The sequence below is a fragment of the Parambassis ranga genome, chromosome 20 (assembly GCF_900634625.1).
Source record: "Parambassis ranga chromosome 20, fParRan2.1, whole genome shotgun sequence".
NCBI classification, from domain to species: Eukaryota; Metazoa; Chordata; class Actinopteri; family Ambassidae; genus Parambassis; species Parambassis ranga.
In genome coordinates, this window is record NC_041040.1 from 15,806,531 (window position 1) to 15,950,709 (window position 144,179).

Consider the following 144,179-nt stretch of genomic DNA (forward strand, 5'->3'; position numbering starts at 1 on the left):
GCAGCAATTGACCAATCAGAATCCAGCTTTCAACACAACCATGTATTAATGACTTTTACAGACAGTTGTTTTATTGTACCAGCGCAATCTGTAACTGTTTTCAGCTAAGTTCATTTTTCCTTTGTAGTAACACGGAGGCCTCAGAGGTGGCAAAGACTTATGCAGGGGTCTCTAATACATCAAAATCAAAGACATGGCTGGTGGGATGTCTCCCTGTTTTTTTTCTGTGCAGGCAGACAGTGAAATAGGAAACACACAGGGCCAGAATACAAAATCATTCTTTGTACATATCACAAATGGCCTTGAAAGTCCTAAGGATAAATTGACAATTTCAGGTGATTTTTTTCTCCTCTCACTGCTGACAAATAATGACACAGGTCATTACATAATCTCACTTTGTGCAGAGTCCTCATTCATACCAAGAAGCTCCTTAAAAGGCACTCAGAAAAAAGAATAATTGTGGGAGAGCAGCAATCATGTCCGTCAATGCATACAGTACACTGTTTATTATATTCTCTCATTTAAAGAATGAATGTGTATATATATATATTTTTTTTTTAAATGGTGGAAAAAATGTTTTAGAATCTTACCTGCAGGTATATGTGATATAACAATCTGTTGTAATCACTGTCACTGCCAGAAGGGGGAGACAAACATTCTGCACAGTAGCTTTAAGTTTAACTTTAAGTTATTATAAAAGGGACAATCCTTCGATCTCAGTTAGTTTTATTTGGTACATTCACTTGTTACTGGATCTCACAAAGACAAATGTTCATTCTGAATGTGTAAAATAAATGCAGGGTATGAGCTGGTACAGAACTCCACAGTGCACTGTACCTTTAAGACAATTTCAGTAAGTCTGCTTTATTTTGGGAAAATTTATGCAGACATATTCAGCAAATGAAGAGACTCCAAAACACATTATATTCTGGATAAATCTTCATTTTAGTTAAGCAGAAACTTGGTCCTCACCACAGTCAAAAGTTTCCCATGCATAAAGGAAGCAGTGTGATTAGAAAGCAGCACTGTCCTGACCTGTATGACATCTGCACCCCATGCCCCGCTGATCATCATGGAGAAATAACAGTGCACACAGAAGACCTGTAACACTGCATGAAAATAAATTAACTGTCATGTACTTATGTTCATTAATTATCAGGAGTGGAACGTCCAGCACAACGAACCTGTCTCAGTCCATGTAGTGGCCGGGAGAGTCCTGCTTCTGTGTGCTGAAAAGGTCATCCTGTCCCTGTCTCCGCAGGCGCCCATGGCCGCTGCAGTGGAATGAAAATGTCCCCTTGTGATGTGACAATTAATCCGACAGCTGTTAACAAGGTAACTACATTACACTGCATGTGTGTGCATCCCTTCAGAGGCACCTCTCCTCTTCATCATCCTCATCCTTTTTTTGTGTGTGTGTGTCTGCCTCAGCCGGGATGGAGCTGCGATGCTGTTTACCTTCCTTTTTTTAAAGCCAATTATTTTGTTCATCAGAATGTAGCGACGTGAGCAATTTCTTTTCCAGCTTCTTGTCACTGACTGAGCGCAATTAATTCAATGCAGAGGCCAACATTTTCCTCAAGACTTCTCTTTTACTGAACTTAATTGGAAGCATAAATGCTTTGGAGGAAATTGGCAGAGTCCAGTTTAGTGCCTGTGTGTCAGTGCATCAGTCCGCCTGCTATTTGACTGTCTGTGCGTGTCTGAACCTTTGACCTGTCAATTCATACTTCTGTTTACCTCTCTTGACAACACATCAAATTAAGTATTACTTGGAGGTGAAGGTAAACAGAGCGAGCGAATGCAGAACACCTGTAATTGGGTCTTATTTCACAGGCAGACAACACAGAGGAGAGAGCTCTGGTTTGCATTAGAATTAAACCAACTGTTGACTGTTTTGATGAGAATGACTTTGACTATTCAACTCTAGCACACATGTGGGAAGAAAACAAATGAGCAAAGAGACAAACAGACAAATATAGTACACAAAGGCATCAGTCAGAGCGTCTTACTTTCTCAAAAAGAATATTCTTCAGGGTTTGGGAACAGCGAGAATACTGTGATCAAATATCCTTATTATTCTCAAAATATATGAAAGACTTCTCACTCATACTGTGGCCCCAATGATGGATGGAGCCTATCAGTGCTAGCAGGGAACCAAAAGGTCACCTTACAAGCTTTAGGAGATCCATTTTTGTAGCGTTTGGTGTGCACAAAATGAAGGATTCCAGAACATAGACTGTAAATAAAATGGGCAAAGTCAGTGCAGAAGGTTTCAAATGTCACAATGTTGGCAGTGTCTGAAGCAGGCAGGTGCAGGAGGTGAAAGCAGGATGTTTGCAGCACCCACCTGTCACTCAGAGTGGTCACAGCAAGTTTGCTGTGTTGACATGGTAGAAAGGAAGGGATTTACATGTCTACCTTGTCTTCAGGACTTTTACAGACTCTCCATGTGCAAACTGTGTGTGTGTGTTTTGAATTATTTCTATTTCAAAAGGTAGTTGTTTTGGTTTTTGTTCCATGTTATGCTTCATGGCTTCGGTTAGTTTGGTTCTCTGTTTTATTTTGGAATACGGTATCTGTCTGTTATGCTAGCTCAGTTTAATTCCCTGTTTAGTGTCAAGGTCACTTTCTACTCCTGTTTTATTTTGGCAGCCATACTTTCCTTCTGTATATGTTTTACTTCCTGTATTTTTCCCCTCCTCTATGATTGGGTGCTCTCCACCTGTTTCTCGTTCCCCTCACCTGCTGTGTTTAGTCCGTGTGCCACTTCTCTCCCTTGTTGTGTTTCATAGTTGTTGATCTTACTGGTTTCTCCTATTTGTCTCGGTTTATTCCTTTGTTTAGTTTTTATAGTTTAGTTTCATATTCCCCTGGCATTTATATCCTCAAACATAACAATGACAACTGTTCACATCAGTGGGACTGGGCAGGTTGTTGTCCCCCCAAAGAACACAGAACCTTCACACAGAGGACCAACAGGTCCAGACTCCAAGCACACTTTAAATGGGACCTTTTTTCTCTTTAATTTGCAAGAATGGAAACAGCACACCTAAATCTCTGAGGACCAGGAGGGTGACAACAAGGGTCAGCAAAAACATATTACCTGTAACCAAGACAATCTCTGAGTGCTAGGCTAGCAGTGGCTAAAGTACCCTTTAGGTAGAGGTGAGTGGTGTTCTAAACCAGCAACTCTGGATCCACAAATCACTATTTATATCCTCTATTTATTCCAGTTTACAATTTATAATCAATAAAAATATGTGAAATTAAATAATGTTCCCTAAATTCATGCAGAAGTTGACAGTCATTTTTTCATTTTGTCTTTCACGGCTCAGATATCAGCTCAAAGTGTCTTTACATTCACACACTTTGCTCAGTCTGTTTGCACCGTGACCTTCTGAATGTCATGTTTAATGTGACATTAAAATTAGATTGCACTTTCGTAGAGTAACTGAAAATATATCCTCTGAGATTTGTACTAGTCAGGACTGTTTAATAATACCATTGCTAAGTTCCACATAGAAGGCTTTACTGTATTTACCTGACCTATGGAAAAGATCATGGATTATGTTTCATGTATCCAAACTCAGATATCTCTGTTAGATTAAAGTGTTTCCTCAGTGAGGAAGTCAAAAAGTTTTGTCTCATTTAAACCCTGTGGTGCTTCTGACATCTGCTTTATTACACTTCACTTTCCATTACAATGTATAAATGAAGCCATAAATGTACAGAAACATTTAATAACACTGCTGCATCTTGTTATAAAATTGGACATTCTCTCGATATAATGAGTTGCTTTTATCATCGGACTAGTGGATCTGAGCTGAAGGTTAGAGAGAAGAACAAAGGTAGTGGAACATGCTGTCCTATAAAGAATAATGCTGCTCTCAAATTTCACTTTGCTTCTCTCTCTGATCGAGTCGACAGAGTCCTTTGTAGTATCTGCATACTAATGACACTCCCATTAAATATTATATTGCTCAGAGAGCGCGCAGCTTCTTAGTGTGTGAGCTCTGAAAGGCACAAAAACCTGGCTGGTTCATTAGTTAAAACTGTGTGTGTATGCTGGATTCTAATCATTTCCGAATTTCTGGCTCTTATTGTAATACTACACACTATTGTGTATCTGTTACCTTGGTAACAGCGCGTTTTTAACACTACTCCTTGATATATTAGATACAACAGAAGAGCAGCCAATCCAAACAAACAAGCGTGAGGTGTGTTGTTTTCTACATAACAGCAGGACGCATGGGAGCTGTCTTGGAAAAGCTATCAGATGTATTTTTCATCATGATCTCCTCCTACATTTACACACTTTGTACAGCTGTTGTGAACAGATCCCTTGTGGGAGTCAATGTCTTGGACTTCTGCAAAGTTGTCCATCAAAACAGCTCCTTCTCCAACTTGAACCCTGTGAGCTGACACCTTGGTTGTTTGTTGTGGATAACTGCATGCACATGTTCCAGGGAGCTCTGTGCCAGCATACCACAGTGTTATTAGATCATGTCATGGATCTTGTCAGTGGCCTCCTGTGGTGGTGGTGATGGTGACAGACCTTCAATAATGGTGGACATTTTTCCGACTCTCTATGATTCTCACATGTATGGAATGAGAGCCGCGTAACTCATCTCCTACCTGGATTACAACTAATGTATGTTCCTGTAAATAATGACACAGTAAAATCCACAATGTATGACATCAAGCCGTCATGTTTGGTTTATATTTGCTAAAATCTGACATGGCTGCAGGAGGCTAAACTGTAAATCAATGAGGAAGCAAACGCTGGATGTAATCGCCGGATTACAAGCGTGCATTGTTTTCTGAGAATCCCCTGTGCATGTGAAGCCTATTAAACCCTCCAACAGTTACAATAAAAACTACAATAGAGAAAGGGGTAATTACTGAATGTAAATATACTGCAGAATGAGATGTTAATTTGTGTCAGATTTCATTAAAAAGCCATTTGTCTACTAATTAACTGGAGTAAGCTTCTATAGCAGGTCTTAAAAGCTAAATGAGCAGCGTTAGATGGTATACTGAGATGTCCTCAAACATGAGGATTCTCTGCAGGGTGACTGCTATGTGGGTCAGTCAGCGTGGACAGAGTGCAGCCATTGACAGGGACAAAGGGAGGAATGAAAATGAAGGTGCCACATAAACACATGGGAGATCCATTTAACTGACTCTGATACATGAAATGCATTGGTTGACATTTTATTAACTGGCCCACACAAGCATATTTCCAGCCTTTTAAATATGCATAATGGTGCAAAGGGAGGGGAGAAAAAAATCTTTTCCTGTAATGATTTTTATAAAACCCATATCCCACTGCAGATATTAGCAAACACACAGGCAACGCAAAAAAGGCTTTCAAGTATATTTTCATTTTGAATTATTTGATATAATCCCTCCACCTCAAGCTCTAGATTTGTAAATGTAACCCATTTATTGTAATGAGCATTAAATCCCCTTACAGTTATGTGTGCACACTCCATTTATTTTTGATTAAAATATCCTGCACAGACTCTATGACAAACTGGCAATTAAAGAATAGAAATCCTCCCATTGCTTTATTAAAGAAAATTGATTCAGTCTATAGTGTCTTTGTATCCTGAACTGCCTCCTGCTGTGAAGTGGACCTCAGCTGTGAGGGAATAAACATCTGATCACCTCAATTAACACAAAATGTCAGACAGGAAAATGTGACGCTGTGTTTTCCTCTTGAAACAATGCAGATGTTATATACTAACTCTTCACTATCACTAGAGGCTGTTGTGTAACTAAGTAGCAATGAAAATCAAACATTCTGTGTTCCTGCATGTTGCACACATCCTATAAATAATGTGACAACAAATATTGATTAATGGATCTTCGAAAGGAGCCATGAGGCCCTAAAGCCCCCATGTTTTCAGCTCTGCCTCTTATGGTCAGACGAAGTGTGTCCTCCTAACAATCAGGACTTTATTCCTGACAATAGAAAATGATTCAGTTAGCATCGTGTTGTATTTTACTTTGTTAAACTGTAGAATGGAAGACATCTCCAGATGATTCAGTTTAGAACTGAATGAGCAGAATGTACTATAAGCTTAAACTGGGTGATACACAAACAGGATCCATTTGTCTTATGTGCTATTCTCACCCAGATTCAGGACCATGGAAATGTGGTATAATACCAATATTATTGGTTTTACTACTTTCACTCACTTTGACGACAATTGACTGACGTGCTCTCTAATTTGAGTTGAGTTTCTCCGGATGTAATTCTTGATTTCTGAAGTGGTTTTGTCACAGTTGTTCTCCCAGATTTGGTTTAAACATACGTATTTCAATCATGAGAGATTTAAGATTTATTAAGTACAAAGTTTGAATGTGCATTGGCGTCCTAGACCCCGTCGTGAAGACCACATCCGAAAAGGGGGAAAACGCAAGAGGAGAGGCCGCTGGATCAGAAGACCCCCCCGGGGTCTGGACCTGCGGTGGAGAGCTGGAGGGTAGGAGATAGGAGGCCTGAACTGGCATGGATCTGGTGGTGCTTGGGGTGGAGGAGGGTTGCCGGGTTCGATCAGAAGAAAGCTGGAGAGGAGATGGAGACTTTTAAATTCGTGCTAAGCTGTGATTGGTCAGGAGAGGGACAGAAAGCGACAGCTGATTGGTGAGGGAGGTGCTTTCTATTAAGCACCTGCGGATAGGGATAAATGGTGAATAATGGGAAACAGAGTCTTCCTGATTGAACTTATGCTAAGAGCTACATATGGGTTTCTAGTATATCTTATTAGTTATACTTCTTATAAGTTAGTTTCCCTTGTACTTCCTGTTTTATTTTGTTCATATTACTTCCTTGTGTGTCACAGACACTCCCTCTTGTTTTCCCTCCATATTGATTGGCTACCCCATCCTCATTGTTTTCACCTGTGTCTTGTTAACTCTTTTTTGTGTATTACAGCCTTGTGCTTGCCCTTTGTCTTTGTCAGTCCGTCTGGTTTCATTACTTCTCACCTGTTTGTTTACCTGTCCTCGTTCCTGGCCACCCTCTCTGTAAATGAACTCTATATGAATCCCCATCTCCAGTCTCAGTTTCTGTTCCAGCTCCAACCTTTAGTCCAGCCTCTGAGCCCAAGTCTTTGAGCCAGCTGGGCTTCTCTGTCACCAGTCCCAGAACCAGCCAGACTCTCATGTTCTGCTCCTGAGCCTGCTGGTGGACCCTCTTTGCTTCGTCTCCTCTGTAGCCAGCCTACAGTGCTCACCTTTGCTGCAGGCCTCCAACCTGACTCCACCTTAGTGTCCTCAACCACATCACTACCATGCTCCAGCTCGGCACACCAGTATCGCTAAGTCCTCATCCTCATCACCAAACTCCTACTCAGGAGAATTCTCACTTTCAGAGCTGGCCTGCCTGGTCATCTACCTATCCTCTCTTTGTGCCCTGATCTGCAGCCTCAGGTTTCAGGTCTGTGGACTGGTCTGACATCATGAATGTCCATCTGCTTTGACCATCTCACCCAGTTTCAGTTAAAGTCTATTTTAAACATGCTTCTAAACTGAGTGAAAGGCTGATTTTAAGCCAAATACCTGCTAATGACATCTTGTCAATAAAGATGCCATGCATTACTCATAGTTTATTATAGAGTGTGGTGCTGGTTTAGAAGGAATTTTGCTGCCTATGGTTTAATTGCATCCTTCTGTTTGTCACCTGTGCTCTGCCCACCTCTTTACAATCCAATTCTTAAACCAGACCTATACTTCTATCTGAATCACCTCATTGACAGTGAGTTAGGTCATGAGCGCCCCCAGGCATGGATAATTATGGTGAGACATGTCCTGCAGAGCAACACGCTGACGGTCACATTTAGTTTATCTGCACAATGACCAATGTGCCATGACAGTGTAGACGTATCACACCAAATGAGAGATGGAAAAAAAAGCAATGTAGTACAGTCTGTCACCAAAGAGACTTAATATGTTCTGATGGCTAAATGAAAGAAGAGGTAAACACACTCACTGATAATTTACGTCAAGGAAAGTTTGATCACTGCTTATGGACACTCAATGTATTCTTCAGAGGCCGTAAAGCATTTTACACAGTGCCTCCAAAGGCTTGGATGTGGTCTGGAAAGTGAATTAAATTAGACAGTGCTCAAGGTGGAAACAGTGCACCAACCACCGTTATGATGAATGAATGGTGACAGTTGTCTCCAGCACTGTGTGTTACATGAACTTGAGTACTGAATATTGTCTGACAACTACAGTCAGACAGTAATGCATCTATAACACATTATAACCTCCTATGTGCATAATCAGCAACAACCGACATTTCTCAGATGTATTTATTTAATAAATGAGAGAGAGAGGGGGAGGAAGAGTGGGTGTCATGGAAGTCATGGAGGTGCTATGAATCCTAAATTGCAGTAAACCCTATCACAGTGCCACCTGGTTGGCTTCTCGGGCTGTGAATAAAGAATTAATCCATGCAGTGTCTCTCTCTATATAACACCAAACATCTTTAGGCACATCAAGTACAGGATGAAAGCCTTCACTTTCAGAACCATGGACAGTTCTGATACACTTGTTTGCTCCCAAGTCCTGTCACCCAGTGTCAGGACCACAGTCAGAGCTCATAATAAAAGGATTCATTTCTCTTCAATGTGCTACTCTCACCCAGTGTCAGGACCACAGACAGATGTTTTCCTACATGTACTGTATGTAGAGCCGCAGCACCTCTCTTCTGTATCTCAGTGTCTACAATCTCAAATATGCTACTCTCACCCAGTTTTTAGGCTCATGGTCAGGGCTTTGTGACTTATCTCCCTTATGCTTTTTGTTTCTGTTGTTTTTTATGACTTTGACTCCTTCCATCTTCATATCTTGCTGGTCTAGTATTATTGTTTTATTATTTATACATTTTGAAAAATTACCACAGCTCATATGTCCAAATGTACTGCTTCACTAAGCAACAGAGATGCATTAAGAATACCACTGTATCCAGAATGACTCAGGAAAAACCAAGCATTCATTTATGGTCTGTGTAGGAACATTTTATGTGAACAGCAATTGGTGGTTGAATATAGGGTGTATGAAGTGTAGGTAATAGGAAGGATAACAATGAGAGAGTAATTTAAAACCAAAATCATTCCCTTTACACTGCTGCCTGCTTTATTGTGTGTTTGCCATTGTGTGGTCCGAACATTATATCATTGAGAATTATGATATGACTCAAACAATCCTAATGCTTTGCCTGTCCATGAAAGTTATTTATATCTGCTGGGCACAGATGGAAAAAATATTCAATTTCAACTTCCATTGCTTTTTCTTTTTTATACTGATTGTAGCTTCATTTTAAGAGCAACCATACATGTACTGTTCTCATCCAGTGTTAGGAGGTAAAACAAGGCTTATAAAATAAATAATAATACATAAATATACTATTCTCACTCATCTTAAGGAACACAGACAGTACTTTTAACACTATTTTAACAGCACGTATTATGATTATTAGCATCCAGTTTCAGGACCATGAAAAGAGTTTATAAAAAAACAATATTCTGAGTACTTGAGCAACAATTACATATTATTGCATAAAAATACTATGGATGTAGTTTTGTTTTGCTTGTCCTGAATGCACCATGGTCCAGTCCCCTGTACATGTATGGAATCTTGGCTAGATTGTAGCACAATGAACAGCAGATCAGTGAACAGGGCTGGGTAATATTACCAACTCTAATGTTGTTTTGTTCCTTAATGCAGCACTATGGACACAACTGGTAGATTTTTCATAATTCAGCACAATCAATGGACAGTAAATACTTATAAATTGTTTCGGTTTTGGACTGTGCCATGTGTTGTTGTATGACTGCTGTACATATTTGCCAGATTCCAGCCTCATGAACAGAGCAGAGCAGCTGCACTGCACATAGTTTCAGCACCATGGACAGGGCTACTGGTACTACATTGTTGGAGGTCCTGGACGCGTCATGGACAGGTTTGGTGCTGCTGAAACGCGTTGTTGTGTTTGTTGATCTTCAGCACTGTGGTGCACAGAACCGGTTTATATTCACAGCTTTCAGCAGCACGGACAGAGCAGTCTTGATGTTAACTGTTGTCTGAATGCGCCGCACTCACAAGGCTGCGTGCAGAGTATGATGCAGCTGTGTTCAAACGCACATACCGAACCCCCCCTCACGCTGTAAAAAAAAAAAAAAAAAAACCCACACCACACGCCTGGTCCTTCATTCCTCATAAGAGAACAAACCCACACTGTGTCTGTGTATATGCACCGGACTCCTCTGAATGAACACGAACGGCGTGCGTGGATCCTGACACCGAGTGAGAGCTCTGCATCTTTAAAATAGGAAAACAGACACACACACACAGAGACAGACACACACACGCCAAAGAAAACACACAAGCAGCTCTGTCATAACTGTGGGATGATAAGGACTACCTCTTTTTACTTTTGGAGAGAGCCGAGCCGTTAGGAGAGCATTCAGCATCAGCTGTTCCACGCTGGTCTCTCATTGCTGGAAGTCGGGGCTGAATCAGTCACATGACAGAACTGGAGGCAGAGATCTAGAGAAAAGGCACAGCATTTCGGCTTGCACCGCCATACTGTATTTTGAGCCATATCACATTTTTATTGCAACATTTTACTCCCGCTCGGTGAGTACCTTTCCAATGGCTTTTTTGTAAGCATTTTTTGTCTTTTTAATTGCCCCCCATTTTTATTTTTCCTCCTTTTGCTGGTGTTTGAATTGAGCATTGACATGGGTGGTTTGGAGCGTTTTTCACATCCAGGCTTCAAGTTTTTAGCATGCAGTTATTCTGATGGAGAGTGCCAAGAGGGTAAACGGGTGCGTTATCGGTCTTGAGAAAGCCTTTACTTGCTTGCAGTTTTGTTTGGAGGGTCAAACCCAAGCAGGTTTTGTCAGTATTGAGATTTTTCTCAACATTTATTGGTGGTTTTGAAACATTTTTATTTTTTTGTTTCTGTCGACTTTTGCTGTTGCTATGCTTTGGTTTGCATTTTGCAGTGTTGTTTGTTGCCTTTCGAGTTTTGTGATTTTGATGTCTCGGTGAATCCCACCGATCAAACCTTTGCTTTTACTTTGTGCCTCTTTTCTTTGATAAAGAAGGGAATCATTTTTAAAGCCCCGCTGACGTTTTAACCTGATACTTTTCTTGCAGCTGAGCGCACAGGTTTGTTGTTTTTGTGTTTCTCTCTTTTTCCGATTTCATTATACTTTTGCTGGTGGCAGTGTCAAGTATTTTTGGATGTTATTTTTTTTTGACTAGATGATGCTGGGTGGACGAGGGGAGTTTTGATTCTTGGGGGGAGTTCAATGCGTTTTTGTTTCCTATATCAACGAGGATGAACAGACATTTTCCTTCTCACAGGTATACAATAACATGAGTTTCTGTGTTTATAATAAAGAATGAGGTGACAGAAATATGCACCTGTGGCTGACGTGTTATTTCGTAAAGGAATGGCCCAAACTGCTTATTAGAACAGGCAATCTTTATCAATGTTACCTGAAGGTTACCTGCACTGATCAATCTGTGCGTAACGCTTCATAAAAATAATAATAATAAAAACGCACGCAGGTCGTTTGATCCCAGTGTTTTCTGTGTTTGAGTTCAACAAGCTTCAGAAGCTTCATTCCTGGAAAGGATGCACAAAACCCAAACTCTATCCAGAGACAGAAAAAAAAATCACTTGGTGCAGCAAGTTCGGATAAATAATTAGGTTACAGTTGCCACTGCAGTATGATATCTTGCTACACTTAAGTGCCCTCCTTATTGCTGGACAAATCGGCTTTTGCAGGCCTAGATGCATAAACACTCTTGGATTTGTCAAATCTGATTTTGGAGCTACTGACAGGTCTAAAAAAAAAGAGGACTTAGGGTGAATTAATCCTCCGAGAGGAAGGTTTAACTTCAGATTATTGGTGTTCAGGAGGAAACACGAGTAAATAGATATAATATGTGGATATCTGCTGTGTGTGTGTGTGTGTGTGGGGGGGGGGGGGGGGTAGTTTCTGTGTTCATGAACCTTTGAGGCGATGCCAAAAAGTAGTGGTAGCCTACTCGGCAGAAATTCACACATTCTTTACTTGAATTATTCTGGACTAAACCATTCCTCTGTCTTCATCCTTTGAAATATAGACTGTTGTTAAACTGTTCATGACAGTAAGTGAATACAAAGACCAAACTTTCTGTCTGATGTGGGGTTTAGTCAGAAAATATATCCAAAACAATGCATATATATATACATATATATGTATATATATATTTATATATATATGTGTGTGTGTGTGTGTGTGTGTGTGTGTGCACTTTTTGCACGTATGGATACCAGCTTCAACTTTCTTAGTGATTCATGTCTTTATCAGTGTCTTACATTGCACAGGAAAAATGTTTGTGTTCTCTACTTGTAGCCATGATTGTGCAGGACTTTTTAATACAGTGAACAATGAGCACACACCAATGGAAAATGTGACAGGAATGAAAAATGACCAAAAAGACACTTGAGGGTTAAGCAAGTGTATCAGCTCCCATATGTATCCACTCTAACAGAACGCAGTGTGTGTTATAGTGTAGGCATTTAAAACATATAAGAGCAGACCATTAAGTCTCCCGGCGTTATTAAACAGGCGGCTGCCACAGTAGATCAGAATCAGGACGGTTTAATGGGGTATTGATAAATAGTGAACGCAGAGCTCCATAGGCAAACTTCCACTTTTAATAGGGAAAACTGATTAGAGCAATTAAATGAAACATTTCAGCACATATTGAAAAGCTGTTATCATGTATTGATCCCTCTTTGCAGGCCATAAAGCAGATGAAGATAAAGAGTTTGTAATTTGTAAATAGGAAGTGTGTGTGTGCATGTGTGTGGGTGTTCATAGACAGAGCTGCCATTGAACAGGTCTGAACCAGAGCATAGGTGTGAATTTAACACGGGTCAGTGGTGTTCCACTCAATGTATGCTCTCACTCTTCAGCTCTGACGTTTCTTCACAAATCTCAGCCTCCATTAGCAGTTAGACTTGAACACTGGAGTTAAAGAATGACTTTAATTTCTTTTAAAACTGACCCCCCCCCTTCTTTCTCTGTAGAATGATGCACAAACCTCTGTTAAATCCAATCATACCAAAGCTTTTAGTAACGGTGTGCATGCATTTTAATCCATCCCTTCATTCAAAATCCATCAAACATCATCCAGACACGTCAACATGTCTTGAGATGAGAGGGTCGTCACATCGTGGGCTCCTGGACATCTCTTCCTGCTAAGCATTATGATAGCTTCTATTACGTCCTGCAGTGCTGTGTCTGTCTCACCCTCCCTCCCTCCCTCACCCCCTACAGACAGGTTTTCTGTTATCTGGGCCGAGCCAGAGCCGCACAGGAGAGAAGTATGATAGCTCATGTGTGGATATACCTCTGCTAGCATGAATAAAACATCACACAGGAGGCGACTGTACGCACAGAGCATGTGCTTAACAGCGGGGTGTGCACATCTCTCCGTGTGTTTGTTGGTGAAACTGTATCGACTCCAGCCCAACAAACATGTCTTGGAATATGTGTGATAACAGGCACAGGTACAGGCTTTACTTTGGTCTTGATGTAGTCTCAATTTCCACAGTAACATAAAACCTCATCTCAGTAAAGATGTTGAAGCAAGAAGCCTGAAACAGGTCTTCAAAAGCATCAGAAAAGCTTCGATTTGCTGTTATTATTGACTGTTATTTGTTCTATAAAGACTTTCTATAAAGTTTTCATTGTAAATGCCCTTAATTACACAGAGATCTCACCACACTGAAGCCAAAGGAACACAATACACAATATAAGAAAATACAGAAATGTATGTATGTGTATGTTGTGTGAACAACAGCAAGAATTATTTCCAGTGGGACCAAAAATAGTGACGGACTTGTTAAATTCTTGTGAAAGTTTTTATATTATTATGCTGTTGCATATAATTAATCTGATAATTGAGTGAGTGACATCTTTTGGATTCCCCTGGAAACATTTCCTGTTTTGGTTGTACTGTTGTCAAAGACGTTGCAGTGTGTAGAACTGTCTTGGCCACAGTATTTTATGGCATAAGACCATAGGCTGCTGTAACATGAATCAAACATTTGCACTCATTTTTCTGATTAAAGTTCAAAACGAGCCTTTTAGGGTAGATTCTTATGATGTTTGGTCTGTTAAAGGCAGTGAGTCTTTTACTGTGAGAGGGAGAGACAAGCAAGGAGTGGACTCTTATGCCAAGTGGACACTGTGGGATAGGCTGTCCCAGACAAGGGCCGTGGCTCTAAAACAGTGGTTGTCACACTGCGAGACAGGTTTAACGACAGCCGTTGTCAGCATCTTAACAATAACCTGAGATACAATTCTAGCATTGTCAGACTGTGATTCAGTATGTTGTCATCATACAATCTGCATGCATTAAATTTGACGTCGTACCAAAGTTACCTCCCGTAGTGTGTCATGCAATGGTCTTAGTTTAGAAGCATTAGAAGCAACAGACAAAAATAGAAGTTAAAAAACTGCACTTTCACAAGTGGCCATTAGAGGCTGGCTTCATGTTAATCTTTCTCTGCAGAAATAAACATGTTTACAGCATGGTAAAAAAAAAACAAAAAAATTGTTCTGGTCTCTGGGCTGATTTGGAGTCTGAGGGTTCATCAATCTTTACCTTCAGTCTGTGCTGATAATGCACCTTCTGACCTAAAATAGGGCCTGATTTACCATAATTATACCAGCGATAACAGCCATTCAATGGACTGACGCCTTTTGAATTACCCTGTTAGTGCCTGACTTCCTCTTTGCTGAAGAGGAAAGTGCAGCTTTTGTGTTGCCTAAGAGGCAGAATGTGGGGCAAAGCACTCATCTCTGCTTCCAAATGTTCATTTCTGTAATCAAATAACATTAATGCAACTCACAGGAGGATATCAACACTTGTATTACCTTCTTTCTTTGACAGCAAAATGGACATGCTCAAATCCATATGACCCAGCTAAGACATCATGTTTGATTATCTATGTGCAACAGCTTTCATTTGGCTCGACTTGTTCCACTGAAACAAGCAGTAAGTGCTGTCCTGATTCTGAGCTGTTAATTTGATAATAAAGGGATCTCAAACTTCATATTCTGGGCAATTAAACCCATATCTGAAGACTAGGGTCAGCCTGAATGACTTTCCAGTGTCTATTATGGGAACAGTTTGAGTTATAGTATCTGAAAATGACTGAGACGACACACACAGAGTCCTGATGCTAATTTTAGAATGTCGGATAAAAGTTTTAGATGTGTTTCAAAAAACTTTTATATTCTTTTATTTGACTAAATTAAATATAGACATTAACACAGCCAAAGAATTTGTGTGTGTGTTTGCAAATATAAATTTTAATATCTTTTCTTCCTGCACTTGTTATTGATCATTCCAGATTAATATAACATATCTTGTTATTAATGAGACCACACATCCCCCCTATGTCTTGATAAAGGCCAAAATGAAGCCTGAATCAGGTCTGATGGAGCTTCACAGGAGATTCCTGGTGACACTCGAGTAAATGTTTTCAGTGTAAATGTCCTTTAATTACACTGTCTGAGAGAGGTCAGCACACTGCAGCTTAACACAATCACATACAAGAAAAAAGTGCTGAAAACACCAACAATTGTTTCCAGGGGGACCCCAAAAAGTGACGGACTTGGCTGGAATGAGCTTGTTGTGGAATGCTTTGTGACTTTTGAAATCATTATATCATTATTTTGATATCTTGGATGTTGGATGTCTCAAGGAAACACATGGATAATTGGTCAGGAACAGTGTGCGTGATATTAGAGCACCTTGTATGTCCTTTTTGTGTCAGGATCACTCTCATCCACAAAACCAGGTTTGACTCTGGAACTATTATTATTTGATATGATTTTTTTTACTTTAGCTTTGTCCTTTCTCACAACACAACGAAACATTTTGTTAATTACCTGGTCAGGTTTTTGTTGGGTGGTTAAGATGACACATGGCTGACATACATGTGTGTAAGCAACAATAGTCCACAGACGGAGGTTATGACACATCAGTTCTCTTTCACTAAGGCTAGGCTTTTAAAAACAGTTGGGTTTAGGGACACGGTTTGGACGCTTTCACAACATTACAAGTCAAAAGTTTCCCTTCTCTCTCGACTACTGTTGGCTACCATCATCCCAACAACATTCATTCATTCGTCATGAATTAAATAAGTCCATGGGCGGCACTGCTTTTTACGTCCTTGTGGTGACAGCTGGCAGTGTAATATGTGCTCGGTTAGTTTTAGGTTCAAGATGTACAACATGATCTGATGAGAAGAAGCACCTGTTACTGTTCAGCTATTCTTGCTTCCATGTGACCTGCAACATTCGCTTCATAATGTGATGGGTTGAGATCCTGAGCATGCGTCCGTCCGTAAGTGACACGTTTGGAGTGACGTCCCCTGTTAAAAATAGCTCCTACATGAAATGCTCACAACAAACAATGATTTTATTAACTGGGTCATGATTATGAAACAATGTTGAAGGATAAGTAAAGATACATACATTTGATTTGGGGGTGAACTGTCCCTTTAAGAAACTAGGTATCATACAAGAGTAGAACTTCTCAGCTCCATCATTGATCCACATTCGTGTCAAAAACATTCCATAAAATCTTCCAATCAGGTTTGCTGTACGTTCCTGTCTGTGAGAGTAATAAATCAAAATTCATGTGGCGCTTTCTGCAGCAGCGTCTGCTCATAATGAAGCTGTAATTTTAGAAAATGACTCTCTTTGTGAATACACAAGCGTGTTTCATCACATTTTAACCTTTTGGCATATTAATACGTGTTTTTCACATCACAGCCTGCCAAACATCCTCATTAAAGTTTAACCCTCAGACAGCTAAATGACCGCGCTAAAGATGATTCACCAGTTTTCTGAAAATAATAATTTTATATAAAAAAAAGCTTGTATATAGAAGTAGAGGCATCTTGGCAGAGTGCAACATGACTACAATATTCACACAAATTAATGGACACGTTTTGTTTGACCTGTGTATGTGTGTGCTTCTATTTTAATCCCACTCAGCATCCACGACACTCCTAATGACTCGCGTCCCCGCCGATAGCAGCGGCCACTCTGTTAAGGCGAGCAGGGGGTGTGGGTGTGGGGGCTTGAACAATGTCGTGCGAGGGGAAAAAAAAGCCAAGCTGATCAAATATTTAGAAAAGCTGTGAACTTTTTTTTCACTCCCAGCAGGATGAAATATTGTCTTCAGCTCAGTGAAACAGCACAAAACAGAGCAGGGAGTGAATGACAAAAAGAAACAACAGTCACACACTAAGCAGCAGGAAAACAGGCAGCAGGGTCACCCAGGTCAGTTTGTGGGTAAATCTTTCACATGCCTAACACCAGTGTTACCAAACACATCGGCCATTTTGCAAAAAAAAAAAAAGGTTCGGTTCTAGCGACGTGAGTGCTTACTCTGATCTTTGTGTTTGTATATCTTAGCTTACAGATAAAGTTTACATCATCGCTGTGCCTCCTCCTGCAGAAACGTTCAGCTAAATAATGAATTACTAATCAATAGAGTTTGTGTTTTAACAATATGCTGACAGAAGCTGAAGTTAAGTGTTGTCCTTTATACAGCTGTATCAGTATGAGAGTGTGTGTGTGTGCCCTGAATGGTGTATTAAATTATTTATTAATGGAGATGAACTCCTCTTGTTATTGTGATAGCTCCCTGAATATATGTGAAACTACGTTGTATTTGTTTTCCACTATAAAAAGGCTTGTGTGGACCGTGGGTATATTATGTAATCAGTATACGCTTCAACACCAAGAAAGGCTGGCAACACTCTCTACCACAACAAGCCCAGTTAAAATCTGATTGCATAACAAAGGCTTAAAACATCTGTGGTTGCTAAAGGCAACGTAGAAAGATTAATTTAATATTAACGTACAAGCAATTGCTGGTAATTTAGCGATGACCAGGGCATGAAGATAATAAGTGTAGGAGCACCATGAAACATCTAATTTTGTTTGTATAAGCACCGCTCATGGCAGTTCATTCAGAGGACTCTCAGTATGTAGGAGACTGTGCACTGTGAGCACTGCAGACATGCTGAGTGAGAAAAAAAACAAACAAATGTGAAATAAATAAAAAAAAATGAGGCAGAGGAGTGACGTGAAGCCTTCCAAAGCAGGTGGCGGAGCCGTCCAGATGCTGCAGAGAAGCAGCGAAGCAGATAATGTCCTGCCTGAGATTACCTCAGGGACCCTGATTACAGTGGAGAGTCCTCATGTGGGTCAGCTCCAGGCTGGTTCTGCAGGGATCAGCTGTTCTCGATGTCGTCCTGCTGGCCTCAGCTGTCTCTCACCTGCCTGTGACCAGTTGTGGACGTACTGACTCACTGAAGACCACAGACATGATACAGTACACTGTGCTCTGTCTGCTCCACAACAGCAGCCATGTTTACAGCAGCCATGTTTACAGCAGCCATGTTTACAGGCCTAATGACTGAGTGAAGGCACCCCCTCGTAGGCATGGACGAGTTAATGAGAGGGCTTCACAGCACAGGATGGAGCCTGGATAAGAAATATTTCATGTTAGCAATCGAATGAACACAAAATGGTCACAACACACATAAAACAACATAAAATAACCACAAAATGACTACAACAACTGCACAATGTTACTGAAACACACACACAAAAGATGGAAAAATAAAAGTATATAAAATATAAACAACCACAAAACAAAAGGCACACACATGACATCATTTTAGGACAAAGATACACACAAAAACACTCCAAAAAGATGTAATATTCTCAAGCAGACACAAAACAACAACAAAAAAGCTACAACAATGTACAAAAAGAGACACAGACTGACTGCAAAGAGACACAAAAAGACCAAAAAGATGGAATAAAATGAAACTGAACTGTCAACAACTGCGATAAGAAGCAAAAAGGCAAAGAAAAAGAGGCACAAAATGACACAAATAACCCAAAATGGACAAAAAGATCACAAAGGTTAACGCAAAATGACTACAAAATCTATAGTTCATAACCACAGAAACAGAAAACAAAAGGGAGGCACAATGACAACTAAAGCTACACAAATGACCGAAAGGGGGCAGAAAACACTCACAAGGAATGCAAAATGATGACACTCATCAAGCACAAAAAGCCGACACAACTGGAAGGATGGACAAAAATAACAACAAAGGCAAAATGTTTGCATCACTGCATAACTTTGTGTCTGCTTGTCTCCATCCTGTGCTGGATAGACTGGTGGATTTATACCTGCCAGCCAGAAAATCTATGAGAGTGACAGGAAGGTTTAAAATCTCTAAAGTTTACATCCAGCTTACAAACAAACGAAGGTTTAGGACAGACTGTGTGAACACAAAAAACACTTAAAAACACACACTGCATCCTGCACCAGTGTGATGCATGAATATTGATTTAAATTTTACTGAAGTAAAATCAGTTATATACATAAAATACGCCTCCGATTCCTCCGATTCTTTGCAGAGAAAATCTACCAAACACATATTTCAAGGAGATATAAACTGAAACAGGGGAGAAAAAAAGAGAGATATTTCAACATAGAGGCATCTTGACACACACACTCACCAGGATCATGACCTCAATTTTCAGTGTCTGCCACTAGGAAAGCACAGGTGCACTCAAGGGGAGACGCTAGCTAGCTAGCTAGCTATTGAGTTTGTGTACCCCTGAGGGCAAAAACATGTCCACCGAGCAAACCTTTTATGTTTCTCTCTCCAAACGGTTCATTCAGGGGGAGTGAGGGGGGTGGACTGTTGGTGATGGTGAAAATGTATTCTGCTCCACATTCAACGTTTGATTGAGGCTGACACAGAATCCTTAAATGACTACAGCAAATGGGCAGACAGACTTGGGGCTTCTTAAAACTTATTTAAATGCTGTTTTGTTATGCAGACTGAAAGTAATGGCATTTTTCTTTTATTCATTGCACTGAATTACTCTCTTGGATTATCAGCGTGCGACACAAAGTGAGCCCCACCCACATGTGATAATCCCAGCTGTGCGCACATGTCCCCACAATTATGCAGCGCGGACAGAAGAGCATGCTCTCTGGATTGAGGTTAAGAATGGCACGTCTGTCCGATTACACTCAGCGCGCAGAGATAAAGACAAAGACATCTGTCTTTCTAAAATGCAACCCCACTCACCAGTGGCTTTATGGGTAAAAATAGACCTTGGATCGTTTAATTCCCCACTTAGCAGCGAAGAAAAAAAAAAAAAGAAGCAATCTACTCCTGAAACATTAATAGCCTGTTGACATCTCGCAGTGAGCCGCAGTCTATCAGGTGGCGTTTGTAAATAAGGCTTCATTCTTCATATTGATTTTTTCCTCCGGGTTTTGACATCAGAGGAAATCAGGGAGTGCATAGCTGTGTGTTTCTCTGCCATTCCACCAGCTATTACAGCCTTTCCTCCTCTTTCCATCCATTTTCTCTAATAAACGTCACACACACTCATCACTGCTGCTTTGGATGTGAGCCATGTTGGAAACCTGAAGCGGCCCAGGGCTGTATTAACTTTATTAGTACATACACATTTTACTTATCCTGAGGAGTACTGCAGTGAAAGAACAGAGAGCAGCTCAGTTACATCTTTCTCTACATCATCATCATCATCAGCACTGCTGGGTATAACTAACTCATCAGAAATCTAAATTATGACATGAAGCAACCAAAAAGGCCAGGGTTTTCTTTTATTTAGGTTCCTTTTTGTTACTAATAATTAGGTTTTATTCACCCATGGTCATGGTTAAACACTAAAACTACTTAGGTTGCAGATAAGATCCTGGTTTGGGTTAAAAAGACCCTTTCATTTGCATTTATCACATTTTAAGTGCAACATTGTCCCACCTGCTGCACACATCTTAGCCCTAAAAGGTGCAAAATAGGTAAATAGGACCCAGCTTATGTTGTGCCAGGCTGCATCTGTGCTCCTGGTTTTAGTGGTATGTGATGGAATACACGAACTAGCCGGACTGCTGTCGGCGCCTTTTCGGATGAATGTTGAATTTGCGGCAAGGAAAAGAAACTGTTGCAACATAGGGAAGCCAAAAATGGAGTCAGGACGACACACACGGTACATGGTGGCTGAGGTTAGGTCGGCCCAAGGCTCGTCTGTATTAAAGTGCAATTTTTTGCCACCTTTGCAGTGACACAGTGGACCTTTGTCGCCATTAGTTCTAGTTCTTTGATGTCGGTATAGGGTGTCTGGTCCTTCCGTCTGGCAAAGCAAAGATCGAAGTGTCGTTTTGAACTCCTCAGCTTTTGCATCTACTGTCACAGCCAAAACGTTCTCTGTTATTTATTCATCAGCAGGGCCAGATAAACCCACTGGTGAGGGCTGGGACCCCAATCAGCTCCCTGTCTGCCTCAACTCACTTTCATTAAAACACAGTTTTGGTGATCAATTTAACAATGTGTTTTTCTACCTTCCTCATCCTTCCCCCTTTTTTTCTCATTAATCACAAACAGAAAAAAAGCACTTTAAATTAAATCGAGAAAAAAATAGAAAATGGTAGAGCCAGGAGGAAGAGGGCACACACACACACACACACACACACACCAGGTGGAATGGCAGCTGATTATCTCTGGCAGCAGCGACAGAGCCAGAGAGCAGTGCAGAGGCTTGCAGGGTCTCAGGCCCTGAAGGTTGCTTTGCCTGGTTGCTAATCCAGTCTGTGTAAGTTGTAAAACACTTTACCTGAGCCAAGTTTACACCTGCTATCCACACAGCTGTGCTGTGCTAGGAGCCCCTAAAACTTATTTAACCATAATCATATCATTACTTAAGCTTTCATTCACCAAGATTATCATTACAGGCACAGCCAAATGTGTTATCTATACTAGTATGCTGTTCAGTTCTGTACTTGATCATGTCACTACTGCTGCATCAGACCTGTTTTTGGACTTTTTGTATTTATGTTAATTCTGTTCAACACCTGAAACAGCACTGCAGCTATTGGATCTTAAGACTGAAGAGATCAATACACCAGCCTCTACACTGTGTACTTGCAGCTGAACCACATGGGTGGTTTGGACCAATCAGTGTCGTATGAGGAAGTGATAATACACCATATGAGTGTGCTTTAGATGTGACATTGTTCTATGTGGACAACAGAAAGAAGGGACAAATAACGTAATATTTTTTTCAAAAAAAACAAAACTTTTCATTTTGTTTTTATAGAGCCACAGGGAGGTAACTGAGAGGAACATCCTATCCTGTCAGTGTCAGTGTTGGTGGGTGTCAGTGAACACACTCGTCAGTGGTAGATGTAAAGTTGTTGCGAGCTGCGGGAGCTCCGACAGCTCAGTAATGCAGGTGGAGGCGCGACCTGTGTGTGTGCATCTGCACAGGTTTCTGCTTTATTTCACCATCCTCTAAAAGACACCTGTCAGTGACATCATCAGGGAATACAAACGTAATTAAGTAATCAAGCAGACACATTACATATGTAAATGACATTAATTGCAGACATGGGTTTGAAATATTCATTGAAATTAGTCACATCATTTAGGCAGGGATCTCTTCCCTGAGCGTAATCATTGAACTAATTAGGTCAGTCAATGCAAGTTGAAACAATTTGAAAAGCAATTTCACTTTCCAATTAATTCTTGGCTAAGAGAATGAAAGCAATATAGGACGGAAACACATGGAGGGAGAATTTTCACAGTGAAACCTGAACCTCAGCTGTTACTGTTTTTCATGGGTCAGAATGTGTGTTTTTCTGTCTGTATGGATTGTGGAACTATTCAGAGATGAACAGCGATAGATGAAAGCCTGGCGCTCTTTCACCTTTCTGATACAAAACAAACCACTTAAGAGAGTTCATAACCAGCTGCAGAGAACAGGCCCCGTTCAAAAAACACACAGAATGAATAGCGACACACTCAGCTGAACAATTCAGTCGCTGCGAGGTATTAATGTTTAAAGCTGCAGCGATATGACACGATTAAGAAACATATAGTTTATTTCTTGAGAAAAACAAATCACCTTACAGTAGCCTACAGCATCTGCATTAAAGCTTAAAACATGTCGAGAGCTGGTTTTCTATGGACTCATTGTATGATTATTTAAGAAATTAAGAGGCTAAACAGTGAAATTAGAGCCTGAAACCAACAAGAAATGACAGATGTGCTGCATTCAGGACCACTCAGAAGTTGAGATTTTTATACTTTGCTCTAGAAGAAGTGCAGGAAAACACCTTGGGAGCAGTAACTGCCATAACAAACACTGCAACCTGACAAGTCAGAAGAACCTAACACTGACAGAAAAATAAAAGACAATGCGACAGAAACAATAACTCATCAACAATAACCTACAAAGGAGTCGACGATTTTAACACAACTGTACAACAAAAACAGTGATAGCAAACTCAAACCCACCAATAAACAGTGGCAAAACTGCAGGATAACTGCAGCACTGGAGGCAGTATTTTGATCCCACCTCTTGCATATAACAGCTAGTAATATGTTGTACAAACTACTGTGTATTCGGGCCGGATGAGGAAGCCGCTCCTCTTGTTGTGTTGTTTGTTGTTTTTGTTGGATGCTGCGGCTCGTTTCACCCAGATGTGAGGAGTGTGCAGGACTTCAGAAATGGCTGACCACGCTGCCACAGCTGCTGTGCTAACAGACACTCCGGGCCAGCTGTACATCTTCCAGGTCTACACCTGCTCTGAGTATGCGCCATACCAGAGAACAGAGTCCTTGTTAAAGAGATAGCCCTGAATGCTTATGGAGCTAAATGAATTATAATGGGATTTTCTGAAGATGATAACAATATGTAGTTGAAGATTTATTGTTGTATTGTTGTTATAAAATACATTCATATCAATAACAGTCACACCACTTCTTGGCATCTGTAATTTTACAGAGGCCCTGCTGAATGACAGCTTTTATTAGCAAAATGCTAAGTATTAGCAAGGACAAAATAATGTGGTAACTCTTTAAGCAGGTAGATAATTATTTTAACTATATTAGGACTAAGAAGAAGAATATGCATAATTATCAATGCTTTGAGTGACAGGCGGGTGCTATATAACCAGAATTCTGAGACTGCCCGCCCGCCTCAGCTCCACTTGTGCTCCTTCCTTTAATCTGTCTCCCACTGGGACTCCAAACAGTGCTTCAGAAACCTATGGGTGACATCACAGAAGCTTCATCCATAGTTGTTTACTGTCAATGATGGCAGCAACGGCTTGGCCTTTGTAGAGTGCAGGAAGTCACACCGGCGGTTTTTAAATGAGATGTCTGGTGTACTGGATTTCATGGCATGCTGCTCCTGTTGCTGAGAACAGTCCTTAACTGTTAGACGTGTTTACACACTATGATCGTTGGAATAGGTTTCGTTTGAATGAGCTTCGAAAGGCAGGGTCTCCGCAGAAAATCAGTTCGTCAAGGTGGAGACTGGGGGGATTGCTTTCTCCCATCCATTACTGTACACTAGACAAAACTAAATGATTTGCATATAGCCTATCTTAATGAAACAGGTGTTAAGAGTTAAGAAACTGGGCAGTGAGTGTGTGTGTGTGTGTGTGTGCGTAGCATATTTGAGAACGACATGCACAGAGACAGTATTGTGTAGTTATGTGTTTTCTAAAATATAGTTGAGCATCTCTGCACAACCATCTGCCCTCAGCTTAGGCTCGTGTAGTTCTGTGCAGCTCGTAGCTGTACTTAGATGAGACAGCTGATGAGCCTGTGTGATGGAACGTGCCCTCTGAGGTCTCCCGCTCTTCCTTCCTTCCACCTCTCTCAACACGTTGTCCTCATTCTCACCTTCGTCCCCTTCCACAGCGCTCCGCCCCTCACTCTCCATCCACAGAGCTTTCACCAGAAGCCTCCAGAAAGACGGATGCTTTGTCCATTCATTCAGTAATTACATTCCACTGCCAGGTCTTTGCAGGCCGATTATTTAGCTGTCTGTCTCTTCCTCTTTATCTGCTGCCAAGCCACTTCTTCCTGCGCTAGCTCTGACTCAGGAGCTCAGGACAGCAGAACATCCACAGATAAGACTTCCCATCCAGTTACAGCATCCTGACTGTGTTAAACAATGAAAAGTGATCGACCTGCCAGACTTTTTAGGTTTATTTTAGCTCCCATTGATGGAGGGAAAACAAAAATCACTTTATCACAAATGAAAAATCTAAACCGCTGCATTGAATGTAATGAATTAAACAATATGTGAAGCGAGTTGTTTTTCAGTGAACCCAAGCAATCAATGAGTAGGAGCTGACATTCAGAGCATTTTTTTTTTTTTTTTTACATTTTAGTTTAGTATCAAAACTTATTTTCAGAGAAATTAGGAATGCCTTTGGGCCTTATTTCTGGCCTATCTGTGTTTTATATCAGAGCATCACCAGCTGTTATGGCAGATGGGCAAAGCACCAACCAATTTAACTCCATCCTTTTCTATGCAAGCAAGAAGCCCCCTCTCTCTTCCTGTCTCTTTTAAGCTGATTCCTCCCTCTCTGCAGCACTCTTTGATTTTGACACACTGATTTACCCGTCACACAACAATGGAACATAACTAACCGCATGTTGTCAGATAACATACTTTTGTACACATTTGAAATACTTGTCTTTTCTTTATACAAAACGTGTTGGAGCTAAATAAGAGACACAGGAGGCAGGTTCAAAGCACACAAAGCAAGCTGATATGAAACAAGGAGGACTGACACCAATGTTCAAGGTCCAACACAAACCTGAACTTCAAACAAACTGGCAGGTTGTACGACACATACATACATACATTTGTGCAAACAACCAAAAGACTACAACGTATTATCACAAATGAACGAAACATATGTTCCAATTCAGAGTTATACACGATGCGGCAACACAGCCAGGATGGCTACAGGGCTGACATGCATGTTCATAAAGGCTACCAAAAACTAGAGGGATGGATCATGGTTAAACATTGCTCCAGACCTCGCCTCCAGGAGGCAGCAGTTTGCTTTCTTTTATATACGTATATATGAGTTGAGCATGTCACTAATGGTCGGTCATCAAAACGTTTAGTTGTTCAGTGAAGAACCTAATGTCAGAAAAACACAAAATCAGCTTTCCTTCACATGCTAAGCTGAGCTAGCATGTGATGGGTTGAAGCTGGCCGATAAAACACACTGAAAACTGGTAGGATTTAAGTCTGGAAGTAGTCACAACCATAACCCCCCCCCCCCCCCCCCCCAAAAAGACATACCTTCCTCTGGAGAGGGTGGCCCTACTTTATCGAAGTGTTCATTTACCCACTATTGCCACACTGCTACAAAACAGAAATTATCCAACGACTAATCACCATGATGACCTGCTGGATAGCCTACAGAAGCTCAGCTTGGTGTCACCTGATGATGGTGGCCACAGTAGAATTGCAACCAACTGGAACGTGGGCTTAGCAACACGTGCTTACCCTGAGTTTTACACATCATTGCTTTCATAGTTTTACTTATTGGCTCCTAAGTTAGGGTTAACAGTTGGGACTCTTTTTTGGATGATCTACCAGAGACCGTGTATGTTAAACCATCCATTTAAAAGGAAAGTGCATTCATCTGTCTGGCAGTCACTCTCATAGCTGCGTGGATTCTGAGGCTGCTGACATTGCAGTCTATCAGACCAGGTATGTTCTTGACTGATGTTGAACTCAGTGTGGTCTTCAGATGTTGCAGTCCATCCACCTCGGTTGTAGAGAGACGGTATCTCAGTATCTGTAACCTTTCCATCAGCTCTTTCCAGTCCAGCCATTCCCCTCTGACCGCGCTCACCTTTTGACCTGCCACTCACTGGAAGTAAACTCCAGAGACTCTTGATGAAAACAGGAGAGGATGGCGTGGTTTGCAGCACAATCACCTGGCATTTCAATCACCCTGCATCCTGGCTGATTGGATCATTTCATGAATATGCAGGTCTTGCTACGTAAAATGCTTGGTGAATATATAATAGAGTTCAATCAGGCTAACTGTGGTCCATAGCATAGGTGCCGATTCCGTGGGTGCTTCGGTCTTGGAGCACCAAAGATACCCACCGATCCAACACCGACAGTGTGTAGACAGTGTGTGTTTGTGAAAGAGAGTGTGTGTGTGAGTACCCACAAATATAAATCGGAACCCCTGGTCCATAGTGTGCCCTGGTAGGTCAGGCACTCAGTGTAAGTGGGAGGAAGTGGGGACAGTCACCTGACTGACTACAGCCTCTTAGACAAATAAAAACACTTCAAACAACACAAAGTTGTTTTAATTAATTCCAGTTCAGAGGCACTGCAGAACGTGGCTGTTCATGCTCTGGCTACGGAGCACAAGCTGGGGTAATTTAGGAAACATAGTGTCAAAATCCATGAATTTGATAAAAAATGCAAACAACAAACAATAGGACGCTATCAGCCTTCTTTGTGTTTACAGTTTCCTTCATTGACTTCCTGTTCATCGCCAAGATTGACAGGAGGTTAGGATCACAGAGGTGTTTCTCTAGGCAGCAGTACTTCTTCATCTTGGACTTAGGTTAGACTTGATGACTCACATTTTGTGTTCGACTTCTTCTTCGACATCTAACTTAGATATATAACATATAACAAAGATGTCTTTGTCCTTGTCCTTGTACTGTGATATACTGTGTTAGTTAGTTAATGCTGGTTGTTGGATTGAGCCACATTCAGACTGGATGTTTTGTCTTTATGCTAAGCTAACTGTCTCTTAGGTTCTTCCCAAAATACTGAGAGTAAGATGAGAAGGTTGTTAGTTCCTGTAAGAAGTCCTGACATGTTACAGTACAATATAAAAAAAACAAGCTTCCACTTGCTGTGACAGCAGTGCAGTGAAGTGAAACATATGTCTGCAAATGAGACTGTAGGGGGTGAAAGGTTGAAAAGAGGGATTCATTCCTGATTTTCTTTTTGTGACCAGGTCTGTCATGATGTGGTCATAGAAATCAGATGGAAATGCTTTAAATTTGTGAGGTTTAAGGCAGGGGAGCAGGGTGAAGGGATACTTAATAACTAATCGACTGGAGGGTCATTAGACTTTCTGAGTTGTGTGTGTGTGTGTGTGTGCCATACACTCTTTTCATTTTACCCAGGGCAGAGTAACACAGCCAAGAGCAGCTCCAACATCTGCCAGAGGGGCTGCTGGGATTGACTTTGCCTTTTAGCTCTCAAACATTAAAGGTAGGGTAGGAGATTTCATTCTGATGCACTTTTTGTTAAATTAGTGTAACTGTACTGTAGTGTAAGCAACCGATTAGTTCGGCAGTTTCGCTTTAAAACGAAGAATATGAATCATCTGTGGAAGCTATAAAACACTAAAAACATCAGCCAATCCTCAGGGACAACCCAGCGCAGAGTATTGGCTGGTTGTCACTCTCTTCCTGCTCTGCGCGCACCAGAGAGGTACGTGCATGATGGCCGAAGTCACAGACCGCAGCTCGTCAGGTAATGCGCGTCCATGTGATTGGAGGCGTGGCTTCGGGGTGAGCTCCGAGAGAAAGGGACATGTGTTTACTTTCAAAGTCTGGCTGACTCTCACTGAGCTTTCAAAATCTCCTACCCTACCTTTAAATTAAACACATTACATTCTAACCTTTCTGCCAGAGTATTTTTACTTTACTTTTTATTTCTGAGCACCAGTTTGTGCTCAACGCTGCTATATTCTTCACTTCTTGTAGATCAAAAACAGACAAAATGATTATTCATCATATGCATATTTTAGATTTCTGGTCAGATTTGCAGCCCATATTTGTACTGCCTCAGAGCTGAGCTAAAAATGCAAAACATTTCCTGCTCTGCTGAATCACGCTCACTCATATGGGAAATCAACACATTAAAAGCAACAGAAATACTCCATGTAAACTCTCAAGATGGTTTTTCATGGCCTTGTTGTGCTTTCAAGTCTCGTCTGCTGCGTTGGATCCTTGCCAGTGTCATAGTAACATGTCAGGATGTGTCATCGTCTTATCCAGGCAACAGTTTTCAGAGGGATATATAAAGGTCTCCTCTCTTTTTTTGTTTGTACAGGACTGAAGGAGTGCTGTGCACACACACCATCAGGAGAATGTTTATTTTTAGACAGCACTGGCACTGATTGTATTTTGAGAGCTTTAATAAGTAGCAAGGAATCTGGAGAAACTTTACTGGGTTAGAGACATCCCCTGGAAAGGTCAACAGAAATTAGTGGAGTAGGAGGGAAACTTAACCTTTCCCTGGGTTGACTGGCAGAGAGACAGAAGTGGCTTGATTGCAGCCATTGTGTACTCTTGTGTTTGATGATAATTACATATCCTGTTGTTTGCACAGATCCATAAATATCTCATGAACTTCCATCACAGATTTAGAAAGACTCGATAATTTCTGCTGTCCTAAACGCGACAGAGCAGCAGCGAGGTGTTATTCTGGCTGTTACACCATACTCATGACTTCTTTGAATGCAGCCTTGACACTTTGCCTGTCTTTAATAGTTCTACATGATGCAGGCACACTGCCTTCTGACTTTATACTGGGCTAATTAGCTAGTCAAGCTAAATTCCTGAACAGAAATCTTAGAGCTATGTGAAATCTTAGAGCTATCTATGTGCCCATAGACGTACATCATATAGTGGTCATCTGGACTTTCTCAAACAGATGCTCTCCAATAATAATAATAATAATAATAATAATTGAAACCTTTATTAGTCCCACAATGGGGAAATTGTTTAAGGCAGCCCAGCAAAGAGCGCCATACACCAGTGAGTACACTGGAGGCTATGCAATATGACTTTTCATCGCAAATTTACAAAAAAAACATTTTTTTGTTACTCGCAGTAGCGATTTTTTACTTTTATATTACCAAATAATATAGCAAAACAAATGTAACACTGTTAATTGGTAAAGTCTCAGCTTTCATATGACACCTTGTTTGTTTGTGTGACTTGAAGTATCACAGAGCTAGCAATGAGAATGTGGCACGTGGGTCGACTTTGCTATGAGAGTTTTATTTTGATGATTGGATATTGATTTGCATGGTGTTGAAGTTATGTTTGATGTGTGTAAATATGACTTATATGTACTTGTAGTAGAGCTTCTCCTGTTTAATTTGATATGCAATATGATTAATTTTTTACATGGTTAGTACAGTGTTTTATGGCTTTTATTGTTGGGTGCATGTGAAAGCCCTCTTTTAAGGGGGCTGTGGGGTGGAAAGGGTTAACTGCTTAGCAATCTTACAGATGGCATACCACCATCTGCTCAAAACAGCAAAATGTCGACAAATGTTAGCCTGAAATGGCTAACAAAGGAACACCTTGCAGAAGATTCATAATGTGATAGTTAATGTTTTACCATCCCAGAAGTGCTAAATATGGCCGACTGAAAACAAACAAAACCACATTTGTGCTAAACTTTTCAGACAAGGCACAAAACGAATCCAAACTATAGTAAAACCCAACCACAGCAGCCTCGGAAACGTGTTTCTGTACCTTTAACATCAGCGAACACAGGACAGCTGCAGTACCTAGAGGAAAACTCAGCTGCGGGCCGGCTGCAACATCACGTTCAGCCCGCTCTGAGTTGTTCAAAGAGAATCCTTTACACCAGCAACTAGAGATTTGTGTGTCCGCTATATATGCTGCATAGTAAACACGACCCAGCGGCGCCAAAACCAGCATACATCAGCACTCATATTGATCACCAGTGTAAGGATAAAGAATGTGGCATCAGGGGACGGGGGTTCAGGCATTCATGAACACATCCCCTATGAAGAGTACGCTCAGCTGAACAGCCTCTGATGCTCTCTGCAGCACAGTGGAGGGATTTCTTTCCCTGCTGAAGGATTTATTTGGAATAAAACACACTCTGGTACTGATCAACCCATTTTAATTTATTGTTTCCTACAAAAAAGTTAAGCCTGTTAAGCAAAACTCAGAGGAGAAGAGTGAGTCCATGTTACTATGGTAACTTCTGTCTGTCTCCTCCCCTTTTACAGAGCATTGATTCATTCAGTCCTCATCATTTACGTTTTAGATGAATTAACATGATGTGCTTTTCATCCAGCATCCTGTAGATAAGGAGACTGTACTGCACACAGAGTTCCATTTATGTTGGGAGAGGGCGATTTTCAGATTCAGACTTATTTATGACACCCAGAGCAGTCAATAGAAAACATTTTATGTTTAATTTTAGGTTAAATATTTGTGATAGTGATACATATAGTAGATACTGAATTTTCTGCTCCACCAGCTCTCTCTCTCTGTGTCTCTGCTGCTGTAGCCAGGTTACTTTTTGGACCACAGCCGCCTCAGGGTTTTATTACCGCTTTGTTTTACATATTTTACGCAGCTGTAAATCCGTATAGTATCATTATCGTCTTTCAGAGCTTCACACAGTTGGAGAACGTGCTCACATTTGTGCACTCCGTCTTTTAAAGGCTCATCTTCTTAAAAGGAAGAGGGAAGTCTTGACACAGGAGTGTTAGAAGAAAAAAAATCCACACAGCAGACTCTCAACATCCAGTCTTAGCACTTGCTGGATGGAATCCAGAAACTCTATTACAAGACACCATTACGGCAAAAGCTAAACCAGACAACAGAGAAAAAGTCCGCCCTGCAAAAAAAGACCCGGACATGTAAAATATTATCACTACTTACGTGTAAATAATGGATTATTTTCACCAAAGGCTGCACCATACTGCTACATTTTGGCTTGATGTGTCTCCTTGGCTGCACAGACACTAGATATACAGCTACAGTATACTCTGAAATTATGACGGATTTACCTGGTGGCCCTCTGAAGGTCTTTAGTATAATGCATGCTCATGTACATATAAAAAAATCTATAAAGTATACCTTTAATTATAGTAAAGCTGCATCGCCTCTGTGCAAGCAATTCAATCCAGAGTGGAGTTAAATCAGAAAAAGGCTCTATGGACCCATTTAGAGTCTATGTAATATTTCCAAGGATTACATTGACAGCGTTTTATATAAAAAGAAGACAAAGTGCTTAAGAAGCCAGCACTGTTCACTGTATTTGAAGCCTGAGGGTGTAACAGTGTACTGCTGCTTACAAACTCTCACAACTGCCATGAAATCAATAGCTTGGCATTTTTCCAACGTGCTGGCTGGCCTCGTCTGAGGGGCCGGGACATGACCTGGAAACCACATGCAGACAGAGAGCAGGTGTCCAGATACACAGCTGGAGGTTTGGTCTTTACAGCGATACGAGGATTCTCCAGCTGACATCAGAAGGAGCAGATAAGATGAAGCTAAGATGAGACACATCAGGACGTCCAGCAGACATTGTGTGTGTGACTTTACCTGACCTGTGAGCAGTGGTGGTTTCATGTTTTATTTTGAAAAACATACCTTGTGTGTCACTGTGGCTTTTACTTGGCGTCCTTGTTTCTGTTCCCACCTGTGATTATCTGCTCTGCCTGTATTGTTTCCACCTCTGTGTCATCAGCCTGGCAGCTGCCTCCTTCGGTGTATGGCTGCTCCCTCTGGGGTGGAGCTGCTCTTCGTGTTCCTGGTTGTGTTGTGAACTTCAGCCCTCCCTCTTGAACTGTTACACCCCCATGTTTACAGTGACTGTAGCTTGAGACAGTTCAGTTTTGCTGTCAGTGAGGTAAAGTTTGTTTTCTTCTGTGTTGGTCAGTGAGTGATATGACGGCTCCTCAACAACAATGTCCAAAATGCTAACTTATGACCAGATGTCTAATTAGCTAATTAGCATGTTAGCATGGTACCACAATACTTGTGGTTATTTTTGAGTCTCTTTTTGTAACTGTACTATCATTTAGTGAGTTAATTTAGCTCTCTTCATTAATTAAGTGCTTAAATGTGGCTGCTAATGCTATCTTAGTGGACCAGTGATGTTGATGTTGCTATTGTGGTTTCTGGTTGAACAACACTATGTTTTAAATTAAGTAAGCTGCAGTGATGTAATGGTTTTCACAAATCATTAGTTTCTTGGGTTTTAGTAGTGTGTACTGTTCAGTGATTCAAAATATGGCTACTAGCATTAGCATTGTGGGTCAACCATCACATGTTGCTGTGCGTATTATTAGTCAACTGCTAAACATAAGCATGTTAGCATGTTTAGCTGAAAGGTGTAGCTTCCCTGAGGTGATGGCTGCTATGATGATGTTTTGTTTATATATTTAATGTAGTATAAATAACTCAGAGAAGATGGAACAATATAATGATTAAATGTAGTATTGTTAATATTTAACTTTTAAGTGTGATGTTTGAAAGCTGTGTTGATGAACCTTGGTAGCATTAGCAACCCAATCCAAAAGGAGAAAACTAAACTCTTAATGCAAAAACCCTTTGTTTATTATGTTACTTGTCTTATACTGAAAGTGACATTTAACTGTTTTTATATTCTCTTTCTTCTCCCGTCTACATCCAAAAACACTGTCTTCAGCATGCTCCTGGGTGAGTCAGTTGATGCATGTCTTCTGCATATTAATGCCATCTTTGTCATTAAAATGTTCATAACCAAGGTTCAACATTAAGCGGGATGCTCGGTTATTATCATAACAGATTTAGCTGCTTCGTAACCAAAATAGACATTTTACTGTTCGTTATCATGAGTGAGCCTGCGGACTGTGAGCGGCAATGCTCCGGTTTTGTTTGGGATGTAACGCAGCCTGACAGCAAAGAGTCAAAGAGGTGTGTAGACACATTATATGTACAACTTGTTCTTGTGTTGTCTTACTTTTGTTTTGGACTGTCTTGGTGCGTGCCTTCAAGTTTTAAACCACTACTTTACATTTCCCAGAGTTGCTGCCTCTGTTGTGTTTTGTGCCAGTCTGTCAGATAAGCCCGAATCTGACTTACTTAAAGTTACTGCTGACAAAGTCAGACGTGTCGGACTGTACAACAGAATTTGACAACTTTTTTCTCTTAACACTCATTAGAAAGAGATATATTTTTGTCACAGGAAAAGGAACAGATCTTTGTCACAGTGTGTGTGTGTGTTGCTGTCACTGTGCTGCTGCCAGAAGTGACTGACTTCAAAATGTATGTCATGTAGCCAAGGACTTGTGATGACGAACATTGAAAACAGACCCAAAAACATCCTGAGCTAGTGAGCAGTGAAAGATGGGTTGTGTTTAAAACTATGAGATGCATAAATATCCTAAACACAGAATAATGAACAAAATGAATTATATACATAAACAAATAAAGCTGTTCTCATTAAATACTTCTCAAAACATTATATATTATACTGTAATCCTGTTTACATTCATATTCCCAGCTTGTTGTCTTCTTTTTTGCATATTCTGTCATGATGTTTACATTTCTTTACATTACATCTGTCACTGAAATAATGTAGAATGTCAGGCAGCTCTCGTACATTCACAAAATGTATTTCTTAGGGACTTTGTGTTTCCTTTGTTAAATGGTGTTAAAGGTTAAATTAGTGTAACTTCTCTTTACAATCCGATAGCAACCGATTAGTTCGGCAGTTTCGCTTTAAAACGAAGAATATTAATCATCTGTAGAAGCTATAAAACACTAAAAACATCAGCCAATCCTCCGGGTGGACCCGGCGCGGAGTATTGGCTGGTTGTCACTCTCTTCCTGCTCTGCGCGCACCAGAGAGGTACGTGCATGATGGCCGAAGTCACAGTCTTCAGGTATTGTGTGTCCATGTGATTGGAGGCGTGGGCTCGGGGTGAGCTCCGAGAGAAAGGGGCGTGTGTTTACTTTCGAAATCTGGCTGACTCTCACTGAGTTTTCAAAATCTCCTACCCTACCTTTAAAATGTGTATCTCAGAAAGCATATAATGTGGATTGTTGTCATCTTATAACTCTATCATATGTATGATGCATAAAACATATGAAGAGGCCCAGCTGAAAGTATTCATCATGCACAGATATCTGAATTTGCAGCCTGTGCTTCTAAACACTCGGAAAACTTTCAGATTTTTTTCTTAACCAGTCATGTTTGAGCCGACTCTGGTTGCATGTAGGTAAACAGTCCCTGTGGAGGGCAAACAAGGTGGAACACCCTGTCAATCCCTGTCAGCGAGCAACGCGGCGAGCATGTAGTGTCAAAGCAGCTGGAGGTGTTTTGAACAGGTTCAACTGAAATATCCAAATTCAGATGCTAGCTTAAAAGACATATTTAATTTATTACATACAATGATGATCATAATATTGGCCTCTATCCAATAGAGGCTATGTCAATATAGGTTGAAATGAACCAGAGTTTTACTTCAGAGGTGCCACAGAGTGTTACAGTGAGGTTTATATTGCAACATCTTACTGTGTTCAATTTGCTCATCATCAATAAAAACTACTTTGCAGAGCCATCAGTTGAAGAGTCGGACCATCATTCAGGCCAAAAACCTGGTTAAAAACATTCTTGCCTGTGGACCTGTCAATAACGGTGTTTATCTCTTCTCTGTTAGCTCAGTTAGGTGCTGTACGTTGCAGGCTACTCGTCTGCGAGGCGGGCCAGAAACTGCTGCAGTCAGATGGAGCTGTTGGTGTGCAGATATAACGTGGAGACTGAGGCATGGGTGCAGTGCGGTGCAGTAGGTATCAGTAGTGATTTAGCGTGAGAAGGAGCAGAGGTGATGGAGAGGAAAACATCAGGCCTGGCTGTGCTGTACTTGCAGCTCCTCGGAGAGATGTGAGGCGGTAAACACTAAGCCGCCTGCAGCTCTGTCATACATATTATTGGGTTAGCTAAGGGAAGCCGGGCTTTAATCCTCTTCAGCTCTCCCAGGCAAAGCAGGGAATCAGCACGCAGTGATTATCACATGACAGTGTTTATAGTTTTATTAAAGTGGATCCGTAACTTTGCAAATAATAGCACGTGATAAGCAGAAATTTGATTCGTTTTGCGCTGATTACCGGATTGTAAACACCGAGTGGAGCGACTAAAGAGAGGAACCACATGGGACGCCTATTATCGTGTAAAAACTTGTTATTACTCCACCAGCACCACAAATTAACAGGATTCACCCTTCCATGAAGAAGCTGTTTATCTATGTATTTGAACCTCCCTGGGGTTGCTGTTTCCATCCTCATCCACACCATTCTTTGATCATTTCATGACCCCTCTCTCCACCCTCCTCCGCCACGGAGGAGTTTTTATTCACGTGACGATTCATCCGGCACTCTTATCAGCATTAATAATACAATCTGACAGATATTGTATGAGGCTGAGTGCGAGGTGTCACTCACAGCAACAAACAAGTGAGGGAATGGATGATGCGATAAGGCGTGAGAGGGAGCCAGAGAGAGAGGAGGATCAAAGGTTTAAGCAGTTCACTTCACCTTAAGTTATTTTAGTCTTTGACGGATACAGAGCTGCTAATCCTCACGGATAAGATTTCATGTGTCAACATTTTTCACCGTTTTTTTTTTTGGTGAGGGGAAAAGACTATACTCCAAACATGGAGATGGGTTTATAGTTTGAGAAGTAGTTGGACAGATGACAGTAATGTCTTAGCAGTGGTGGAGCCTTAGTTTATAGGAATCCATGCCCTTTGAGCATCTGAGCGGATGTGAGCATTATGTGGTCTGGTTTTGAGGCTGATACATCACCCGGCATGGTGCTAAACTCCTGCTAAAAATGAGATAATATGAATAAATTCTCAGCTGTGATATTTAAAACCATTTTTAGAAACATCTGAGCCTTTTTTTATGTGACAGCAGTCACTCAGAGGGAGGGGGTGTCATTTTTCTTTCTCTGCATGATTGATGTCTTATTTTGAAAGGAAACCCTTCAAATGCCCCTCTGAACCTGAGTGGGTACTTTTTTTACTGTCTATTTTTATATATTGTTTGCTTTTGTGCATAAAGCCATATTGTATGTTATTACTCAGAGAGGAGAGGAAGGGCTGAGGGCAGCAGACAGACTCTATAAGGCTCTGCGACACAGAAGACGGCGCGTTGCTGTCAAACTGTCAAAACTTATACTTCAGGGGTTGTGATCAGGCAGCAGCATGAGGCTGTCCTCTGTTTTATGTGTAACTTAAACATGTATGTGTGACTATACTGTACTCTCTGAGCTCGTACACTGAGTGTGTGATAAATGAAAACATACCGGAGTTAGGAGAGAAGAAAACTGCAACACTTCATGGAGCACGATGACGGCTTCGCTGCCCGCGGAGGCCCCTTGAGGGTTCCCTTGGGCGAGCAACTCTTTTAATATATATCTGCATCCGTGCCTTCGCTTGCTGGGCCTGAGTAACTGAGCTGTACTTTTTTAGAATTAACCACAATTACCACCTGCTACAGCAGAGTTTGCCTTGTAAAAGAAAGATACCTTATTGTCTCTGCAGCCCTTCTTAATCCTAAATAATTTAGACATCAGGTGCCACCCTTTAAAGCTGTCAGCAAATATTGAGACTGTTTTAATTGTATTGTAGTCTTATGCTACAGACGCTGTGCAATTAAAGGGAAATGAATTGAGGGGGCGTGTTGAAGCGCCTATTTACAGATGGAGAGGGTGGGAGCCATTTTTAATAGAGACGCCACATGCAGCCAGCCAATTAAATATAGATGCCAAAGATCCAGCTCCCCTCACTAAGACAGCTCTGTTTTTCCCTCTGCACGACAGCACCATGTTTAGTTTCTAAACTCGTATCGTTGGTGAGAATATGAAGGGACATGTTCTCACCAGTGCTCGGGAGCAGCAGTTATTGAGATGCAGCCTTTAAATGCAGGACCTGCTAATTCTACTTTGATTTTTGGGGAGCTATGCCCTTCACAACCAGAGGGCCCACTACAAGAGGCTACTTCAATATGCACATTTCAAAATCAATTGCACTGAATACTTAGTGAGTTCTGCTTTTGTCTTCTGCTGCCAGTGAAAAGTGATTTGCTTCCTATATTTCTATTATAATGAAATAAAGGAGCAGATAAAGCAGGGGTATGGATTATACTGAAGCTGTATATCTACAGTACAGACTTAATACAGACTGACCCAACTCTAAACCAGAGAGTAAGGCCAGGGCCACATGGTTTGTTTTGTCCTCAGCACGACTTTGGGTTCCACTGAGAACCTTTTTAGATGTGCAGTACTTGTGAAGGCTGCCTGTGTGGACTCTAGACTTTATTATAGACAAGTCATTTATGTGCAATGTATGTGCTGGACTCCAACCACTACATACGAACCCACATGAAGTGAGGGAGGAAGAGGAGGATTGCTCGGCCACCAAGTTTGCGTTTCTCCTAGGCTCAATCTTCAATAAAGCTTTTCTCATTTATATATTGTCGTGTTTCTCTTGTTAGACAACAGAGTGAGTTGCTATTAAAAATGAGGCTGGACTTCCTGTTAACAGCCGGTTTGCAGCATCTTCCAAGACTTTGCCAACCCATACATGATTTAATGACAGTGACTGTACATGCACTCCACACGGTGTCGTGTTTTATTTTGAAAATCTCCACTGCGTCTGTGACGGAGCAGAGTGGAGGGTCACTTCTGGAACGGTCTGGTGGGACCTCACACATGGAGTAATATGGCAGCAATCAACTGCGCCCGGAGTGGTGCGGCTGAAAACCCACCCAGTGGGACTCAGGGGTAACTATCCATTAAGTGTACAGTCCCTAAGACACAGTTTTCATAGTATTCATGACCAATAGCCAACACTCTTTTTGACTCTTAGTTCAGGGGAACATTGTCCCCAGATGACTTAAACAACCAGCCTTTACAGAGGGATGCAGTCATTACCATAACCCCACATTATGTAAACACCAGTTGTTCCAGTTGCCTACCGCAGCTTTTTCCTAGATCTTTTACTGTCTGCACTAAGGTAGAATACAGCGCTTTCAAAGGCAAAGTAATTTGGTTAGTGTGTTGGAGCTGATGGATACATTCAATGTCAATTAGAGGGAGATTATTGATTTAACAGGCAAAGAAAGAGACACAGTAGAGAGCTCTAAAGGCCACTTTACCTGAAGATTTCTGTGATGCACAAAAGCAGCACGAGGCTGTCTGATAAATCTACTGTAAACCTCACACTGACAGGGACGAAGCTCCAGGATCACCAGTGATTCTCCAATTTACCTTAATGTCTGGCTTTAACCTCTAATGGCGAATTCATTTGACTGATTGGCTCCTCAGCAGTTGTAATTACCGAACGTCTTCAGCCAGGGGCTTTGTGTTTCGCACCGACTAACTTAGTCTCAATTAGTGTTGGGTTTTATCTCCTCTCCCTTTCTGTACTCCTCCGTAGCAATGACAAAGATGTTTGTACCTGCTATAGCGGTATCAGTTCAATCCTATGACTTTGAAGATTAGTCAGCAAACCATGAAGAAGCTTTTGAAGTGTTGGGGACTCTTTGAAGTTTCTGATGCGAGGGTTTTTTTTTTACTTTGTCAATCTGTTACTTAAAGTTTCTCATACCTTTGAACATTTAGTCTGGCAATAAGAGGACGGAGCTGTCGCAGGCATAAACATAACATGAGATTTGTATCATCAAAGTCCATCTGAGGGCTGTTTCTGACTGTGTGAAGCCACCTACAGGTACTCAACTGTCAATGTCATTAGTGATTAGCATCTTTGGGAGAACATCAGGAAAGTAAATGCCTGCTGTTGTTGTATTTACTCGTGCTTCTAGTTCACATTCCCCTGTTTGAGAAGACAGGGTTTCAATGGTTCTACAATTGAGAATCAGAAAATCATAGTTGAAAGTGCCACCTAAGTGAAGTGCAGTCTTCTTTGTGTGTGCTCACACTTTGGGTTAAGTTGCATTATTTGTAGTACTTAGAAGTTGAATTGAATTTAAAGCTACTAATGCCAGATTCCAGCTAAGTTAGCGCTAGCTGGTGAACTGTCTTGTCTTTTGGCTAGCAAAAAACAATAGTACTGTATTTTTCGGACTACAAGTCGCACTTTTTTTCATCCTTTGGCTGGGTATGTGACTTATATATGAAAAAATATATAATTTCACATGTTTATTATTTTTACACTGACAGCTGCTAGAAGGCACTCTAGGCTTGTCTACCTCCTGAGTTGGCGGAGTTGTCCAGAACGACACAGAGGAAGAAGAACTCAATAGATTTAGTGATTTGGAGTGAAATGGAGAGTTTTATAAACTTGTTTTGTTATGTTCTTAATGTAGTTAACTGTTAATGTTTTGCATAAAGGACAACTATTGAGTTCACTATGCTTCATGTAGCTGAATAGCCATCAGTGTGTTACGTTAGCCTAATGCTAATGCCGTAACATACGGTATGCTATTACAAAGCATTACATGCCATTACATAATATATTGCATACCATACACCTTATGTGCACCTTATACTCCGGTGCGACCTATTTTAAAAATGTCTTTACACAATGGCTATTTATTCTATACTATAATATTCTATACTTCAAATGTATGTTGAACCTCTGAGGCTAAACTCACCAATAGTTCAGAAAATACTTGTCATGTGTGAAGAGATGGATGGCAGAATAAACTTCACATCTTTTTTGCACTTGGCAGTCAAAGTGATTGTTCATTCAATAAAAATGAAAATGACATTGGAAACAGTGAAGAGGGAAAAGCTGCCCACCGAGGCCCGATGGCCACAGAAAGGAGCGCCATGGCCAGGTTTTCTTGGCTGACACTTACACGTCCAGTTTGAGTTTTCCTGGCTGCTCACCTCAATATGAAATTAATGAATTTCCGGTGGCTTGATTGATTGTGTTGCTCGCGGTGTGAAACGTATGGTAAGGCCAGCTGCTCCGCACAGCAGTTGGAGAGCACAACGTTGCTACTCTGAGTTCGTCCGTGCCATCACCAGCAGCAGAAATAGGTACACAACTCCAAGCAGGGTGACAGACAAACATCTTCTCTTAGCACCAGGCGGTGCTACAGGCAAGGGCGGTTGCTGCTGCCGGACGAGGCCTCTGCTGACACATAGGTCACGACAAGTATACAGATGGCAGACCAGCCGCTCTGTGCAACGCCACCAGAGAAGAGACGATGCCAAATATATCTAACCTCTTGGAGTTTGACTCAAGAACGGAGCACACAAGGGAATATTCATATGCGTAGCACACAGTGGGAGCAAAGTGCATAAAATGTGAAAAATTAGATTATTTTGATGACATTATACAGATAATACTCCTGCATAGTAATCACACAAATGAAACCTGTGAATTTTTAAGGTCATTTAAATTCCACTGAGCTGTTGCCAAGCCTTTGAAGCCAAAAAATTGCCTGTCATCATCTTACAATGCAGGCTATTGAGCACTGCGCTGCTCACATGGGCGCCCCATAAATAAGAAATACCTTTCTGCAAACTGTTAATTGTGGGGAGCTGAGAACAAGATTAAATGAAATGCCCCCTTCTGACAAAACATACTGCTGCTAGGCGACCTGACTGTTTGAGATACTGAAGGCGAGGTTTGTGTTTTCATTACAGTCAAACACTTTTTTAAAGTGTAGATTAATGTTGCTAATGAAGAGTTGGGACTTTGTTTTAGCTCTCCTGCAGAGTAGATGTTAACAAATGCTAATTTGCCCCCATTAAGAATTTGTCCCAGCTGCAGCTGCAACTTAGAGTACTAATGATGACATATCCAGATTTAATGAGGAGCAAAAAATAGCCAATGGCCAAATATGTTAGATACTCCAAATCAAAGCATACCTTTACAATATTTTAGCATCTTTAAACACATCTAAAGTCTGAATTTTTAGTAGTTTTCTTTCCTAGCTGATTTCAGTGTAGTACAGGGATTTAGATCCAATATCTTTACATGATTTCTACTGCACCAGTGTGGCTGATTCTTTGTTTTACGGTGGTGAAAGTCAACATTTATGTGGATTTTATGTTGGTCACTTGTGGTGTTGAACCCACACAATGTTATCGCCCGACTCTGCAGCTTCCCCGACAGCCCTGCTGAACTGTATGTCATATAGCAGTCACCGTTTTTATGACCCCAAACTTTACTGTTTGGATTCTCTCTCTCACCTCCCTCGTATTGTTGGTTTTGGCCTCAGCAGACAGCTTTTTCTAGTAATAAAACGTGCTGTCTAAAAATCAGACAAAGTGAGCGACTAAATGGTGAACACAGTGGAGCGGTTAACACCTTAGTATAAGGACTCGAAACATAGATAAAAAGGGCAAACAACATGCAGTCAAAACAGGATAGCTTATGAATGCCAATGTTACTTGATATCTTTTTGCCAGTGCTAAATACAGCAACAGTCTGATTTTACAATGAGGGAATGTGAAGTGGTGGTCATACATGCAAAGTATACAGTGTAGATGATAATAACTGGTCTCTCTACATGGGTATGGAAAGTCCAGAAATGTAAGTACATGGGCAGATGTTGGCTTTAACATTGCTCCAGGTTCTTACCTGGACTGTACCCTTGTACATACTGACATGTTCATGCACATCCATCCATCCATCCATCATCTGAACCCGCATTGTCCTGCAGTGCAGGGTCACAGGGGGCTGGAGCCTATCCCAAAGTAAGACTTCCATTGTACCGGGAAACCTGTTGAATCTTACCTAGCATACTAGGCTTGTGGCATTGGCATGAAAACTACTTTGTAAAGTTTAATATAAAATCATGCTTTGGGTTAAAATGGACTTTTCCCATTCGCCTTATTTTGTTTGCTACAATGGTCCCTAAAGAAAGATTTGCCATTCACTCCATTCATGACCACGAGATTGACAGATCCTTTCAATCACTTTGAAAGATCAACCTGCCCACTCACGCTCTCCTGGTGGGTACAGGCTGCATACTGAAGTATACCTAATGTGCATTTTTGACATCTGTTTGATGTGCCTTCATTTCCACTTATTTGCATTGCCAGGTAATGTAGAAAACTACAATACAAGAAGTAAAAAGACATTCATGGTAAGGCTGTTGATGTTTGATGCCATTTGTCTGCATGCCCATTTTAGGGAGACGGGTATATCTGAATGCAGCGTGGATGGAAAGCTTTTAAACGTCCTGTGGAGCTATGTTACACAGTGAAGGGGAAGCTTTCAAAACAATCATGCAGAGTGGGTTTTATATCACCCCGGTGCTATCCTTACCAATCAAATTGGATTAAGTGCAGACAGAGATTGATCTGTTCTGCGCTCGACAGCTCACTGTGTTTGACCAGATTACTTTCAACTCTGGGCAGCTGTATACCAAACACAGAAAGAAATGAAATCTTGTCATTGCAGTTCAAGTGTTCCCCTGTCCGTCACAAACAGTAGACTCCCCCTGGACAATAAGACATTCCACTTGTGTGTGTCATCTGATGTCTGCTCTGCCTTGGCACACAGAGGAGTTTTCTCCCCCATCACACATTACACAGCTCCCCCGCTAGAGGTGAATGAGGGCCAACTGAGAAATGACTCCATTTGCATCTTAGCTAATTGTGCCATTGCCCCGGGCTTTCTAATAGTCAATTAATTTTCTGGGAACATAGTTGGGAGGAAATAAAAAATGGTTAGAGCTGCAAAGCATACAGCCACTATTTGTAGTGAAATGAAGTTTGCTGCAGGTAAGAGGAAAAGGCCCTGCTGTGGTATTGAAGTCAGATAAAATATATGAGCTACACAGACTATGGTCTTTCTGCCAACTACGTGCTTAGCAAAGAAATTTCAGTCACTAATAAAAGTATCTAGTAAGAACTTACTAGCTCTAGTCTCTATCTAGTAACTTATTTTCTAGCCAGCAGTCATCAAGTTGCATATTTTAGGACTGTGTAACAACATTGTCCACTTTAGCTCTTTAGATTGGTTGGCACCAGCTATTAAACCCTTTCATCCCCACAGCCAGAATGAGGCAACGGTCATTTAGCATATATTGCATTTTCTTCATTGGTCATTGGTGAGTCTTGCACCAATATTACTACTGCCTGTCAAATCTATTGGTTCTTACTTTTCAATAGAGGTGTCAATCATCCTAATAAATTGCGAAGTTATGAGCCTGCCTATTTGTCGAAGTATTAGCTGCAATATCTGGGCGTGGCCTATCTGCTATATACATCTATTAAAATCTATATCTAGATGTCTTAATGTGAATCTAAGCTTTTTCTCTAGGTGTAGGTCAAGGCTGGAAAGAGAAGCCATATCCCAGGATTATAAGGTGATTTTGCAGTGAATTAGGGGCAGGGTACATCCTGGATAGATCACCTGTATGATTAAAACAATAGTAAACACTTGTTGTTGATTTTCTCTGTTGTTTCAGAAGCATCCACACCCTGAAACTCAACAGCGACATATAACAATGGGAGGCTGCATGTAAAGAGTCACATCCACTCTTAATATATATATGGTTTGTTAGCTGCTAAATAATTCAGCGTGTTTGGCAGGCTGTAAAGACAGCTGACAACTGTTAACCAAAAGGGTGAAACTGTGGTCCATAAAAACAAAAACAAAAAACACTAAAACACTGCAAAAGTCACCTTATTCACCAATTTTTGATGCCTTCTCATTTCTGTTATTTGTGCCTTCATAAGTATTCTTTGTGCAACAGTGGTATAAATAACCAGATCCTGTAAATGTCCCATTAATGGAAGTTTATTCCACATTTACAGCTCATCAGACACCCTTGGCTTGCAAAATTAGAGTCGTTCCCTCGCCTTTTTACAGACCCCCTCCGCTGTAGTTGTCTTAGTGAGTTGAATTCCAGCCCAGGACTGTATACCTTGTGGCTCATAAAGCCAAAGGGCAGCAGCTGATTGAAAATGTGGGGAATATTAGGTTAATGTCTCTCAGTCTTTGAGAACAGAGTCGTTCATCAGGATGCAGGAACGTCCTGTATGGCATTTAATTTGTTTATGGCCTCTATTCTGCTAATATTGAATTTCATTTCTATTCTTCTACCTTCAAATCAGACAAAATGTTACGACCGCCAGCGAGCAGAATATAGTTTCAGCCTCTGACCACATTTATGGCTGGCTGCTTCACTGAGATGCTACAATACCAATAGGCCATTGATTTAGGAATAGAGTTGGGGGTGTTGCCATTGCTCTCATGGACAGGCAGACACATTTTAAGACAAGATATAAATGGAAGGAATCCATGAAGCAATTATTCCAAATCTGCAGTACATGGCAGCGACACCGTTGCAGAAGGTGTATGAGGTTACCTTTCCCTGTTCTGTTTCAGTGAGCAGCTTCTCCAGCCTCTCCTCAGTCCGTCAAGCTGCCTAGGCAACAATCAGAGTGGAGTGGCTGAGGCATGGCGAGGAGAAATGTACAGTGGTAGGAAATTACAAAAGGAATCAATTCAATGAGTTCCCTCCCTCCATAAAAAAAATGTCTATAAATCAGGCAGGTGGCCAGACCCAAACAACAACCTTTTAAGAGCCTGTCTGCTGAGGCACAATGCATTACAGAGCAAAGGGAGACTCTGTAATATGGCTACTTCTGCACTAAATCCTTTTCACTCCACCACACAGCAGCGCTGTCGACCACACGACCTTGTTGCTATTTGTGCTGACCTTATCCATATTTCTCTATTATTGGCATGAGATTGGGATTCTCTCCCTTTTTTTGCCTGACAGGGTTTGTCAGGCTTCTCTGCGATGCCAGAACAACAAAGTGTTTCATTCCAAAAGGAGACATCCACCTTTTGAAAAATGTGACACCTTTTCTGACACGACCACGCTGGCATGAAAGTGAAAATGAAGACTTATCTGTCTTCTGCTCTTAACTGACAAAAGGCTGCACCGTAGAAGCTGTAATCATTTTTTTAAAGGGTGGGCTTTGAACACCTCTAACATCATTTTTTTTCCTCTGAATGCAGTTTGCAGACGGCAGCTTCAATGTTGAGGCTCATCTTTGATAGCAAACATCGAGTCTCCTCTGCCAATTACATCGGCACTTCCTTGCGCTACTCTCACATGTTTCTCCTCATGACGCTATCGCCTCATAGGGTGAGAGGCTGAATGGAGGTTGTAAATATCCTAAAAGGCAAGGTCAGCAGGAAAACCACTGATGGAATAAATTAGTGTCCTGCTCTAAAGAAAACAACAGAGGAGACAACATGAAATACAACAGTAAGAAACGGTAAAATGGCTCCATGACCAGTACCCGCTCTTGATTTATCTGACAGGGGAAGCAATCTAATGCTCCTTCACTGATTTGTCATGTTCCCTGTGACCCGTCCACGAACATCAATATGGGATAGGTGTCAGACTGGGAGGGGTGGGGACTTTAAACTACCGTTAGCTGGTCATTGTGGGGCTCATTCAAGTTAGCACACGTATGTCTGTGTGCCAGCAACGCATTCATTTTTAGCATCTGCTGCTGATAAATGTCAAGGCCGCTAGAGAGATGGCGAGCAGCAGTTTATGCCTGCATGCACACATATCAGCGTGCAGAAACAACACACTGAGGCAGCTCAGTAAACATAAAGTGTCATGCACATGCTAAAATTATGTATCGGCTCCCAACATATATATATATGCTTGGTCAGTGTTATATTAGAACGCCACAAGCATCCCAGAGGGTGGATTTGGCAGCTGCAGACACCATAGATGTCCCTATTATACTGCATTTTGCATTCCATTCTTGCACTGTAGTTTAGGGTGTTCTTGCTGACTCATCCTTTTTTGTCTGGATTTTAGAACCTGTGCAGTATGTCTTAGTGGACAACAACAGTTGATATGGTCTTCTGTGGGTGCATGAACAACTGCGCAGAGGCTGGCATTCACTCTTTGAAGACAAAATCACCATCACATAAACCCCTTCCCTTCCCTTTATAGCCGGTTCCACTTAGTACAAACCCTACCGATTGTATCTGTTTATCTGAAATGGGGCAGACTTTCTGCAATACCATGGTGCTATAAATATTCAAAAATATTTGCAGAATTGCACCTTGGATTTTCAAGTGTTTTTGTAGTGAAACAAACCACTCATCCCAATATTTTCTTTGATTGGGCGTATGTCTATACAGATGTGTCCAGAGGTAGTTTATTCTGTGTCGGTTAGATTAATTCTTTGTATAGAATTGAAAAAGAATTAGGATTGCTGACCAGGCTAGTTTGTACAAAGATAAGATAGGATAAGATGCCAACAAATCCTGTCCCTAAAAATATGAATATCATATGACCCTTCACATTAGTATAACATAGTATGTTCATAGAGTGGGGATAAAGATAGATCAGAACCTCACTATGCGACTGTATATGACAATTAAGATGTCTGTGAATCACATGGCTGCTGATGATTGGGCAAATTTCTCCTTCATCTGCTGCTGCTTCAGAGGAAGCAGCCTTACAACACCATAATTCAGCCTGTCAGTTATTTCCTCGCACTGTATTTTCGACATAATCTCATACCATATAATTAGTTGAACTAACCCATTATAGGGTAGCACTTCACAATAAAACTACATGATGTAATTGTAAAGTGTCAAAATGGTTGAGCTGAAGGAATCCACAGCTTCTTGCAATGCAAAATTATGTTGGATAAAGAGAGGGGGAAAAAGGGCAGTGAGAGTGTGTGTGTGTGTGTGTGTGTGTGTGTGTGCAATATTCCAACAACACCAGTGTTACCTTGGTTACTAATCCTATTTACTGAGGATTGGATCCATTATTCAGGTTCTACGTCTGAAAGCTGAATAGTTGTTATCAGCATGTGTCAGGGACAGAGACTGAGAGCAGGCGAATATTGAATATTCAGTGTTTTCTTCACAATATGCCACAGTATTTAATGCATTTAAGTGTAATCCATTTTGGAATGTAAACACCAATAAAAACCTGGATTTTCACAGCCATATAAATTAATTCATATGCTTGAAATTGAAGAGAAAATCCTAGGGAAAAAAAGCAATGCAGGATGTATCCATAAATGTAATTAAATATACATATTGTGCATCCTTTCCTTGGGTAGGCATAATCCCTCTAATACTGTAGCTGCTCATCTTTCATATAAACTAACATCCAAACCATGAAAAGGTCGGTTAGAAATATTTTGCAGAGGAGGCCTACAAAAGCTGAGGCTAATGTACACTGATAACTTGACAGCACAAAAAAAAAAAAGTCGGGATAAAACTGTTACACGAATTACAGCCTACGCCTTCTGTGATCAGTGAAACGGCACACAAAGCATTAGGGATGCAACAATATGGGTATTGAGATAACAAAGCTTTCCCCTCTGACAGCTACTGTATTTGGTTTCTCACAAAGAAGAGAAAAACTGCTGCCACATTCACACGTTGAATGAGCAGCAGTGACTGTCCAGTAACCTTGTACGATACATTAGTTGCTGTGAAGTAAACCTTCACAGCAACAAACGCTTTTGTCAACAGTCAGCCGAAGATTCCAGTAGAGAAAGTGTTAACCTTGTACCTTATGACCCAATGTGTTCAATGTCGATTGAATCAATACATTATTATCTATGTTTCATTGTATTAAATGAAAACATTTTAATTTCAAAAGGACTTTTTTATGTCATAGTGAGACTTTTCATGACAGTGGATACCATGACAACATTTACGCTGACAGATCAGGAAAAATACATGTGGTTGAGGCCTAAAAAAATGTATGTATAAAAATACAACATGCTATTAGCACAGCTGCGTCATGTTTGTGTTAACGTGTCTCAGGCTTAGAAGTGATAGACAATCTGTATTTGCCCTCTTTAAGAGAGGTAGATAATGTAAGACACTATGACACTATGTATGTAGATTAATAAAAAAAGAGCTGCTTGTGTACTATGTATGGCATGTATCCAAGGATTCTCTATCCAACAGAAGCTAAACAGGCTAACAAGCTATCATTGGGTAAGGGGTCAGCTGCTGGCAATTCCACTGTCATAAAAAGATTCTTAACATTGACAGACAATAACACTTGAGGTGCTGAATCCAGGAAGTAATCAACAGGGCCAATAATATACAATATTAAACACACTGGAATGTAGTATTTTTTTTCAGCCCGAGTTGACCTCCCCCTCCCACTTCTGTCTGTGTCCCAGGAGGGCAACCGGAGGAGAATGACTGGTAAAATCCAGACCAGCAACGTCACCAACAAGAATGACCCTCGTTCCCTCAACTCCAGAGTCTTTATCGGAAATCTCAACACAGCCATCGTCAAAAAGACCGACATAGAGGTCATCTTTGCCAAGTACGGCAAGATCGTGGGTTGCTCCGTGCACAAGGGCTACGCCTTCGTACAGTACATGAACGAAAGGAACGCTCGAGCAGCTGTGGCAGGAGAGAACGCTCGCATCATCGCCGGACAGCCTCTTGGTGAGTCTTCATTGTCCTTTTTTATCTGTTCTGTGAGATACCTCTGCCTTGCTTGGGTTTTTAAAAATCTCCTATATACTGCACTTCACAAGAACCTTCCCCCTTGAAATACAGAATGTTTCATTAAGACCTGATCTTTGCTGGAGGAATGGATTGTGTCTCTCTCGGGAACACAAAATGCCTCAGGCCTCTCACAGGCTTTTAGTGTGGAACCTCCCTCGGCTCCTACATGCTGAAGTGTCTGTGTTTGCTGTCATGCAGTTTTGGAGAAAATCCCAGATGAATCTGCTAACTGATCCACCAGTGGATGTAAGCACAGTTTGATTTTAACATTTACTAAGCAGGAACTTGCATAAAGTATGTCAAAGTTCTTGTGACACACTTTAGAGCAGAACGGAATATGTTAGGAGGCAGAGGATGCAGTTAGGAATATGCTGTTCAAGCACCGATTGTCTGTGTGTGTGCATGGTGTTTGTGGATGTTGACAGTGAAATTTTTTTTTTATTCATATTTGTTTTGTTCGTGACTGTGAGGCAAACGATTTTGGAGAGATTTGTGAGATGTGATCCACAGGGCAACTTTCTAGATAGCTTAAGGACATGTAGTCATAAGAAATGCTGGTTTCACAGGTTTGTGTGTTTTTTACTTCCCTTTGTGTTTGAATGAAGAATTAATTATGTCTGTGATGGTCTTTTTTGAGCGTTATCTTGCAAAACATCTTTGTGAAGCTTAGGGATGAATTGCAAATATAAAGAGAAGACGCTGCTGTATGAAAAATCATTAAATGAGATGTTTTGTTTAAAGTTTTTGCGTTTTAAAACCTGGGAAACAGAACACAAGCAGATGATCTGCAGAATGGATTATAATGTCAGCGTCGAGCATTACTGAGCTGATATTTGGCATCTCTCTTCTGATGTCATTTACTTTCTGCAGTGATGACCTCCCCTTAACATTGACCTTGTGGCAACCTGGTAACTTGGCAATGAAGCCAATGCAGCAGTACAACAGCTGTATTTAGTTTGAAATGAAATGAAAAAATGACCGTGATCACTGAGAATCTTCATTAGCATTTGGGAAGTCCCGATCAGTCCGAGCCATTTGATTTTGAGTTTCTGCCGATACTGAGTCCCGATCCAATACTTTTAGGGTTCTCTACAAAGGCGAATGGCAGGTCATTCAATCATATTTCTAGCCCGAAATGCATTGCCGCTGCTATAAATACTTCATCCATCCCCAAATTGGGAAATTTCACAAAGGAAACGGCTCATCCAAATCTGTAGACCTCTCACACCCAAAGCGACAATCAAACCCCTAGACAACGCACTAGAGAGTCTTTGATAGCCCTAATACACAGATACCCGAGTAATGATCGGGATCGAACAAGTCTGAAACCACATAATCGTGCGCGATTTTCGATCACGTGATCATATCTGGACATCCCTAATAAGCATAATGTCAGAAACTGCAGTTTGTAATGCACTGGGACTAGGGGTCATAAATGACCGCTACAGGGTGGCTCCAAAAGCCAGTCGGTCCCTTAGATTGTACTTAAAAATTGTGTGGTGTGTGGTGGCTAAAGCTGTCACCATCTTGGCATCACCTGAGTCTGCCAACTTTATTCAAAAATGGGCTAGAGTGGAGCTGAGGTGGACACTTGACCACTCGGGTATCAATCTGAGACAACACACGGAGGTCTATGGGGCTTTGGAGCCAGCCTTAAGTGGCTATGTGGGGTACTGCAGTCTTTGTTAAATTCCCACAAACCTTCTTATTACTTGTTTACAGCCTGGTACAAGAATTGGTTCATATTATTGTTCATTGACTTGTTTGAATAGAACACTCAGTGACAGAACTCCCCTTAAGGAAATACAGATGGTGGTGGACCACTGCAAAGGTCAAACTCAAGTGTGAGGTCTACCAACCAACTGATATTTACTTTCAAAAGCATCATACTATGCAGTTTATGTCAAGGCATCTAGTCTCTGATTTTTATCACAAAAACATGCAGGAACACCAAGCAAAGATTTGGGAACAACAACAGGCGTGCGTCACTGCTGCTTAATTAATTCCAGTCATTTTTTTTTCTGCCACTTTTTTTCTATGAATATAAAGTCAACTCAGGCTTGTCAAAATGTCAACTCAGGCTTGAAGATGATCTTTCTAACTGCTCACACATTCTACCACACCACTGCATATTATCCTCAGGGCAAATCTCAGAGTTAAGGTCTGTAGTGAAAGTCGCAGTCTTACATAACTACATGTGGGGAGTTAAAATCTGAATATTTAAAGCAAGAAAATGTTTCTAAATGACACTTTTTTAGCATTCTACCTGCAAAAGCAGCTCTTTCATGTTGTTTTCATGTTGTTGATGGAGGCCTGTTTGTTTGGTCTGTTATAGGATTTTGGCTCTGCACCCTTAATATGACATGCCCCCCCTTTAAATCACTTAATTTTTATGCACAGGCTAAAATTGTAACCAAAAATGAAAATGTTTTGCATCTTACATTTTCTCCATTAAGCCCCCCAACAACCATCAATAGCAAAATAACGACAATCTCTCTCTGTTTGATTAATAGCAGCTAATGTGTTGTTGCTGTTTGCGGTCGTTCATTAGTTTTCGATATTTGGTGTTATGGACGTTGCAATCAGTTAATAAGCAGAAAAACACATCAATTATTAAAGCATGTTCACAACCAGCTTTATCACCAGAAAGAGCCAAAAAGAAAAACCATCACAGAGCACTCTACCATATCCGTAATAAGAGTGTTTGTGATTTATCTGTGACTTCACATGTGATTGCTTGTTTTTGCTTGAGAAAGCAAACATAATCGAAAGTATTTTCATTACTCTGGAGTTCATTTCACACCGACGTCAAAGCGAGACAATCCTGCCCTCACTGCATATCGCTCAATCTACGAGTCATGTGAGGGGGGAGGAGGGGGGAGTGGGAGATACATCCTTAATTGACAATTAAGGCCACCCTCAGTCTCATCCTGCTAAGCTGATGCTTTTTATATTAACATGGCTGAGAAATGAATCAGCCACATAATGATTTGGACTTGAGGAATGACCTCCACAAAGGATCTGGCTTCCTGTATGAAAACGTTTCATTAAAGCGTTATTACCTGCCGGCTGATGACACGTCAGTTTCAGAGTTAAGCTAATACGGCTGTGATATTGAGGGAGCTGTATTCATATATGTTTACTGAGATGACACACCTCCCACGTAGAAGGAGGCAAAAGCATGTTGTTGTGGCAGGCAGAGGAGCGAAAGCTTTTGAAAAGGCAGGTCAGTGTAATAATCACATCATACTGCATAGATGTGCTCAGACACATCCGTGATGACTAATATGTGTACTCCGCTATACACAGGGGTCAAAGGTCATAGCACGCAGCCGCCACAAGGAACACTCTGTCACTTGCATGTGCGTGCCTGTGTGTAGATAAAAAACAGCTGAGTGTAAAAATTCTGTAATAACACAGCTGGCAGCACCTTCCTCCCCCTCGCCGCTGAATGAAAAATGGATGCTCCATTACCCTATCAAAAATGAATAGGAGTTCATGAGATCATATCTAGGATTCTGAGCATAGCAATCATTACTAACTAACAGTACGTGTGATGCTGCTCTGAACGACACGCTGTATCTCTGTGCAATTCAGAGCATGAAGGCGCTTCACTAAAAGCACTTCACACAGATGTTCAATATTGAGTCAGAGCAGGCATGAAAAACGTTCTCCCCGTTGTCTCCCCTTTCTGTGGCGCTGCAATATTTAAACCGTGTCCCAATAAAAAGCTGTGAAGTGTCGAATCTTGCACAGGAAACAGGCGATGATACAATTTTGGAACATTTCTGTCACTATAAAAAGGTTGTTTTCACTCAAATGTCTCATTATGCACCGGAAGGAGTTTCCTGCTTTTTTTAACTGTATGTCATTTAACGACAAAAATTAAGCATTGTTATATACATTTTTTTTATTTTGTTTTTTTATTTTAGATACTTTGATAATCCCAGAGGGAAATTGCTTAAACAGGTAACTGCAGTTTGTATTTAATATGCTTAGTTTCAGTCTGGTTTTTTGCTTTTGTGGAGGTTGGTTTACATGTATACTATAACTACAAAACTACACACACTCTCTTTAGCTAACATTAGCCTGTGAGCTATATAGCAATATACTTTCTTGGGCAGATAATGGCATCAAATTTATCCAAATTCATAGCATCAAGCTGTTTGCTAAATTAGCTAAATTGCTCTTTGCAAATAATACTCTATCAGCTAATGTTAAAAACTTAAAAAACACCAACAATAAATGATGCTTTTCTCTTATATCCAAAGTATCCAAATTATTATTATTATTATATTATATTATAAGTGGTTTTAGAATTTAAATATTCATCTCAGATTAAACATCCTGTTTATCAATCAACACCAGAAAGTGTGGCGCTGTTTGGCGTTAGCTGTTATTATTCTGTCCTCTTTTATTAGTCCTACAATAGTGTGTGTCTTTGTCCTGTTTGTTACAGAGTCAGGTTATAGTTGTAAATATGAGTTTGTCATTGTTTGAGGGGCTCTCCCACTACAGAACGACATTTGATCCATGTAGATGAATCTCCTCACAGTCAGATCCTGCTGTGATTTATTCGATTTTATAGCAGCAGTGTCTCTCTCTCCATGGTGCTTTCATGTTCTTGCCTTATAATTTCTCACCATCGGCAATAAAATCACATAAGTAGAAGGAATTGTGTAGGGTCAGCTGTTCTATTGAGGCATGAGGCACATAAAGTGCAAACATTTCCATGTCTCGCCTGTTGTTGTTGTATGTTGCCTTCCCTTCTGGCTCATAGCTGGCTGGGGGAATTCCTTGTGACACAGTGACATGATGATTACTGGCATTCATGAACGTCAAAAGCTTCCGAGCAGCCTCCTCCTTCTCCCGCTGAGGTCTATCTGCTGTATCTCTATGGCCCTGCTCTTCAGGGGTCTCAGTGGGCTGCCATGGAGACAGCGACTGACAGATTTTTTGCCCTGAGCTGTCCCAGCATTCCCGGAGTCCTCTGTATCATGCTGATTTAGAGTTCAGAATCTATACCATGCTCTGACAGCATACTTTGTTAACATTCAGTGCGTGTATTGAGTTTAAATTAAGAGATTTTTGAGTGTATATGATGCCTTTGATGCACCCTGTCCCCTGTGTGTGGTTAGAGAGTGTCTTGTTTTTCTCATCTACAGAGGGGGCTGTTTCAGCTGTGTCCTGATGTGGCACAGTGTGTTCATGTGTGTCTGCCTGGAGGCAGGAGATGCGTGTGATTGGCAGGTGGTGATTGAAACCCTGTTGGAAAAGGACAATGAAAGAATAACATTCTATATTTTTCTAAGTGAGGCCACGTATGAAGATACAAGCTGCTGTACTGAGGAGTGAAGGAGAATGTGCTGACAGCACAGAGAGCGGGCAAACTAACAACATCTCTGGAGAGTCTGGTAGCAAGTACACCTGATAATCTTTCTTCTGTTGACTCCTATTTTGAGTAGCCTGACCCTCCCATAAGAGCTCTGCATTCCCATCCAACTGGAAGTTTCATGGTGAAGGTCCATCCCATTACAATATTAATGACCACGGTGAGGGATAATGTGTGATGGATCACCAATCATACTGCCTCCAAATGGCATTGGCAAGAGTTGGGCACATAAATAATAAAGTGATTTAGATGCAAAATCCATCCTAAGCGGATTACAAAGGCAGTGGCACTGCAATCAATCGTCATTTTGGGCCAACATGATGCATAGCAAGCAGCGCAGGACGCTGAAAGTAAACTATACTGGTAGGAAGAAGAATGAGCAGGGACAGGTGGAGGGAGAGTATGCAGTGACTGCTACTTACTGTGTGACCACATATACACCTATAGGAACACTGATGTTGTTGATGATTTTATTTATACTGTAGATTATTGCTGCACAGTTTATGCTCACTTGGCTTGATCAAAACCAGCTCAGATCTGATTGGTCATTTCTAATTAGGCTGCAAAGGAAGATCAGAAAACTTAATAAGGCATAAAAGGAGGCTCCATCAAATCCCATTAACACTGAACCATGAGGTCTGTGGAAGACTTCCTGTTTATGGTGACCTGCTGCTGTTTCTGTCGCCTAGCAACATACATCCGATATGTTCTATTATATATCAAGAATCCCATCGTCACCACCGTGCAATGAATAAAAAAATATGTTTGGCCGCGAGGAACCCACCTGAAGCATCCTCTGTTATCAGGCTAAAGAAGGGCGTGTTAAAGGGCCCTTCCAAATAAGACAGCTTTGTCATTTGATGTGAAAGATAAATATAATAAACATTAAATCTGCATTGGCATTGTGTCGCTTTGTGTTAGCATGCAGTCTCACAGACATATAGCCCACCTATATCGTTGTAGCATAGCCTTCATCACACAACCTGAGATGCTCAGCCCCAATCCCACTTTTCTAAACTCATTATTTATCTATTTAAAAGAAGGAAATACTGTATGTAATTCACAAGCTGAAGAAAAGCCAACTGCGACGCTTTCATGCAAAATGCACACGACTCTTTGAATGCCACTGAATATCACAGGCTTAACACAATAAGTGAATATCCAGTGGGGGATTTCTTTTCTTTAATGTCTATCCAGACCAATCCTCCTGCGCCTTCTCCACCTGGCTGCTGTAATTCTTTCCATCACTCATCATTAGCATTTACAGGCTCCAGCTCACTTTAAAATTTGCATACTTAATTCCAGCGATGTCTACAATAACTGCACAGTTCACTAACTGTATTTTAGAGAGAGTGAGAATGTTCAGAAGCACGAACAGTCGTGAGTATTGCAGTATATGCATTTAGATGGGCCAGTGTCTGCTCATCCAGGGGACTTGAAAAAGCCCTCTCTGTATCTTTTATGTTTGTTTCTCTGTGTGTTCACGTTCACTGAAGGATTTGAAGTGAGCCACAAATTATAATATCAATATATAATCTATTTCTCCCTCTCTTTCCTCTCTCAGCGCCTCTCTGTCTTTCTCTCCATATCTCTCCTTGTCCTTGTGGGTGATTAGAATGCACCCTGGTCGTTCATCTCCTCCCTCATTAATCACGCTTGGAGAGACTGAGCCGGACGTTGAATGCACTGTTGGCCTGACCCAGTGCTCGACAAAAGCATCCATAACACCAGGTATAGAATAGCATGCAGGCTCACCTGCACCGTATAGCCAAGCTAGAGGATTTATCTAAGCTGGTATATAGCCTCAGAATATAAGAACATGTTTCCTTTGTAGGAAACAATATTGAAGATATTTTAAGTTTGTCATTGTGCACGTAATAGGCTTTAATAAAGCCACCCAGGAAACTAGGAAATCACATTTCCCCCAGCTGCCTGGATCTCTTTCTGTCTCCCTTTTTCTATCCCTTTCTCTCTTTCATACATACTGACAAATGCGTTAGTGGGGCATGAGCCACAGTGTGGACAAAGTGAGATGGATTACTGTGTGGATTTTGGCAGGAGGAACTGCAGCTAATTCTCTGATTAGAAACCTGGGTTCAGAAGGCAGAGAAACACTGAGCTGTGAATCAGAGTCAGAGCTCAGAGCTCAGTGGGCTCCAGCAGGCTCTGTGTGTGTGTGCAGGGCAGGTGCATATGCCCATAGAAACCACGCTTGCTTCAGTGTTTTTTGCTGTTTTGTAGTTCAGTTATGGTCCAAGTGCACAGTAGGCTGCTGCGAGGTTTTGGATTTGAATTCTTATATCCAGTATAGATGAATAAATAAAAGTAAAACTGGACACATGTGTCATTATGCTTCAAATATGTTACTTGCTATGGAGCAGCTGGTCAAACGTTATAAAGACAAGCTACATACATAGCTTGATTTCCGGCTCACCACAGCTCTACCTTGCTGCATTGTTGATAAAGGAGCTAGCTTGCTGGCATGCTGAGCAGGTCTGGTTATTTTTGTCAATTCATTTTTATCCATTAACATACCATCCTGAATGTTTGTTGTGGTTTAATGTAATGGAAGACTCCAGGGTATGATACTGTTGTCGACATGACTCAGTAGGCAACACGTCAATTTTCATTCATGTCTTCATATCCTCCATCTGACCTGGAGATCATACTTTTGTCATCTGATAGTAGATAGACCTCAATATGAGATGAGCAGTGTGGACAGTGAGACACAGAATTAACCTAACAAGCGTTCCGGATGTGTTCATTAATATTGCATACAGAAGAAGAGGGGGAACACAGCGAGGGGTGAAGAAGAACAGAGCTACATAGTTGCTGTCTTTGCATAACCAAAGACGCCTGCAGACTGTAGAGAAGTTAGGGTCACATTTAGGGCGGGCAGGATAGGCTTGATCATTGATTAAAAATGATTGAAATTCTGAGCTGGACTCACACATGGAGAAAAAAAAGTCAAGTATTGTTGTGGGCATGCATGTGGATGTGACCAGATAACATATTAAATGAAGAGGTTCGGACATTATCTATAAGAGTCTCTGCAATATGTATCAAGAGTAATGAGCTTTTTGGGTAGGATTAGTGTTCCTACAGCTGCTCAGCTGGTGCATGCTGAGAGATAATACTTCAGTAAGAAAGCTGTGTGTCGGTAGCAGGTGCACTGCTGCAGTGCAACCTTTACATAGTGCATCAGCTAAACAGACACAGACTCACAACAGGCCTGACACAGGCCCACAGAATGGAAAATCTGCCCTTTAGCTCTTCATAATAATTGATCCAGTCAGTCATGTCTGTCTCTTAATTTGGGCCGTAATTGTGGATGTGCACCTCAGGCTGAATGACAAAGAAGAAATCCAGGCGATAAAAGGTGACGTATTGTGTGAGTAATGGTTCGTGACTCGTGATTACACATGCAGTGATAATTACTGCGACCCTGGAGCGTTTCTGTGGACCCGCACTCACAGGGCTCTGCAGCATAACCCCTTCCGACTCCCCCTGCTTAGTGCATGAATTAAGAATCACTGTGACAGACTCGCTAGGGACTTCGCCCTCTGAATGAAGACGGGCAGTACAAACAAAATAACATTAAAAAAACAGCCGGGAACTTCGCCCCGAGCAATATTTTGCTCTCTGATGAGTTTATGTCTCCTCTCACATTTCCTTATTTGACTTCCATCTCCTCGCTCTCTCACAGAATTTGCCCTTACTCTTCCTCATTCCTTCATCTTAATTACACTACAAAGATGACGGATTGTGACTCATGGCGTCCAGTTGTTAGTGTGGACTCACAGCTGGAGGATCTGTCGCAGCCATAGGCTCCACTGTCCGGTAAAGGTCACACAAATCATGACAGTGGATTACTACCTCAAGTTTATTGCAGTCAACACTTTGCATTAGCTGGGGCCAGGAGTAACCTCTCTGACACCATGAAGCCACAGTTTACAGTCAGGCCATAACTATCCCAAGGTACTCGGAGCGCTGTTGAGAGCAGCGGTGCATGACAAACTTGCCACTTGGCCTTCTCAGACCTCGAGCATGTGCTATTTTGAGGAGTGGAGCTAGGATAGTTCTGCAATGGAGAGGCAAAGATGAAAGATCCACTCACAAGTATTTGTCTGATTGAATATACAGTGATTAGCAACGTGTCCTCACACATAAGTGACAGACAGTTGCTGTCTCAAGTCAGGGGATGCAGCTTGTAGACTGTGTAGTTCAAAGTGATCATAGCTAAATAAGATGGTCTGCGTCAGTGGCAGGTTAAGGCTGTCCTATTACAAGTCCTCCTTTGAACCAGCTGACCAATACGCTGTTGTCTCTGGTAATGAAGGATACATCAGGTGCAGCCCTACATTTCCCAGGATTCATTGCATGATGTTGACTGTTTGATTCTTTTTATAAAAGACAAACTAAAGAGAAAACCTGTACCTGTTAATGTTGGCAACAGGTGGCCATGTGACTGGAGCAGCGTGTCAAACAGGAAGTCCTCCACAGACCTTCAGGCAGGCGTTTGTGTTGAAGGTTTGTTCAATTTAGTGCATTGTATGTTCGGCTTAGACTTCAAAACTACTTGGTTAGGATCTGGAAAAGATTAGAGTTCAGACCCTTTGACGTTGCATGTTATAAGGCAATCTGTTTCAATTTGCAACGAACCATTTTCTAGACTTCCTTGCTGAAAAATCATTCCCAGTTTACATGGACTGATTCACATGACCACGGGATGGAGCACAGCTTTTTTCCCTGGTGGGGACAGTCTAGTGAAACATCCAGTTCATCATCCTGATATTATTTTTGCAGCTCCCTTCTTGCTGGCTTATCTCAAAGCTTTTAACATCTTCTTTCAAACTCTGCTTCTTTATCAGGGTCTTCTCCTTTGTGGTTGCTATAGATTTAATTAGTGGAAATCAGTGAGGGATAATGACTTCTACCTGCGCTCACCTCTTTGTATAAAGTGTCCTGAATATTTTGCATAATCTCTGTAGATTTGATTAAGACACTGCACTGCCTGGTTCCTAAGGCCTTCATAGCTTCACAGTATAGAAAGTTGACATGATGACCAAACGTTCTCCTTTTTGCATCTGTTTTGGGCGAGGGCGCAGAACAGGCAGATGTTTGCTGTGTGCCTCTAAGGAAAACTGACAAATGCAAGCTTTATACACAAGAGGGGGGGTGGGCCCGTTTCCAATAGATAGCAGCTGGTTGGAGGAACAACCGTTCTGACCTTGACAACTCCTTGTAGCTTGTTCGCACATCCTTATTAGCCTGTAGCCTTGGTGGAGACGAGATGGTAAACAAGTTGCAGAACTAATGATTACATTGAAGCTGGAAGAGTAGCTGGAAATAGAACCAGATGATGTTCACACTCAGTGTGATGGATGGATAAGGATGACTTAAAGCACTCTGACATAATGCAGGACTTCAGGGTACAGTATGCGAACACATCTAAGTGGGCCTCTGCAGCTGATGAGTTCTGGGAGCTCTAAACTGTGTCACCGTTTTCTCTGTAGCCTACCTGTGTGACAGAATTATTAATGAGCTGTGTCTGTATTTATGCACCTCATCTAACGGGGGAAGATGGGCCTCCTTCATTACTTCTGAGTTGCCGGAGCCGTCCTGTCAAATGAAATTTGAGGCTCAGGCCCAGACGAGCGCTTGTTATAACAAAAAGGGAAATTCATCAGGTGGTAGTTTGGTTTGAAATGATGGGTCAAGACAGCGTCAGTCTCATGTCCTCACATATGTGGTGATCACACAATCAGGAGGAAACATCTTCACATTGTGGTCACAGAGCGCCACCCTGTGGTGGATGGTGGCAATTACCATTTGTCACTCGGCATTAGATAAAGATGGTATTTGTTTTGTGTTTCAAAATTAGTTTTAAGGTGTGAATTTATTTCTTCAGTCTTTTTATGAAACTATAGTAGTCTTTAGTCTTGATGTGCTTTAAAAACCTCCCTTACTTTGAAGACCATGCCAAGAAGGTACATAACATAAATCACACTAACATCCATGTTAGACTTCATTTGAATATTACACATAGTTACAGCTGAATATTATATGACTGCATGTCCAGTCAGCTCTGTTTCTTTGTTGACATAATGAGTTTCAACAGACATTTATTGTACAGCAGCTGTAAAACCTGCATCAAATTAAAATGTCAGCCCGCATATCATATACATGAAGGCCTATAGAGGTATATTTTCAATTTAAATGTTTATGTTAATAGTAGGCCTATTATTCTACCTTTATATTTACATCAGATATATAATCATGTTATAAAGTTTATTTATTACATCTACTGTATTTCTTTAGATATATACTGGCATTATACAATATTATGTGGTATATCTGTTGTTTTTGTTCTTTCAGTTCATTTTTGATACTATAGAGTGCCATTAAAAAACTGTTACAGACAATGTACATAGACATAGAGCCTAAAGCCCCCAGAGTGAGCCACAGCCAGCTTTAAATAGAGAAAAACCACGAGCAGAGTGCTGATGATGACTGTGGACGTGCATTACTGTTACAGTGTAAAAGCGTGAAGTCTAGAGAAGAAAGGTGCTTATTGGAGCCACATGGGCCTTTAGCTGCATGATTTAGTGATGGTTCAGGGTCGCCTGAGCCAGCTCCAGCATTGCCATAAAGGGAGCTTTTAATCCTAATCTTAAAAGAAGACAGAGTGGCTGCCTCCTGAACCCAAACTGGGAGTTGGTTCCATAGGAAGCTGAAGGCTATTTAAGGAGACTGTAGGAGTTAACCTGCACTCTGAGAGTGAAGCAAAGGTCTTTAAGATACTCTGAGGCCATTAATGGCTCTGTATGTGAGGAGAATGATGTTAAAAATCTATGAAGCTGAAATCTTTTCCTTTTTCACATCCTGACAATAAAGGACAAACCCAATACTCTGTCTCTACAAAACCAGGATACAACCAGCAGCCATGTGGCAAAATATTGCCTAATGCACAACTATGATTGTAAAATCTTTTCTTATTTTATGATTTATTATATTTTGATAAGCACTTTCGCCTCACAACAAGAAGGTTCACGGTTCGACTCTGACTGGGCTTTTCTGTGTGGAGTTTGCACGTTCTCCCTGGTTGTTTGTCTGCATGTTGCCCTGCGATGGACTGGTGACCTGTCCAGGGTGTACCCTGCCTCTGCCCCGTAGTTAGCTTGGATAGACTCCAGACCCCCTGTGACCCTGCACTGCAGGACAAAGCAGGTTAATAGATGATGGATGGATGGATATTTTGATATATTTCTGCACTAATATCTGTTCTTCTGCTTTTACCATTGATTCAGATTTTTCCATAGATGTGCAGGACTTGTGAAAAAAGCCCACAAAGCCCAGAGTGACTAAAATGAGACCAGAGGATTTCTGAGATTGCAGTTAAAAAAACACTTCCCTTGTAGGAAATAGAACCTGTAGTCTGTGTTTGTGTACCGATTTCACACAAGCAGCCTTTTCCCATGAGTAAATACATTTGGGTCATGTGAAGTTTTTAGTAAAAAAAAAAACCACCTCTGTTGTGTTTTTCACTCCGGTGTATCTGCGCTGAAAACACATCTGTGAAGTTACACTTGAGCAGTTGTGACAACAGACGTGTTACATTCAATCTTGTGGAAAATTACATGACAGATGTAAAGCACCTCCACATTTCTTCCATCCATTTTTAATCCAGCACTCAACAATACTTCTGAAGTCTTTACTAAAAAGCAAACCAGACAATCTGACATTTATTTTCCTTGCTGCATTAATCGCTCTATTCTTCACCACGTTCCAGCTCAGAAACCAACAGGCTTGTTAATCTCAGGTGCAGCTGGTAGAAGCAGAAATGAAGTGAAACCTGGCGTTCTCCCCTTTTTTTCCCATCACTTTGGTTAAAATCATTTAGTGGGCAATGTTTCAGTCAGTTGCGGCTCCATTACGTCCACACAAGACATTATTGTCAGTGTATTGGATTTTTCTAACCTGCCGCCACCCTGTGCGGTTCGTATTATCTCTGTCGACTGGGTGCACGGCCGTGGCACAGATAGCGTCGGAGCTGAATTAGATTTGGCAGCCTTTAATGCTTGTATGAATACCAATTGCGACTAGTTCAACATTTGAATACTTCTTAATGTGATTCCTTGCACTCTGCTGACCCTGACAGATGGAGAGAGGGAGTGAGGGAAGAGAAAGGAGGGGAATGTGAGGCAAAGGAAGCAGGAGGGAAGGAGGGGATATGCAGATTAGAGCCTAAATATAAAGCAAATGAGGACTTACTTGAGAGGATGTAGGCTAGATAAATGTAAATCATGTTGTGCATGAATAGAACAATGGGATTAAAGAAGAGGAACAATAGAGGCTGTGTGAAACTGAGAAAAGCTTTAGAAATTATACATAAATTCAGTGAATACAGGGAGTGGTTCAGATCAATGTCACACTGCTGAAGTTTTAACCCAAAGCAATAAGTAATAAACTGGATATCGGTCTGTTACATACAACTATTTATTTTACCAATCCAATGCATTTTGGCTACTATGGTGACAGGTTCCACATTTGACATTCAGCATACTGCCATCGCTTCAGATGACTCTGTAGACTCTTTTGCTCCAGGCTCTGTGTGTTTGTTGTGAGATATAGAATTAAAATGAATAGATCAGCCCCATTACCTCATACCTGATCTAGCTATTTAGTCAATAGTGTATCTGATCTCAAATATTAATATCAGATTACTGCATCCCAAGTTACAAGCCAAACTTCCCCCATTCACAACAAGCCTTCCTCATTTTATCTTGGCCACCACGGTGACTGGTCCTGTCCAAGGTGTCGGCTTTTTAATGCACTATATTCACATGATTGCAGTGAGGAACACTAATACAATAATAACAGAGATTTAACGCAGTAAGTCATCCTATAGATGTACAGTATATCTCTATAACATTAGTAAAATTTCCTGTGGACCCAGTGACAGTCATTACGTGGCTGCTTTAATTAAATGTACGATGCAATCAGATGAATAGAACACAGTCATGCAAGTAAGATGATGCTGTTTTCATGATATATGTGTCATTAGCAGCCATGTGATATTCTTATTTAAGTCTGATGTATAGCTGGAGAAAATACACAAAAATAAATGAAGTCTTAATTTTAGCACAGTGGCTTAAATATCGCAGCTGGAAGCAGCTGTCGCTGTCATGCTGCAGGCTCTCCACTAGAGTGTGCAATTCTTCTTCCCAGGTTTAGGCTGGAAATCAGCACTTGAGCCAGAGGGATGCTCCTTGTAAAAATGTTGATGTTACCTGCAGTGTTTTGGTGCAGAGGATATTCAGCAATGTGTGTAGTAGGGTGTTTTTTTCATATATCTCAGTGCTATTAATCCTCCCATTTGAGTAAAGTACAGTAGAAGGACAAAATAACATGATGATGAATTTACATTTTTTGTTTTTGATACCTCGACACAGATTTGTCAGTGCACTAATGAGTCGTCCAGGCTTTGTGTTAGCAAAGACACACAATTTGCCGTCACACACTGCTAAGCAGTTGCAGCAGTTAGACACACACACTCTGGATGGGATGACTCAGTGCCAGAAGCAGCGCCTGTCTAATGAGCTAAGAGAGGTTGTAAGTCATGAGTCAATGAGATGAGATGGCTCAAGCAGATTCATATCCATCATGTAGAAAATCTTCCCCCTGGGCGTCCTCGTGCCTTCCCTCTGTCTCGGCCATAAATGAGGGTCATTTGTTATCAGGCTGTGTGTTTGAAATGCCAGCAGAGATTGTCTTTAGAGCAGGTTGATGCATGCACACATCCTACAGAGCTCCTCACATCTTAAAGAGGGTAATGATGTGCTAAGTGCTTTGAAGACTTTATGAGCTTTCAAACACGGGGTATATTCTTCTTCTTTAGGAAATCGCCACGTCCAGTTTCAGTTGTTGGTTAATTGCATCAATCTTCCTCTTGTACAGAGATAAATTCCTCCCAATGTTGTGAAATGAGTTTAGCTGGATTTAAGCACCCCCCATGGTGCGGTACAGCCAGCGAAGTAGCGGTAGCTGTAATTTAATATCAGCAGAGAGGGATAGTCTCTGTGGAAGTTTGGCAGCGCTGCAGCCCCTTGGGAAGATGTGCATGTTTAGTGTTTTATTCATTCTGCAACACAAACAATGCAACGCTCACATCCAGACTGAGAGTTTAAACAAAGAGTGAAACAAAGAGTGCAAACTCTGCTTTTTAGTCGTCGCATGCTGTGCTGTATTGTGTCTTCAGTAAATGCTGAAATCGAGATGTGAATGTGAATCAGGTCCTAAAATAAAGTAGTATAATCTCTTTTTTCAGGAGGGGGCGCTGTTGTTCCTGTCTGGTGCTTTGTTTCTTTCTTAGGCACATTTTTTTTTTAAATTTCTTTGACACATGGATGTTGGAGTATCCATGGCAACCATCGCCAGATGCTGCTGCAGCATAGAAACCATCCAACAACCAACCAAGCTGTGCTGTCTTGTTCCTTTTTTTTCTAACTGGCTTTTCTGAGCTATGTTCTTTGCATATTGTTTTTTTCCAGCTTCTAAATAGTTTTAGAACATTTTTTTTAATCTCACTCATGAATGCACCTCTCATTAGGTTGGAAACATCATGACCTTTCTGAGAAAGTAGTACTGCCCTCTATACTTTAGGCAATCTATTGAGAGCTAGTATGAAATGAAATGTGCAGCATATATGTGCTGTTTTTTTGTATAGTAGTCTGTCTGTTGTTGTATTAATCCATCCTGGACAGCAGATGTCCCCGCTACACTTTTAAATGTCTCATCATTGGTTCCACCTGAATGTTTATAACCTTATTTTTGTCACCCATAAAACAACTTTAAATATGAGAAGTAGAAGTTCGTATAGGTTTTTCTGTAGAGAATGTGATTGCAACAAATGACACTGACCCACACAGCCCAGTGCACAAAACAATGATCACATCCACTGTATTGATTTATTCGATTTGGCCATTTTCACAGTCTCCTTTTAGGAGTTTCATCTTTTCTTAGTTTCAAAGCATAAAGAAGACCATTTGTCTCTCTGGAGCATGTGAGAGCAGCAGCAGTTTCAGAGCACTATTGATTGAATTCCTGCTCCTTCCCTGTGCTTGGCTTTCAGAATGGTTTGTTTCCACCACACAATTCATCTCAAAAAACAAACAAAAAAGTCTTGTTATTCAACCCACACAGCAATAATCTAATATGGTGAAATAAATCGCACAAATTCAACATCCGTCCTTCTTTATCCTCGTCTCCTTAGCAACACAATCCGCTTTTGCAAGTAAGATGAGATGCACCTCTTCTCAAGTATGCCCAGAGGTTGTGATGGAAGTGGAATCATGTTTTTGTGCCAATGTCACTGTCTGCTCATGTGAAAGACGACGATCAGGCTGAGAGTGGGCAGCAGCGGCAGTAAGCCTTTGTGTTAATGCAGGATATATTTTACAGCTGGAGAGAGCGGAGACGTGTCCTCATGGAGGTCGCAGACAGGACTTGATATGTGGGTTTGATCCTCTTTCAAACATAGGAATATAGGACAGGATATGAAATTAGTCACAGCACATTTCTAGCATTTTTGAAGAGAAGGGTAATATATATATGTACCAACTCTTTTTGTTTTTTTTGTGAACAGACTCTTCACCTTTGAGGTTCATATTTTTCAGCAGAAAATACATATGTTACTTGCAATGTTTCAAAGAGCTTGTTGCATTTCTTTGGGCGAGTCATTGTTCAGACTGCTCAAAGTGAGCTTGTGATAGACTCCAGGAGTGAGTCGAACCTCATAGACCCTTCATGTTAAAATGTGGAACAGAAATAAACATGTCACAGCCTGATACAATAGATTATGCAGCAACTGTACAAGTGTCAAAGTTTCATATAAGTATATCACGACTTATTGGCGCATGGACTGCACAAGAGCCATGTGTGATGACCAGATTTATGTCATAAATTAGTTTTATTGATAAGGTGAAATAAGAAGTGCAAAATTGAAGCAGGAAAAAACATAGCGCCCTCTAGTGGCTGACACACAGACATGGACAAATGTTCATGGTCCATGAATTGTATTGTTTAAAGCTGTTGTTAGCTTGGCAGGAGTTTCTTACATTTCCCCACTTTGTACTTTTTAACCGGCTGGATGCTCTTTGCAGTCGATCAGTTATTGACAGACCTGACCTTTGAGGGAAACAACAGATTTCCAGCTGCTTCATCTTTAAAACTAATTCCTTCTTTAGTGACAAAAATACAACGACTAACCATCTAGCTTGAATACATGTAAGAGAATCAGATGAACAAACTGGTTTGTGTTGTTGTAAATGTTAGTGTTGGGTTAAAAATACAGACTAATCAGCTGAAACAGGAGAATCCCTCACACATCCACTGAAACCAAACAGGAGGATTTTTCCAATTTGAATCAAAGTCCGGGTGGGTGTGATCTGAGCCACTCTCCGCAGCTGGGTTGTAAAGTCCATATTTGTTCTCGCCCTCATTGTTCTGATCGTTTCCTGCTCATTCAGAGTCTTTGTGATTTCCACTAACCCGACCTGTGCGCGTGTGGATGAGGCGCACGGCGGCGCGCCTCCCCTCCTCCCCCCTCTCCCGTGTCTGAGCATGGTACGGTCCTCGCTCCAAGAAGTGCCTCCGATTCTCCGTCTGAAGGGCTAATTTATTTCCAGTCACAAAGTACCGCGGCTCGCCGAACAACCTTTTCCTGGACGCTCTCCTCCGTTTGTCTGCCCGAGCGCAAAGCTGGACCCGTACACAATGACCATGTACAAAGGAAAGCGTCGCAACCATCGATGTAAGTTCACACGGCGTCATTAGGGCGCCTGTCTTTATGCTAATGTCTCCTCTGTGCTTTGAATAAAATACAAGTTCCAAGCGCGGACAGACGCTTTAAAGCGTGCGCAGCGCTGCTGATGCACCAAACGAGGAAGTCAATCTTGTATTTTATAATGTCCTTTAATTCCTTTTTAAAGTGTATGAAGCCGTCACTGCAGCTGCTGTGGTGTAATATATTCATTCTGCTGAAGTTAGCATACATTATCCTGAATGTGTTGACTTATCAAGGCTGAGGTGGCTATTTATAATAAAAAAGAGGACAGAGGCTGGCACGGTCATAATTAATCAGCTGGAGTTGGGAGAATGCAACAAACACCAGTTCTGCTCCAAAATCAGACATTTACAGTTTAATTGCTGTAAAAATGAGATGAGGAATGAAAAGTTTAATCTTTATATTTGAGCTGTGAAGTCAAAAATGACCCATTTAAGCATTTCTGATTGCAAAAAATGTGGTTTTACCTCATGTGAGTGCTGTTGTGATCATTGAAATGTTTAAGAAAATGATTGAAACACAGCCTCCCCAAAAGCTCTGATACTTTACTCAGAGCCGACATTTTTTTTCGACGTGTAAAATCTGTGCTTTAATTATCAGATGGCACAATGTTGCACAGTCGAGCGCACTGTGGTGACTCCCCGTCTCCCAGACATCTGTGGAGTGTGATAAAGGTTTAAAGTGCAGCTTTGAGACTGCTGTGCTCCATTTACAATATGTTTTTCTCTCCTCCGACAAAAGAAACATGTATATATGTATGTATATATGTGCACTGCATAAGTTGTTCCGGATTTACAGCTTGCATTATAGACCGTGTAGGAGGGAGCCCACAGTTTTGGACGCTGAGCACAGAAGTGTCAGGAGACAGAGCGGGCAAAGAAGAATCCAGGAACAGAGAGAGGGGAGGCTCTGTGCGTGGGCTCGAGATTGGTGAAGAGCTTGCTTAAGAGGTTGTTCTGAACTTTATCTGCAAGCCATTAGACCAGAAAGAGTGCCAGAGGCTCGGAGGCTGTGGACTACAGGGCTGAATGTGGCTCTGCGCTGCTATATTTGAGTTCGGCCCTGATGTTCCTTAAATGAGTCCTCATAAAACCTTTGTGTAGAAGTGGATGCACAGTCACAGGCTCGGAGGGTGTTGAAGGTTGGAATGATGTTTACAAAACACACTGAAGTGCTGTAACTGAAGGATGGAGACGTGGGAAGTTGTAGTGTGGCATAAAATGCAGATTCAGCAGCAGTGGAAGTGTGAGTGACACATACTGTGACTGTGAAGGGGATGGTGTAGGTGTAACTTTTTGGAACGAGCAACTGAGAGACTACGTTATTTATTTCTTGGCAGCGCCAGCTTCTAATCTGAAAATGTGCTTTCACAAAAGGTGGTTGTGTATCGATCAAGTCATTAACAAGATGTGTATGATGAGTGAATGTGTTTATGGTGTTATCGTGATTAATTAAATTAAGCTCTCAGTCTTCTTGTGCAGCCAACAGCAGTAGGGCTGATGTAAGCAACATGTAAGTACATTGCTGTGCACCCTCCTGTGGTCGTGTGAATAAGTGCATGTACAATCTTCCAGTCAGAGTGGGCCTGATAGCCAAACAAAGGCAGAGGGGATTTGGTCGTCATTAGCAGTCAATATCTTCATTTTAAAACCATCCGGTTTTCTTTTCATACGTCATTCTCATTCATTTTAGTTAGGAGACATCTCTTCTATCTAGTCCTGAAGGCCAGAAGGCGCATTATCCTGCATTCTGATGAGTAATAACCATGGTAAAGGCCCCCCTTTGGTTGAGTAGATAAGTGTGTGCTGGTGTCTCCAATGGGATTCACCACATTGGTGACACAGAAAATTGAGGATTTTTTAAAACAATTTTGGGAAAGGGTGGATTTTTTTTTCCAATCTTCCACAACAGCATGATTCTGATGAGATCACAAATCCCATTAAATTCAACCACGGCTGATTCAGCCTAGTTTTTATTTTAATCTGCTGATGTCATCTTTTTTTTAAATGGCAGTTTATTGTATTGCACATAATCAGAATCAATACACAAATTATCACAAAAATATAATGAGTATGTGTTTTTTCTGTGTACAACATATGGTTCATCTTTAAGAAAAAAAAAACAGAAACTTTTTTTCAGACATTTCTTTTCAGCTTCTTCCCTATGTGTCAAAAACCGAAGGCTTCAGTGTATGACAAACGAATGTGTCCGTCTGTGCCGCAGATGTTCCTCTGTGGCTGCTGTATGTGTGGAAAAAGGAGGGGAGTGAGGAGGGCAGGCTGTTACATCTTCTGTCAGATGTCCTCCATGTATCTCAACCTGTGTGTCAAGGGCATACATGTGTGTGTGAGGGAGAGAGAGTGTGTGTGTGTTTTCTGCCTTCCAGACTAGACTTCTTTACAGCTTAGCTCCAGAATTTCAGTTTGCGTGTCCATGGGAAGGAATACAAATCAACACAATCCTTGGTGGAGCTGTTGGAGTGCTGTGCTTCTCTTGAATAAATCACAAGAAATTACAGAATATAATCTGTTCCGGTTATTTTACCCAAGATGCAGTTTTAAAAAATTCACCAGCTGAGCCTTCACTTTGATTTTTTTCTTCCACCCAGACATGAAACCACGTCACTCCTGTTGTGAAAATGTGATTTTTATCTGTCAGAATGGACCTAATGAGCGTCCTCTACCCGTGATGACATAATGTGGCAGAGTTGTCACAAGATGTCGCTTGTTTTCCCACCAAGCGGGATCACTTTAGAGGCGCAGAGACTGTTTGGGTTGATGTTGCCAGGAGGAGCGCCGAGCAGGGTGACATAAAGACACGTACGAGGGCTGACATACGGAGAAAACACCAACACTCACCTTATTATCCCTAATCCTCGGTGCAGCAAGCTTTTTTTCTCTCCTTATTGTGAAGAAATAGAATATTCAGAGCAACAGGCTTTGGTGAATGGTGTAAATATTTGATCTAATGTGACAGATATGACTGCTGCCTGCGTGATGAATGGGGAAATTAATGTCTGTCAAGTGTCATGGCAGGCGCAGTGAAATAATTGAAGGACATGTAACGGCTTATTCTTCCTCTCTCAGACGTTCTTCCTTGCAAGAAACATGTTTTAAAGCGGCGGTACAACAATAGTATCACGTTTTTGTACATGTAGGGCAGCAACATGCCCGTCAAATTTCCCTCTATCAGTAATTCTCTTTATTTCCTGGTTAAAAGGAAATATAAATGTCTAAGTGGGGAATTTGAAAGCGTTTTGATGCCAGAAGAATTTTGATTCTGCTCTAAAGAGCCTAAAGGGGCCTATTTTTAGTAGGAGGGAAAGTCAATGGCGATAAAGTGATTATCAACGCCTGTCGTGGCTTTTTCTCAGAGGAAACACATGTTTGTTTTCATGCCTCCGCCGCGTTCGCCTGCCCAGCGGCTCGCATCGCCCGCTCTTTGATGCGCATCAGTGTTGACTTGCCATGAGATAGTTCGCTGCATTTACAGGTCACACGGAGGATGTGATCTCAGACCAATGCCATGCCTTTATCTGTTGTGCCGGTTGCCCGAAGGGGCCGGGGATTATGAGCTGATCCCCCTTGGACTTCGATCCATGCAGGCACAGAGGGAGGCAGCGAGGCAGGGCAAGCAGACTGAAAGTCACACTCGAGGGTTTACACAAGGAGAGATGCTCCCATTTGTAATGGTATGTTTGCAGTGCTGCTGTCGTCGTAAAACGGGTGTTCAGTGAACACTCGTCTATAAAGTGGACGGATGTTATTTGTGAAGGAGATGATGTGAGTAGAATAGTTTCAACTGAAGCCATGTTTTTGAATACATTTCGTAAAAGAGGATCTGCAGAAAAATGTCTCACTTCATAGTTTTCAAAGGGAAAGTGTCCACCATGCATTGCTCTGTACATATTATGTACTATGAAACAGATTTCCACATCTTCATATAATAAATTCTCTCTACTGAAAAAAATATGTTTGAAATTGAAAACTCCTGTGTGCTCAAGCTAGTGTCACCTTGAAAGCTGTGAAGGAGCAGGCTTTAGATGGCGTGAATGAATGCAAGTCGAAAACACAGTGCAGAATAGGCAGATTAGGGGACCATTCCTATAAACTAATCCACTACTGAGCACTGACCATGAGATTCTATAGTGGTAAAAACACACAATATATATTCAGGAAATGTTTTTTGGGGGGACATTGTGATGACACATGATCACCTTGAAATTGGATCTTGAGTGTATTTGAATCCAAACAACAACATTTTTTAAAACTTCTGTGGGTGAGCGAGATATGGGGCGGGCAAAATTAGAATATTAGGAAACGGTGTTTTGGATCGCGTTCAAGTCAAAGCCGTCACTGCAGCTGCTGTCAGATATAGCAGCACAGTGATCGAGTGGCTTGCAATATATTGGAGGTTTCAGTAACGTGCTCTGTAGCGCAGCCTGATACATGTAGAGAGGACATTAACCATCAGGTAAACAGACAGAAGACTAGCAGCAGCTTGTAACATACACACGGATACGCTTTAGGAACGCATCTGATGGGAATTGATGTCACACTGGAGACGCAACAAAACCACGCCGCTCATACGTGTCTATTATGCAGCTGGTGTAAATCTGGCTTAGGTCTGTTTTTAGCCACCCGATGAGTCAGTGCTTTATCAAAATTTTACAAAGATAATGAAAATGGAATGTTGCACAGACGGGCTGTATCTGAATAACAAATGTTTCAAGGTTCAGGAATGAATAGAACAAAACACAGTGTAATGGTGTGTTAGACTCAACTTGTATCTAATAATGTTTCATTTTAACCTGTCTGAATGTGAAAGAATGTCTACAGTTTTAAACTCAAACAGAAAAATGTAGCGAGCCACATCACATCACCTCACCTTGAACTTTGATTCGTGTATTCTCCTGTTTGAAGTTTCATTTTCAAAGGTTCCTGGAGCAGCACCTTTGATATGCAGATCATTCCCTGGTCTGTTTTTGTTCCCCCCCTCTGTGTAATTAGACACAACTCCACAATGTTAACCTGCTGCTACTCTCCTGTCATTGAGAGGTGTCAGTAAACAAGCTGTTTAAAATGTCCGGAGTTGTTCGTGGAAAAAATGAACGGCTGCTTTAGTTTGATGGGACTGCAGTGCCTTGTGACCTTGCTTGACTGCTCCACCGAAAAGAAATAAGAAAAAGGCTAAATGTCTGAGCGCTGAGTGAGCGAAATGTGAGCTCTGATACAGGACGAGGAAAAATCGGTTCCTGTCAGGACCCACTGAGGACCCAGGCTGATGAAATATTTGATTCTAATTCACTCTGAGTTTTTGTGGAAATCTGTCAATTATGGGTGTCAGCCTGCACCTGCAACATGGCCTTGATCAGTTCCTGGAAATATTTCAGAGGAGCAAAGATGAAGGGAGTAGCTCTAGTTTTATGATGCCCACAGCAGCCCACAGGTTATAATGGTGCGGTGTTGGGTGTTAGATGCAGCCGTTCCTTCATCTCAGACCTCCTGCCTTCCTCACAGATTGGTCCAGCCTCACAATTCAGCGAGGAGTTGGAGTCAAAGGCAGCCAGGCTGAATCAAAAATGAATTTCCCTTTTGCACATCCATCACAGCTCCTTCAGTGTCTTCTGTGCTTTTGCTTATGCCTCTCCTGCTGAGGAACAATTTGCATGATTAGTTACTTTGTTCAATTAATTAAGTCATTGGGGAGATAGGCGCCGGAGTTTCTCGCTCCGCGAGGAGATGATCGGCAGCTCCCTCTGCGTCCCGCTTGTTCATTCTTTCTCTGCGTTTAATGTTTACCTCATCAAATAGACAGTTTGCATTTGCAAGAAGAATAAAATGAAAAGAAGAGAGGAGATTGTGACAAATGTGATGTGGAACCATCATCCCTGGCCTCTGTTTTTGGAAAAGAAAAGAAGCCATTTCTCATCCTGTGAAGGTCCTCGCTGATACGTCTGAATGGGAGTGTATTGCAGTCAATCACCTGGTCTGTACATCTGCAAGATGACTCAAAAAGCTTTTTGGGTAATCAGGAGGAGAGAAGACTTTTTTTTGTACCTTGGTGGCAGGCAGGGTGTCAGGTTAGAGACAGCCCCATAAATTTCATATCCAAGATTTGATCCTCAGGACACACAGCTGCAAAATGATGAAACATTAAGTACAATTTGTCTTCTGGTTTCTGGATGATGGAGCGATACTGTAGGTTTACAGCATGGCCATCAATTTTGTATAATTATTTCAACTCCGTTTCTGAGAAATCATGTCATTCCCATCACTCTAAACACCACAGTACCCCACTTTGTTGCTATGGAACAGAGATCAGTGCTGTAGCAAATGCAGTAGCAGTAGAAGATGCAGATTGTATAGGAATTCTAAAGTTGGTGTGTCGGAGCATCACTACGATTCTACTGGAAACCTGTGAAATGATTTGTGAAATGTATTATAATTGTGTCCTGTTTTGTCTGACTTCTGAATGTGACATTGTATTTTGAAACAGATATAGTTAGGGTTGGGCGGTATTAAGGTATACCAGCGGGGCACACCGGTAGTGACGGTATCATTTTTAATACCGTCAAAAAAAAATGCAATCCTTGAAATGTAACATATGGAGGTTGTTTGATGGTATCAAAATTTGGATACCGCCCAACCCTAGATATAGTAGAAGGCAGTGATTTCTGTAAGTCACTCAGTGTTTATATCATTCATATACATGCTGGCTATATGTACAGCTGGTTAACTATCTTGCTACTTGATGCTGACATTATTTACCAACTTTCCAGCTCAGTATTTAAGAAACTAGTTATATGTTTGCCATCATAAAGTCTCTGTAGGCATTGTGTTCTCTAAAAAAGAAAAAAAAAAGTATATTGTCAATATCTGTGATAGACAGATCTTGGCTGATACAGAGGCTCAGCCTTTGGTTCTTGACAGTAATGTCATGAGGTGCAAATTATAGACTGTATATAAAGATGGAACCTCATGTAGTTTCCCTGTTGAGTGGTTCTTAATATATTAACTGAGTCACAATCCAAAGTTGTGGAACATTACTGGAACTGCAATTTTTGTCACTGGTTCGATGGTTTCCACAGAAATAAAGTCTTGGACATACTCCAACTAACATTGCCTTTGCAAAATGAATAGTTTTAGTCAACTCTCTGTGCCCATTTCAGAACTGTATTGCATACTTAATGCATCTGAAATGATCCTTTGGGTCAAGTTATTTTGCCTAAAACATTGTGTTTGTACCAGTGTATTCTCTCAGACATGCAAAATCCAATCTGAAAACATCAAGCGGCTGTATTAGAACTGAAAGTCTTTAAGGAAAAGACTGAATCTCCAGCCTGTTTATTTCCCGTCTCTGTATGAGGGCCCACATGTATAATAACTGACTCATATCAATTGTATTATATTGTTGTTTTCTCAATTATAGAGTGTATGCTGCGCCGCAGCAGGTGTCCAAACAGGTCATTTGCAGCAGCACAAACCGACAACATCAGCTGAGCTTTTCTGGTACTGCTCAAAGGAAGATGTTTTTAAGTGGAACATGCAAATGACCCCATATTGGGGAATGTACGAGTGTATTTTTCGTTTAGTGCTTTGCCACCGAGTGAGGAAAAAGGCCATGAATCAGCTACAGATTTCAGCCGTGGATGTTATTATTCCTCAGCTTATGTTTTTTTAATGGGTAGTAGAAGGTTAGTTTATCTTTATTATGACTGGTGGTCATATATTGAGGTTTTAGCCTTTGCTGTATAAGCTGTTGGAATCTGCTTTGTGATTAATCCAATATAGAGCGGCAACTAATGAATGTTTTGATAGTCACTTAATGTACTAAACATTGGATCAATAACACAGTTAATCAATAGCTCTTATTTACTTTGAGACATAAAAGTTGAGGACTTTGCCCCTCATTAGACGTCAGTACAACATGATCACATTTTGTCAGCTATGTCTATTATTATAGGGCTACGTCTAATTTTAGTGTAGAAGTGCAGTTTTTATGTTTGTTTATGCTCATTAGAACTGATTATACATTTAGTTTCCAGCCTGTGCAATATGAGCTATTGGACCTTGAGTGATTGAGTTGTCATTATTTCAATAGTGCAGTGCTGATGAGCACAGTGTGTATCAGCAGAAATTGATTTTCAGAAATCTGCCAATCTTTTCGGCCTGTCCTAACACAAAAAGGTTTTTTGGCTCACTAAACACAATCTGTCTCTTCCTCTGCCTGACCTTGTGTTGACCCCTGCTTCCCGTGCCTGTTAGCTCTCCTCTGAAGCCTCGGGCTATTAGCTGGTTCTCCCCCTCCCTCTGTCTGAGAGAGGAACAAGTCTTTCATGAGGAATCGGACAGCAAGGAAGATTACAGCCTGATTTGTTGCTGCTTCAACGGGAACAGCAGGATTTTGTGTCTGCTCCAGTAGTTCATTCATATTCCTTCCAGGAATACAAGGGTGGCTTCCTGTCCCCCGTGCTCTCACATGACTAAGTCTCTCCTTATGTTTTTGGGTCCTGTCAATTTTCACAGGAGTACTTTCTCATTCCGGTGATTCTCCTGCAATATGTTGCCATATGGCTCAGTTTATAGCCTTGATTTATTCAAAGCCTTGCTCCTGCCTTATGCATCCCTTGCTAATGAAGGGAGGGGAGAAGCAAGACTTGCAAAGATTTCTTTTGCAGCACAGGTGTCAAATAGAAGAGGCCCCAAAGGTGATGCACAGCACTGAAATGTCTCATAATGAGCTTCCTCAGTGTGCAGAGACACAGGAAGAAATATGGAATCTGAGAGAGAGTGACTGATAGCGAGGAGGGTGAGACACCGAGAGTGGACGGTGCTGGGGCGGGGGTTTGGGTTGGAAATAGAGGAAGAGACATTGAGGGATAGGCTGAGGCTGAGGGCAGAACAGGAGGCATGAGCAAGACTAGACTGAGAGAGACAGAGATGTAAGGCTGCAAATGAGACCAATAAAACACATGGGCAGGTTCCTTCAGGGGGTCACGGATCCTTGTTTTCTTGACAGAGGAGCACAGGTCTGTCTTCAGTGATTACTTATGCTTCGTTTTTTCCAGCGCAGTTTACTTCCACACCCTTGCTTACCTTGCAGTAACAATGTTACCTTAAGTATTTATCCATGGCTGCTTGTTTCAGTATCTACACACACACAGACACCATCATTTTTTTGGGAGACAGAAAATAGGAGGCAAACATATCTATTAATATTTTCTGTGCCACAAAATTCAAATTGCATCATGCGCGCATTCACACAGCTGCGAGGTCGAGCTCCTTTATGGTTGTTTTCGTTCGCTGCTCAGACGGAGCAGAGCAGCAGACCTTAAAAAAAACCCTTGGAACTCGTTCAGCACCGCGGACAGCTCCACCCACCCGATCCAGCTGACCCAGCTGCAGATGGAGCAAACAAACAAGCCAGCGGGAACAAATACTAAATAAAGCCCACAGTTTAGATCCCTCACCAGCTACATAATATCCTATTCATACTAAAAATCTATTTTCACCGCTGTGGAGAAACAAAATGTTTTGCTTAAAGAGGCATCAGAGACGGATTGCAATTAGCTCCTCTCAGGCCCACTTCACACAGATAGAAGGGAGGATGGCATGAAAACATATCAGTTTGATGCACACTTCACACCTGCTCATAATCTCTCGAAGGAGTGTTCAACAGTTTTTAAAGGATAATGTATCATTGGCAGTTTCTGCAAAACAAAGAGTCTTTTTGTCTGCATGATTTAATGTTTTTTTTAATTGGCAGTAAATACAAGCTGTTAATGTTAAACACATGAATTGTACAATACTAAACAATGGGCACAGGCATCTGATAAAATGATTGTGTTTTTTAATGACATACAGATCTAATATTATACATAGTCTACCCTGTGTTTACTTGGTTTGACTGTTCAGGTCATTATCTGCTTTGCAAATGTCAGTGGACAGGATACATAAAGTCTGAGGGGGCTTATACTGTAGGAATTTGACACAGTGATGATGTCACAACAAGACCTCACATGTAAATGGGCAGGATTCTTTCATTTTTAGTTGCTGAGGTCACCAATGTTAAAAGAATACTGGTGATCAGGTGACACCTGAACACAAAAAGCCAACAAGAAAAGTGTTAGAGCAGCAGTACTTCTAAAACCCAAAACCTCCTAGTCATTCCTCACTCATGGCAACAAACAGTTTGCATTTACCCATTTACACCAAATGAAAAGTGGCTTATGTTTTTAAATGATAATAAAACCCCTGTTGTCTGCTCCAGTGGATTGAACTCTTAACTTACATTAATAGCTTGGGTCAAAATGGACCTAGTCTGTGCTAGCAAACAGCAGAGGAAGTACCGTGAACAGTGTGAAAGCAGCAAGGGTGTGACTGTACAGACAGGATATAAAGTGAGGTTCACACAGACATCTGAGATTTAGCTTTGATTGCTTGTTGTTTCTGATGCCAGTTATAAATGTGCAAGGCTGCTATGAGCTCATTAAAGGCTCAGGCCTGATATCTGCGTAAGTAAACATTCAGGTTAATGAGCAAAACTGTAATTAGTTCCTAAGTCAGCATCGTGGTCAATCCCAAAATACTGTCTCTCTCTCTCACACACACACACACACACTCATTTGGTCATGCAGCTCAGCGTACAAAGTCTGTGTTTTAGCATGTCTAAGTAGGTAGTGTACAAACAGACCAGGGTTTAATCCTATTTCTCATGAGAGCAGCCAGTGGGAGAAGGAGGAAAGAGTTTGCCAGCAGCTTATTTTCACCCCAGTGCAGTTCCACTCCTGGGGATTGGGGTGCTTCCACTTGTTTAGTGATGGGGTGGGGGTGGGGGTGCATAAATTATTAAAGCAAATTTTGTAGCCGGAAGGGACATAAATGATAGCAAGAACATGGCTGTATGCAAAAAAACAACAATTTGTCAGAAAGGGCCTTTAAAGTGATATATGTAGCTGTGAGGCACTTAGCTGAGACTCTTATTTAGAGTGACTTCACCGCACAGAGGTTTGGTTTATTCTCTCAAGGACACCTTGTTGATTGGTGTATTGTTCTTGTATCCAGCCTGTTATGAAATGGCCTTTCTAGTGCCTCGCTGCTTATAAGCATGCAGATGCTTGTCTGATATCAAAGGCGGTATTAAGAAAGCAGATGGTGGGATTGTTTTCTGACTTTTTGCCTGAAGTGATGCATTTCTTTCAGCTTCCCCGTGCGTCATTTATTCATTTTCATGAGAATAATATTTTCACTGCTTTAAGCTGACCTCAGATAAGGACAGGAAGCTTCTTCTCATACTAAACCCCAAGTTTGAAGGTATTATTCTAAGGCACTATACTCCAAATCATCCATATCACAAACCTAGCTGTGATCCACAGATGGATTTTATTTAGATTTGCAGACTCTCTTCCATACTCCTTTGAGATTTATATCTGCAGTACACCTTTTACCCACATGAGGAACTTTATCAGTTTTCTACACTTAGTCTTTCAGGTGGTCTGTGTAAGAAAATAAGGTGAAACATATACTTTTCACTGCTCACGCTATAGACCCTGATCTACCGACCCCTCCTGTGTTGCAGTAACATGCACATTTACTGCTCTGTCTCTCAGGAGTGGTTGGACAACTTGGGACAGTCCCCAGCATAACATGGGGAGCTTTACTGTGGACGATCCAATCAGTAACGACCAATCAGAAACTTGCTTGTCATTTAAAAAAACAGCTCCTCCGTGGCTGCGTTCTGTGAGCCACCCACCTCTCACAGTGAGTTGTGAAAATTCAGGTGCCTTAAAGAACCCTCTGGGGCTGAGAAAACAAGCAAAATATAAGGGTGTCTCCTCTGAGTCAATCCCCACAGACCTCCATGGTTAAATAGTAAGTTCACATCAGAAATAAACATGTTTACCGCCTGGTGAATTTTGCTGCCATCTTGGCTGCAGCTGACTTTGCTAACACCTGGGCCCTGTCACTCAAAGCACTCAAAATTGGAAGTCTTCATAGAGTAATGACATTCAGACCAAAATAGTGTTTTAAACCAGATTGTAAACATGTTTATTTCACTCACTGATAGTTGCTTTATCAGTGTGTATCTATTTAAAATGGCTGATTTGCTTTTAGATCGTAACTGTTGCTGTTTTTTGTAAAAGCAGATTCTCAGTGAAAAGTTTGGGAAACACTACTTAGCCTCTGCTCTCATCTTTGCATTCATTAAAGTTGGACTGTTTTCCAGTTGTATACTTTGCTGTTGATTTTGACCAACTGGCTTCCATCCCAGAAGCCACTCAGACTGTGCACAACAAACCAGGACCTTGCAGCACCCTTGGCAATACACAGATAGTGCTGTGAAAAATTCCTCATCACTTACTGGCCGGCTCACAACAAAACTCTACACCAAAGAACAAACAGCCGGCTATAAATCACAGCTCCCCTAACATCCAGTGTCTGACTTTTTCTTTATATGCTTATTTTTTCTTTTTTAGTGTTTTCATGTGTTTCATGTCAAGGATTCTCTCCTGCCTTCCAACAAGAATTTCACTCTAATCTTTCCAGTTTACTCTGGCAAGGTCTCCGGTCTTTTGCTTTTAGAAAACTGTGGTACATGTTGACTTTAGTGAATGTGTCCTACAGCACTGCAGCTTTTGTTTGCTGTTGTAAATGTTGCTTGTAAAGTTCAGATTGTTTCTTTGCAGTGGAAACAGCTCAGCTTGAATAGATATTTTACCCTCTGTATGATGAAGCGGTACTTTCATGCTCTCTTGTATGCTTAGTGCTTTGAACTGTTGGCAGTGCCATCATGAGCTGTTGGGCGAGTGAGGATTTTCTGAAGCTTTCATTGGAGCAGTTTCCAGGCTTTAAATAAGGTTCAGCTGTAGTATGGGAAAGTGTTCCTATGAAACTGCTCATGCTGAATGGTGGAAGGGACTGTTCATGTATTCATACAGATAGTGAGGTAATAGCAGTGTATAAAGCTCTGTGTTTAGTATTTATATACAAAAACAGTCTATCATACCATCATGTAGCTGTAAACACGTTTAAGGAAATTTTATATTATTTAATAATATGATTGAAAAAAACACACCCCTAGCGACGTGGAAAAATCCCCATAGTGTAATATATGAATCAGAAAAAGCTGTCTCAGTACAGCTAGCTGATCAAACATATGACTACATAAACAAACAGGTTCTTCACTGATATTAGATATTAGAATGTTACAACCCATGCTATTTATTATTAAAGAGTTATGCCCTTAATAATATACCAGCATATTAGTTTTGAGTAGTGGTGTGTTGCAAGATGCTGAACTATCAAAAGCACCAGTAGTTTCTGACCGACTGTTCGGTCTGGATAGTTTTGTACCAGTCTATAAACATGTTTACTTTTACCTCAAAGTTAGACATTTTATTATGGAGGTGGTGGTTGACTCATTTGGGAGCCAACCTCAAGTGGTCATTAGAGGTACTGCAGTTTTTGGCTTGTCTTCATCATCGCTCACCTGAGCTGGCTTTTTTGATTCACTTTAAACATTATATTCTACAAAAAAAGTGTTGCAATTAAATCTTTTTGTTGCATCTGAGTAAGAAGTTTTTTTTGTGTGTTTTTACAGACATAAACATGGCGGGCGAGCCCAAACCTTACAGGCCTAAAGCAGGCTCCAAGCGGCCGCTTTCAGCTGTTTACAGGTAAGACCAACAAACCAGTTTTCCCATCCTGCTGATGTAAATGTGCAGTAATATTTGGTATCCCTGTTTTATAAACGCTTTATTTTAAACCTTGAATTTCTAATTCAAGAATTAATAATTCTATTTTGAATGCCTTTCACATTGGTGGACTGGAACACGAGTTCAGAGGAGCTACTGTTGTATAAGCCTCATTAAGCGTGACCCTGATTTTCTGCCCCCACATCTCCTGGTCACAAACGGATCAAAGCAGTACTTGTTTACTGCGGTCTGATGTGACAGAGGTCTGGATGTGTTTTTCTATTCACTGGGACACTTCCCCGTATATATCCTGGCAGTTTGTCCAATGGCAAAGTTTATTCCCACCAATTTACTGCTCTCTGAATTGTTGGTTTCTTCCATTACATGTGTTATTTTACTAATTTATTAGCTTGTGCATTGTGTTATTATAAACCCTCATTTGCATTTTTAGCAGCGGCTGAAAACAGCCTGGGTGTAATATGGTAATTATGGAACAGGAACAGGAGAGGCAAATACCAACACTGTGCCGTTCTAAATTGAAATAGTAATACATTAATCCTAATTAAAGTTCCTGTGAGAATAGCAGCCTCCTCCTCTCTTTTTTCATTCCTCTCTCTGAATTCTACATCAGACGCCATCCTGAGTGTGTAACATTGATTTTCCTCTCCGGGGTCTGAGAAGAGATTTCTTCTTTCATTCCCTGGCTGGATAGCCCGACTGAAATGTTTTTTTGTTCATCTTTGTTGATCTGTGGTCTTTGCATGCCGGCGCGGCTCAGCCTGGCTGCTTAACCTGCGCTCAGCTGTAGGCCTAAAGTAGAGCGTGTCCATTCCAGTCAGAACAGCTCCAGCTTGATCTGCTTACTTCTGACAGATCTAAAATGGCCTCTCTTTTAATGCTCCATCCATTCCTTCCTCTGTCTGTCTGCCCTCTCCCTCCTCTGTCTCTCTCGCAGTGGTTATGAATTTGACTATGAGTACTACAGGGATGACTTCTACAGCAGGTATGTATCATATGATTGTTGTTATTTAATCAAAGATGTGATTTAAGGAGAATGTTGACCATTGGCTGAACCCCACCCAACCCCTAAAAACACCTGCTAATCTTTTTATTTTCATGTATTCTGTTCACAGATTACAGATTTTCTGTTTGAAACTTTTCTGAAATGAGTTCATCAGATGATCAGAATTAGGAGCTACAATGGAAGCTCTGTATGGCTGATTATCTAGCCCGTTTTTCACCAGAAACATGACAATAGACAGTAGTGGCAACATTCATTTAAGATTCATCACGACAAATGTTTCCATAACTACACAATATATCTCACAGTTGAGGCAACATGTAAAAAAAAATGTTACATTCACCAAAATCATGATCCCAACCAAGTAGTTTTGCTATCAAAATAAAACCACACAGCAGCCAAAGAAGATGATTAATATAAAAGCAACATGGACACATGGGTGGTTTGTAGATTAAACTGTCACTCTCACTCTCCTTTGTTGATCTTTTGACTGTTGCCACAAGACAACCTTATTGGTGGACATTAAGTGTTTATGTGTGGCCAGACATTTGCATCCTCACCAGTGTAGGTGGCACACATGTTTGTTTTAAGGTTATATGCTCCCTTACATTTCCAGATAAAAGGCATATGGAAAAGAGTGCTAGATCTTTGCTTCTTCAATGCACTGTGAGTCGGCAGTGGATGATTCTGAATCAGTTATTATTCAGATAATCTAAACATGAAATGATAATGTAAAATACACGTCAATGTCACCCGGACACTTCTTCTATTGTCTGTCCTCATGGTGCTGCAAAGATCTTTTATAACACAGATGTCCCACTCTCTCCTGATCCCTTGCATCATTGCATGTTTGTGTATGCAAGTAGTGCCGTGAATGATCGGAGTGAGAGCTCTTACCATTAATAAAAGATCTTTAAACAACCTGAAAGTTTTTCGGCCGTGACAACAAACCAGACAGCTGAGAACGGTACTGCCGGACTGAGAGTCCGATCAACATGCAGACCCTGAAACGTCTTCAGTAAAAAAAAAAAAATAAATAAAAATCATGAGACCAGTTGCCTCGATTTAAACTCTTGGACATATCAATCTGCCTGTACACCCACTTCGCTTTCACTTCGAAGCCCTGCAGGCCAGCTGCTCTGCAATAATAATCAATAAACACACAGCACAGTATCTGTTGAAGTCCAGACTTCAACAGTAAATATTTTTTATTGAAAAGTCAGATTTAATTCAGTAACCTCCCGCCTACCTTTAAACAGTCAGCTAGTCAAAATGGCTGAACAGATCAAACTTGAGGGGCTCACCTGCTGATGAAGGAACACTTGTTTCTCCTCTCATTTATCCGCCAGTGATCAGAGCGCTTATCTGTGGAGACATTTTCTATTTTCTAAATGTCAGACGTGTTGAGAGCTGTGACAGCGTTGTGTCACTTGGAACAGTCAGAGCTGACACCTTGGATTGACATTTAGCAACCTCTTCTTTTCATCCTCTCCATTTTTTAAGTATATGTGAGGGGATTGTTTTCCTGCATGCAAAGGCCCTGTTACAATATTGGAGAATTTGTTCTGTAAGCCCTGCTTTTTGTTTTATGTATGCAGTGAGAAATCCATATGAAAAACACCCACAGGGAACAGAAGGTAGGCTTTAGAAAGAGGTGAGAGCAACTGAAAAACCTTTTATCTCTTGTAGATGGAGTTTTTCTGGATGCTGTGGTGCCTCTTATAAAAGAAAACGTCTGAGAAATGAAGTGTAACATACCATTTTTCTTTTTCTCAAGGCTTTTTGACTACCACGGCAGAGTGGCCCCTCCACCCCGAGCTGTGATCCCCCTGAAACGCTCCAGGGTACTGGCGCCCTCCTCCCGCCGTGGGAAGACCTCCTTCCCAATCAAAACGTCCTCCTCCTCCTCCTCCTCGTCCTCCAGACCTCCCACAACATCCTCCTCCTCCGGGATGAAAAGTATGTACACTCAGGTGCTTTTATAACGTGTGTTTTGCAGCCAGACTTGATTTTATTATGGCTCCATCAAACACAGCCTAATTACGCTAATGGCATTCTGTCCCTGTTTTTAGAATCTGAAGGTTTAATGCAAATTGTGAAGCCACGGCTCTGAAGAGAAAAAGCTCCAGCCTGCGCCACTACACCACTATGAAAAAGCTATTTAATTCACTCCAGCAGCTCCGAACGATGTGGAGCACAACACTAAATCGCAAACACAAATATAATCCCAGCTTTTTGAGCATCAGCAGCAAACAGTTCTATTCCTGTCACCCAGCATCCATCTGCATCGCATTTGGACCTCTGATTAACTGCTGATGCATTATAACATCCTAAATGTAATTAATGTGAGATTGGGGGCATCTCTGTGGAGCTGTGGTCAGCTGTGTTTTCCTAAACGTTAGCCTCTATCCGTGTAGCCTGTGTAATTGGTTACTGTGTTTGTTTCATTGTTGCCTGTCTAGGCTGGTGTTATCAGTGTGAGCAGCTTGGTGAGGTCTGTCAGGAGGACCCAGCTGCAGTTGGTATTACAGAGAAGGGGAGAGAGGGGAAAAAAGCCTCTCTTTTTTGGACAGACTCAATGAATTCCCGTCTCTGTCTAAACAGTGCTGCTGTATGTTCGGGAGACTAATTTGCCCCGGCCAGGACCGTGAAAAATCACAGTTTGTATTGACGGTGGCCTAGATAGATTGTACAGCAAAATAAACAAACCACTGGGCGGGTTAGTGCGAGAGGTTTGAACCACATGTGCAGGAATTAATTGACTCGGTTCAGGCTTTAACTTTGGGTTAAAGATTAGTTGGTGTTTCTCACCCGTCACATTTTTATTCATCCTTCGCTGCAGTATAAAGTCCTGCACCTCTGTGGAGACGGCACACACACGTTGTTAGAAAGAAAGACCTCAAACACATCTTTGTTCAGACTAACAGTAAGAAAGACAGACATCATTAAAAAAGGGGGAATATTTCTTTTAGTATATTTTATATTATATGTATATTGCTGCTGAATTTGCCCAGCTTGGGATGAATAAAGTATTTCTATTGTATTCTTATTTATTTTACAAAGTTAAATACAAAGTGGAACCAGCTGGTGAATATTTCTTGTAATATTTGGGTAAAACAAAAGAAATAAAACTATAAACAAAAAGCCTTTGATCTGGTCACACTTCTTTGAATGGAACATAGTGACGTTTCCTGGCAGTGCTCTGAATGGAGCCCTCATTTAATTGGAATGTTGGAAACTATTGACCTTTTGTAATTGAATCTCAAAACAATGAGTGCAGCTGGAATTTTGAAGCTTTATGCTTTTAATTAGTGAATAGTTTGTCAAGGCTATGTTTGGATTTTAGATTAGATGTGGAGCTGAAAGCCTTGTTAGAGGCTGTACCCTGTTCACCTACAGCACCAAAACACAATGACAGTGATGATCTACAGTACAGACGTTCCTGTAACAGTGAATGTGAGTGTCGGAAAGGAAGGAAGGAGCTGGCCTGGACTTACCTGGTTTAAGTTTGGTGGCTGTGAGGATACCACATACTTTTTTTTTTTTTTTTTACACATACATAATGGATTTTTGTGAAATAGCTAGAGTGTAGAAAACAGAATACACCCTCTAAAAATCTCCCTTCAGTGCTCAGATGTCTAAGCCGGTATGTTTTCAACAGCTCGTAGAGTTTGAATGACATCAGCATCAACAGCCCTGGAACTCTTTGTCCAATTTAATCTTCATAGACCAGTGATTCAAGAGATTCTCACTATCCCCGAGATAAAATGTCCGTGCTTCATCATGAGGTCCTAAAATAAGATCCATTACTCATTCCCTAATGCTTATTAAATAACAATGGACTTTTCTTTCTGCCCTTACTCCTTTAACCCGAGCTACCAAAAGATGTCGGATTAGGGTGTGTATGTTTTTTTTTTTTTTTCCCTCCGGAGCTTATACGGCTGATAGCACAAAAGGGGGAAAAAAGGCCTGGAGGCCCCGATAAATTAGAAACCGTTCCACACTTCCTTATCATCAAAGCTGCCCACAGCGAGCTCAGATACTGTGGGAATAAGGAAGTGAGTGTCTGTGTGTCAGGATTCATGGATGTTGCTTTGTAACCTGAAAGCAGCAGATAGAGATACTTCAGTGCGTCCCACATACAGATATGATTGTGTATTTTTTTTTTTTTTTAGCCTCCAGAAAGGTCGATTTTCTGTAGACATGAGAGTCTGTGTTAGGATTTCCATACACACATTAGCTATGTGCCTTCGGTGTGTGCCATTATACGCTGCTTTCCCATGGAGACATTAATCATCCTGCTCCGGTTTAAAGAAGTCGTGCATTGACAAGTATCGGAGAGCCGGGGCAGCCTTTTCAGCTCGAATTCTAGTGAAAGATTAAAATGTCCTTTTGGGAGAATCTACTTTACTGCAAGGTAATATGTCAGGTTTTTTTTTTACATCTTTTCTACATGGTTTATGTATCAATTTAGCTCTGCATTGTGATGTGGTGTGGGTGTAAATACACATCAAAGACACTTACTTCAAGAGCTACATGCAGAAACCATAGCAGACAAGTCATATTTAGATTTTTTTTTTCATCTGTTGTCTCTGATTTTTGCCAGCCGAAGCTTTACAGAAACTCGTGGGTTTGTTTACCGAGCACTCATCCATCCTTTTTTTTCAGCCGTGATAGGTGTCAAAGAGAATTTTCTGTTTTCTTCTCAACTTTTCCCCCACTCTCCTCCCGAAATATGACACATTTCAGCTGCCGAGGGTTAAGGAATGAGATTATCTCATTACTTTGTGGTCTAAATTCTTTAATCTGCTAAGGACTGCACCCTCGCTTCAGCAGGCGTGAGACGGACTAGATTGAATTAATGGCGACGTCCTTCAGATAAATGCTTTTTTTAAAAATATTCAGCCATGGGTAATTTGCATGCGACATATCAAGGTTAAGATGCCAAACTTTGACATGATACAGTTACGCTTCATTTACTGGAGCCTCAGATACTGTATATGTAATGGAGACTGAACACAGAGCAGGGAGGATGGAGCAATTATTCATAAGGCAGTAAACAGAAGCTGTGGGAGGGGAAATTGTGCCCCCTGTTTCTCATGCTGCACTGTCAGTGAGGCAATGATGGACTTTAGTTTTGCAATTTTAGCACAACTCCCATCAATGAATAGACTCATACTGTTTAATATGATACATCATATTGACATGAGGTGTTTCTAGCAGGTTGTGTAAAGGGGTGTTAATTTTGGCAGCAATTTTTGACTTATAGATTTTGTCACTTTTATCTTTGAACGGATGTTAAGATGACTCGTCTGCAAATGTCGCTTCAGGTTTGTTGTGTTTTTACCGCTGATAGTCGCTCCACACGGTTTGCAAACCGTCATGTTTGTCTTGACATCAAACGTGTCCTTGTGTCTGTTCTTCTTCCGTCTTGTGCTACCGCTCATGAGTACGCCTTCTTCCAGCATCGTTGGGTTACGTCAAATGTGTGCGTAACGTCCTTACGATGCAGAGAGCGATTACTTCTTCGAGGTTGGCTCTCTGCCGCCGTCTCCTGATTCGTCCGTCCCTTCCACAAACAAAATTTGCTCTGATTGGATCTGGTCTCCATCAATATATTTCGTCTTCGTTTTTGGTATTGTGCGTTTATATTTAGTTATCATCTCATTTTTATCAGCAAAAAAAGTTCATTAACGAAACTATGACAAAAATGATTCGTCAACAAAATTAACACTGGTGTAAAAGTTGCAAATTGGATGCAAACTTTTTATTCATGAGTCCTCATGAGATTAACAGTAATTAGACGTCGAAGTATGTATGTAAAGTATTTGCTGTTCCTCACAGTTGGAGGCTTTTAATGGACATACCACCATACAACACATTTAATGCTTAATGGTTGCATTTTACTCATGTGCTGACCCAGTCGCAAAAAAGGGGAAATTAATAAATAAATCCTAATCCTCAGAGTGAAACTTGAGCAGCACCGCACAGCGTGGTGGGCGTAAGCCGTGCAGTAATCTTCAAATTGAAAGCAGCGGGTCCACAGTTTTAGCTGGGTAACTTCTCAGTTGGCCAGATTGAGATGTGTTCTTCCCCCGAGGACTGCGTGATTCACACTGATAAGAGAAAAATAAGAGTATTAACAGATGACTGTGTGCAGTCTGTTACAATAAACTGAGGACTGTTCTCTCTGTGTTTCTGCGCCTCAGCAGTGAAGACGGACCAGCTTCAAACTATCAAGCGAGAGCTCACTCAGATCAAGATGAAGATCGACTCCTTGCTGGGACGCCTGGAGAAGATTGAGAAGCAGCAGAGGGCCGAGTCCGGTGAGAAACACGCAGCGGAGACCAAGCTAGGCATATGTAATCAAAAGGGGGGAAAAGAGACGGCAACCACTAAGGGAGGGAAATTCAGAGCGCACGCTGGGCCATAAGTCTTAGTGACACTGCGAGATAAGAGCGGCAGAGCTCTCCGTCATAGCAGCAGACAGGTGTCAACAGCACGCTGAGTTTATATAAGGGGGCCTTACAGATGCCCTACACCACAGGACAGCCTGAGAGCAGCTCACTGTGAAGGTCATTCAGACGCCACGTCACTCATACACAATGCTCTACCAGACAAAACTATTGAATACCAAATAAACTGCACCGACTCCTTGTTTAAATTACTTACTATAAAATGGAGCCATCTTTGATTGTGAGACTGTAATTTAAAACACAAACAGTAGCCATCTCAGGCATGTTTACTCACTTAAAACCCAGGACACCAGATACACATTTTTTTTCAACAGCCTAATGTGTTTCTAAGATGCAGAAAAGAGGGCTGCTCAGGTTTAAAGTGTTTATCTACACTGAAGATCACTCCAAGAATGATGATTTCTTCCTACTCTCCAATACAAGTCTGAAATTCCCATTTTCTGGCATTCACAAATCATAAAGTGAAAACGGTGAGAAAATAGAAAATGTTACAGCTGTGCTTGTAATCAGTAAACATACTGACTGTACGTACACTTTTTAATTAAAGATGGAAATCAACATATGTAATACATGATCGACAATATACAGAGATTATCATTAAAACAGATCAATATAGATTTAGAGTATTCAAATCTGAGCTAACCGTTTAGAAAAACCTCCAAACATATTATGAAACAGAGTCTAATGCTAATGCTAACCTGCTCATTGCAGCATACAATGGTACATGTTTTGACTGAGATAATTAAAGCTGAATACAAGTCTGCTATGGACAGATGTCACTTCTCCACCAAAACAGCCAGCAACATGGCTGCCTTCAGAGAAACCGTGAAAACAGGAGTAGAACAGACATTACTGCTAAAATTAGGTAGGACTTGACAGTACGGCAGCCCTGAAGGGCCACACAAATGCAAGAAGCCTGACGAAAGTCAGCCCCACAACAGATGCTGACAAAACTGGAGAAGATTGTGAAGAGGAGACATGTTGCACATTTGAGAAGTAAGTGAAACATTGTTCTCTAATGTACAATTATTGCTGTCACAAATGAAGTTCATTTCAACAGATAGACATGAAGACCGATGTTAGATTTGTAGATCAGTTGAATTTTGCTACATTTTAGTTTTTGGGAAATGGCTCAGACATTTGTGCTAATGACTTGAGACCATGAAGACCATGTTAGCTGGACTATGTGTGCATGATCAACGTCTGCTCCAATTACACAACATACTGAGATATCTATAAAATACCTTATTTAATAAGTACTTTAATTAGTAATGTCACATTATTTCATAAGCATCAGTATACGTATGACCATGCTCTTCTGTATCCCCCCCTACAGCTGTGTTCCTCACACCATCCCAGCCTGTCAGATGCCCCCCCCCAAGCATTACCAGGCTCACTCAACAAAGCTGCCTCAGGCCGCTGCAGCACGTCCGCTGTAGACAAGCAGATTACTAGATTATCATTGAATTACCAGTGTATGTATGTATGTGTGGCCAAACATCTGACCTAGTTTTGCAAATATCCATGTTTGTGTTGAGTGACGAGTCATTAATACATCATCCAAGCAAAGTGGTGTCGGCTGTGTCAGACTGGTGTTTTGGCAGCTGTTTCTGTGCAGTGGTCCACTGGCTTCTTTTCTCTTCTGATTCTGTAAAGCCAGACCTCAGGTTTCCTGTGTAATCTGTTTGCACAACAGCACAACCTGTTTTTAGATGTTAATGATTTTTCTTGGGCCACAGTTTTCAACACGATGCCACCACTCAACAAGCTTTTTACCACGCATTAACTGTGACTGTGAAAACTGAGAGGTATTTATGTGTGTTTGTACTGTAGCACTCATGCAAAGTATGCTGAATTATTTCATGCTAATTTTCCTGGTGTGTGTCTGTACTCGTCATGATACTGATGTAAATTTTAAATAAAGTCTCCAGCTGTTGCATTGCTGTTGTTGTGTGTACAACCTATTTACCGGTAGTTACAAATATAATGCTTGTTGTTGGTCTGGAAGGGAAAGTGTTAAATGTGGCTGCTGCACAGAGTGCGTGTCTCCTGGTTGCTTGTTGAAGACAAACTACTTCTGTCCAGCTGAGTGTAAGAGAGCAGCACAGACTCATGGGACAAAGCACAGCTGAGTTTTTATGTTTTTGTTGAGAAAACAGAGAAAGGGCAGCTGAGTAAACTTTGTTACTACGGAGCGTACCCAGGACTGTGGTCACACTCTGACTCCTCTCTGCCCTTCTTTCAGAGGCTCAGAGAAAGTATGAGGACAACTGCGACTCCCTGCATGAGGAGTCCGTGTCAGAGACAGCAGAAAACTCTGGGGAAGAGGCCGGAGAGGGGGCACTGGATGTAGAGGCGGGAGAGATGACCGACGGAGGCGAGGACGACTACGAGGAGGGCAGCCACCATCTGGTAAGAGAAACTGTTGACAGGGGCTGACAGGGAGGGGGAGAGAGAGCAAGGCACTTTGGGAGATCTCAAGTGGGCAGACAGTCTTTGCCTTCTGAAAGTTAATTTTCCGGAATTATTCATGGCCACAGATCTGAGAGAGCGGGGCTTCACATGAGTGAATGGTGAGGGCGCCTGGACTGACAGCTTCTCCCTGTTGACCCTGTTGAAAACAGTGGAGGCGAAGCTCTTCACGGGCCCACACATGGACACACATGCATACTCACAGGCTATAATTAAAGCAGTGGGCTCAATGGAAAGTGTTGAAGACTAGACTTGACGTGAACTGAGGTGGATCCAACCATCAAGTGGTGGATCAGGAACACTTACAGACACATTTTCTTACGCAAGGTCACTCAGGAAGTAGCCAAAAAGTTTGTGTTCTTACAACCACTAACAGAACAAAACATCCAGGAACTTGAAGAAGAGGCTGAAAAGAACATAAAGAAATACAACAATGTGTGTTTAGAGCATAATGACACATCCTACACTCATAGACATTTGTTTAATGCCTTTGAAAAAGCCATTCAGGTTTGTAGCCCCTTATGATGTCACAAGGGGGATAAGCTCCACCTTGAGCTGGTTCAATAGTAGCCATTTTGGTTGTGTTGTCTGGAGAATTCACCGCATCAGCAGATAATTGGCTTCCCTTTTATGGACAGGGGTGTGGTCAGCAGCAGTTCATTTGCATTTAAAGCTACAGACATTGAAACGACCAGGATTACAGAGGCGTGGTAGGGTTAATTGTCTGTGACATTCTCTGTGTGAGACAGACATTTGACCGCACCTTTCATTTGGACTTGTGGAGAGTCTCATAATAATAATCCTTTCCTCCAAGAGAGGCGACACCGCTCTTAGATTAGAGACAGATTAATGAATACATTTGCAGCTTGAGTCATTAATCTGCAATCTGTGATTGCACAAACACATTTATCATGGTGGCTCTAAACACTCACATCCCACTGCCTTTAGTTCCCATCAGATTATTTCCTTTGTCGAAGAGCGTCAGTCAGTTCCAAGAAAAATAAAGGACAGCTGTCACAACAGAGAAACCAAAACCAGCAACCCACCAGTGACGGTTCCCCCAAAGCTCATATTGATTGTATTCAGTCAGACACACGTTAGTACGCCAGTGATTTTCAGCTGCAGCCGCCTTGAAGGCCCTTTGGACCACTTTTTTATTGAGGGATGCGGTTTTCTTCCATCTTGTGCATCGAATAATTATATAATATAATATATAATATATAATATAATATAATACACTGACTGTCAAGGGTTCATTTACACTAAAAGACCTACGTAATTACTCCTCTATACTCTGCTGTGTTTAATTGGCTGGCCTTTAACATGCATTCATATCACACAGACAGTGTTCCATGTTATACAGCAGCAGAAACATCCCTGACACATACATTCAGCTGTGGAGCCGCGCTGTCTGTATTTTACATCCCACTGTTTTCAAGTTCAAGCGCTGACATGAGTCCTCAGGTTCCCTGCATATGCTTTTGAACACGCTCTCTTTATTATGCTGCATTTATTAGCCATTAACCGTGCGAGCATGGTCATGCTCTCCCCGATGAAAGATTTGTGTCCTCACTAATGGAAGAGATTATTTTTCAGAGACACATGAAAGAGATTTATTTGTTTCCTGAAGGTCACATCGATCACACTTTGAGATAATGTACCACAAAGACTGTTCTGCAGGTTGGCATGGCCGCCCGCGTGGAGCGTATATCAGCAGTGACCTTTAGAATAGATTAAATGCAGCCTGTGTGCTCAGTTGCAGGTCCGCGTCATATCTGTGATTTTATATGCTCTCCTTTACAGATAGAAAACCACGTATCGGATATCGACAACTGAGATCAGGTAAGAGCTCTGCATTACTGTTTAATCCCAACGTCCATTACAGCAGCCGTTTAGGCCGCCCGGCCCTCATTAAAAACCCACAGCCACTGAAGTGTGTCTGCAGTATCTGTAAACATCGGTTAATCATCAGTCATGAGCCTGGCATTTCAAAGAGCAGCAGTCAACGAAGGGCAGCTAATACCAGAATTGACAGAGGGAGCAGTAATAGCATTCCAATGGTCCAGAACTGCCCATAAACAACATTTATGTAACTGAAGTGGGTGGAGGGCTGCATGGATGTGGAGGCCTGAGGTAGGAGCCTCTCAGGGTGTGGGTAATGATGCAGCCGCACCATCAGTTGGCATGATGTCCGCCAGCTCCTCAGAGCAGCATGCTGAGCTCCACAGTCGGTCAAGCTCTGTTACAGTCTTATGGATGAGGAGTGTTGGCTGGTTTACTTCCTGTATTTTATCCATTTGTGGAAACTTTGATCATGATCATTTTCTAGGTTCAGTCCTGTTACAGTCGGCAAAGCATGACTTATCAAAATTCAGAGAACACGAGGAGAGGTGCTGCTCATCACCTTCACTGCAAAACTACCATCTCACAACAACACAGCGAAAGGCCCATTCCCTGCCTTCCAGTATTTTCACAATCATTTTTTTTCCAAATTTCCTAAATAGGTCATTTCACAAGCCAGAAAAATTATTTTTCTCTGATTTCTAGATTTAGATCATTAGTCAGGTGCCTTACAGCCTTTAATCCTGCTCCTTTGTTTGACTATGTTCACCTCAACATTCTCTGCTCCTGACAGTGTTAGCATTAGCCTAACTTCTTGTAAGTGTCACCATGGCTTGCCTGTCCTCATAGTTTTTCACTTTCTCTGGTTGGATTGTGGCTGTCGAACATGTCTTTAAATATTCTGTCTGAAGGAGGACAAACATTCACAGCTAACACTACGACTTCTTCCCCCCTCCATGCCCCACATCATGGCCGCCTCTTTAGAATCCATGTTACACTTGAGTTTTCCATTTCCTTTCCATATGTCTGCCTTTTTAAAATTCCATCACAAAACCTCCACAGCACATACATTTAAAACCTGAAAATCCCCCTTGAGGTTGTGGTGAATATATGAATGTTTTGCTCGGAGGCCTCCCGAGGATAGAAAATCACAGAGGGAAGAACCTTAATAAGTCATGTCCAGAAGGATTAGAGAGGCAGCTCCAGCTACCAGCAAATATTTCTGCACTTCCACAGATATTTCTGAGGACATTCAGAACGGACAGTCCTTAAAAAACTAATCCTCATCAGATTTACAGCAATGTAAACAGAGTGAGAGGCAGGCGCTGTCATAACGTGTGTCTGCCTCTGTCTCTTCAGGACGCAGACACTCCTGGCCGGTGGTATTAGAATTCATCATCACCTTCAAGAGAACAGAAGAGGATCTCTGAGGGATCAAGACACCCATTCAGGACTGTAAGTTATGTTCAAGAGATGCAGCATAAATCTGCGCTCTCAAACCCATTTTGTATTCACTTCAACTTCTGTCACATTACAAGAAGCCGGCAAATCCTCAGAGGGTAAAAGGTTTTATTTTGCTTTATAAATGAAATTTACATTTGAAGACATGATCAGTTGTGGCTGCTTTTAGTTGCTCTGTGTTTTTCTTTATTATTTTTTTTCCTCACATATGATAAACAACCCAACGATCTGCAGGTGCAGTGTGACATTCAGAAAATGAATGGAACATGGCCGCTGCCTGGTTTTATATTTGACTCATACATAAGCCAATAGCTGTGAGCATAACTTTATCCAGCTTTATCCATTTATCACACAAATGCCCTGTGGGGCTGTTCCATCATATATTCAAACTCCTGCCAAGTTTCAGAGGCAGAAGGGGCTTCCTGTGGTACTGAGCCAGCGCCAGCACAGGCCTCCTGCCAGGGAGCAGCGCCCTGATGTCTCAGCGCGCTCCTCCCCTGCTCCCAGCCTGTGAATCCCAACATGGAGCGCCGCTGTTCAGGAGCCAACGCCCGTCTCCTTCACCGACTCTTATCTCATGTAGGCGAAGGAGCCAGGCTGACAAAATGGTGGAATAATCTCATAAAATCCAGAGTTCAGATGAAGCCGGAGCAGCCAGCAGTGGATGATCTGTCCAGCAGTAACCATATAAAACGGAGTCTTGCTCCATCAGTGACGTAGCTGCCACATGGAGCAGCGACCAAAAAAAAAATCAGCCGGCGCTTCAGCTCAGCAATTATAATTAACCTGATTATAAGTAAATTGCTGCAAATTGAATTATGTCACCAGTGATTGGGTGTCAGCATGTTCTGCTGCTAATTATTCAAATCATGTTTGCTTCAGTTCCTCAGATGTAACCACCGTAAAGTTATTTCAAACAATGAGGGACTGTGCTGTTAGGAGGAGGCAGGGAACCAGGTGTGACTGCTGATGAGCCTCGGTGTGCACCAACATGGCTGCAGGCCTTTTCAGCCTGCATTACAGTAACGTGAGGGGGAGGTGCTGCTTGTCAGCCTCACAGTGACAGCACTGTACATGTTAAACAGGATAACACCCAGTCTGTGCTCAACATGGAACTTTCATTTATTATTTGCCTACCATCTTAATACAACAAAACCACACAGGGGGGAAAAACTCCACTATCCAGCCGTCCGGGATTTTCACAATAAAAGCCTAAACTGTTAAATTATTGTTGGCTAAAGTCAATACTGTTTTCATACTCTGTGCATGATTTCATTGAGCTAGCCAGCTAGCTACACTGCATCCATTAAATTTTAACATAGCTAACTAAGTGCCAGACAAGCTAATGTTAACTTAAAAAAAATGCAGATGTCAACAGTCCCTTTCTCCACCCAAAGGCTGAGTCACTGCACACATTTAATTGGCATCGCCCGCATGCGCCGCTGAAGTGTGCGAGTGCGTGAGAGCTTCAGATGGTATGAAGGAGGAAAGAGGCGCCCTGCTGTGACAGCAAAGAGCCAATGAATGAGCAGTGTCCTGACATGACTCTGCATCAGAACCCTCTCAAAGTCTGACTGCTGACGCTGGGATTAGGCCGCTCCTCTCACCTCACCTGTGTGAGGATGAAGATAAGGACAGCGGGCTGTGACATCGTCAGTCTAATTGATGCTGCCGAGTAATCAGCGGAGACACCTGGTTCATATTAGCAGCGCAGCCTCCACATCAGCACACCGAGACATGAAGGGAACAGTCCCTGAATATATACTAAAGTCATGGATAGACTCCTTTGAATCATTTTATTCAGTGCTGATGGTATTTTCATGTTTTTCACCAACAGCTGATTTATCCGATTGAGGTACTTTGTAAAAAAAACACAGTTTCACACTGCAAAACAAGGTAAATCAATACAATCTGTTCCATACCTGCAGTCACTTATCACAGATTGTCTTGAAGTTTCACATCCTTCTTATATAGTGTTGTTGTTTTGTTTTTTTTTACACCGCCTCTGAGCAGAAAGTATAATCTTTAAAAAAACAATGATGTAATACGACTGACACAACGTGCAGCAGTCACAGACAGAAGGCAATTAGTGTTGCTTTGTTTGATTCAGCTGCTTTAAAAAAAAAAAAACACATGCGCCTGCATTGTCTCTTATAAGCCTCCTTTCCTTGGCTTTAAAGCATCAGGGCTGATAGTCGGTGATCATTTAAACTGAGGTTTTCTGAAATGTGAAGAAAAAGTCACCTCACCAATCCATCAGATAAAATAATACTAATAATAAAAAGACTGTCCTGCAGCTCATTGAAAACCAGTGTGTGGTGAATGATGACAGTGTGTCATATCTAGCACTATTTTTGTATCCAGAAACACGTTTCAAAGGACGCGGCTCTGCTACATGTTTATCTCCTGTTTTATTTCTAGCCTGTTATTTAATGAACAGTATGGTGATGTGTCAAATCATTTGCAGAAACACAAACACATACAAAAAACAGCCCTCATTGCTTTTATATGTGGTAATGACACCGTGTTGAGTTGTCCATGTAAATAACCCTCATCATGATTTCTTTAAATAGACGAACATTAAACTTTAAAATGGATAAAATGATGTACTGACAGTTTGTCGAGGTCACCGCAGGTTTAAACCAGAGTTGTTGGATTTGTAGAGGTGTGTAACGGACAGCTGTTGTATAGAAAATGTACATTTTTTTGTAAAGATATTTTTATCCAAAGGCATGTTTACTGTAACTTTGTATTTTCAGTTCATGTACAAAAAAATAAACCTGTATTCTAACTGTTGTAAGGCTGGAAAAGCTCATCGTCATTGTAGATAATGATTTGTGTTCTTATCGGTCGATTCAAATGTTTGTGTCAAAATATTTAACTAGTCAAATGTTTCAATGCTTTATTTTACAAATAAATATGAACTGAAGGACAAAGATGGCGTCGTGTGGTCTCTCTCACAGATGGGTCATGTTTTGGCGGATGCTGCGTTCAGGCTCCTGATTTTATGGCTGGTTATGCGGCTGCAGTTTTCATCAGACTGACACTTTAACGAGTCTACGCAGCGTACTGTTTGAATACACGTCAAATTAACGTCAGTCGGCAGAAAACTGGACACCGCGGCGGCGCTTTGTCATCATGCGTTTCCCCTAATGGCGCCAGTCCTGCAGTCCTGGCACGTCCACCTCTGGCAGGTCGTTTTACTCTCATTGGCTGAGAGCAGGGTCACCATAAGGACGTAAGTTTCGGTTTGTGAAGTTTAGAGCTGAATGTAGAAAAAGCCAGAGCACACTGTAATCAGTCGCTGTAATATTTTATACTCCTATTGATCCGTCTGATGTTAGAAATTTGTCACATAACTTCACAAACCTTCCTAAAAAGGAAGTTAAAACTCCAGAAACACTGCTGCCTGAGGAGAAGTGGAAAACTGTCCTGGACTCTTGACTAATCCACAACTTTAGGACGTCATGGACACCGTGAAATTATGAATCAAAAAACACTACAAAGTTGCTGAGAGCCACATTTGTTTAGATTAGATCAACAGTGGCTTTAGTTGTTCCTCCAGCTGCTTTGGTAAGAGTGTCATTCTCAAGGACACTTAAGCAGAGACCTAAAGGCTGGTTTATACTTCTGTCCTCTGGCAGAGCAGCAAGCTCCAAAACCATTACACCTGTCCTCTGTGAGACTAACAAACAGGAGGGGAACACACAACATGATTTTAAGGCTAATCATGACGCTCATCAGCCTGGTTTTGTTATCTGCAGGCCAGAGATGGACTGTTATTGGATGAAACTCTCTTTCAAATGGCGCCCTTGCTGTGAGTGACATCATATGGTCAATATGTGTTGGCCGAGAAGAGACACATATTTGGATCCAAGTTGATGGATGTGTCATAAATCCATAATGTTTACACAGAGGTTGTGTGATTTCTGTCATACCAGTCATCAAATCTGGCAGAATAGCATAAAAATACATTAAAACAAATACCATACCAGTTAAATGGACAATCCATCAATGTTCTCAAACCACTTTGACCTGGAGCCTGCAGCAGTCTATGGACGAGTCCCCAGTTAATTTAACATGCATGTCTTTGGAACTGTGAGACAACAATGCTGACCACTGCACTGCCATCCCACCCAAAAATGGACAATCCTATGTAAATACATTGAATGTATATGTCATGGGGTTAGGTTTTCCAAACTTGTCTGTTCACTAAAATCTCTCCAGCCAGGCTTTAAGCTATGTGTCTAAAATCACGGATGGTTCAGACCAATCACCAGGTGTGCCTGCATGTGTGTTAGAAGTGACCGCTGCCCTTTCATGGACATGTTTCCTTCTCACTACAACTGACATGCTAAGTGCTACATGCTAGTTGTCAAACATCCCCAGCAGCTTGTAATGGACAGTTTACGGACGGTTCATCCAATCAGGGCCGGCCCAAGCCTTTATGGGGCCCTAAGCAAAATGTCATACCACCACCTCTGCATCAGACGCTTCATCTTCCTATAGGCTGCACTGTGTGTAATACATGCTACTGAATGTGTAATATCATCTCGTTTGTATTAATCAATTTTATTTTTAAAAATATAATATATGTATTTTATCATGGAATTTTGGTGCTCTTGGGGGCCCTAAGCGACCGCATATTTCGCATAAGCCTTGGGCCGGCCCTGCATCCAATCATATACCAAGTATTCTGCATAGTTTGAGTGTGTTCCAGGGTTTGGAACATGTAGTTAATAATACAGCTACAAAAGCTGCTGGCATTAAAGCAAATCCTTTTCATGAACGACTGTTTCTTGCGACTTAAAAGTCGGTAACAGTTCCAGCAGCCTGAGCCCGGCTGGGGTTTTTGTGTCTCATTAGCAGCTCCTTCCTTGTTAGACAACAACAGTAATGTCCTTGAAAGGTTTTTGTCGGTGTGTCACTTCCACTCCGTTAGCGACTCTCTAAAGGTAGCCGGGGCTCCGACAGATGGCCGATTTAAAGCCCTCTATTTATCCACAGTAAAAGGTAATGCAGTGAGGTTAATGAGGGGCCAGCTTCAATGCCACACACAATTAGCCCGCCGTGTCGAGTCCACGCCGCCAGTGGTCGGCATGACTGCACACAGCTGTTCCCTTTTAACCTACATACGGGGAAACTTTTCACCCCTGCTTAATGCGCCGGACTTTATTCATTTATACAGAAATGAGTGAAGCCTCTGAAGCACAGAGAGGAGAGATGTTCAGCTGTGATAGTGGGGGATGAAATCCACTACAGGGTTTTTTAATTCCTCCGGAGCTGTAAAGCCTCTGACATATTCAATTTTTTACTTTTCATGGCTGTGGATATAAAAAAATAGATTCAAATGAATGCTGCTGCTGCTGCTGCTGGACAGTGGCCTGTTACACTGATTTGGGAGGAATATATATTTATATACGAAATGAAGACTCGGCCGTGTGTTTACAGCTGCTGATGGATTCGGTCGCTTTAACCTGCCTCTCAGCTGGGAAGTGATCACATCACTTAGAGGCTCACACGGAGTTTGAACACAGATTTGCATCTATAAATCATCCGGCACTGCGATGGAACATAAACATCATTTGGGCGATGACTCAAACTGCATCTTAAGCGTACATATTTTCATTTTTATCTAAACATGCTTCCTCAGTAAAGCAATGAGGACAAATATGTAGCTATGCCACAGAAACCCTCCATGTCATTTCAGACGTTGTGAAGCAAATATATTGGCTTCCTCGGCTCACTGCACAAACCTTAATTAACATTTATATTATATTAGCTTAGGGGGGCATGATGAGCATATTTTGGAGGTTTGATTTGAAAAATATTGAAATGAATCTGCAGCCGCTCATGTGTCAGGCTGCAAAAAAAAGCAGAATAAACTATCCCAGTAATGAAATCAGGAGGATTTATGACAGCAGGTAAGCTAAGCTAAGCTAAGCTAGCCTTTAGCTCCTGATGCTGGTTAAATATGTGTGTAGATGACGGTCCTGCGGCAACAGTGTTTGAATGCTGCAGTACATCTTCTTAAATTGGTTTATTGCCGAGCCTATTGGATGATATTACATCGATTCAGGAGCAGACAGGAACAATCATCCGTCCCTGCCCCGTGATGCAAAAAGTCATCAGTCTCTAAAGATGAAATCAATCGTGGGATAATTTCAGATGGAAAACACGATGCGCTGTGATGTATGGTCACGATGTAGCGGAGAGCAGCTGGAGTCATAGAGGTGGAGTCAGGACAAGACACGATCCGAGGTCTGAGACCGCAGCAGTCACATGAGAACTGAACATAATGTAAAACTGACTTTTTATGGATCCTTTGGCAGGAATTGACACTATAATACTAATGCTACAAGTCTTTAAAGCAACAGCATGTCACTTTTGTCTCCCTCTTCTGGCAGTGGGAGTAATTACACAAACACCTGTTGTGTAATTGTGGGCTGTGTGTTTAAAGCTAAGCTAACCTAGCTTGAACATCACAGAGCGACCCGTCGTGATGGTTGGATTTTAACTCTTCACTTCCTGTTTTACTTCCTGTTCTTCCTCCATTTGTTCATTTTCCCACCATTTTTTGTCACCTGTGTTCAATCAGCCAATCACTGACCTCCCCACACCGCTCACTGCTCTTCAGCAGGTTGTATTCATGCTGCTTCAGTCCAGCCATTGTTCTGTGTTTGGACTTTTTTATTGTTCCCTTTTGAACCTTGGCCCGTCCAGATTTAACCTTTTGCCTGCTCCTCGTCTAATGTGGGTGCTTTGCTGACCAGATTTCCTCCAATAAACAGTGACATACGTCTGTCATCTGTTTACAAATATGAAAGGATGGAAATAAGAACAACGTTCAGGACTGGAGGCATTAAAATGTTCCTATGCTTGCCCACCATGTCCTATGTACAAACATAATAATTAGGTGTTCACGCCACAGTTATCCTGCTCTTTAGAAACACCACCATTACCTTCCTTTACCTTTATTCTAAAGTTTGGTTAGGATGTGAGTTATAATTATGATGGTTGGGAGTGAAATGACAATAATTTGTGGTTGTGCATGAATGGACGGCGGCCTCTCCACAATGTAATGGCTTCCTTTTCTCCCCATTCACTGCTCATAATTATAATGTGACAATTCTCTCTACTATGTTATAATTGGCCCATTCAGATGCATAATAACTTGTTTCCATTAGGAGCCCGGTCTCCATAGAGAGTTATCTGGTCATGATACTGCTCATACACGGTGTTATCAGCAGGGGGGTGAGAACCAGCTGGTCAGCACGCCCCACCCCTGGAGATGTCCGTGTCTCCAGGCTGCATGTCCTCAGCCCTGCCACTGCACAAAGGAAGGGATTCAATTATGAAGTGATTCATGCTGCTTCAAAAGAGATCACTCAAACCGTATCCTCTCCCTTTATCTCACCTCCTCTCTCTAAAGTCTGATTCCTCAGAAAAACACAGATACACGAGTCTGCTGTCAGGAGCTGCAGGGGGGGCTCAGGAGTTCACCGTGCCCTGACTGTGACTCAGAACTTTTCCTTTGGATTAATCAGTCATATTGATTCAGAGCAATTAGAGCAGAACTGAAGGGATAACTCAGCCCACATCGCTGCATAAGGTAATGAGGATTACTCCGTCAGATCTTCCTCTCCACTTCCTGACTTTGTGTTGTCTGATTGTTTGGCCGCTCTGCATTGTGTTTTATTGCATTGTTAGTTTTAAGGTGAACAAATGAATGTCTGAACTCGTACTGACACATCTGGCAGCAAGCTTTCTGGCTGTGAAAGTGTCAAAAGTGCAGTTCCTCAAATGGCCACTTGAGGGAGGGTTCTAAAAGTGAGTCAATCGACACAGGTCTCCAATGTTAAAATATGTGCCCACACTTTAAACATGGTACGACAACTACTCTTCTGTTCATATATTTACAGTCTTTGGGATTAATGGATGTCAGTTTAGGAACATATACTAGTTCTCGGATTACATACCTAATTTAACCTAGCCTAGCATAATTGAAGCTAAGAAAATGTTGATGAAGATTCTCAGTCATCCAGGTCATCATATGTAGAGAAGATTGAAGCAAGGCGTCTGGACTTGTAGAGTTTTCTAGAAGACGTTTCGCTGCTCATCCAAGCAGCTTCATCAGTTCTAACTGTTTGGTGGGGAAACATGGTTTATATGTGGTTACAGACCTATGTGGGTGGGTCTGGGTAAAACTTAAAAAAACTTACAAAGCTAAGAAACTTACAAAGCTAAGAAGCTAAGAAAAGTGGCTTAAAAAATGAGTCAATCCCCTCTGACATCCTTAGCAACGTGTTTCAAATGCAAAAATGATCTGTATAATATGGTATCTGAGTGTGTTATATATTGTATTATACAACACATCTTTGAGCTCATTGGTTTGGTTTTCCAGTCAGAAGCAGGATGCACAGAGTTAACAATATTTCCATGCAATGAATATGTCTGTTCAACACTGTGATAATGAAACCGCTTGAGTTACAAATGCTAACCTGTGACCATGCTTTAGCATTGTTGGACCTTGTAATGTGCTTCCTGGAGCACTTGAGATTCTCTCACTCAGCTCTCTAAAGCTGTCAGAAAGTGAGGTGAATGGAACATTATGCTCTGAAATCTGTATGAGTCTTTAGATTGTATATCAGACGCAGCAAAGCTTCAGATCACACAGAAGTAATCTCAGCATCCTGCCTGCCTTGGCCAAGGTTAGTCATATACATGATTCACATCTGCACCAGTCCAGGCTGTCAATGTTCCTCACATGGGATAAAAAGAGGAGAATAAAATGAGTTTTCCTTGATCCATTCCAGCCTCATTCCAAGGCCAAATTGGCTATTGATCTCTGTCTCTTTGTCTATTAAGGGAGAGCACTGCATGCCAAAATTGGTCACCAGCGTGACGGCTGCCCATATCTCAATGCTGATTGATTCTGCGGCTGGCCGGGCCAAACCAAGGTTGTTGTGGAGAGTGGATGAGGATGAGGTTCCTGTCAGCCTGGCGGTCGATGCACACCATCAGTAGAGCAGGAATCTGCACAGACCAAATCCTGTTTTGCCTCATTTCCCTGGGCCAACGTTAGCCTCTGTGTCTGTGCCATCAGAAAAAGGAAATGGATACAGAGGGGAAGGTTGTTCCATTCATTCATTGGAGGGACTTGATGCAATCAATACTGGCAGAGTGGAATGATGGAGCAGCCACTGAGGCAGTGCAGGGACTTAGGCTGTGGCATTGTGTAAGCAGGAGAACAGAAGAAAGGAAAATCCCCCTAACTGTGACCCAGTCAGCGAACAACAGGCGCTTTGATTGCACGTTTTTATCTGTGCCGCCGGCCTTTCACTGCTTTGAATAAGAGACGATTGACTTCCACAAATCCCTCTCTGAACTTAAAGATCAGTTTTGTGCCTCTAATCTAACAATCAGGTTTTGGAAATGACTGCACAGTGACACTGCACTGCACAACGTGACAGGGAGTAACATGAACCACATATTAAGAAGAGCTAGATGTGTTTAGCACATTCACGTCTACACTGTGGTATAAAGCCATTAAAAGCAGTAATGTGAGGCTTCATTATGAGAATCCAACACTCACCTTCAAGGTACATCAGCTAATCTCTGATTAGCAGCGAGAAGAAATGTAATCTCACCCTGATATGTGATTAGTATTATATTAATTTATCAGATACAGAAGCCTGAAATGAACTCAGCTTGTGTGTTTATATAGCTGAATGTAGGGTCTGTTCATATGTTACTCAGTTATAAGGTATATTACAGCACTGTACACAGCTTAAAGGGCCCTTTACACACACATCCCTCCACATATTGTGTTCAGTTTCACATAACACTACACACCACTGACACCGCCAGCATCTGTCGCTGTCTGCAGAAGGTGCTGTAAAGGTCACCGGTGACAGGAGAGCAGAGGGCTGGTGGGGGCACACTCCACAGTTTAGCCTGAGAAGTAGATGCTGTGTTGTGTGATAGTAACATATACAGTGGTCTCAAGACTGATCCTTGAGGCTCCCCACAGGTAACTGTGCACAGTCTGAACGCTATATTTTTTCTGCTGAGAAAATATGTGTTCACCACAAGATCGATAGTGGAGCTGCTGTGTGAGGTGCTCACCTGCAGGTGAGGCAGGCCGTGGATCAGAGGGTAGACTGTGTGGACACTGAACCCCACTCTACTGCCATGCATTAAATGAATTAATTATAATCCTTTATTAATTAATTATAATCCCCTACAGGGGGGAAATTACTTGAGGCTGCTGCCAAGCGATGTCATACAATGACCTGGCAAGGAGCACCATACACCAGTGAGTACACTGGAGGCTATGCGGGTAAAGTGCCTTGCCCAAGGACACACAACAATGACAAGGGAGGAGTTGGGATCGAACCACCAACCTTCCGGTTATTGGACAACCCTGCTCTACCACTGAACCACTGCTGCGTGCATGTGTGTGTGTGCATGTGTGTGTCAGTACACCACATGCATTGTAAAGTTAAAAAAGTGTTAATCTTGGTGTATTGATCAGCCTATTGTCATGCTGCAGCTCTCTGAAGTTGTGTTGTTTATGTTCAATATTTTCTGTCAATATGCTGGAACATACAGCATATGCATTGCATTTTGTGGGGGTAAACCAAATGACTTTTATTTAAAGGTTCCTTTTTTCTGTTGAGTTCAAACAAACATTTCAAATGCAATTAGACAGCGTCAGTAAAAAGCTTTCACTGGTGCAGCAGCTCAGTTCAGGGAAAATGGAGCGTGTTCATCAAGATTTGTGGGTTTTTTTGTGTCACCTTGTGGTGATTGCTTTATAAATCACTGACTGACTTCTAAAGCATTCAGTAGATTCTTGAAATACAGGATTAAATCCTTGAAGAACTTTAATCACCACATGCTGCTTCCAAAGACTCCCACTGTGTGTGTCATGTTTTGCAGCAGGACAGAGAGAGAACACGATGTCGTTCAGGGATGGAGTGCCTGTCAGAGCAAACAGGCTGTTTCTGAAATGTCAAATGAAACACTGCAGCCTTTCACAAAGGTTAGGCGTAACAAGGGGAGCCCTACTGTACAAACTACAGATGTCTGACAGTCACTGTGGCCCCGGCGTCACACACACACACACACACCCTGAAAACTGAAGGGCACATAATGAAGACATCATACAACTCGTTCAGATGAGACAATATTAATGTCTGATCAGTATCAATAAATCATGAGTTACACCCCGTGGGCTGCACTGAAATCTTTTTTTACAGCTGCTGGGTGTAATGTGGAGGACTTTGTGGGAAGGTGGGTGTGATCACTTCAGGTCTCTCTCTGGGCGTCTCTGGGTGCTGTCAGAGGACGTAATGAGGTTTGTTTCCAGCTCGTCTGCGGTGCTATGTTTGCTGAACGCACCGCAGAGTGATCGATGGACAGGATTGGTTCTGAAATGACATGATGTCTGTTTGAGAAGCAGAACACGTGTCCCTCTATGGTGCGGGTCGACCCACGCTTCTTTCTCCGGTTTCCGTCCCCTCGCTGTGTGATTTGTACAGATTGTAGAACATGAAAAACTAACAGAATAAACAGATCTTTTTGTACTTGTGGGGAAAAATGTGAAAATAATTATTTGAATATGGAGGGAAAAAAACATAAGGACACCCCTAAAAGGCCATTTAATAGTATTCAGTACCTCTGTTAGGATACTGGTTTTTTGGTCTGTGTCTTGGGAGTGCTTGTGTTTTGGAGGCTTTCCTTTGTTCAGGAGCGCTGGGCCTGGCTTCTTGCTGGCACACCTGCACCTCATCTCATCTCCTCACTCCTTTAAAGCCAGAGCATGACTCTGCCTCTACGCTGGAGTGTCCTCCTTGTTTGGTAGCTGTCACGCCGCTGCTTACCTTGAGTAAGAAAAGCTCTGTGATTTTTCTCTCGTGCTGCTTCAGTGAGGCTAGTTTTCTTTTTCCTCTCTCCTCCAGCCAGCTCCTTGCCAGCCATGCCTAACCAGGCTGAATGGTTTTGGACTTACCTTGAGTTGATTGTGTTCTGTGTTCCGCCTCTGGTCTGCTTCTGGGTCCTCATAAAATATTATAATAATATTTTGTATAACACCCATCTGAGAGTAAACAAACTCTTGAACAGGTTTGTGTGTGTGTGTCCTGTTTTGTATGAGAAATGGATTTTCCTGCCATCATTACAGATCAAGTTGAACAGCTTCACCTCCATAGATCCAGCCTGAGATAAACAAATCAATGTGGAGCAGTACATTTCTGGATCTTCAGACTAACAGAGCTGCAGCTATGTTTTACCATGTGTGTGATGATGAGGATTTTATCGGTGTTCAATCACTACTGTGTGTGTTTTTTTTTACACTGTGCATTGGTGGTGACTGGTAACACACTGGATCTCCTCAGGCAGCTTCTCTGTTAATGAATTTGTCCATTATGAGGACATTTTTTATGTCACTACTAATGACTTCCTGTTCATAAAGAACATTCAACTTTTACCCCAAATCCAATCATGTGAACAAGTGAGAAGATGTTCCACTGCGCAAATATAACTCTGCATACAAATGTGTCTGAGATCATTAATGGAGTTGCAGATGTGCCAAATTGGAAATGGAACACAGATGGGTTTTCACACAGTTCATTACTTAGACTGCCTTCTGAGAGCAGAGCTGTGGAAATACAGTGTGTGTGTGTGTGTGTGTGTGTGTGTGTGTGTGTGTGTGCATTGATGAGTCTTGTACTGTAAAAAAAAAAAAAAACAACAACTTTGTGTGGTGGCTCTGATGGACCGCTGTGAGGCAGACGGGCAGGACAGGAGCCCGCAGAGTCACATCGGTTGAAGGCTCTTTCTTTCATTGTTGCACATTTACACAGTTTAATAATGGATCATCTGTGCTGTTAGGTGTCCCGTTGATTCTTATTTTCAAGTTCAGCTGGGATCAATACCTGCGGGCTGCTGATCTCTGGACCGATGTCGGTGTGTTTTAGTTGCACTGAATCAAAAGCAGCCAATAAAAACACTTTTAAAGGGACAGTTCAACCCATCAAATATTCATTATTTTCTTCCTCCTTCAGAATTTCTAATGTTGAGTCTCAGATTTTTTTTTTGCGATCACATTTTTGTGAGAATCTGCCGTTAATAAGAAATTAAACAGAAAGTGTCCGTTTTACAGTTTTTGCTCTTCAAACACATTTATGTTCCCAGCAGCCAGCTCCCTTCTAGCTAAATGTAACCCACAGGAATAAGCAGCTCTGCAGCTCTCACTCTGAACTAATGGAAAAAAATTATCAAAAAAAGAATGTTTTAAAAAAGAATGTTTGCCTTAAGCCTCCAATACACTGTGCGATTTTGTGGAAGTCTGTGTTTAACACCAACTCACACAGTACAAATAAAATGCATGCGATGTCAAGTCAAAGCTCACGATGTATGTGCTCACACTGTGTGGTGCAATGGTCGGCTGCGACGTCACTGCTCGCACTACACGCAAATTCAGGTGCTCAGGTGATCACATTGAACCGGAAATTAAACATGTCTAACCCGGAGCTGTTGCTGTTTCAAAGGAAAAATCTAAGTCAGTCACAATATGTGCTGCATGTTGCTGCCTCAGCTCATTAAACATGGCCTCCATCATTTCTGTCCAACGCCGTGTGGGCGCCGCCATGTTTGTTATCATCTGAAACTATTTCGTGTACGTGCAGTGACGTCGAGCGTGTTCGGCAAACGCATGCGCAGTGGGGGGAAAAAGACTTCGGGCCGTATCTCTGCTTAAACTGTGCGATACTCTCACGAAGGGCGACAAAAATATCAAACATGTCAGAAATTCAACCGATCATCCGATCGCCATTCGCGCGACGTTAAACCCCTCTTGCAAGCCCCAGTACACTGCGCGATTAAAGACGCACGACAAAGCTGAAATTCAGCCCGACCCAAAAAAATCGTACAACTCAAAATTTGTGTCAAAATCGGACCAAAATCTGACCAAAAAACACACAGTGTATGCCCGGCTTTACCAGCCTTCCAGACACCATAAACTTAGAAAACCCTTGTGAGTGCTTTTTTGAACCTCTTTGCCAAGCTTTGTATTTTTGACAGCTTTTGTGAACGACCTTTTGGACTGTAGACCGTGAACTAAAACCCTCTTCTGTACCTTTGCCTCATTATCTGCTCAGCTGTGTAGCGACCTTTGCTTACAGCTGCCTGCTGTCCTGCAATTGTTTCCGCCGTCTTAGCCAAACCTGACAACTAGCATATTAGAAAGAAGGAAATGGACATCCAGCCAGTCCATTAAAATGTCAGAATACACTGATTGATCAATCACAAATGAATCAATAATGCAAACAATCATCAGCTGCAGATGTCTTAGACTGCAGCATTGGGAGTTTTCATCTTTACAACAAAGCACAGTGACAGCATGCTAAAGACCTTTTACTTTTGGTCACGTACTTCTTTTTCTTTATTGTGAACGTACTATTTAATCATGAATGTAAATTATATCAAATGATCTGTAGAGCTTCTTCTTCTTTATCTTCATGCATAAATTCCTCCTTCAGCCTCTCACCTGTGCTTCCCATTGTTGTCTTGTGGTTTACCCCCTTCACTTTCCTCCATTTTGGCCCCCTCTGTGCACAGCTGTGTCCCTGAAATCCATTTCTTCACAGCAGCTCGTGGCTACCCTGCTCCCTGGGGCGAGGTGAGCCCTGCTGTCATCATCTTCTCTCCGTCCCTCTCTTATCTGTGGGGTCTGAAGAGGCCTAAACACTGGGCAGGTTTTTAAATCTCACTCATCGAGGCGTTCATCCAGCACAGATTTACCACTCACTGTGTCAGACTAGGTCTGGTACTTGTGTGACAAAAAAAACAACACATTTCAGCCCTTCACAACAGTCCTGTTTTTAAAATTTATTTTGTTGACAACTTTGTTTCAAAGCAGCCAACAGGTATGAGCTGTCAGTCAAACATGTGCAATATTGTGCAATCTCCCCTCAGCTGTTTCACTGATGGAGTGTTTGTGTGTGTCCGCTCCTCTCCTGTTTATTCCATACAAACACTGCAGCTTCTCTGATACACATGAAAAGAAACTCAGGGGACGTTTTCTCCACAGGAGAGAAACCCAGCAGCAAATATGAAAGACTCCATGTGCAGCAGAGAGGTACGGTCCCCACACATATGAACACAGAATAAAATCTGTTTTGTGCAGATTCCAACACGTATTAAATCAGCTCAGTGTAGTGTCTTGACTATTAGCTGAACGTGTTAATATCCTCAGGAAAACATATCACGCATCTTCAACCTAAGCAAACATCAGCTGGAAACAAATGTCTGGTTGATTAGGGAAACGGATGCTTCCCCTCGCCTCCTCTCTCTGCCCTTTTTGTGTGCTCACTCATCCCTGGCTGCTCCTGTGGAGCTCCTCCACCTCCCAGACACCGAGCCTCCTGCTGACCTGCTCACCCCGGTCAGGACAGTCAGTGCTCCTCTCATCAACAAGCCCTTCACGTCCGTCCCTTCCTCTCCTGACCCGGCTGTCTTATTTGGCCTCCTCTGCCAGCACTGGAAATGTTCCTGCCTTGTTACAGAAATGTATGAATTCCATTTTGGTCGTCCTTGTCCACAGTACATCCTCTCTAACAACGTTCACTAACTTAGCTCCTGACCAAATGGAAGCAGAATGCAGAAACAAAGGGACCTAACAATAAATGCAAACACAAGCTGCAGCATATTTATATTTGTACATATAGTTCTATAGCTTTCCAGAGAAGCGATCCGGCAGCTGGGGCTCGCTGCGCTCAGGGGAAACTGTGGCGTTTGTTCAGAGGAAAACAAACTTCGCTTTCTGCCTACAGGTTTTTGCAGATCGTCTGAAAATTCAGCACAAGCAGCACCAAGAGGAAACCAGTGAAATGAAATTAAAGCTGGACTGAAGAGCAGAGATACTCTGAAATTCAAGAGATTAAACAGCGTTCCTCCAGACACCCAAAAGATAACACTTCACTGAACCCACTCAAGTTTAGACCCACATGCACTTTAAGTCCCAAGATCCAGTTCTTAACACATACATTTATTATTCATTTGATTATTTAATAACATTTTAAAGCTCCTGGAAGCCATGGTCAGTGTTTCAAACCCCTTTATTTATGTTTAATGTGTGTAATCAGGCTGGATCCCACACAAAACGTGTGTGTGGGATCCAGCCTCAAATGTGTCTCACACTGAAGCACCTGCATGTTTGTCTTATTTAGTCTGCAAAAGCACCATTGGTTGGTTGTTGTACCAATCTCAAGAATGGGGGCGCCGTTGTTTCCCTTAAATAGCTCTCACATACTGAAGCTACTCTCACTATGAAAACCATTATACATTTCTAGCAAGCTGATACAGCTAAACAGAGCCAGGTCACGATGGTAAGTTTTAGAGATAAAAAAAAACTGCATTTCCTCAGATGGCCTCTAGAGGGTGGTTCTACAATTGAGCCAGTCCTCAAAGAGCTGCATGTTACAAATTTAAAGAGGAAATAAACATGTTAAAATGTTGTTGTTACAAATGCATTGATTGTTTTGCTTTAGCAGTCTGTATTTTAGCTACACTGACCACTCAGGCTCCGCCTCTTTGCCCATATATGGATTTACAGGGAGTTTGGTGGAGTTTGGGCACCGAGCTTCACTGAGAACCAAACTGTGAGCTTCATAAGCTGAACAGCTGTGACTACTACCATAAAGAATTTGTCCATTTTTTTTATATGTCAAATGACTCTTTTTTTAGTACCACCCTCAAGTGGACAGTCGAGGTACTGCAATTTTCAACCACTTAGGGAATTCATTCATCAACTTTCATTTATTACTAAATTAGATTTTTTTCTTACATTTCCACATCTTGGATGCATAAAATTATATTAAGGTTAAATATAAAGCTGCATGTTTGTGTCACAGCGTTTATTGAACCTGATTTCTCCTTTGTTATTTCTTTGTCTCCAGCCTGAGTGAAAGGCTGGAGTTATATTTCCCCGCCTGTGTTAGCGTTGTGGTATTTCTGCTCCAGACACATTTTGCATCAGTTTCTCTTTGCCTGTCTGAGTGCATGTGTGATCATATGCGTGTGAAAAACAGAGACAGCGTGACAGAATCAGGCAGAAATAACTGTGTGCTGTGTTTTTAGAAAGCTGTGTTTTTAGATGGTGACATCTGACGGAGGAGGAGGAGGAGGAGGAGGAACAGATGTACTTTCTTCATGCGTCTGACAGGTGTACCACAAAGCTCTCCACTTCACTGACAAGCAAAGCAGGCGCTCCTCTCCTCAGACACCGGCCAGCCTGTGGTTACCTGCAGACAGGACCCTCGCCGGCGAATCCAGCGACGTGCCCAGGATCCCATTAAAAAAAGCAACTCTGTGTGCTGTGTTCTCTCAAGTGTAAAGCTTATTTCGTTCCCTACGAGCCAAACAGCTTGCAGTGGCTTGACGCTCTGCTGGTTTGTTTCAGATGGAAAATAAAGCTGCAGACGCTCGGGTGTGTTTGTCTTGGCATTTGGCTGTGCTGGAGATACAGTTCGTGTTGGCTTGATGGAGAACAAAGACTGGGACCTACAAACTCACTGGGGTCGCAGAAAGTTTAGGAGCCATGAAAAGGCTTCTCAGGTTTTGTATTTCTTATTAAACCATGGTGATTTACATGCTGTTGGTTATTTTCAGTGTTTCCAGTTTTTTGATATGCACATTAAATTGTGGCTAAAAACACTTTTCTTTTATTTTATTTTGACAGCCTTCTTCCTTTGCTGTACTTCCTGTCTGTGTTCCCGCCCTTTGTAATTGGCCCTCATTAGTCACACCTGTGTCTTGTTATCCCTCAATTAGCTCTCAGGGTATTTAGTGCTCTGCTTGCACTCTGCTTCCTTTTCGTCCTGCCTCAGCTGTTTGTGTTCCACTATATGTAGCACTTTGTTTGTTTTTGGTCTTTTCTTTATGATCTTTTACATCCAAACTTTGCTTTTGTTCCACAAACAGACCTTCCTTCTCTGTAGACTCTGTCTATTCATCTCTGTGTCTTCAAACTGGCTGCAGTTCACATTGAGTGCACTCATAAGACAGTCCTCTATGATTAGGAGTAAAACCATTATTCTGCACAAAAAAGTCTTTTAATACGGTATAGATTACATGTCAGAACTGAAAAGCTCATAAGCTGCTAGCATTCTGCTAAAGCTTCAGGGCTCAGACTTGAAGCCAATGCAGAAGTGTCAGAACTTGTAGTTCACGCTGCAACCACTGGGGGCTGGCTCCAGAAGCGAGTCATTTCCCATAGACTCCCATGATAAAATGGCCGACTTTACAGCCTGGTATAAAAAAACATTCTGATCTCAATGATGAGTTCTCTTCTAGTGTCAGTTGTACGGGGGGGGGGTCTGTATTTGGAGTTTTGGCGGACGTTTTGTCGGAGTGTCCCGGAGCCTCAAACCGAGCCTCAAAACGGCTCTTTAGCAACAAAAAGGTGATGTCACGGAAGCTCTGTCCATAGTTTTACTGTCAATCAACAGCTCCCTCTGAGGAGCACAACTGTCCTGGTCCACCCTCCCTCTCAAACCAGTAGAGTTAACATGCACTTACTCACATGACCACTAGAGGGCTCATACATGAACACAGTTTGTCTCAGATGTTTTAAAGATGTCCTTCTATCATTTGCTGTTTTATTTTTTTGTAGAATATTACCTGAGCAGAGCAGCAGGTCTACTCCGAGCTTCTCTGGGACTTTTGACCAAAGTCCAGCCACACTCTGATATTTTACCTCAGCCGGTTTTGTTTGCTGGACCCTGACAGGACGATGATGAGACACCTGCAGCATTTGTCATGGTTCATCTCTCTTTTTTATCACATTTAGACAAGAGTTCCTGCTGAAACGTTCTTGAACAGGTTCAATAAGAACCACATCTCTGTCTGGCCTGTTGAAAAAGAGAATGCGAGTGTCTGTTAGTGGCAGAGCCCAAGGCTGTTCACACAGACTGAATGTGGCGACAGCTGCTCGGGTGGAGAAAGGTTAAAATGTCTGATCATAACAACAATTTCAGTTTAGCAACAATAAACTTTGAAGCCTTAAATCTCAAATGCTGTTTTATTTTCTGGCCTCTGAAGCTGAAAAGACTTAAAAAATTCCCCTTGGTCTCTGACCTTGGTGCAAAGTTCTTTATGTATTTCAAAAGGAAGAAACTGCAGAATGTCAATCTTCTTTTTATTCTGCATTTATACGAACAAAGGAATAAAAACACAGGCAGTCATCTTTCTTTTTAGAGAATTCAGAGCATTTTAATCACAGCTGCCACTTCAGCACTTTAATTAACTCTGCACGGAGTCCTCTTAATCAAGACTTTTCAGATGTAGTGCAGGTATTAGGAACAACACAAAGAGAAGGCCTCACATTGTCCTCGCTGTGGTTACCAACAGGAAGTGCTGGTCACATTTTCTGACTGTCCATCACTCACAATCTCTCCTTTTTTTTCTAATCAGAGACCCAGCGAGAATAAAATTACAATGCTAGCTTTAGCATAGTGGTGAGTGATGAGCTGTTTCTGAAGCATGGCTGTAATCTGGAGGCGCAGACTCTTCCATCAAACAGCAAATCACACCGAGGGCACGGAAAAATCCCAGACTTCAACATCCGAGGACGGAAGCAAAGCGCGCAGATGCACATGAGATAGGTGTGTGGGTGTGAGGAGAATGTGTTTGTGGCTACACTCTGTACTTTGTTTGAGGAGTTTTAATGGAAAATTTGAATCTTGAATGTCACAAAACGCCTTTAAGGACATTAAAGGAGCAGTCAGAGGAAAGGAGAGGAGTGCTTATCGCTGACACATCAGCGTGCTTTAATAAAGATGACAGGTCTGATGGATGCACAGTGAAGGAGCAACTGGTTTAAAGTATATTTTATATATAAAACCAGCACTACAGTAAAAAAAAACTACTGGTGTGTGTGTGTGTGTGTGTGTGTGTGTGTGTGATCCCAACCATGCACTTCTCTCCCTTCGTCTCTTTCTGACCTTCAAAATAAAGGCATTCACCACCAACACATTTACCATCGCATGAGTGTTGAATGTCACAGTAAGCTGATGTAACATCTAGTGGTACAAAGTGGTATTACATCCGCAGCTAGTTGATGTCATGTTGATCATTTTATCAAATTGTTGGATGTTTTATTTTTTGTTTTTTTTAGCACTTTTAGTCAGTGTGGGCCAAGTTTTCACTGTAATATAAAGTTTATGCTGATTTAGAGATAAAAATATAAATCATTACATTTCCATTTTTTATTAAGACTGAGTTTAACTGGGATCATAAATGACAAATATCAGAAATATTAATCATCTGTATTTAAATTTTAAAGCCTCTACAAATCTTTTTTTCACTCTACACTACACAGCAACTATGAACCCAAAGAAAGAGAGAGAAAATGTATTTCAAGCCTTCTGGCAGGATTTGGGGTTGTGAGGGTTAACTAATTATTGTACAAGCTGCTACTTTAATGAATTCATATCTCATCCTGTATCGTGATCTTTTTATTTAAAACTTGACTATGACTCATATTTTCCTTTGAAAAGCATTCTGACCTTTTCCAATGTAGCTGTTTAATATTCACTTCAATAGTCGGACACATTCTCCTTTGACAGAGCAAACAAGACAAAATGATTTAAAAGCACGTCTGATTGGAGCGTTCAGGTTGATAATCCGCTGCGTGTCCTTGGAACATTCATACGTTCATTTCCACTTCTCAAAACGCAGAATGAGAGGAGAGAGTGCGTGGAAGCGTCACCTTGGCTTCAGAGCGCTCACGGCTGCAATCCAAAATGGCTGTGAAATGCAAACACACACACACACACACTCACACTGTGTTTGTGATTCTTATTTGTGTCGCAGACAGAAGTGCAGGTGCTGTAACCTTTTGCTGCTGGTCCTGTCAGAGTGAAGAACCCAGCTGTGTGCTGGGAATGACATACTGCAAATAGGCCTGCAGCTTCTTATTGGCATTCAGCGAGTCGCACACTTCTCTCTTTCTCTTCCCCACACGCTGTGTCCCCATCTCACACACACACACACACACAGATCCACTTCTCCCAGTTGTCACCATGCATATTGATAAGCCTATACAGAGCACCATCTTGTGGGCATTTCCAGCTCTGGCTGTTGTCTAAAATGTCACTTTTGCAATTAAGCATCAGCTCTGATTGGATGAGTTTTTTGTCTTTTTAATGTGTTTATAACCATTTTCTTGATATAGCCTCATCAGCATCATCTGTCTGACTGAGACATACGGCGCCAACTTCTTCTATAATTGATAGATTTTAAGTTTGAAAGTTGGATCAAAGGAATCAGTTTAACAGCAGGACTCTGTGGCAGACTTCTGCATGACTCGCAGCAACAAAAATGACACTCTTTGCCACGACAAAACAAACACACACACACGCACACCCTTGTTGCTCCACACTCACTCCCCACCAGTTTATGGAGATTACATTATAAAAATCCAGTGTGTGTGTGTGTGTGTGTGTGTGTGTGCTGGTTTGATATGCGTCCCGGAGGGGTAAGGCGGTGCATCCTGGCTGCCTGTGCTCTGGTGCAGCCATCTGGATCACAGTGGGGAAGCACCTGCTCGCAGGCTGACACCTTCACAGTGCATCTGCTACGCTCTCCCCGCCAGTCGCCTCCGAATGAAAACCCTTTTCCTTCTGTTATAATAAATAAATGTTTCTGCCCAGAAGGCAACCACAGAATGGATTTCAGATCAAACGTGTGTGCGCTGCTCCCCGTGCCGTCCTGCTGTTACGTTGGCCTTAAACCCTTCAAAACATTCAAAGATTGTAAAAATGTGAAGAAATAAAAACAGTAATTGAAAATGTACTAATGTTGTTAGCATGCTAACGAGCTAGGCCATACCATCACACTGCATTGTACCACGTGAATAGATTGTGAGTCGGTAGACAACCATTGGACAGCACTGCTAATTAGCCTAGCATAGCCACAAGCATGCTAAGACTAGCATTTAAGGTCTACAATTGTACAAAGGGGACCTGCATCATCTTCCTCGGCTTTACATAGACCTTTAGCATCTTTTAGCTAGTTGTTTTGGTTTGACAGCTTCAACTAATGCTAATTTAGTTAGCATGTAGCAGCAAAAGAGCTCCTTTAAGAGTCAGAAACAAAATATTGAAATAAAGCATCATAATCCTGTATATTAATGATGTTCCTTAGCAATTAACATTATTTTGCGTTAACTAACTCATAGCTTGTGTCTGCTGCCCCCTGGTGGTGTAACCTTCTGCAGCTGCCCTTCCTGAAAGTGGATGCAGTGATGTCATCAGTCAGACGTCTCTGTCATGTTAGCCTTCAAAACTCTCTTCTGTTAGCATATTTATGTCCGCACAGTCGGGCGTCTGTTTGTTTACCAGCCCAACTCATGCTTTCACCTTGCTCCAGATTTATTGTCCAGCTAACTCTAGTCAGAGGTTGCCACGGAGACAAGCAATCAGATGGGCACCGCTACACCCATGACCTCCAATGTCAAGCTGCTACAGCTGAATGCAGTTGCTGCATACTGATAACAGCCTGCAGCTCGCAGGTGGAGCCAGAAAATCTATAGCTCATCTTTCTGGTGCCCTTCTGATGGAAATGACAGCGTGAAGCCCAGGATTGTACAAAAAAAACCTGACAACACAGCAACACAGTCGCACAACTACAACACAAACCGGACCTCTGTGCGACCACTTCATCCTGAGCGAATGAAACAATAAAAATAATTCATGCATAAAGTTGTGATGAAAAATTTTTCACATTTTAAGTGAGAGGAACAGGTGCCAGAACTCTGTTTCATCTTCACAGGCAGCAGTCACACTGATCTCCTTTGTGGCTTCATTTGCACAGAGGCATCAAAAAAAAGTGTGAAAACCTTGAACTGCCTGTCAAAGCAGAATTCAAAGAGGGTATGATGACATGCACGGGGTTAAATAACTCCTTTGAAAATCTCTGTTCAAATAAAGTATCCATATGAAGTTAATGATAAAAAACTGAAACAATTTGTCAATAACGTTTCTCATCATTCCAGACTCATTTATTATTCACAGGTTGTGTTTAAATGTCTGTTGTAGCTGTTTTTCTTTGTCATATACACATCAAGTCAAGCATTTTATCCGTGTATAGTAGAATTAGTGAAGAGAACACCAACATTTCTACAAAGAATATCCATTATCAATAAATCTGACAGATATATTGATTAGCTGATATTACTGTCTCACTTATGCCAACAGAAATGGTGTCATTACACCGTTTATCCAGCAGAGAGCGCTCCAACACCATTACATTCCTGTATACTTTTTGAAAATATATTAATGTGCCTCAACTTAATCATCATGCAGTCATATGTCACGTCTGTTTACTCTGTTAGCAGAGCAGCTAGCCACCTATAGCCTGTCAGTATGTATCATGCTCTTAAGTATTTATTTTTAATTCAGAACCTTACAGTGAATCCTGAGAGACACGACATCACAGTGTGATTATACAGCAGATAAAAAATGAACTGTTGATAAAATCACCCATATGCTGCTGTAATGTTAAACAACTGTGAGGACTGACTAGAAGTGCTGGTGGTGGATGCAACTGCAGGTTTTGACACTTCAGCATAGAGTTCATTTCTGTATATATCTGTGTGTATCTGTATATATAAGTTAATATGTACACATGTGTGTAAAGATTTTTTTCTGTTATAATCAACCCAAATAATCAGTGTAAAAGCCGTCACATGATCAGACCTCTGTGCACTGAATACACAATCTTAAAGTTATACTGTCAGTTTCTTCTAATTCATCTGCAGTCCTCATTTTGACATGAAAACAAACTCATCGCTGTCCTCCTCTCTTGGTCCATTACAGTTGAGAGAAAAGCTGAGCAGCATTGTCCATGTTTACAGGTTCCTTTGGTGGCGCTCTCACAACCTGAAAATCAAAAAAAATATAGGTAATATATATTATTTCTGTTATATGTTATATGTTAAGCGATGAAGTGAACTGTCCAGAGCTTCCTTCTGCACCTGTGTTTGTTTCTTCGGTTTGGGAGCAACAGGCTTGGAAACGGTCGTGACGTCCCTCTGGACTTGTGTGAAGATCTGATTTAGACTCTCCACCTTCTCCTTTTTCACAGCATTGATCTGAGTGTGCAGCCATAAATTATACTGGATCAGGTACAAGCAGACACACTGCATGTATGGAGATGATGCATAATGCATGTGTGGAAAATTGAGAAGAAGAGATCTTACGTGTTTGAGTGTTGTTGTGACAGGTTTGGCTTTGTTCTTGCTCTTCAAATGCTTGTTTGCCACTTGAAAGACATTCTGCTGCTTCTTCCCTTTTTGTTTATTCTTGCCCATGTTTCCTGAGGAGACAGCCCCAATCAGTGTGGATATATATTCATGAGGAAGTTTTAATTTCTATATTATGCTTCCAACTTTCCACACAAGCCTCCACACAAACACCTCGCTTGCATAACATAGCTGGCTCCTTGAGACTGTGAGCTATAAGAAGAAGGGTCAACAGGTCCAGATATATAAACAAACATGAATAAAGCTTTATGCACTGTTATTTTACAGTTTAGAAGCTGCCATCAAGAATAATGAGTGGAAACAGTGGGGTGGGAAAACTCTTGTCAGTGCAGAGCACACACTGTGAGTCACACAGCCGCTGTGGGCTGTGGGAAACTTGTGGGAATCCACTTGTAAACAACATCAATCCACAAATTCTTCTCCTACGTCTTGTGTATTATTGTTCTGTGTTTATATTTTTAACAGTGTGGTGGAACTAATGGTACCAAATCCTTTGGCGTTGATTATTTTTACAGAAATTACCCTCATAAATTACTATTAGATCACATCATCACATTACACTGATAACAAAACAGCTGTTTGTTTAAGTTACCAATTATTCTCTAATAGTACAAACTATATTTTGTTTACTTGAGTTTTTCACTAGCTACCATAGATGCTAATGTTGCTACCTGCAGGCTGCCTCACTGTAAGAAAACAGACGCTGACACCGCAAGTGTTTTTGTTCACGCTTCATTTGAGTGACGTTTATCATGTTTTAAATGATATATACCATGTAAACATATAGTATAAAATACTATAAAACACGTACAGACCTTATTTGAGACGAGGTGTTTACGTCCTCATGTGCTGCCGACACTACAGGCGTCCCTTGTTTGTGACGTCATTTGCGCGACATGCTTCCACCTGTTTTACAGAAGGTAGTACGACATAAGTTTACATTCGTTTCAAAATGTAAAAAATAGAACGTGTTTTCGTTAATTATCCTCTATTGTTTTTAACAAATGTGAAAAGTAAAAGTTTTATTTAACTCCTGAACAAACTGACAAACATATTTAGCATTTTGTAGATGTTTTAGTCGACAGTGTTGTAGAAATTAGCAACCAGGATATAAACAAATAAAATAAACACCAGGAGCGTTTTGCAAGGTAAGAAAATAAAGCCATGTATTATTTTCCCATGTGTTTGAGCTGCTTTCAGTCCTATTTATCGCAGTGGAATCAAAGCAAAATAATTTTATTTTGAAAGTCCACTTCCCGGAAGCTGGATTATTATTTCGTTTATAAACATACAGTGACGCTGTGTAAATGATAGCGAACTGTTACATATGTGTGTGTGTGTGTGTGTGTGTGTGTGTTTAATTCATAGCTACAGTTTTGAACATGTTCTCAGAGAAGTTTTTATGCCAATGACGGTCGCGTGTCCTGTTTGGGAGGGGTCCTTTCAAAATAAAAGTTGCACAAAAATGCCCTTGTAGTATCTCTGAGCAACAGCAGGTGGCACCATACTACCATAATACGGTGTTCACTGCAGCCTGTAGGATTTTCTTTCCAAGAGGAGGAAACCTTATTATGTCATTGTGCAGGGAGCTACAGTGGCCATTAGGATGCAGCCTCATTATCAGTGGAAGAATATCATCATTCATCACCACAGATCTGTCTGAAAGGCTTTTAATTTGCCCACATTTCAACCACCACAGATGGATTTTTAAACAGATTTTAAAAATATTTAAAGATATTGTCTTGCAATTTTTCTGTACGTTTTCTGTACTGTGAGTGGACACATTAATGACAACATAAGGTTCTTATACAATCCGTGTGCAGCCAGATGGCACATCATAAAGATCCGCTCCATTAACACTCTATATGTTTGCATGATTTTTATTTAACGTGTGATTTCTTTATGGGTAATATTATACTGGTAATATAGGTTATTGATATTTCTGCGATCTTGCAGCTTTGGTCCACTTTCAGTTTGAATGTGACACCGCAGTCTGCACTTCCTCACATGTCAGAGTTGTAGGATCATAGGCGTAGCTACCATTATATCAGAGGGAGAGGGGACCCCCCCCCCCCCCACACACACACACACATTTACTGAGTAGGAAACTCCACCTAATGCTGTCTCGATTGCTAGTGAAAGAATCCATTCCACTTAATTCAGAAGAGAATAACCTCACTCGTACGTTTCCTGGTTAGCACAGCGCTTTCTTCGAGCGAGCGTTAGAGAACCGTCAGTGCTAGTCGAAGCTGTAGGAGGTAACATCAGTGCCATCCCTCAAAGTCCAACTCATGCTAAAAGCCTTGTTTTGTCACATGGCCCCAGGGGACTTTAAATTGATGTTAGATCAACTTAGAAAAGTTGGGAGGAAATCGCAATTACTTCATATTATTATATTATATTTCATAATATACTAATGTACTTTTTTCACCACCCACCCACAGAAGGTCCCCCCCACACACACACACATTTTCAATGCTTCCTACGCCCCTGTGTAGGATCCATTAGACAAGTGAAAAACGCTCATCAGCACGTTGATGAAGGCAGTCCGCACCTCACAGCTCTACCACTGCAGAGAGAGAGAGAGAGAGAGAGATCCTCATTGATCCACAGTTGCGGCGCGTCTAAACTCCTCCCGGTCACTGCGCGCACATCATGTGGCCAACACCAGCCTGATAGACACACACCGCGCACGAGGGAGCCCTATATAAGCTGTGCAGCTGTCAGGTGGAGGACACTGGCTGCTCTGCTGCTGGGGGAAGGCTCGCTTTAGGGGATTACAGCTCTACATACTCATAGATCCAAACTGTAGCAATGTCTCACGCTTGGGGATATGCAGCGACTAACGGTGAGGAGCCCACTGCACGTACACGGTGTCACGTAGTCTGTTAAGTGAGGTGGAGGAATGATTGGCTGAATGAGAAGACAGTGCATACACGGGTCACTGCAGATATTTTTTTTATTATTATTCTGCGCGCGTTGGAGGCGCATCTTGACCTCCAAAATGCGCAGCTCATTCCCATGAATAAAACCTCTCCTAATTGATTTCTATTAACCACGGTGATATCATTGTATTAATTCCAGGACCAGAGAAATGGGCTGATCACTTCCCCATTGCGAATGGACCCCGCCAGTCTCCCATTGACATCGTACCCGCTGAAGCATCTTACGACGCGGGGCTGAAGCCGCTCAACCTGAAGTACGACCCCTCCACCTGCCTGGATATCCTCAACAACGGACATTCCTTCCAAGTGACCTTTGTAGATGACACCGACAGCTCAAGTTAGTGTGATATAAATACTGCATGAATCATAACTCTGATGGGGGATAAAATAGCATTATTTTCCATAGGTTTATAATCACCATGGCAACCTGTGTGCGGTCTGCGGCATTCAGCTCCAATTCAGGGCTGCAGCCCTCATAGACACCAATATGCTGCTATATTAATATGAATGCATGCGTCCCAGTTTTCCTCTGACGCCTATAGGGATTTAGCATGATAGCATTACACTAATCTTTATTTCATGTTTCATATTTAATAAACAAAGACAGTCGCATTAGGAGCTGCAGATGTGCTGCAGGAGCTCCGTTCAGAGGCCAGAGCGTGCAAATTGAATTGGTAATGTAACCCCTGGTAAACCGTTCCCACGCCGACTCTTTTCTGCTGGCAAGCGAGGTCAAACGCGCAAGAAACGAAGGTTACTCTGCAAACTCACTCGGGTGGGTTAACTATTAATGTGCCAGGTCTCTGTAGAGGAATTGGTTAGTGTAGTTTAACCTTGTGTGTGTATATATATATATATATATATATACATACATATGTATATGTTATTATTTCCCTTTAATGCACTGATTTCTTTCATTTTTATTCAGATAGGATTTCCAATTTCTTTTGGCTGTTATTGTTGGTTGCTGTCCTTCAGATGATAGAGGTTACATAATGAACACAATGACAAGGATTACTAGTACATGCTGAAAGAAATGAAAGCATCTTTTCTAAAGCGGGATTTATTCTTCTTCACGCTGCACTTATTTTCCAGCCTGCGGTTATAAATAAAGAAGGAGCTGTCTGTGTGACGTGATCATTTATCATGTGTGGAAAATATGGCTTCATCTTTATCTTTATGTTTCACTTATAATAATAATCTCAAGTTAACACAGTTTACATACCCCCCTAACATCTGAGGTCAAGTTTGACAAACAAATATCCTGTGGTGTGAGGTCAGTGTGTGTGTGTGTGTGTGTGTGTGTGTGTGTGTGTGTGTGTGTGTGTGTGTGTGTGTGTGTGTGTGTGTGTGTGTGTGTGTGTGTGTGTGTGTGTGTGTGTACCAGCAATAGAACAGTACGCAGGATTATCTGCTCCTGTTTCAACTACTGTGTGTACTGTAAATATTATGCAACATTGAACAGGGTTTGATGTGAACAATACCTGGACTGGTCCGCATGTAACCATCTGTCTGACCAGGACTCACACAACAGGAAGTGAGTCCGCTTCCATGGAGTAAAGGGAGTGTGTACATGTGTGTATCATATCCTATTATTAATTTCCTGTTGCAAGTGACGTGGCTGACTGCAGGTCTACCCCCTGAGCAGAGCAGGCTGAACTGATGGGAGGTGTGTGTGTGTGTGTGTTTGTTCCTGCAGCTCTGACAGATGGACCCATCTCAGGGATCTACAGGCTCAAGCAGTTCCACTTCCACTGGGGAGGCTCTGATGACAGGGGCTCTGAGCACACTGTGGCTGGGACTAAGTATCCTGCTGAGGTAGGGGCGCTCTGCATCATCATGACTGTCATAGACAGTAGAACAGATTCAGGTTGATGACAGTAACTGTATTTGTATTGAATGTCGGTATTGCTCAGTAGAAAAATAGTTTTTGTTGTCCTATTATGACAGAAAGAAGTAGTTGTTTGTGTGTTTACTGACTTGTTGTGTGCTGGTTATTTGATGTCTTTGTTTACACTTGCTAAATGTAGCTTAGCGACAGATCAGATGTTGGTTACTTAACTGGTAAAGCAAGCTGCAGCATAGTAATTTGCTGCTTTTCGCATTTGCAGGTAACATTAGCTTGCTGCACCTTCACATACTGGCAATAAAAAGTTTTCAAATCCAAAATATAAATATTATATATGAAGGCTAATGCCTAACGGATTTATATAGCATATCAAAACACTGTATTCCTCAAACAAGACCACTCATTTTCTCAAACTAAATATATATTTTTTAATCTATTTCCAGCTCCATCTGGTGCACTGGAACACCAAGTATGCTAGCTTTGGTGAAGCAGCCAGCCAGCCTGATGGGCTTGCTGTGGTTGGAGTTTTCCTGAAGGTGAGCAGTGATGGTTGAAGCATAAACAACATTGAACCCTGGCGTAAAAAAAATCAACCTGACATCATACGTGTTGTTCTTTCTCAGATCGGTGAAAAAAATATCAACCTCCAGAAGCTTCTTGACGCATTTGACGTCATCAAGAGCAAAGTATGTTGCTATGACAACCATATATTCTGACAGTTATCTATGACACTATGTTCGATTGATCCATTCGCTCTCTGTGTTGTCTTCAGGGCAAGCAGACCACCTTCGCTAACTTTGATCCCTTCACTCTGCTCCCTGGCTGCCTGGACTACTGGACATACCTCGGCTCTCTGACCACGCCCCCTCTCCTGGAGAGCGTTACCTGGATTGTCTGCAAAGAGCCAATCAGCATCACCCCCGAGCAGGTATGCCTACTCACATAGTCCATTCAGCTGCAGCAGAAGGACTGGCGGCGTGCCCGCGGTCTAGAATAGCCCTGTCTGCAAATCCTGTCTTTACTACGATCTAAATCAAGGGCTTAATTGTTCAGATTAACAGCGCAGCTGAAACGGGAAGAAGAAACCTCTGTAATGGGATGAAATGCAATACAGCAGCCTATTCCATTTTCATGATGAAAAAAAAGACGAGCGAGAGAATGAGGGCAAACAAGAGTTCACACAGAGTGGTGGCCTCAACATAGTCAGTGTGTGGGGAGTCAACAGGAAACCCTCATCCCACATATGCATCATGATTAGTAGGTGAAGGGTAGCAGAAGGCAGCAATAGTGTCGGTGTGTTATTTCAGACAAATAAACATTGTGCCTACATTTCACCTGAAAATCCACCTATTCAACCTCTGACCACATTCATTTGAACATCAGGCCATGAGAATGAACACTGCATGGTCAGATGTTTATTTCATTTGACCATGCAGTGATTAGAACCCTGAAGAGTAAACATGTGAGGCGTGTGGATATAACCTTTAGACTTAGCTCCATATAAGGCGGCTCCAGCAGATAATGACTGAAATAATTACTTAGAGATTATTTATCTGCTCATTTTGATAGCATACACCCACCAGATGAATTATGAAAAGTAGCTTTCTGTATGCACTCATGTGGCTGATGCATTGTATTTACCAAGAACTGACTCATTCATCAGAGTTAATGACATATCACCTCAAACAGGTCCTCTCACACCATCCTGTAATGACGCTTTTCTTGAACAGCCTGCTTGTTACACAATTCTTCAGGTGGCAACAAAGTTCATTTGGGTTCATTTAGGTGAACAAGTTTAAAGTGGAGGAGGTGAGGGATGATCACAGGCCCTTAATGTTCAGGGAGGTGGGTGCGTACATGCTTATAGCATGATAATTGATTACAGTAGGTGTGGCAGACAGTATTGTTTGAGCTGGGTGGATTCTGTGCATTGCCACTTCTCTGCATTCCTCACGCCCACTCTGAACTTCCAACCAATCACACAATAGATCTTCACGACCAAGAAGTAAAGTTCTGCTCAGGCGATGTGTCAAGAACAAGGTGTGAGACCTGCTAAACCAGCGCTCTGAGAAGAACAAGTTTCTCTGTTTTCATGGATTACATAACAACCTATAGGGCGGTAGTCTTAAATAACGTCTTAGTAAGAGATAACAAAATCGACACCCCATTTATTTATGGTAAATACAAAGTTAATTCCAGCTGCCTGTTAGCCTAGCTAACATAAAGATAGTGGGACTGGGGTGCAAGCTAGCTACCAGCACACATAAAGCTATCATAATGGTAGCAGGGAATGGATTACACTGCCATTCTTGCCAATGGAATTCTGTGCTAAAGCTAACCAAAAATTAGCATAAAGACAGGAAGCAGTAAATATTTCTAAAAAAGGCCATAGGTGGAATTTCATATGGCACAACCAAGAATCTATGGTTTGTAGATTTTATGCTAAGCTAAGCTAACCATCTGCACGCTGTAGCATCATCAGTGGTATCGATCTACTCGTGAAACTTTCACTAAGCATTTTCCAAGCATCAAAGCAATGACAACAAAACGGCTCAGCTGTATTCTGCAGTGGAAGGCCCTGTGTTCATATCGGTGACTCAGCAGTGATGTGTTGCGTGATTGACAGTCACAGGAGGTCAGCAGGAATTACTACCACCGTCTTCTCCCTTTTCACAGATGGCCAAATTCCGCACCCTGCTCTTCTCCGCTGAGGGTGAATCCGAGTGCTGCATGGTGGACAACTACCGCCCTCCCCAGCCACTCAAGGGTCGCGCCGTCCGTGCTTCCTTCCAGTAGTAACCCTCCCCCTCTCTTTTTGCCTTTTTCAGCCGTATTGCCCTCTTTCCTCTGTTAACCCCATCCCCTCTTCCCCCCTCCTTTTTAGTGAGACACCCAGAATTACCTCTCTTGCAGTGAGCCACAAAGCACACACATATCTCTCTCTGTCCGTCTAGTTTTTAAAAGAAATGAAATTCCTAGCCCGTTGCTTTCAGTGTGGGCCAGTGTGACAATGACAGTGTGTGTAAAAAGCCAGCAAAGATACCAGCCATAATTTACTGAAAGGACTTCATGGTGGCTTCCACGCATGAACCAGGATTCAGAGAAACAGGCAATGAAGATAAAATAGAGCCTACATGGTGTTTTTGAGCAAGCATGGAGCTAGCTGCAGTTCGGCTGGGGGAGGATGCAATAATATCACCATCTGTGAGGAGGCTACGGTGCAAATAAGACACACGCAGACACACAGATCTGTCTGTAATCTCTGACTGACTGCTATCCTCTGCATCACAGCAGCTTAATGAAACGCCGCAGCCGCCTCCATCACAAATGATTCACTGAGAAAATCCCCCTCTGGCACATATAAACACACAAACAACATCACACACTGGGTCGCATGCAGACATGCTGCCTATAGGCACTGACCTGCTTATCGATCTGAATTGTACAGCAGCAAACGGCTGCTGCTGCTCGTGCTAGCTCCGGAGCACCATGATTTCAGGCTAATCTTCAAATGCTCTGCGTGTATGCCATCCCAAATTGTGTTTTTGTTATTATTGTTGGTAGTAGTAGTATGGATTATGTTTTTTTAGCCTGACAGCTTATGCAAATTAAGTCTTAAGTGATTCCTAAAATATGCTTTGTAACCAAATGCTCCTGCTGCTGTTGATGTCCTGATAATATAGCAATAGGGAAGAATGAACCTCCTTTATGTACAAAAAAAACCCTCTGTGTGTCCAGTGCAAAAGCTTAAAACGCACAAAGCCAAGGAAGAAATTACCCTGCCAGGGAAGCCAAGGAAGAGGAGAGAACCTGCCAAGATTACAGCACCGTCCTGGTGTCAAGAAGAATTAACAAAAGGCAGTATGAGGTCCTGATGACCTCTGTCTGAAAGATGTTTGACAGAAGAGATTTATTTCCAGAAAGATTGTAATAAGTAAAGAGAAACGCCTTATGCCGATCATAACTAGGGCTGTCCCAGGAGTACGTGTTTTGGAAGCGGACGTTTTACTAGTTAAATAAAATATATTTTATGACAAGCCTCCTGTTTCATGTCTTTACTCTGCAAGTTTGCGTCTTTGTTGTGATTTTAAGTCCTATATGTTGTTACGTAAGTCTGTCTGCATGCCAAGCAAGTCCTTAGCCTGACAGTCAGCTGTTCCTAGAAAACTCCTTGAAGTGACTCCATTTTTACCCGAGGTTCATCCGGGATCAGCGTTACACAATGGATACATAACGTTATCTGCAGGCTCACTGCTTTGTGTGAGTTATACAGAAGGTTTGGAAACTTTTATAGACACTGAGTCTGCATGCAATTAAAATGATGGCTATAGAGTGAAATGTTGAACAACAGAGGCCAAGACATCAGACAACAGTGAAGGATTCAAAAAGTCCCTCATCTGAAAAAAAAAATGATTTAATCAAACTTCCTGTGAACATTTGCATGTTTACAAGTGCACTTAACTCGAGCTGGCATCTAAGTGAATGTGAAACAGAATAAACTAGATTCTTTCTTGAAGCAGCAGACATAATAGAGCTGGGCCAAAAGAAACAGATACCAAAATACACATGCCAAATTTAGAAATTAGCATATGACATACTGACAATTTTAGCATAGTGATCACCGTATCTCTGGTGTTCAGACATTAGCATGTACATATTGATTATTCAAGAGCTGGAAGTGAGGAGCAGCTAAACATCAATCTAAAAAAGTCCAGTTGCCTCGCTTGGGCCTCTCATATGAAAATGACCTGGAGGATTTAGCTTTCTCCGAGCACTCCGGCTTCCTCCCTCGTTCTAAAGACGTGCTTGTTAGGTTAGTGACTCTGAATTGCCCGTAGGTGTGAGTGTGAGCGCTGGGACCCTGTACTTCAGGACAAAGGTTCAGAGGTAGATAGAAGGTTAAACTAGTCTTACATTCTGTTAATAGTATCTCTGAAGATCAGTAGCACATTACAAAAATATACTAAAGATCCAAATAAAACTGGTCCACTCGGCGGGCGATGATCTCTCATGCATGTGTGGGCAGGTTGCTATCTGCTAACACCTCAGTGTACTTCAGATTTTAATCAGCATCGGCATGTCACCCTGTGTGGAAGAGTACTTCTCACCTCTCTCATATACTCAGCACAGGAAGACAGCTTTCTGTCAGCGTTGTATTTTTACCCAGCTCATCTGACTCTGTGTGTGTGTGTGTGGACTCTCCCACCCTCAATGTCCTCACAGTGACACTAATGTAACACATGTCCACCGAAACGTCAATACAAATAAGAGCTATCGACTGCTGAAATGTTTGTCTCCCCATCGCGGTCAGAATCAATAACTAATTGTATAATAACAAAAAAAAACAGCACAAACTGAACAGAAAAGCCAGTTTAGGGGCCACGTGTGATCAGGAGCGGGGACACTGTGAGAGGTTTTATAACTGCTCCAAGCTCAGACATACTTGTGTTATGTAGATTCTCTCAGTTAGCGCTGAAAGCAGCTGCACCTCCTCAGGCTTGATTGTGTCACGCTGACATCTTCCTCTTGTTTGACTGCCCTGATGTGCGTCACCTGTGTTGTGTTAATTGTCTCCCTCCCACATGTATTAAGTCCTCCCATCATGCATTGCCACAGTTTCTTGGTTTCTCATAGCATTACAGCTTGTAGCTTTAGCAGAGGCTCTTCTTATATCGTTGTTGTCTCACCAGCGCTGCCTTGTGTGTTGCATGTGTTTAATCTCCCTTGGTGTTGTGACAGCTGTGTCGGTTTGAAGGTCCTGCTGGGTGCCATCATGTAGCACAGATGTGGCCACGCTTTATGTGCACGTTTTTTGTTTGCCTCCTTCATAAACTGACGAGAGCATTGATGCGCTGATCGTTCAGTCTGGTAGTCAAGGTCGGAAACCTCAATGTCATAACTGATTTCTGTTAGTGCCACTGGCCCGAGCACAGGGTGAAACCACCACAGTGCTTCGTTGTGATATACTAGATACATATATATATATGAAGTGAGCACACAAAATCAACCCTTTACTCCTCGTGGTGTGCACATAGCAGAGATTGGACACGGTCAGCATGTCACACATTTTTGCCCCCAGGCTTCTAAACCAGTGCTGCAGCGCGTTGCATAATGATGCGTGGCGGGTGGGTGACATATATATTAAAGGGATCGGATCTACGGCGTAATGTGTGCGAGGAGAAGGTGAGAGGACATCTGAGTGCACATGACTGCAGTGCTCTCAGTAAGGTCTGACGGAGCACCACACACTTTGACTAGTCGTGGACATCAGCTGTGTGTTTGTTAGTCAGACAACATGACTGGCTTGAAGCTTCCAGGTTTCAATATAAGTGCCTTCAATCACTACTGTAAAATCTAATGTATCTGTTCTATTACTGGACACTGTGATTATTAGATACAAATGGGACAAAGAGTTTAATTTGCTCCTTGTTGTCTGTTCCTACCATCCAGTCTGCGTGTGAATGTGTGTTTTTTTAAGTTTTAAACTTACATCTGCCTCTTTTAAAACAATGACTGAATAGTTCACGTATTAGATCAAAATTAAATGGAAGTCAGAGAGGCCTAAATGTCAAATTCTCAGCCTCTGCTTTGTTTGTGTTTGACTGTGAGTCCCAGCATTTCCCAGACACTCCTGTTTTAATGTGTTGTGTTGGCTTGGAGTGTTGGCTTGATATGAACAAAATTACAATAGCTGTCATTCCCTGAGTGTTTCTATGAGGCGATCCTTTCAGTGTTTTTAGGCAGCAGAGATTTCCTCTGAGAGTGACGAGAAAAAGGAGACGTGTGGGAGAATCATTCGGCTCAGAAAATAAGAGTTCTATAGAGTTCTGTGTGCGGTTTTGTTCCTTAACCTGACCGCAGAGGCTGCGCTCCTTTTCAGATATCTGTGTGAATCCATGTTTTTTCCTGCTATACACAGCTGCTGATAAAGCCCAGCTTTAACAAGAATAGCATATTCATTTCATATCTGCGTCTGAGGCCGAATTGTCGTGCCCTCGCGTGGAGAACCTGGACGCCGTCAGGTCAGAGATAGCACTCGGGAAGTCGTCCACTTACAGCGAACCATTTTTCAAGCTGTGAGGAAGAATGGCTGCATGTAAACATCTCCAGAGTGAGTTTCCTCAGTAATTTCCTGTCCTCAGTCCTCATTGCTGCTTCATGCAAACAGACACTTCTCGAGATGTGAGTGTCACTGACTAAAGTGTGACTGATTTCACTTTAACCTGCGATGGATTAACACATCACATCTCAATGGACAGCCCTTTATATGAAACACATGCTGCTGTTCGCTTTATTTCCCTGAAGTGCAAAACATAATGAAGTATTAACCAGGCCGCTGAAGTCCCGCCAGGCATCAAGTAACTGCGAGTGAGCCCGTAATTCAATCGGAAAGGAAATCACTTTCTAATAAAGAGAAATAAAGGATTGTTTGCAGTGAAAACATTGTATATTATTGACCAGTGTCTGCAGCCAAGACACTCTGGGACATTTCAGGACATTTCCTTACATCAGCAACAGTGTTTTCATATTAATCCACGAGGACGATGCCAGAGGACAAACAACATGCTCTCTGTCAATAAACAAAACTAAAATGCAAATATTCTGCTGTTTAGTTTCTCATGAAAAACATAAATAAACCGAATTTTCCTCGGAGCTGAAATCCAAACTTAGCCTCGTCTGTCCACTGTATTGGTAAATACAGAGACTAAAGTGATGTGTTGCTGCTGGAAAGAACACCCAGAATGCACCTGCCTTCGTTTTCCTTCGACTGAAACTAATAAGAAGCATTAAAGTGAGGTTTAACTAACACTAAGTGTGTGTGTGTGCATGTGTGAATAATAACACAATACTTGTCCTGCAGCCCTGCATTAGTGTGTGATGCTGCATTATGTACTGCGCGTTCTGCACTGTAGCTCCAACTTTAACGAGATCATGGGATAATCCTCGCTAACTGCTGGGTCACGCTCCGGCTGAACCCAACTATCTCCAACGATTACACTGCAGCAGCGGCGGCTCATTACAGCCTGTTGTGACATATGCACCATTCATTCACGTACACACACACATACCCTGCACTTGACAGCTGTTTATATTTTATCAGCCAGCTGTGGTCAGACTGCATAATGATGACTGTGTACTTTGCTGTGTGGGCTCACTGTCTGTCTGTAATCCACAAGATGCTCATTCATATTTATATGTTGCATTTACATGCCCACTTGTGCACCCGTGGAATGCTAAGAATAGTTTTGGCTCAGTGGGTCATGTACAGTGCTATAGTAAAATGTTAGGACACACATGCTCATTAAGGGTTTGTAACAGAACCATGTGGGTGAAAACTCTTTAGGAAGTACTTGGCAGGTGCTTGATTTGTTTATCACAAGCCAACGAAGCTGCTACTACTTTCTCACGAAGCCTGACGAGATGGATTGTCACGTCTAAGCTATATGAATTTATGGCCTAAACACAAGTGCTGAACAATGCAAGCTATGTCTGTGCTGGTACATGATCACTGAGGAGTGAGACCTACAAGGAAGACAGTGAGCCAGAACAAGTTATCACTGGCATCTTGCTAACAAGTTCAACCTGTGCAACCAGGTGAAGGGTGGTATATTGTTGGTCTATCTGGAAATGCAACAGCCATGACTTCCCTTTAACTAGAAAAACACATTTTATCTGGATGTCTTGCTCATGGCTGCACCCTTCAGGCACATTTGGTTATATCAAGCGCTGGATTATTTTGCTTACTGTGGAAATTCCTGTTTGTGCTAATGTAGTGGCTCCTAGTAAATGCTTAAATACATGACTTTGTGGAACTGTCATTGTATGCTGTCACTGTCACAGGGCTGAAAACGAAGCTAACGCACAATCAATGCAGTTCCTCAAACGGCCACTTGAGTGTGGCTCCAAAACTTTACAGCAGAAACAAATATGTTTACAGCCTTGCACTAAAACAGTTTGGTCTGTGTGAAACATTTCTCCACTCACACTGTTAGTTTGCGTGTTGAGTGTTCATCCACTAATTCAAACCCACTAACGTTTCATTGATACTCCTGCATATTGATGTTTGACAGCCAAAAACAATTTTGTTGGTGTATAAATGTAGGTGTGTTTATTCCATAAATATGGCCTTTACTTTTGGGCGTCCATTCCTGTTGGTTTATTTGACCAACAGTCCAGAGGTCATGTGACTAAAACTAAAAACAAAATCCCAAAATGCTTACATGATGTAAAGCCTCATTGTAGCTGCAGTGCTAACGCCCATGACATAACATGACATATCATTCATGTGCTGTTTCAGCCCGTGCACATATCTCCTGACTAACATGTCAGTATTTTAACAGCGATAACAGAAAGAGTGGGGGTTGATAGCGGCGGGGTGTGTCACCTTGTTGCCTGCAAAGGAATAAGCTTATCTCCTCCTCCTCCTCCTGTTCTGCTGGGGTCACCGATAAGAATGAGCCCATTGAAAAAGGTTTGCTGAGTGAGTGAGAGTGTGCCAGACCTGCACCAGTCGTCCCCGCCAGTGGATTGTCCATTTGCTTTTGTCCCTTGCTTTTTCTCACACAGGCAAAGAGGAGAATTTTCTCGAGGTGGAAAGATGTCTCGCCTGAATACATAACAACAGTGGCTTATTCAGCTTCCATTGTGATCAAAAGTCTCCTTCTACCCACTGATTCCTTCCTTTTTCATTACTCCCAGCCACAGCCAGGATGAATACAGGCCGGATTCCTGTTCATGCTCCCGTGCTCTCTCTTGGTGGTATGCCGGCTAGCGTTACCCCATGGGAGTTGGGTTTCCTGTCTAGCTGCGGGAGGTCATGTCTCTGATGGTGGCACCTGTTTGGTGTGCGGCAGTAGTGAGCAGCAAGGCGACGCTATGGCAACATGTGCTATCAGCTGTTGTGTGGACGTTTAATAGAATTATTCCTTAAAGTGGTCACAATGCAGGTTGAGCTGTGAGTATTTAAAGGTGTGTGTGTTTATCTTAGATTAGGTATCAAAGCACTGCACTGAATCAGGTGATAATTGTGATCTATGCCTTATTTATCCTTCCTCCTTGGAAACTATACTGCAGTATTTGATATAAAAAATGCTGAGGCAGATCCTGAGGGATTTGTGTAACCATGGATGAAACTTTAGTGCATCACTTTCAACCAGAGACCTAAGAACCGCAGGTGCTCTGCATCACTAGTGTCACAGTTCAGATGTATCTAAGTGCCATCATTACAAGAGGCACTGTTTTGAAGTGCTGTAATATCTCAGTAATGGTTTGAAGCATGAGTGTATTATCAGCTGTTGCATGTGTCACATGTGCATCACCTGTTCCAGGCCTCCTGAATCCCTCTGAAAGCTGATGAGGGCCACTGCTGTCACACTTTATCACCTCATCACCCCGTGCCTGAAGCCCCTCTCTTCAGAGGCTGTTATTGAAGCTACAGTATCTAAGCTTTGCTATCAAAGGCGGGATCTTTCTGTTTGTTGCTGTTCAACGTCTGAGGAATTTCCTTTTCCTTATATATACATGGCGCCAGACAAGTACTCCTTTGAAATGAACAGGACTGCTGGAAAACATGGCCTGTTGTGTCGAAGCGCTGCTGTGGTGACAGATGTTTGATTTTGTTTGGATGTTCTTTGGCCGTCTTTATCTTTGTGCGTTTCTGAGGAAAACAATGTGCAGTGTTTTGCCACAATAACAGGTTGGCGTTTGCATAGACATGTGACGGTGGAAGAAGAAACTGATAAACGCTAAATAAGGGAAAAATCTGTGTGTAATCAATCTGATTAGTTGTGTTGTTTTTATCCTTTGAGTGTAACATGCTGTGTCACCAGCATGATGTGCAACATGATTAAGGAGGAATGTTATCACCATCACTCGTTTTTATCTTGTAAAGACATCACTAAGCTGCATATGAGCTTATCTCCATGGAAACCAAGAAAATGTTGAGTAGGCTTTTACCCCAAATCATGACTTTTTCCGTACGATGTGTGACATCACCCTTAGGTTTCTGAATAGCTATTTTCACTCCAACCAGAGCCGCCATGTTGGCATTTTCCCACACAGCAGACTGTATGCTGGCCAAACAAGTATTATTTTTCCATGAGCATCATAAGAAAAGCAGCAGCTGTAACCATGGTAACCATGGACTCCTGGTGTCCCTTCCATTTGGACAGTGAGACAGTACCTTGTAATATCCAGTTTCAGTAATCTATTCCAGTGTTGGGTGTTCATGCTCATGCAAAAGATGCAACAAAACACTATAGGACACATTTTGCACCTGCACCATACAATCATCGTGTTTATGTGCAGCAGCATGACAGCAGCCGTCACTCAGACACACTGTGACACTCACAGCACAGCTGTGACGAGCTGTGAACCTTTTGAGGAAGTTGTGTGTTTGTTCTCAGACGTGTGTTGACCACTGTGGCTTTCACATTGACTGTGGCAGAGATAAGGTTCTTGTTAAGTGATTTTCACATATATTCCCACGGAATTATAAGGAAGATAGACAGCGACTGTAAATGTCATCATTACATGTTGTTTAAATAACCACTGAAGCTTCACCCAAGTGTGGTCGTGCTGCAACAAAATGTGTTTAAACGTGGAGAATTTAAGAAAAATAAAATAAAGATCATTCTTCTAAGAAAAACTCAAATGTTATGACGGCTAACCACAAACAATCAGAAGCATCTAAACTAGTTTATTGTGCAGTATGTGATCACTGCAGATTATACACATCAGCGACAGCCCACAGCTTCTGTTAATGGTTTACTAGCTTATCCTTGTTCATACTGCAGATGAAAGTTAGTGAAGGTGAAACTCTTCTGTGGTCACTGAACTGAAGAACATCTAAATAATCCACCTCCACTCAGTTTTCAGAGCCTGCTGCAAAGACATGCATCATATCTGCTGCATCATAGGGTGCGGCTGTGTTTGTGTGCCGTCAGACTTCTGGCACCATGTGTCACTTCTGTGATAACGCAGTCTGATAACTTGCTGTATATTCACTGTAAGGGGACTCCTACAGGGAAACCCCCCTGACCCCCTGGAATCTACACTAAGCTCTATATGACCTGTCAAATGTGCTTTCCTCATTTGATTCCACGGCATTTTATTTGGATACAACAACTAGAAATTTGAAGGATGGCAGAGGACGTTTTAATGCTGTTTAACGCTGCTAGCTGTGGAAAGTCCCAGACTTATGTTCAGTATAAAAATAATGAAAAATTCACACATTTCCAAGTCAATAGTCTTGTGAATGCTAAACTTGTCTGAAAGTATTGTCTGCTGTCAGGAACTTCTCCTCTTTTAAGCTTGCTACACACTCCACGGGAACAGATACACTTTTTCATATTCTTGAGGTGGCAAGAACAAGAACAGAGCTCATTTCTGCTGAATTACTGCAGAATTACCACACTAAGATGTACAAGCAATGGTTGAAAATACAGTATTTAGGCTCCCGGGGGAGCACATTTTAAGGTATGTTTAAATGTGCTGCAACATTTGGTTCAGCCCAATAAAAGCATTTTAGAATAGAATAGAATAGAATAGAATAGAATAGAATAGAATAGAATAGAATAGAATAGAAGTTTACTTACTTTTTACTTACTTTATTTATCCCAAGCTGGGAAATTTTGCTATTGCAGCAGCAATATACAGGTACTCAGCATACTAAACATATACCTATAACGTTAAAAATAAACAGTATAAACTTTATTTATAGCAAAAAGAAATGTAAAATATAAGTACAGAAACAAAAGTGTGCAATTTTGAATGGATGTATATGCTGTATGTATAAAACAAGATTGCAATGTTAAAATCCTGCTTGCTGCTCACTCCCCATTGCATTCACTCTTCATTGGTCCTGTGTGTGCTGCTGCTGATGCTGCACGTCTGTGCAGTGTAGCGAAAACTGAAGCGTCATCTGCCGCGGTCCCTCGCCTGCAGGCCCACTGCCTCTACAAGAGAATCTGAAATGACAGCTCCAGTGTAAATCAGACAAGCAGCACGACACGAAGAAGACCTCGAGGGTCGTGGCCGATGTTTTTGCGTGTGAATGAGAAAAAGAGCACGGGGGTTTGGTACAAAGAGACGCAGAGGGGGATAGACAAAGGGCGCACAGAGTATATTCATGGAGACCTTCAAAAGACAGTGACTGTCACATGAGCGCTCTGCCTCTCCTGGGTCCTTCCTTCAACCTGTCCTCTGAGAGTCACTAACAATAATATTTCTCCACACATTCTCTAGTGAATTAATTTTACAAGCTCCAACATGCTGATTTTATAAGGATGATTTCACCATCATACTGCGTCTTTATGACAGAAGGGGCCGAAGACATTTTGAAACAGTGCAATATTGCCTGAGAACAGGGTGTTTGTGCTTGTTGGTGGCTGATGCAGATCCATTTCCTGCGCTGTTGTTCCTTTGGCTTTTTTAAAAAAATCCTCAATCAGCTTTGTGTGTGTCTGTTTTTTTAAAGATGTGCAGGTCTGTAGAGATAGAGAGACAACATTTCAAAGAGCAGCTCCAGGCCCACTAATATATTCTTTTATTTAACAAGCCACCATTTTCCTCTCTGGGTGGTTCCTCATCAGTGAACAGGTGCAAGGGGTCTATCTAAAAATAGATTCATCCTATGCTATATATACATACAATGTATACATATGGACTAGGTACCTGCATGAAGGGATGTGAGAGATTAAGATTAAGATTAAGATTTACTTTATTTCCCCGTGGGGAAATTAAGTAAATTAAGTAGAACGGGAGCATCCACAATTATGTAACAGCTACTTTTATGATTCGCTCTGATCTCTTTGCAGATAACAATTGTGCTGCCGTAATACACAGAGGCATCAGGGAGGTGGTCAGACTCTGCGTTTGATGTTTTCTATTTCTGTTATAGAGTCTGCTGCATAAGCCTCCCGACCTGAATTCACAATTGGTATTTTTGGCTTCTCATCAGCAACAAAAACTCATATTTCAACTAAAAATAAAGCTTCATTTTTTTATGCTGAATTCGAAGATATCTTGACATTTCTCTGACCTGCACTCCTGATGTCACCACCTTATCTGTCCAGCTCCAAAAACCAGATACTGACTGTGTCTCTGTTGGCATAGCAAACACACACGGCTCAGTCATTTGAAGTAAAAACAGACAGAGTAATAGACCAGATGATGGCCATCGCACTTCCTCTCCCCAGTGACAGCTCAGGGCTGATCGTGAAGAGGATGGAGGGGAGGGGGGCTCCTTATGTAACCAGGGACCCACATATCAGCACTTAACTGATGGACAAATACAATGTGAGGTGGGGGGACACAATATCTGTCTGCACATCAGAGTTTAAAGGTTCACTGAATGCAGGCTGACTTCCTGTCTGACTGCATTCTTTTACTTTTTAAGTTTTGCTGCAGTTATTCTTGTTATGTTCAACCTTAGAATTTTTTTAATTCACCTCCTGCCTATTAATAAAGGTACATAAACATATGGAGCATCCTGTAAATAAGGGAGGACTTGTTCTTACTCCTAACAGGTTAAATGATTGTTTGAGAAGCTAATATTTTGAGTCGCAACAAAACTCTGTTTCCTGGTTTTACAGGGATTTGCAGCAGCCTGCTGCCACTCATTAGGCGATGATTATAAATGAACAAAGGTCTGCATTAATCAATAATTAATGCGGCTTTTCAGTGTGTTAATTCGGAGCTGATTTTCACCTGAGGCTTTACGGGATCCTGATCCATTCCGTGTCTTTATGGAACAATGAGCACATTTACAAAGGATGTGCTGAGCTCGTGAACGCCTCATCCCTCACTTCTGTGTCAAGGTTGTTACAAAGATCCATCCTTAGTTAACCAAATCTTATTAACTTAATATAGCAACAGCATTAATCCGAAGCCTCCCTATAAACATGCAGGCTGCAAACAAACTCACTGACCATTCGATGCTGTAAGGCAGACAGGTTTAATGAGGTTTCCGCCTGCTTCACTCTGAAGGTCCTTTGGCCTTGACCCAAGCCACTTCTCTGTGACCTCAGAGTCAATATTACACATCCACCAGGTTTCAAAGGCCTTTTGGTACAAGACTGTAGACATGTTTATTTTGGGTCATTCCTTAAGAGGCCATTTGGAGAACTGTGATTTTGAAACATGAGACCAATGTGTGGCTTAAGTAGTCTGGTTTAGCTGATTCTTTTACTGATTCAGAATCACACAAGTGCATCTGAATAGAAATACAGGTAAACATACACACTAGAATATACACTGTTGAAAAACAATAAAGGGAACACTTAAAGAACACAATGTAACTCCAAGTCAGTCACTCTTCTGTAAAATCAGCCTGTCCAGTTAGGATCAACACTGACTGTGGATCAGTTTCAGCTGCTGTTGTGCAAATGGAACAGACAACAGGTGGAAATGAGGCAGTTATCAAGACAACCCTATAAAGGAGAGGTTCTGCAGGTGCTGACCACAGACCATTTCTCTGTTCCCATCCTTTCTGCCTGATGTTTGATCACTTTTGCATTTTGTGAGTGCCCCTAGAGGTAGCATGAGGCGGTGTCTACAACCACACAAGCTGCTCAGGGATAGCTGTGGCAAGAAGGTTTGCTGTGTCTGTCAGAACAGTGTCCAGAGCATGGAGGAGATACCAGGAGACAGGCCAGCCTTACAGCCCAACACCCTGCAGGATGATTGGCATTTGCCAGAGAAAACAGATTCACCATTGGCGCCCTGTGCTCTTCACAGATGAGAGAAGGTTCACACTGAGCACATGTGACAGACGTGACAGAGTCTGGAGACGCCTTCTGCTGCCTGCTGCATCCTCCAGCATGACTGGCTTGGTGGTGGGTCAGTAATGGTGTGGGTAGGCATTTCTTTGGAGGGCCGCACAGCCCTCCATGTGCTAGCCAGAGGTACCCTGACTGCCATTAGGTACCGGGATGAGATCCTCAGACCCATTGTGAGACCATATGCTGGCGCCTTAAAGTCTTGAGGAATTTCCACTCAGGTTGGATCAGCCTGTAATGTGTTCCAAATCCAGACCTCCATGTGACAATAATTTTAGTTTACATTGATCATTTGTTTGTTATTTTGTTCTCAACATATTCCACTATGTAATGAATGAACATTTTCAACTGGAATAATTCATTCATTGAGATCTAGGGTGTGTTATTTTAGTGCAGTGTAAAATGCTATACACATTTTAAAATGTATTCATAAAGTTATAATACTAAGTTTGAACTAAATTGATTGAAAAAACTCTTTAAGCTTTAATGCATTGTTTCTACCTTGTGAAAGAGGATTACAATTTGAAGGTTTCAGCAGGGGCAACAATAAATCATGATCCTGTGCACCCACAGCTGCTACAGTGAATGGGAATCAAGAGTAACACAATCAGCATGAAACGGGCAACAAATAGAGAGAGAGGCATTACACTTAACATGTTTGTCTGTGCTCTAATCACATTTATGGTGTAAATCCTGAGTGCTCATGTAGCTTTATAAAATCATAGTCTCATGGGTTATAAAACACAGACACTGGAGGGATAATCTGTCATTTAATATAAATCGATTCCCCTTAAAAATTACACATGGTGCAAACTGTCATTTCAAAGAGACTGTAAGATTGTAGAGTGGAAAATAATGATGTTTTAATACAATAAATCCCAAGTGGATTTTTTGCAGGATCCCTCCTCACCAAAGGAAGACTGACTATTTGTACACTGACCGTCATCTTTGTGGAAATAGAAAGATCACATTGTGTTCCTGCCATAATTCTCCAAAGAAGCACACACTATAGGTCTGTGTAATTGGAAGCCAAGAATAACTTGCGATGGGGAATTCAGCATTGACGATACAAGTCTCCAAGTCTCTCCTTAAACAACAGTGAGGCTTAGAGACAAGGCTAGCTCTCTGTGTCTAGTGCACATCCAGATGTGAAATAGCATTTTCTTAGTCACTGTTGTATCAGCACCTGCATCCATTTATCAGATGAAGGATGTGAGTTGACTAATCCAGTTAACATAGAGCTGAAATTCACAACAGGAGTTAAAATTCAACATTTATTTCTTGGGGCTGTGCTATGACATGCTCCAGGCCTCTGGTGAGGAAGTAGAAGCCATGTTAAATACATGCTATCCATCCATCCATCCATCCATTTTCAACCGCTTATCCGGGGACGGGTCGCAGGGGCCCCAGTCTAAGCAGGGACACCCAGACTTCCCTCTCACCGGACACTTCTTCCAGCTCTTCCGGGGAAATCCTGAGGTGTTCCTAGGCCAGCAGAGACATATACCCCGTTCACACTGGGGGAAAAAATCTGGCTAAAGCGGGATTCGGGCCTATCAGATGTTTTTTTTCTGAGTGTGAACACCTCGAATCCGGCAGTATCCAGTTTGATTTCAATCCGGCTTGGCTCAAATGTGGCTCAGGTGTGAACGCAAATGTGGCTAGCGAATCCGGCTAGTGACATGCTACTTCCGGTTAGCGATGTGCTACTTCCGGTTCACGGGGCGCGACACAAACACCGCACAACGCATGCGCACACGTGGTCCTACCACGGCCTGAACAGACTGAAACAGATGCCCAAGCCACCTCAGCTGACTCCTCTCGATGTGGAGAAGCAGCGGCTCTACTCCTCACCCTATCTCTAAGGGAGCGCCCAGCCACCCTTCAAAGGAAACTCATTTCGGCCACTTGTATTTGCAAACTCATTCTTTCTGTCATTCGGTCATTCTTTCCATCATTACCCAGCTCATGACCATAGGTGCGGGTAGGAACGTAGATTGACCGGTAAATCGAGAGCTTCACCTTTCGGCTCAGCTCCTTCTTCACCACATCAGACCGGTACAGAGACCGCATTTCTGCAGAGGCTGCACTGATCTGCCTGTCAATCTCCCACTCCATTTTTCCCACCCTCCTTCCCGAACTCCCATGAACCCTCCAGCACCCTGCGGAGGGTATAGAGCTGGTCCAGCATTCTGCAGCCAGGACGAAAACCACATTGCTCCTCCTGAATCCGAGGTTCGACTATAGGCCTACTTCTCCTCTCCAGTACCCTGGCATAGACTTACCCAGGGAGGCTGAGGAGTGCTAGGTTAAAAGAAATATGGTATTTCTACTTGCTCCCATGTTAACCTGAGAGCAGAGGTGATTAACTTCTTTCACCACTTCAGTCTATTTAACTCACGTTTTTGGGAAGTTACATTTCTTTTTACAGTGTAAAGTTATGTTTGTATATTGTAATGAATAGCATATCTTGTTTCAGTTTCCATTATATTAGATGTGTTTTTTTCTGCTGTATACCACAGAGGGAGCTTTACACATGAAAACTGTGTTGTAGAATTTCCTTGGTGATGGTGTTGAGCATCTACTCCGGCCTGAAAGGACACACTCTGACTGGAATATCAATTGTCCTTTTCCTTTCTCTCTTTCTCTGTGCTGCGATACATCGAAGTGCCAAGTCCCCCAGTGTAAACCTGCTCTGTGCCTCTTCTCATTCAGATGCTTATGACCCCTTAGCTGTTGTGCTCTTTGAGCATCCAGTCTTCTGTCGCTGTGGGCCTGCAGCTCATTCTCGGTGAATGTGTTCATTGAATAGCAATGAGGCCCTGGTACTGGACCGCTTCTCCCCATCTGACAAAGACAAAACTGTGCAGAGGAGCCGTGCTGTGAATGAACACAATGTATTCCACTCTATTCATAGTAGTTCATCTTCTGCATGTTTGGAAGCTCTGATGGCTGCAAGGAAAACAGCGTACTTGAAGGACATACTGTATTTGTGTGTGTGTTGATTTATCACACACACATAAAGCAGCAGTGCTTACTCACAGTGTGCTGCAGTGTTTAACATATACTCCTACCACTGAACTCACCGCTGTAAGGAAACATGGCTGCAATATAAAGTGATGCATTCAAGCTCCTCACAAATAGTCCGAAAAATGCACGAAGGTGACGAAACAGTTGATTAATTGTGCTGTGGTCCGCTGTGTTCAGCGTGTGAGTGCGTTTAATCCATTTGATCAGAGCTGAAATCTAGCTTGAATACAAATTGGGATTACGTGCTATCTTACATAATATAATCCCTGAAAGGAAAACAAGGAAAATCCAATCTGGCTTTCACCGAGTTTCATTTAACCCACAGTGGGAGTCTCCTAATGGGTTGAATTGCCCAAAAGCATTTGAGCATTCCATCATTATTTATGTAATTAACTGACACTGAGCAGATGCATAGAGGCTTTCATGTGTTTCCTGCACAGAGTCCTCTGATAAATGTGTCAGTCCAAAGTTTCACTGCAACTTATCAGCATTAAAACTTCACTGAGTAATTATGTGTCATTTAGGCTCATGAGCTGAAATGTCCTGAGTAAATACAGCAATAAAGCACAGCACAGATTTGCACTTTGTCATCATTTGTGTCTGGAAACGTAACCCACTCGAATTACATAAAACTGTGTCCCCAATCCAGAGGCTTCTAATGAATCATCTGGATGCAGAGTATTTTTGGCCCCCCGTCTGTTGGGCACAGGAAGAGGACACAGGAGGTCAGAGTCTTGTTCTGTAAGAAGAAGCTGCACTGCTGTTATCCCCCATGCCACCACTCTTCAAATGTTTTCCTCGTATGTGTGTGTGTGTTCTAGGGCAGTTGTTACCCAAAGCACAGGGTGGACTTCACACTGCTGCACGGCATATACGTGTAATGCCAATTATTAAAAGCTAAATCAGCACCATGTAAAAATGATACAAATTTTTACAAATAAAACAAATGAGATGTTCTTATTTTAAACTGCACTACCTGTATAGCATATTAAGATTGTAGTTCCATTAATGGCCACTTGAGGGTGGTTACAAAATTGCATCAATCCCCACAGATGACCATGTGAAATTTACAGCTTTACAGGAGAAATAACATGTTTAAAGTCTTTAGTAACTTGTGTTCTTAATGTCAAACAAGTTCACCATGGGCTAGTTAGCTATTAGCCTTAACTACAGTTACAAACCAGTGGCCACGTCATGCAACTGTTTCCCATCACAGTTAATGAGACATTTCAAACTAAAGTCCCAGCTCACCTCTTGGACCAGGGCCTTATAAGCTGAGGCTATATTCCTCTTTACAGGGACCTGGTTTAGATTCCACCTGTATAGAAATGCCAGTTTCTGCAATGGTAATGACACTATATGATGTGCATGGAGGTTGTGTTAGTAACATGCAACTCTTCTGGTGCAATTATATGCTTTATATGTAAGACAGTGAGTTGAGAGAAGGTTACCGGCCTGTAGTACATAATCTGTCTGTAAAGTTCGGATTCTTAAACCAGTTTTTGGTGAGGGCAGCAGAAACAGACGTGCAACTGACATATAACATTGCAAGTCAATCTTTCATCATCAATTTGTTGTGTTCGGTGAGGAAATTGGACCCAAATGCAGACCAAAGTAGCTTTTAAACAAAGGTGAGCTTTAATGGAGCCAAAAACACAGTCCAGGGTACAAGAAAGACCAAACTAAACTGCGACTGAGCAACAAAAGTACAAAGCTATACAACAAACCTGGGGGGAAGAAGTTCATGGCACGGGGAGTGACAAACACAATGA

The 144,179-nt window shown here is 41.8% G+C and overlaps 4 protein-coding genes across 6 annotated transcripts; 3 read left to right on the plus strand and 1 right to left on the minus strand.

The window, feature by feature from the left end:
• Window positions 1-11,337: 11,337 nt before the first annotated feature.
• On the plus strand, window positions 11,338-66,622 carry LOC114453591 (RNA-binding Raly-like protein). The gene is made up of 3 exons (XM_028433543.1): window positions 11,338-11,391; window positions 48,930-49,203; window positions 66,486-66,622. The coding sequence occupies exons 2-3, from the start codon at window positions 48,948-48,950 to the stop codon at window positions 66,620-66,622; spliced, it is 393 nt and encodes a 130-aa protein (XP_028289344.1). The 5' UTR covers window positions 11,338-11,391; window positions 48,930-48,947.
• Window positions 66,623-67,296: 674 nt separating this feature from the next.
• Window positions 67,297-96,701, plus strand: LOC114453540 (RNA-binding Raly-like protein). Of its 2 annotated transcripts, none has more exons than XM_028433494.1 (8): window positions 67,297-67,472; window positions 81,108-81,183; window positions 82,157-82,204; window positions 84,000-84,181; window positions 88,432-88,548; window positions 90,944-91,110; window positions 92,974-93,012; window positions 94,372-96,701. In XM_028433494.1, the coding sequence occupies exons 1-7, from the start codon at window positions 67,436-67,438 to the stop codon at window positions 93,004-93,006; spliced, it is 660 nt and encodes a 219-aa protein (XP_028289295.1). In that variant the 5' UTR covers window positions 67,297-67,435; the 3' UTR covers window positions 93,007-93,012; window positions 94,372-96,701. The 2 variants fall into 2 exon arrangements, with proteins under 2 accessions (XP_028289295.1, XP_028289296.1); XM_028433495.1 differs by having other exon boundaries at window positions 88,435-88,548.
• A 21,202-nt stretch (window positions 96,702-117,903) lies between these two features.
• On the minus strand, window positions 117,904-119,710 carry rbis (ribosomal biogenesis factor). Of its 2 annotated transcripts, XM_028432540.1 has the most exons (5): window positions 119,620-119,692; window positions 118,958-118,996; window positions 118,742-118,857; window positions 118,517-118,633; window positions 117,904-118,421 (listed from the first exon to the last, which is right to left on the minus strand). In XM_028432540.1, the coding sequence occupies exons 2-5, from the start codon at window positions 118,971-118,973 to the stop codon at window positions 118,353-118,355; spliced, it is 318 nt and encodes a 105-aa protein (XP_028288341.1). In that variant the 5' UTR covers window positions 118,974-118,996; window positions 119,620-119,692; the 3' UTR covers window positions 117,904-118,352. The 2 variants fall into 2 exon arrangements, with proteins under 2 accessions (XP_028288341.1, XP_028288342.1); XM_028432541.1 differs by lacking the exon at window positions 118,958-118,996 and having other exon boundaries at window positions 119,620-119,710.
• Window positions 119,711-121,476: 1,766 nt separating this feature from the next.
• LOC114452965 (carbonic anhydrase 1-like) lies at window positions 121,477-127,632 on the plus strand. Its single transcript, XM_028432538.1, has 7 exons — window positions 121,477-121,652; window positions 121,889-122,086; window positions 123,449-123,567; window positions 124,042-124,134; window positions 124,222-124,284; window positions 124,371-124,526; window positions 126,275-127,632. The coding sequence occupies exons 1-7, from the start codon at window positions 121,619-121,621 to the stop codon at window positions 126,392-126,394; spliced, it is 783 nt and encodes a 260-aa protein (XP_028288339.1). The 5' UTR covers window positions 121,477-121,618; the 3' UTR covers window positions 126,395-127,632.
• The last annotated feature ends 16,547 nt before the right edge of the window (window positions 127,633-144,179 follow it).

What these genes read in the sequence shown, in the direction of transcription:
- LOC114452965 (XM_028432538.1), top strand. Translation starts at nt 121,619, where the DNA reads ATGTCTCACGCTTGGGGATATGCAGCGACTAACG. An exon ending in TTGACGTCATCAAGAGCAAA is followed by an intron (nt 124,285 to 124,370) that starts GTATGTTGCTAT and finishes TGTTGTCTTCAG; the next exon opens with GGCAAGCAGACCACCTTCGC. An exon ending in TCAGCATCACCCCCGAGCAG is followed by an intron (nt 124,527 to 126,274) that starts GTATGCCTACTC and finishes CCCTTTTCACAG; the next exon opens with ATGGCCAAATTCCGCACCCT.
- rbis (XM_028432540.1), bottom strand. An exon ending in TCACAACAACACTCAAACAC is followed by an intron (nt 118,634 to 118,741) that starts GTAAGATCTCTT and finishes CTGCACACTCAG; the next exon opens with ATCAATGCTGTGAAAAAGGA. An exon ending in AACCGAAGAAACAAACACAG is followed by an intron (nt 118,422 to 118,516) that starts GTGCAGAAGGAA and finishes TTTGATTTTCAG; the next exon opens with GTTGTGAGAGCGCCACCAAA.
- LOC114453540 (XM_028433494.1), top strand. Translation starts at nt 67,436, where the DNA reads ATGACCATGTACAAAGGAAAGCGTCGCAACCATCGAT. An exon ending in CCGCTTTCAGCTGTTTACAG is followed by an intron (nt 81,184 to 82,156) that starts GTAAGACCAACA and finishes TCTCTCTCGCAG; the next exon opens with TGGTTATGAATTTGACTATG. An exon ending in AGGAGGGCAGCCACCATCTG is followed by an intron (nt 91,111 to 92,973) that starts GTAAGAGAAACT and finishes TCTCCTTTACAG; the next exon opens with ATAGAAAACCACGTATCGGA.
- LOC114453591 (XM_028433543.1), top strand. Translation starts at nt 48,948, where the DNA reads ATGACTGGTAAAATCCAGACCAGCAACGTCACCAACAAGAATGACCCT. An exon ending in CATCGCCGGACAGCCTCTTG is followed by an intron (nt 49,204 to 66,485) that starts GTGAGTCTTCAT and finishes AATGTGGAACAG; the next exon opens with AAATAAACATGTCACAGCCT.